The 129,097-nt window shown below is 47.4% G+C and overlaps 1 protein-coding gene across 1 annotated transcript; it reads left to right on the top strand.

Moving 5' to 3' along the window:
• Positions 1-6,441: 6,441 nt before the first annotated feature.
• On the top strand, positions 6,442-121,158 carry TRPC7 (transient receptor potential cation channel subfamily C member 7). The gene is made up of 11 exons (XM_054567857.1): positions 6,442-7,248; positions 36,250-36,432; positions 66,413-66,577; positions 74,883-75,099; positions 87,160-87,393; positions 90,925-91,189; positions 105,880-106,075; positions 111,136-111,357; positions 111,986-112,066; positions 118,947-119,022; positions 120,989-121,158. The coding sequence occupies exons 1-11, from the start codon at positions 6,442-6,444 to the stop codon at positions 121,156-121,158; spliced, it is 2,616 nt and encodes an 871-aa protein (XP_054423832.1).
• Positions 121,159-129,097: the final 7,939 nt, after the last annotated feature.

The following is a 129,097-nucleotide window of genomic DNA, read 5'->3' on the forward strand; positions in this document are numbered from 1 at the left end:
CATAACTATTAGAACTTATTTCACCTCTATCTGAAACTACACACAATGAGATATAAACATCCAGTTTCAGTTTCCCAGTTCCAAATAGACCTATAAGGATTAACAAAGAAAGAAGAACTAAAAGAAGCACATGCAATACACTAGTTATACTTGGATGGCTAACACATAAGGTAGTTTGAAAATACTGAGAATAACCTCTTCTGTAAATATTTAGAGAAATTATAATTTAGTGAAAAATAAATTGTGGATAAAATCACTTACATTCCCAAACACTAAATAATATTTTCAATCCAAGATGCAATGGAAAAAAATTCCAAATTAGCAGAATTGTTTGGAAAGTATATCTCAATATAATGCATTGTAATGAGAAGCAGAAGGACACTCTGCTTGTTGCCTGTAGGGGCTGACTGGTAAGGTATATGAACTTCTGTATATTCACTGTGTAAATAGGTGGATGTCTTTTTTCTATTCAAAATACATATGTGTACAAGAAAATTATTGTCTCTAGCTTAGATGGCAACTTGAATGCCTTAGATCTACAACTGTTATAATAGTAGTAAACTAATATACTTAATATTATCCAATGTCACTAGGACACTTACTGTGTCCTGTGACTTATATGCATTATCTTACCTCAACTTCAAAAGAGTAAGAAAGATGATGCTTAGAAATAAGTTGGATGCCTCTGGAAATACATAAAAAAAAATTCAAGAGTATTATCAGAAGTGGGAATGACTCAGTTTTCTGCCCCAGTCACCCAAGGGATTTAATATACCCTCTGACATTAGGTGTCTCATCCAGCAACTTATGGGCCGTTATTTATAGTGGAGCTAACTGGAAACTAATTTTGCAATGAAACAGTTATAAATAGGGAATAGCAATTACAAGATTACATCGCTCCTGTATTTGCAAGAAGGAAGCCACTTGTAAACATAAACACCTCTGTTTTACTGGTCTTCTCTAATGACCAACCCAAATACAAGTATTTAAGAATTTATTAAGTTATCTGACCATGCACCACAGACCAGGCATCAGGGGTACTAGATACCAAGTACAGATACCATATCAAGCAAGTTGTATTCCCCTGCCCTTGAGGATCCTGCACTCTAATGGAAAATTTTACAACCTAAAGGAACACAAAAAATGCAGGAGGAAGATGGATGGCAGCAGTAACCAGCCATAAGCACAGGATTTGAAATCAGAGAGATGTGATTCCTAATAGTGCATCTACCAACTCACAAGTTGTGTAGCCTTGGTAAAATGGTTAATTTATCTGATCCTCGTATTTCATTCTTTATTAAATAAGAATAAAATAGCACCTATATGTCATGCAATTTATGAGAATTTAAAATGATAATGCATGTAAAGTACTAGGCATGGTACCTGCAATGTGGTTCAGTGTGTCATAAATGCTAATTGTTATGATTGGTCAGTGAGGAAAACAGCTAAGCTCTTCACATGATTTGTATGAATTTAAAATTATAATTCATATAATACATTTAGCACAGTGTCTGGCAAAGGTCAAATGCATAATATATGTTGACTATCACTATTATATAGTCCTTTAGAAAAATAGCCTGAAAAGTATCAGTGTAGAGTATAGCCAAGTTATAATCATTTACCTAAGTGTATTGGTATATAAGGTTTTGATCATTATTATCATGGATATTTGTATAAAGCTTTCTAGTACTCAGGGTATCTGATATACATTACTTCATCCTTACTCTGGTCCTGAAGCACATGTTACATAGATTTTGTGATTCTCTTTCCACTGGTAAGAGAGTTGCATTTCGGAGAAGATTCCAAATCACCGGACTAAAATTCAGTATGTACACTTGCATAGACCAGGGCTGGGTCACCCTGGGTGACTGACCTGACTCTTGAATTTTGTTTGCTTCTATATTCAGTTGGGGAATGTTACAGACTGAATTGGTTTCAGACTTGAAGAATTTCCAGAGACCTATGGCACATGTACGAGTTCTTTAAAAAAAAAAAAAAAAAGACAACAAATATCTCTAAAAGGGCATTTTGATGAAGTGACCTTTTCTTCATCAGTAATTAACAACAACCTCTGTCTCTAAAAGGCTTTATGGTCATGCTCATTTGCAGCTGGACTTAATGTGCAGAATTCATACTTTTCATGGATCACTGACATCTGGCTTCCTTCAGACTGACTGATGCATCTGTAAGAGCATCTTGGTAAAAATAGCAACCAAGGGATTAGGAGGAAGTTTAATAATCAGTCCTCCTCTCCAATATGGTTTTGTTTCCACTGAAATATTTCTTCTCAATGACATCAAATGTCAGTGTATGCATTTACAGAAAATAAAAAACACTACCTTAATTGAGGTGTTTGATGAGTTTGATCACTCATTCTCTCAATAACATATGCAAATAAAGAGACACTTAGGTTCAAAGTTCATTTTTTAAGAAAAATATTAAAGTATGGGCAATCAAATGCAAATTACACTTTAGGAAGAATCATTTTGCTCCTTACTGGCCCGAAAACTGTGATGAAATCCCCAGAGTCTAGCAGAGAAACACACCGGATTCATTGATGTGAGCTTTGGCCACCAGCTATTGTGGACAAAATGACTTCCTCTTTCTGCCATATTTTTTGTGGATTCTTTCCAACCCATGTGGAACATATGACTGAAGTCTGACTAAAGTCAAGATTAAATGGCAAGGATGTGGAGGCCTAATATAGTCATAGGTATAGAAATGTTTAAATGGGTAAAAGAGGGAGAGATTGGTAAAAGGGTGTAAACTTTCAACTATAAGATGAATAAAGTCTGAAGATCTAATATAAAACTTGGCGACTATGGTTGATAACACTGATTTATAATTAAAATTTGCTAAGGGGGTAAAACTTCAATGTTTCTCTCTCTCTCTCTCTATATATATACACACACACACATACATATGTACATACATGGTGATGAATGTATTAATTAACTAAATGATGGGATTCCGTTCATGATGTATACATATATTAAGTCACCACAATGCATACTTTAAATATTTTACTGTTGTATTTTATTTGTCAGTTATAACTTAATAAAGCTAAAATATGTTCAAAAAACATCATTAGAGGGATATCAGGGTAAGGGCCTCCATCAATATCTGGATCAATTCACGTGGCTCCAGGGTCTGCTGTGAAACCCTTTACGCTGGCAGCAATCTCCCTGAGTAGTATATCCCATTGCATGCTTGCATGCATACACAACTTAAAGGCCCACAAGGGTTCCTCAGTACCAAATTCTGCTGGGAAAGGAGCAGAACTGACAGTTCTATGAACGTCCAAATGGATGTCAAAGCTGAGGTTTTAAAGGTTGGGAAAAAGAGGGTTATTTATTTACTATACCTGGGTGTCTGCTTTCAAGGTCATTTGAAAAAAACACATGCCAACTGGTGAGGACATTTTAACTTCTCACAAATACTAGCCATTCATATATTTTTTTCTTAGGTAAGACATAATTATTATAGAAACATCAAGATATATGCGATGCTCTATTCTTGTGCAGAAATTATTTGCCCTAAGATTTCATCTTTTCACATTTCCTACCTCAGAGTTTCTACCTAAAAAATGAGAATGCCAATACCTTGCTTTTTATGTTTGTTCATTTGTTTAATCAAAGAAATTAACAAATAATGCTTTCAGATCCTTTAAATTTGTAAGCTGTAGTACCTATGATATTCATGTGGACTCTGAATTTAGATTGGGTAATTATGTGTTCCTTGTGAAACATTTCTCTACTCTGACTTGGTTCAGTAGTTATTATATTTCCTTTGAATTAATCTTTCCATGGCTTGTTACTGAGTAATAGTTGTTTACCCTTGACCTTGGAGTCTGACCTATTCTCCCTCTTGAGCAGACCTCTGAAGGAAAAGTAATGTGGAATCAAGCTCAAGCTCCTCCCAGGACAGCTGCCATTCCGTCTCTGCCACACTGCTCAGATGCTCTTGAGTGGAAATTGTCTTTTCTTGAGTAGAGCTGTTATGTCTAGGTCCAGAAAGGTGCTCCTGCACATGGTATGAGCTTCATCATAGGATAGTCTGAGTAATACTACGGGAAGGATTATTAGTCTTTCATGGGCTCAATTCCCACCTGAGTCTGTGTATCCAGCCAACAGACCTTACAACCAAATTCATAACATCCTTTGAAACAAGGTGCCTTGGGAATGAAAATGAGGTGAATGCTTAACTTTCAATTCAGTCACCCCCTCTCCTTTTGAAAAACCCATAACTAACGCCTGTACCCTGTTTGTGAGGCCCTCTTCTGTTGGACTCTCAGTCCATGGTCTACTTTGGCCTCCCTCTCTGGAATAATGAAATTGTTGAGAGTAATGGGCTTAGAAGGAGCACATGAACTTGAATCCTAAGAATCTTTTCCCCAGCAATCTTCAACCCAAGTGCACTTTAGGAAAGTGGAAGGCAGTTCAGATGCTCTTCCTGAAGGAGTACAGAGCTCTCTACTAGGATTTATCACCCACAGTTGCCTTTTCATGGAGTTGCCCATAATTATTCCTTTTATTTTTCCAGCTAAAGAAGCTGCTCCACTGAATAGTTTAGCAGTTTCTCCCAAGAAGTGTGACTCAGGCCCAGGCAGAATGAGAGCGCAAACTCTGACCTCCAAGCCTTTGTTTCATACCAGACAGGGCCCCCTAAGGGAGCTAAAACAAAAGGGTCTGAGCAGAACAAATGCTAAGTTGAGCAGAAAAATATAAAGCCCCAAATTTAAAAAATTCTGAAGACTGGGTAACACTACTACTTTTTTTTTTAATCTCAAAACACTATGTTTAATTTAAAAGCCTTCTTCTGTGATTACCTTATTTTTTACAAATAGGCTTAAGTGAAATACGGAGAATCCTTAATGCAGAGAGACATAATCAATAACAGACAGACAGGAACATGGAAAACAGTTCAAAAAACAATCCCCAAGTACTTACTCTTTAGGACAGATACGCTGTTATTGAAACATATGCCATTCTAGAATTACTTGAGTAATATGAGTAGGGGTAGACTAGAAAGGGAGAATAGAAAATATGGGTAGGGCCGATTGGAAAACTAGAAAAGTTTGAAATGTTCAAGTTCACAGAAAGTTAGGAAACCTCTGGTCCAGGCTTTCTATTTAATGGTGAAAGCATTTTGAGCTAGGGACCCGCTCAAGATCTGAAGACTAGTTGGAGATGAAGTATCTAGTTCAAGCTCAAAGTATACTGTAACTGTTATTCTCTCCAGTCTGCCACTTTAAAACCATGGCAAATTAAATATTAGGTAACTTGTCCAAAGTCACAAGGCTGGAAAAGGTGGAGCCAGGATTCTGATTCCAGACCTTCTGACTTCCAAGCCTGTCTCCCAGCCCCACCTGTCTAAGAATCTTCATCTGAGATAAAGAAAATAATACTATATACCCATAGGGTTGACACAAGAATTATACAAGCAATACATGTGAAGTATATTAACATCTTAATATAGCTCCTGGCACATAATAGGTGATTAATAGCTGTTAACTACTATTACTAACAGTATTAGTATTAACCTCTACACTATGCTACAATGGGAAAGAACACATTAAAATGAACCCAGCATATAACTTGACCTGACCTCCACCCACGTAAAAACCCAGGTTTGCTCCTAAGAGGTCGCGGCTAAGGTTTTCCAGGAGGGCTGCTGTGAGGCCATGAGTAAATGGAATAATTCTCCCCGCTACTACCCGCCCTCCTGCCCTTCAGTGCACGCTCAGGCTTACAGGGGCCAGAAAGCAAGCACAGCCCTCACACAGGACAGCGCTGAACGCGGAAGCAGTGGTGTGCAGCTGGCTCACATGTTGCTACGGTTCTGTTGCTGGGAACAACATAACTGAACCGAGGGCAGCAGTGTCCGTGGTGGCCATGTCCACGGCACAGCCCTTGGAGAACTGGGCTTACTAACAGGCAGGAGGGGACAGAACAAGCCGGCATTGATTGAATACTTTCCACATGCATGTTACCTCATTTAATCCCCCTGTGGATCCCATGGCACACAAAATATTAATCACATTGTACAGGTAAAAGTGCAGAGAAGTGGTGTACTAAAAGCTCTGAGAAGTTAAGTGACATGCTCAACTTCGCACAAATGGAAATGAAACGGACAGCCCTTGGCCTGTCAACCACATCAGTACCCCACACCCACCGCCTCCACCTCCCATGACACTCCACCTAAACCCCCATTCCAGCTTGGCTACCACTCCTCTCCCTGAGTAGTGTAGATGCTGGCTAACTAATACTTCCACTTGAATAAGAATAGCTCAGGTTATCCAATCCGTCTTAACCTCAGTAATCAATGATTTCTAATAAGGTTTCATAATTTCTCCTAAGATTCCAATCATAACATTCTTTTGGATCTCAACAATGTTTGCTCGCTGTGCCCCAGGAAAACCTGCAGGCCTGTGGGAGAGTAATGAGCATCTTTGTCTTGTTGCCCCACAGGCTGGGGAGCAGCACCTTCAAAAACATGCAGCGCCGGCACACGACACTGAGGGAGAAGGGCCGCCGCCAGGCCATCCGGGGTCCTGCCTACATGTTCAATGAGAAGGGCACCAGCCTGACACCCGAGGAGGAGCGCTTCCTGGACTCGGCTGAGTATGGCAACATCCCGGTGGTCAGGAAAATGCTGGAGGAGTCCAAGACCCTCAACTTCAACTGTGTGGACTACATGGGGCAGAACGCACTGCAGCTGGCCGTGGGCAACGAGCACTTGGAGGTCACAGAGCTGCTGCTCAAGAAGGAGAACCTGGCCCGGGTGGGGGACGCGCTGCTGCTGGCCATCAGCAAGGGCTACGTGCGCATCGTGGAGGCCATCCTCAACCACCCGGCCTTCGCACAAGGCCAGCGCCTGACGCTCAGCCCGCTGGAGCAGGAGCTCCGCGATGACGACTTCTACGCCTACGATGAGGATGGCACGCGCTTCTCCCATGACATCACGCCCATCATCCTGGCTGCACACTGCCAGGAGTATGAGATCGTGCACATCCTCCTGCTGAAGGGCGCCCGCATTGAGCGGCCCCATGACTACTTCTGCAAGTGCAACGAGTGCACCGAGAAGCAGCGGAAGGACTCCTTCAGCCACTCGCGCTCCCGCATGAATGCCTACAAGGGACTGGCGAGTGCCGCCTACTTGTCCTTGTCCAGCGAAGACCCTGTCCTCACCGCACTGGAGCTAAGCAATGAGTTAGCCAGACTAGCCAACATTGAGACTGAATTCAAGGTAATTCACCACTCACCACCCTGCAGGCAGCTTGCGCAGTGGGCACTTCCAGGTGTGTCTAGTAGCCAAACAGGTTGTCTTCCGGTGTAACACAGGGTGACGGTCTCGGGATCTTGTCTTTTGGGCTCACAGAGAGGAAGGGCATCTTCAACCTGTGTCAGGTGTAGGCCTGAAAAAGAAAAGCCACACATCAGGTGGAATATTTGAAAACACATGAATGTGGTGAAGAGATGGCTCCCACAAATCCATGCAGTAAAAGGCCAGCTGCATGCAGGCAGGCTCACCCTGTGGTTCTGGTGTGAGCGCCTCAGCCCTACACCCAGGGAGCTCAGGGGTATCTAGAAATCCTGCAGTGGTCTCCTAGTGCAGCTCTTGGTCTTACCGTCTCACCTGCATGGCTTTGATTTGTCTGCTTCACATCTCCATCCCATCCTGGACTGTGCTGATCCTAGATTCAGTCTCCTATCTAATGCTAAAAAGTCTTGGCTGAAGCCTCTCTCAATTCAGCAAGCAATCGCTGCTGTCCTGTCAAATGGGCTAAGGAGAAGGTACATGAAAATAAAACTGTCGATTTTGGCTTGTCACCCCAGTACCTGGGCAAAGCCCTGTAATTCAACCGCCCTGATAACACCTGGACCTACCAGGCTAGCCCAGGGGATGGAAACCCATCTCCCAAGTCCTTTATCCAAATAGTGGGCCTGTGATTTTCCTGTTAACTGACATTCACTCTGAAAGAGAACACTGGGACCTAATTCTTTTTGACAGTGTTCAATAATATTTAAAAAAACATTCAGCGAGTACTCACTGTGTGCCAAAGACTACCTACCTTAATATGATGTTGTTTAATCTCAACAACCATTGATAAGGATACCGTTATTACCCTCATTTTATATGAGGGCACAGAGGTGGAGAGATACCATACAGCCAGTAGTAGCAAAGCCATCATCCTAATCTAGGCACTAGGACATCAGAACCAGCTCTTAGCCATTATGGGAAATTGCAGGTCACAGGCCCTTTTCATGCACTGGGCTTCTCAGAGTCTCATCTGTCTTTATCTGAATGGTAAGTGAATTCTCCACTGTAGAAGGTGTGGCTGGAAGAGCAGAATCTACAACTGGGCTCATAATTTCTCCTCCTGCCTTTCAACTGGAGACTATGATGCTATGGAGCATATTAAAAAGGGGTCACAGGCAGGGCTGACATGGACCTGGGAAGAGATGTCACCTGCAGGAGAAAAGTTCATTGCCCAAACAAGAGGCCAGTGCAAGAGCTGCCCCGACATGGGGCACAATTAGATGGCTAAAGATGGGTACCAACCCATAGCAAGGGACCTCATCACTCAGGGAGATCTCAAAGAAGGAAAGAGAACTAGGCTGGTGTGGCTGAGCAGGAGGAACTGCATCAGTGGGAAGAAAGGTGGGCATTCGGAGGAGGCAGGTGAGGGCGAGGGTAAGGTCTCGTATGGCCCCCAGCAGGCAGGGGGCTGCTGAGAAGCTCCGTGTGACTAGACTTCCTGCACAGGTGCACCGGAGAAACACTGAGGAGACGTGCTGGAGGCAGACATCAGAGGGCCCTGTGTCAGGCTGGGCACCTGGGATGTTATCTTGTAGGAAATGGAGAGCCACACACAGTTTGTGATTAGGAGACTAAAAGGATGGAAGCTGGAGTTTGGGAAATTTACTTGACTGGGTAGGCAAGATGAGTTCAAGGATTTAGCAGGGGTGTCCAACCCACGGCCCACAGGCCACGTACAGCCCAGGATGGCTATGAACATAGCCCAACACAAAATCATAAATTTACTTAAAACATTACATAGTTTTATTGCTAAGTTTTATTACTTAAATATGTACATTTTCTATATTGGCGATCACAAAGTTGGGACCTGCTGGATGATTTTAAAAGATTATTGAGAGGGCCACTGCATAATTAGGATTATTATGTGAGAACTTTTTTGCTTATCTGTGGTGGTGGATACCATGAAAATTACACACAGACTTTTTTTGCTCATCAGTTTTCGTTTGTGTGACCCAAGACAAGTCTTCTTCCTCCAGTGTGGCCCAGAGACGCCAAAGGGTTGGCCACCTCTGATGTAGAGTGTGAGGCACTACAACAAAAGAGGGGGACAATAGCCGTGCTTGCATGCAACCACGGAAGCTTCTCTGTAGGGATGGGATCACCCCACAGCCAGGGACAGAAAAGTCAGGCCATAGGGCACCGAAAACTGTGAAGAGATAAAGAACACTAGTAACTAATTTTAATCCATCTGTGCCCATCTACTGAATTGGAGACACTTGCCTAAATCCTGCCTTGTTCATAGCTTCATCTAGCAAAACCGGTAGAAGCAAATGTAGAGATTACTGGAAGAAGCTCACAAGAAACGTAGCTGTTGTCTCTAGTTTCTTTGTTTATATCCAGTAAACGCCACCTACCAGCACTAAGGCTGATGATGTCCCAAGGAAACTTGGTGGAATTTTGCTGTAGCCTGGGCTTCAGACTGAATCTGCATATAAGTTATGGGAAAAAAAATACTGGCTAAGCCAATTAATTTAGATATTTCTGGCCAAGAAAAACACAATTCGAGGGAAAAAAATGTTTTTCTGAATCAGGTTATCTGGATAATGGCACAATTCTCTATTTATTTGAAATCTGGGAGCATGCCAGCCTTACTAAATAAAATGAAGCTAGACTTACATTTGGAATTACATCTAGGCCATGTGTTTCCTTTTACTAAAACCCAAAGTCTGGAGTATTTTAGTATATATGACACCTAAAATTGGAAATCTGCTAAAAGCATTTACTATGATATTTTGATTTAAAAAGTAAATTATGAAAATTATTGACAATTAAGAATACTACTAACATGATGACAAATCCTTTTTAGTGATTCAGGCAGATAGAAGTTCACATAAATACACATTCATTGGCCATTAACATCCCCCTAGTTACCTTTGTTTGAAATAATGTCTTTCAGATTGTCAAGAAAGGGTGCATTATAAATTAACATAAGCGCTCCTTTAAAACTTTATTACTTATTCAACTATACTTGCATGTGCATTCCTGACATTATAAATCTTCTCAGAGAATAGAGCAGCTAGCAAGAAGGGAGTCAAATTGTAACAAAAGAACAAGGAGTAAAATGCACATGTTCTGAAATGCACTCTTTAGGAGTCTGTTCTTCTTTAAAAGAACAACATACTACTGATTGTAGCCATGGATTATAGAGATGACTCAGTGCCATCAACTGAATAAAAAAACTATCAGGTTCTCCATGCAGATGTCCCATGTCATCCTCCAGATCCTCTAAGACATTCATTCTGGGAGTGACTCTTCCTGATGGACATTAGCATAAAAACCTGGATTCAGTCACCAAGGCTACTGTGTTTAGAGTCGGTTTAAATTACCAGCAGAATAGAGTCTAGTCATTAGCAAGAAGTGCAGCTAATTTCATGGTCTGCAGTAAATTGTGGCAGGAGTTAGGTGCCTGCTGGAAAACCATTACCTGTAGTATGGAAATTTTATAGTTCTGTTCAAGGATTTTCTAATCTTCCTGCGTTTAGAAAAATGTTAAAGCTCAACGTGGCCACTGAGGACTTCCTAGTATCTTGAATGGTGCCCAGAAATCTATTCAGCATTCCATAAATACTTAATAAAGGAAATGAAGAAAATCCTAAAAGGATTATCATTTCAACAAATGAAGCAAGTGATTACTTTTATTTATGGGTTAAACTCGTCCTGCATGTATGGATTTAATAGCAATATCTGATGGACATGGTAAAATGGGGACGCCCTCAAGGTTACAAGGTGGTTGAAGGGATAGAACAGCCCACATTAAACAGCTAAGGACCTACCACTGGCTGCACTGTACAGTGCCAGTGACCACTCAACTCCTGAGTGCCGAGTGTGTCTTCTTGGTCCTGCCCACGGTGCCTACCAGGTGGGGTCTGGGAGCACTGCCCACAGATGACATTTTGGCTGACTGCCCTCTCTCCGCAGTGGGAGGCAGAGAAGGGGACGGACTGTCCCAGGCACTTCACTGAGGGAGAGGCCTCTCTCTGGGTAGTGGCGCCTGGAGTAGCATGCTTAAGGGGTTTGTCTATCTCGTCTGAGTTACGGCTTCTGCCACCAAGAACATAATAAGGTCTGTACATTTCTCTTGAAAGTCTGCTTAGTTTTTTTTACTGGTCATCTTTCTGATAAAATCGCTCAGGGTCCCCTTCATTTTGCCGATGTCTTCCCAGTCAGATTCCAGGCATTCTGCCTGTGTGTGTTGCTTAGCCATGTAGCTGTTGTTTCAAAGGATCATAGGTATTATAGCTTCTTCCAATTTAGAGTTATGCCAACAGCCATGCCTAGCAGGAGGCTTTTTTGGGGGGGGCGGTGGCAGTGGGAAAGGAAAGGACAAGAGAATACTGTAGCGTGAGGTTTGGGGCTTTGAAAGGAAGGACAAAGCAGGATGGAGACTGCAGGTATCCCTTTTGCTCTTATTGAAAAGTACCATGTTCCCAAGTCAGAGAATTGTGGAAGCCCACACACTTTACCTTAGTTAAGATGTGGTCATTTTGAATAAGAACAAAGCTGCAACTGAGAAAGCATTTCCCATTGACAAGATAGCAGCAGGCAGGCTGCTGCAGTTTGTTCGCATGGCGCACAGAGGGGAAGGGGAGGAGCAAGGGCGCTAGAGCTGCACCTTCATCTTGCTGAAAGTGTTGACGGATTCATCAATGAGTTGCTAACCACATGTATTATGAAAAGTAGATAATGAATTATGTATTGATGTTTGTGTTGCCATTTTAACACCCATAAAAAAAACTCTGTGGGCCTAAAATAGCACAAATTAAAAATGCAAATAATCATAAATCAGAACAATTTGCCACCTGCTATGATCTCTAGTGAGATGTCACTGTGGAAGGTAAAGATGTTGAGATGACAGTTTGTAATCTGCTTGCAAACTTATCAAAATGGGAAAGGGAAGAGGAGGGGAGGCTGAGGAGGAGGAACTCTGCACTGTGGCAGGGAGCTCGGAGCATGCGTGAACTCCAGCCTGCTGGGGACAGGCCCACCCTGTGCCGGAGGCACTGCCAAAGGCTGAGTAAGTCCATTGCCTCCAGTGGAATCTATGTTTGCACCTGTTCCTTGCATGCTTTGAATATCTTTAGGATTTTTAAACTGCATAGCCCAACAACCTGGGAAAAGATATTTCTTTGAAGTGTGTAAGCTTGGCTGCTAGTATAAACAAATGCCTGCTTAACATGAACGAGATGACTTGAAAATTGTTTTCGTTTCCATCGGGAAAAAAATTTTGAGCTGTAAAGGCTGCAGGTCCTAAAAGCAAGCTGTTTTTTAAAGAGACTGTGGCAGAAAACTCCTCAAAGCACTCACTTGTATATCCTCCCCAGTGCATTCAGGGCTCTAGAGACTGGGCCACGCACGCCCTCTGCGGGACTGCCTGGCGATGCAGGCCAGGAGCAGAAAAGAGAAAACTCCCAGAGGTCAGGGGGTGAGCTTTGGTCGGGCAGCCCCCACTAAGCACGCACAGGTAAGGGGCTGTCGGAGCACGCAGGACAGTCAGCAGGTCCACACTGGGGCCAGGGCCACCAGCTTTCATATCTGAGAGTAAGACTAGGGACTGGTTTATCTCAGGAGAAGGAACAGAGGTGACCTCCGCCCATGTTAGCTTTGTCTTTTTGTAGTTTTCTACCTAAGTGTCTGAAGGACATTCATTAATGAATCATAAGAGGGAAAAACTAATTAACGTGTCCTTTAATGACAAGTTGTCATTGGGTCACAACTAGTCCCTAAAATTCAATGATTTTCCTTTTCTGGGGTTTATGCCAAGAGTATCAGCCTCTAAAACACAGGGAAACAGTGTACACTGGGTGACAGGTATTTAGTTGGCATAAAGGAGGCCACTTTGCTCGCAGAGGACAAGGGCAGTGGACAGGCTCTGGTGAGCACCCAGGGCAGCCATGCTTCACTTCCTCAAGGCTTTGGAGCAGAAAGCAGAAATCCTGGCTCTGGAATCAGACTGACCTGGGTTCCAGTCCCAGAGCCGTCTCCCAGCAACCAAATCTTGGGCACCTAGTGGAAGTTAGTTTCCTTATCTGAAAAAGGGGGAAGAGGGAAGATATTAAGAATTGTGAGATGTCCAAAACAGAATGCTTGTTTTCCCCACCCAAACTCCTGCCCTTGTCCGCATCTCTACAAATGACATCACGATTCACGCAGTTGTCAAGAGCTTTCTATGTCTCATCCCATTTGACCTCAAGAAAGTCCTGGCACATAGGTACTCAGTACCTAATATTAGCTCCATAAATAAGCTAGTTGGTGAGCGAATTAATGAGTAATAACCTCCCAGGGTGATGAGGAGGATAAAATGAGATGAGGAATATAAAACTCTATGCAGAGAATCTGACCCTCCCCCCAAAGAGCTCAGTGGGGATACCTTTTTGTTCCCCCAAATCCACTGGATTTTCAGTGCCACAACTCTTCTTCCCAATAAGCACAAATTCAGTTTCAGAATTTCCTCCATTTAAAAGGTCTTCCTGATTTTGCTAAGCTTCCCTCCCTCCCTACCAAGAGATCTTTCTAGAACAGGAGACAGTAGGGGCTGTGCACATGAGCTCCATGGTTAAAAACAGGCAAAGGAATATTTTGCAATTGGAAAAATGCAGACCATGGGCACTGAGGGAGCCTGGGGCGCTGCTGAACCACCACCGTGAAAGGAAGCAGCACAGGCAGGGAAGACGGGGGAGCAATAAGGGCAGGAGGAGAGAGGCAGGCACAGCTCCTGCAATGTACAGACAGGGGTTACTTCTTAAAAATATCTCCATGGAAAAGATTCATCACTATGCACACAAAAAAATGAGGAAAAAAATGTCCTATACAAGTGCAACTATCAGGCTGAAATATCAGAGACACACAGAAAATGCAGACAGTTCTTAGAGAATATTAGTCAATAAGAGGTAGCACAAATTAAATGGAAATTATGAAAATGCAGAATTTTTCACTGAAAAAAGTTACAATACTATACAAATGACTCTTAACAGGGTGACATTAATCAAGGATGCTGCACACACCAAGAACATGGAAGCATGTGTTTTACTAGCAAAATCACATGCAGGTTAATTGTGGAAAACATATCAGGAGGGTGGAATGGGAGTGTGGGGTCTGTAGACTCGCAGAACACCAGAACTGGATGCACCCTTGTTCCTGGTAATTCATCACTTGGCATTATGAAGCTACTAGTATGAGCCAGGCTCCGGGTTGGGTACCGGGATGAAGTGATGAACAAAATCAGGTTCCTGCCCTGTGGACCTTCTAGACTAGTGGAAAAGATAGGCATTCTTCATAGAATCACACAAATAAATATAGCTTTACAAATCATGCTAAGCAGTAAAAGGGCAATTTTGAAAGAGCTAACTTAGTGGGACAGCTGATTGTATGTGGGTACACACACGTGCGAGCACATACACACACGTGTTTAAGGATGTCTCAGAAGAAACAGTGCTTAAAGAAAACCTGAGAGTATGGGAAAGAGAAACAAACAGCATGGAATGGGAAAGATGGTTCTAAGCATAGAAGCGACACATGAAATAGCCCAGTGCAGAACAGCAAAGAGAGGCCTGTTAGAGAATCCTGAGCAGCTCCTTATGGCAGGGAGTAAAAGGGAGAGGTGGCAGGTGACAGAACACCCCAGCCATGACTTTACCATTGGCAGCTCTGGTAACAAGCTAGAGTTCATTTGGGGGTGAATGGAAGCCACTGGAAGGTTTCAGCAGGTGAAGGAGTGACAACTCCACAGTTTGGAAAAATCCACTCTACCTACTATAGAAAATGCAGTGAGGGGTGGACTGAAAGGAGCTGGACAAGTAGCAGGAAGAGGAGGTCCACCCAGGAGTGGCACGTGGGTGCAGAAGGACGAGCACATCTCAGCCAGCGGGTGATTCCTCACCACCACAGGGACAGCAGTCAGAAAGGTCCCTTGGAGGAAGATAAACTCCCTCCCTAGGTCCGGGCAAACGGTTCATTGCAAAGCTCTGCTGGCACAGAGGGACTGGGAGGGGGTTCACAAGTGATAACTCAGAATAAAAAGGGTTCCATTGGATTCTGACCTTTCTACTACATTTTCCAGATCCTGAGGACATCTTTCCCCCTCCGTTGGCTGCATGAATCAAGTTAAATTTTTCATTAAAGTAGAGGAAAATTGCTGAACTAAGTTTTACTCACCTGGAGCTGATTTTAGCATAAATAAGGGCATGAAGGGCTCTCCTTCTTCTGCCTCCAGAGCTTTGGAATAGAAACTTATTCTCTCACTGTCCTGGAGGCCAGAGGTCCAAAATCAAGGCATCACCAGGGCCACACTCTCTCCGAAAGCTCGAGGGAAGGATCCTTCCTTGCCTCTTCTGGCTGCTGTGGTGACCCCTGACTATAGACACATCACTCCATCTCTGCCTCTGCTGTCACACAGTGATCTCCCTGTGTGTTTCTGTGTCTCTTATTCTCTTCTTCTAAGGACATTGTTATAAAGACCACTTTGGGTTAAGGGCCCACTGTACTCCAGTAGGACTTTGTCTTAACTAATTATACTTGCAACACACTATTTCCAAATAAGATACCATACTGAAGTCCAAGGAGGGAGGTGAATTTTGAGGAGACACTATTCAACCCAATATAATGGGATAGCACCAAGCTGAGATGAACTGGGGAGAGAGGAGACCAGGAATCCAGGCCAACCTCCCAGCAGGGCAGGATAGAAGGCCAAAAGTCCGTTATTCTGGGAAGCCACAGACAGTCCTGAAACCAGGAGTCAGTCTGAAGAAAATGCTGATGGTTTCTACTGACCAAAGCATGAGTGGAGACAGAGACGCCGGAGCCGTGGATAAGCATGTGCGTGTGGTGGCTGGGAGGGCAGGGAGGGCAAGAGGTGGGAGGTGGCTGACCGAAGGAATGGGGGAAACGTGGTATTGGGGGACTGCCCTCCCACACATGAGGAAAACATTTTCAAGTGCTGGGTTTGGGGATACTGAAAAAAAACCACACTGATTGTAGAATCTTTAGAAAATATAGAAAAGCAGAGGGGACAGAAAGCTCAGCATTAATCCCACCTTATAAGAACAATGCAAATGCTTACTTTCCTCCTAGTGCTCCCCCTGCCCCCAGGGGCAAAATTTGGCATTAATTCTATAACTCAGCTGATGGAACATGATCGTATCTTTATCCCTTGGTACTTTATCCTCATTCTCCCTCCCTCCAAGATACACACACGTGTATAATGTGTGTACATAGGCCTACATGTATTTATTCAAGAAATATGTCTTTTGCACGTGCTATGTGAAAAGCTCCGGAGGTTGGGAACACTTAGGGACCATCAAAACCCTGTCATTTCTGCCTCATTGAGCTTATATGCTAACAGAGACTATGGAAAACTACATTGTTGATTTGTGTGTTTACAAATTACATAAAAAAGATCATACCATAAAATCATTACCTTTCCTACTCTTTCACTCACCGAGTTTGCTACAGTCTCCCATACTGCTGTCCGTAAACCTGGCCCGCCGCTCCTGCTGGCTGTCTGGTGTTCCCTCATCTGTCCCAGCAGCCTTTCACTTTGGCATTCCTGTAGTGACAGACACCTAAACTGCCTCTCGTTTCTTGTCACCACACTCAATGCTGCAAAGAACATCCTGTACCTGCTTACTACCCTCGTTTAGCATCTTTGTGTGACAGACCCAGTGAGGTCTGCCCACACTCGCGTCCTGACTGCTCCCCAGAAGGACCGCCCTTGAGGCTGTGGTTTGCCGTGTGCTGCCAGCTCTGGGTATTATCCTGCTTTCTAACGCCTGCCAGAATGAGGGATGTGAGAGCGGTTTAATTTGCATTGCTTTAGTTGCTAATGAAGCTGAGTGCTTCATATATTGTTCAGCCACATGGGTTTCTCTTTCGTGCGCCTTGCCTCTTTCTATCATTCCTTTATCCACTTTTTAACAGGCTTTCTGATTGGGGGTATTTTTACATTTTTGTTCAGGAGTTCCTCTTATATTCTAAATACTAGTTCCTGTCTACTTCAGGTATTGCAAATACCTTCTCCCAGTTATCACTTCTCTGTGAAATTTGTCTGTGACACAGTTTATTGGACAAAAACCCTTATTTTTTTTTTAAAGATTTGTGCGTTCAGTCTTATTAAGAAATCCCCCCACTCAAGGTCACAAAGATATTCTCCTACATTAGACCTATTTTTTTCTTCCATTGCCTTCAGAGGTCTACCATTTACTTTTTTTTATTTTATTCAATTTATTGGGGTGACACTAATTAATAAGATTATCTAAGTTTCCAGTGTACAATTCTATGATACATCATCTATAGACTCTACTGTGTGCTCTCTAACCTAGGTCAAGTCTCCTGTCCCCGTATAAGTGACACCCTCTCCCTCTTCAACCTCACCTCACCACACTCCCCCGCCCCCGTTGTCTATTACATGAGTTTTTTTGTTTGCTGCTCTCAGTTTTGTATCCCATCATGAGTGAAATCATATGGTTCTTGTCCTTCTCAGTCTTTTTAACCCCACTGGAGCGTCGTTCTGTATGCAGGGTGAGTCTGTGTCAGACTCTGCTTTTCTCCAGGAGTTAGTTTCCCAGCACTGTTATCAGATAATCCAACTTTCCCCCACTAATCTGTGATGCTGTCTCTATCACACACCAATTCCAAATACATGCTTCTGCTTCTGGACTTTTATTCCATCCTGGTGCCCTTTATAGGGCTAGTCTTCTACCCATTCCCCCACAGTTGTACTCCTAAGACTTTGTTTTATGACCTATTACCAAGTACAGGGGTGCACTTTTTTTTTCTGTGCACAGATTTGTTTGTTCTGTGTGATGGTGACAGCATTGTATAAACAATTTGGAATCCTGGTTTTCTCATTAAATATTGTAACTCTGGCATTTCCCCCATGTGATGTCAACACTTTATACGTAACAGTGCCTGGAAATTTTCAGTGCTGTGTGTTTGGAGGAAAACTGTTCCTCTACCACCTTAGGATGCAGTGGCTGGTTGCAGGGTGGTGATTAACCAGAGACAGAGAAAAGACAGTTTATTCCTATGCATAGAGAAGTACCTCAGAGAGGTGGCTACCTGAACAGTAAAGACAGGGGCTTATGCACCACGGGAGGGAAGGAAAGGGTTTCTAAGGAAAAAGAGGACTTTGAGGAGACACACAGACTTCTAGGGAAACAAGGGAAGGCAGGAGCATTTGTGGTGTTTGTCTCATCTGGGGGTGGGCAGTCAGTCTCCTGGCTAAATAGAACACCCGCCCACGCCCCAGCACATTTATGGTGGCTGTATTTTTAAGAGGCTCTGCTATAAAATTTTTAAAAAAGTAAAAGAAGTTTAGCTGCTGTTTCTTCATATGTTTCTGGCTTAAAATAATCTTTATGCCATTCTGACAAGTCAAGAGTCCCTACACATATAAATAAATCAATAAAACTAAATATCTGACAATTCACTGAGTCCCATACAACCCTTGTGGCCCAGTATAGAGGGAGGGTCATCCCCAGGGACTAAGAAAGGGCCACATGAAAAAGGGTGCCTGAGCCCTTAGCCAGGAAAATACGGACAGGTCCGTGTGGGGAGGGTAAAATGATTTTCCCTCCACCCGTCTGAGTTCATAGCTTCGGATTATTTTAGTGTTTGGTTTTTAGGCTGCATAATGGTAAAAAGTCATGGTTCTCCCCGCCCCCCCCCCCATTAGGCTGTAAGGGAGGAAAAAAATTTCCCTCTATCCTCCTAGGTTCCCAGACTATTGCCCTATAAACTAGATAGGCAAAAGAGAGAGTAACAAAAAAAAAAAAGAGGAAAAAAACAATAGAAGTTTATTAGTATGTGCACAGCACAACAGATGGGAGAACTCAGAAATGAATAACTCAAGGGGTGGTGAGGACTTGGGCTCATATAGCATCTTAAAAAGACAATAAAGTTTTAGAGAAGCAACAAGACAAAGTAAATGGACTTCGAGCTTCTGAAGACATCAAAATGTGGGACAGTAAATACCTGGAGGAACTAGTGGTAGATGAGAGCTAGTTTTAGCCAGGCGTGTCATGCAAGCTCCTCTAGTGTTGTCTCTGGGCTGATAAGCGTCTAGAGTTGTCTCTGGTGATTAACTTCTGTCACTGGTTGCAAGGGAAGGAGGGGGGACATCCTTGCAAATTTATGTCCTGCTTTTAGCCAAATAAGGGGAGGGCAGAGAGCTTTGCTTGTACCTACTTCTTCTTAATTGCCTTCATGTCAAAATGATCCTTACACCAAAGTGGCACATTTGGAGGTGGCATATTCTGCTACCTTTCAAGCCCATGAATTACAGGAAGCCAGCAAATGCCACTGCAGCTTCTGGATCCAAGGCAGACTTCCAATCAACTCTACCAATTGATTTAGCACCAATCAAGAAAACTGAGAGAACTACACTTGAATGCCAAGTGAAAAAAAAAACACAAAACTCCATCATTCAGAATTCTCACTTGTTATGGTTGAGGTGTCTCTCTCTTTCTTTTCCATTTCTAAAATATGTAATCAGTACCTACACTCAAACACAGCATAGGGATAAGAAACTGCAATAAACACTCTGAATATCCTGGCACGTGTACTACCTGAACATGTGCCACCTGAACAACAGGAGACCATGAACTTATCCATCAACAACTCAATAAAATAGATCAGGTGGTATAGTACAATCCGCACTCTTCTGTCGACCCCAGGAAGTCTGCAGGAGTTGGGGAGTGTAGTCTCCGGTCACAGTAGGGGCAGTATGATGTAAGACCCAGGAAAAGTAAAAGAACTGAAGTTGTATACTTAGCCCTAAAATTACAGAGACATAAGGGTGATCGGGGCTAACACTTTCTAAATACTATCATGTCCCCAACAGAAAAGGGCTTTCCAAATACTTGGAAACATGATTATCTTTCATATTATTATGATCTCTCTGCCTCTCATACCTACAGTGTGAAATTAATAATAATGACTTGTTATTCTGGGCTGCAGAGCAGGCTTGCTAATTACTGATGGTTGTTAAATGCTTTGAAAATTACGAAGGGCCACACTGAAATGCTAAGGACCTCTTCTCTCTCGCTCTCTCTCTCTCACACACAAACATCCTAGAAATACAACACACTTCACATTTACTAACAATACAGTTGCTTCAATCTGGGGGTAGAAGTGAGGGGTGGGCATAGCTCATGTCTTTTCATTCTTGGGAATACAGCCTGCAGTCACTGACCTACTGGGTGATGAAGACCAGGGTGTTGTCTGTTTAGGTAATAGTTCTCTCCAGTGTTTCCTACATATTCTTTGAAAACAGTGGCCCAAGAATCTTTCTGGTGGCAATCCTCTGATTATTAGTTTTGCTTAAGGTTTGTACTCCAAAAATTCACCCAATACCTTCCCACAGTACATCAGAAGCTTGATGTTTTATGTGCTTTAAACTGATATTGTAGCATAAACATGGACATGAGCTCCAGGGAATGTGCAGGAAGAGGAAAAAATGTTTTAATTCAGCTGAAAAAATTAGGAGAAAGAGGGTTTTTTTTGTTTTGTTAGTTTGTTTGTTTTTTGCCTAAATGTTATCTCTTCTCAAATTACAAATTCAGACACCAGACTTTAAAGAGATTGGGATCTTTTCTTCACCTATTTGATGAGTGCTCTCATGATAATCAGATTTTAGAGATTACTTGAGGAAACCAAATAGCTTGGAGCCTTATGGTCACACTCTCCACAGGGCATGGCCTATGTCACAGGTGACATGGCTTCATAAAGGGACTTCCAGGCAATGCTAGGATAGGGCCTTAACAGGTGAGGCTCCCACTGCTGAAGGGAGGGCCACGGGTGAGCAGACTCGAGGCCTCCCACAAACTGCCACGTAACCCTGGCAGTTCTGCAGCGCTTCCTTATTCACAAAGCCAGGCATCTGGACCAGTAACCTCTTACTGAGTCCCTACTTCTCCAGCCCTTTCTGCCTCTCATTTCTATTAAGCATTTTGATAAACATTTAACATCTAAGCTGAGGTTTACAAAATGATTACCGTTCCCATTTTACAGATGAGCAAACAGACTGAGAGTGGTAAATGACCTATCAACAAAAGGTGATCTTCCTTCCGTGTATGAGACTTAAGTCGTGTAGACGACCACTTGGCAGTGGAATTTTTGAGCCAGTCCCTTAGGATACAGATTGGGGTTGGAGGTTAAAAGCTGGGAATAACTGGCAGATAGACAATAGCGGAGGCTGTGGAGATAAACGAAATCATGTCAAAGCCTCAGTCTTCTTTTCTCCTATTTACAAAATAGGTATAAGTCCTTAAGTCCTACTTCTAAGTGATACTCAGTCAGGCACTGGATAAATCAGCCTAAGGCAAAAAACAAAACAAAACAAAAAACCTGGAATCTGATTTTCCTGATTAAACTTATTTAAATGCAATCACTTACTCATCTTTTACTCATGTCTTCTGGGACTTTTAAAAAGTTACCGCAGTTGTCTGTGCACAACATAATGAGCCTCTAACCGTCAGCATTAGCTCCGAGACAGGCATCTCTTAGAGCCAAGTATATATACTCCGTGCTGTTCCTAACTCAATTCCCTGGTAGCCACATGCCAGCACTTACTTGCTCCTCACCTTCCTACAAATAAAATTCTTAGATCAGAGTATATGTATGCAAATTTATTAAGTCCTGTTCTGTGGCATGTCCATGGCTGGAATATACAAATGGATGAAGGTGATTAGTTAAGCATGAAAATGTCAAAAATACAGAGAGCATTTTGATAGGGCTATTGGCCCTTAAGAATAAGATGCCATGGGGGTGCAGAGTCTGAAACAGTGATTTCCCCAGGGATATAAGGAAAGTCCTCCTGGAGTTACCTTCAAGCTGACCTGGAGGAGCGGTGGGGCTTCTTGGAGGAAGCAGAGCATGAGTCCAGGCACCGAACACATGCACCGGGCACCAAAATGAAAAGGGGGCCTGCTCCTTCAATCTAAGAAATCACTACAGTAGCCCCCGCTTACGTGCAGGCTCTCATTCTGCAGTTACCCACAGCCAACCGTGGCCCAAAAACATTAAATGGAAAATCCCAGAAATAATGCATAAATTTTAAATCGAGCACTGTTCTGAGTAGCAGGATGAAATCCCACACTTCTCTCTGTCCTCCCCGGGGTGCGGATCACCCCTTCGCCCAGCGTACCCACACCGTATACACTACCAGCCCACCGGTCAATCGGTAGCCGCCTCGGTCATCAGATCAGCTGTTGCAGTGTCACAGCGCTTGTGCTCATTTAACCCTTGTTTCACTTAATAATGGCCCCAAAGCACAGCACTAGTGATGCCGGCCTTCCGCTTTGCCAAAGAGAAGCTGTAAAGTTCCTCCTTTAAAGTGAAAAGGTGAGTACAAGATATTTTGAGAGAGAGAAAAAAACCACCACATTTAAGTAACTTTTATTATACTATATTGTTATAGTTGTTCTACTTAATTATTAGTTATTTTCATTAACCTTTTACTGTGTTTAATTTACAAATTAAACTTTATCATAGGTACGTATATATAGGAAAAAGAGTACATACAGGGTTCAGTACTATCTGGGGCTTCAGGCATCCCCTGGGGTCTTGGAAATTATCTCCCACGTAAAGGGGAACTACTGTACTGATTTGTAACTTTGGTTTTTGTTTTATAATTAGCAGGGCTCTACATTTTTCTAATTGCTACTCTGCCATCTAGTTATAAGTCTCTCTTTATCATTAGCATTTTCAGCAATCACAAGCAAAATTTTAAAAATTACTTCTATACATATGTTGCACTATAATTATTCTTCAAAATGAGTCTCACGAACATTTACTACTTTGAATCCAAAATGAGGTGAACCATGACATAATCCTCTGGAAGAGTATGTTATCTGGTGAGGCCAATTCTAAATTAGTGTTTCTCTGAAATGTTTTCACAATATACAGTTAATGCAAATAAGATGCATAGGTCACATTTGCTCTGAACCCTTCTAAACCTTCTTTTAATTTGATATTTTAAAAAAACATGCCCTGGCTACTGTGGCTCAGTGGATTGAGTGTGAGCCTACAAAGCAAAGAGTCGCTGGTTCGATCCCCAGTCGAACACGTGCCTGGGTTGCTGGCCAGGTCCCCAGTAGGGGTGTGCAAGAGACAACCACACACTGATGTTTCTCTCCCTCTCTTTCTCCCTCCCTCCCCCATCTCTAAAAATAAATTAAAAAAATATTTTTTAAAAAACAACAAAGTTATCAGATATCAAGCAGAGAAGACTGTAGGCCTGGCCACAGCAGCACAAGGGGTGGACACCCCTCTCCAACACTCAGATTTAAGAGTTCCACAAACTTGGTCCAAAGGAAGACAGGCAGGTTTAAACATCATGGCACACTCAAATTGTTTTGTGATTACACTGATAATGTCAAAAAAGAATTTACGTATAAGAAAAATTATCTGTAACCCATCAGATGTTAACATGTAGGAAATTTCCTCCCAGTGTTTAATGTCCCAAGCATGCCACATATTGAGCTCTAGATGTCTCTCTGTCCCTTCCTTCCTGCTGGTGTTAAAAATTAATGTTTCCCCAATCCATTTCCATCCCTGCATCCTTAGCACCACTGCACCTGGTCAGATGATGACAACAGCCCACACTCTGCTCCTGCACCCAGGCCATAACATTCTTCTGCCCACCACAATGCAAATCGGACAGTGCCATTCTCCCCCTGTAAAAAGCCTCGTAGCTCCCTCATCCACTAGCTTCAACTCCCTATCCAAAATCACATCCTCAGGAAGTTCCTCCCTAACCACCTATGTATATAAAACAATCTGCAGTCCCCACACCCTCAGCAAAATATAAGCTCCTCAAAGGCAAGGACTCTGTTTTGCTTCGGCTATACTGCAGATTCAGAACAGTGCCTGGCACAGTGGGCGCTCAATGACTATTTGCTGAATGAATGACAAGCACTGCCACATACTATTCACACAACTGGGTTATGTGTTGTCCCCACCATGGGTGGGCAGGGACCACATCTCACTCCTCCTTGCATCTCCAGGGCTGGGCACAGCTTCCAGAACACAGAAGAAGGTTCAATCCGCTCATGTGGAACTGAGTGGAACATCTATATAAGGATGAACTACTGGAAAGCACTCAAGCTTTTAAGCTAATAGGCTCATACCAACTGGGTTTATTTGAAAGAAAATGTTTTCCCAGGAATTACTATGAGATTGGATGGAAAGAAACTCAGGTCTAATTTGCACAAAAAGGTCTTCATCACGCCTTGCCTAGGACCTTCGCTGTCTCCCATTCCCACTGGTCTGTCAGCTCCAGGAGAGCAGCAACCACGCCTGCCTTGCTCTTCATTGTTTTTCCAGGGCCCAAGCACAGTGCTCAGCACATGGCAGATCTGTTTTTGTTGATTAATGAATGGTCTGAGGCGATATCTCATTGTGGTTTTAATTTGCCATCTTTCTGATGACTAGTGACGTTGAGCATCTTTTCATATGTCTATAGGTCATCTGTATGTCCTCCTTGGAGAAGTGTCTATTCAGGTCTTTTGCCCATTTTTAATTGAATTGTGTATTTTCCTGGTGTTGAATTGGGTAAGTTCTTTGTATATTTTGGAAATCAAACCCTTGCCCAATACATCATTGGCAAACATGTTCTCCCATACAGTTGGTTCCCTTTTCACTTTGATGATGGTTTCTTTACCTGTCCAGAAGCTTTTTAATTTGATGTAGTCCCATGTATTTATTTTTCCTTTATTTCCCTTGCCCTATAAGATATATCAGCAAAAATATTCCTATGTAGAATATCTGAAATTTTACTGCCTATGTTCTCCTCTAAGACTTTTATGGTGTCATGGCTTATATTTAAGTCTTCTATCCATTTTGAGTTTACTCTGGTGTATGGTTTAAGTTTCATTTTTTTTGCATGTACCAGTCCAGTTTTCCCAATACCATTTATTGAAGAGGCTATTTTTACTCGAGTGTGTATGCTCATGCCCCTCTTGTCAAATATTAATTGACCACAGAGACATGGGTTTATTTCTGGGCTCTCTATTCTGTTCCACTGATCTATGTGTCTGCTCTTATGCCAATACCAAACTGTTTGGATTACTGTGACCTTATAGTATAGTTTGATATCAGGTATTGTGATCCCTCCTGCTTTGTTTCTCTTTCTCAAGATCACTGAGGCTATTTGGGGTCCTTTTAGGTTACATATAATTTTTTGAAATATTTGTTCAAGATTTGCAAAACATGCCATTGGTATTTTAATAGAGATTACACTGAATCTATAGATTGCTTTGGTTAGTATGGACATTTTAATGATATTAATTCTTCCAATCCATGAACATGGTATACGCTTCCATTTATTTGTATTTCCTTAATTTCTTTTTTCAGTTTTCTATAGTTTTTCCAAGTACAGGTTGTCTCCCTTTCTGATGGGTACAGAAATCAACCAACCATGCTTAGGTTAACCCCATGTGGGGACAGAGCAGGAAGGAAAGGGAAGGTGGGCCTGCTTCCATGTAAGTGAACCATGAGGTTTCCTCACACAGCCTGACAGATTGCAAGAGTCAGAGCCTGAAGCACGCACCCCACCGTGGGGCTGTGGGACCTTCGCCATCTACCTTTCCCTCTGGTCTCAGCCCCAGGAGGGCAGCGTTATGCCCGCCTTGTTCTTCACTGACTGTCACTGACCTGAGGCTGATAGAGTGATGTATGTGAGAGAGAGGGAGGAGAGAGAGAGGCAGAGGCAGAGACAGATAAAGGGGACGGGGCTCGGGGGGAGCTGGGACAGCACAAGAACAGAGAGCTGTTAGGGAGAGAGGAGAGAGCCCTGAAGCCTCCCGGGGATGGGGCAAGGCTCAGACAGGCAGACCAGCCTTCCAGTCTTGGCTCCCTGTGGTTCCAGCAGAAAAAGCAAAAAGCTGAGGAGAGGTTCTTCCGGGAGCTCAGCAAGAGGAAATAAAGCAGCATCTTTAATCTGGAAAAGGATGTGCAGAGAGTGTACACAAATTCCTCTCTGGATACAGGAAAACATTCATGTTTTCTTAATAGTGAGGAATTATGGAAAACACTGGAGAGCATACACAACCTATGCACATAAGCATGCTGTTATAAAGGTAGTCAGTAACCATACTGGTCCACACATCAGTGACTGTCCCCTCCCCACTGGGCTTCTGCACTTGCCAGTGCCTCCTCCTGGAATGTCCATCCCCCGTGACCTCTCCTCCCCATGGTGGCCTCGTCCCTGCTAGCTTTATTCATCCTCAGGTCTCAATTTATACTCTGCCTCCTCTTGAAAGTCCCCCATAGCCGTAGCAGCATGGCATGTTCCAAGGCAGTATGTCACCTTATTGGCCTTAGCTAGTTACTTGTCATTCTGCCTGGAAAGACTTTGAGTTCTTCAAGGACAAAGACTATGTTTTATTTAGATCTGTATCCCCACGCAGGGCCTGTAAACCTGGCACATAGTGGGTGCACAAATACACTTGCTGAGCTTAGCAAATAAAACACATGAGTTGCTCTTCTGTTTCTTTGAAAGACAGCCTCTATCCTCCTTAGGCAAGCCTCCAAATCCATCAGAGAGGGCTTGTTACAAAATCAACAAGCAGAGCAATCCATTACTTCTGGACTTCACGGTGTCATGGGGACGGAATAAGGGGCCCGTTACAATGTTAGTGGCTGCCAATGAGATAAACCAAAACGCACAGTAAAAACCAAAGTATCAACAGAACACCGTTGACACCGCCTGGCCCAGAAAAGGCACTGCACCCATCTGCAGGCACAGGCGCGGCTCCCAGAGGCCTGCACCTGCACTGGGAATGAGTGAGGCCTTTGCTCTGGCTTCCGCCCTGCTGCGCTGCCTGCACCTTTGAGGACCGATGCAGGGTGAAGCTGTGGAACTGAATCCAAAGAGCGCTGAGTCAGCTTTGTTAGAACAGACACTCGAAGACCCACACCCCAAGTGAAAGAAAGTTGCCCTGTTTATGCCCTCTGCTAATCTCTAAACCACAGGTATCATAACATTGGCTAATACTTGTCACATTGTGTCAAGTGACTGAAGTGGGTTTACTCGTTTAGTTTACTCCTTGCAACAATCCTATAAAGTAGCATTATCATTCCCATTATACAGACGAGAACACAGAGATTAAGTTATGCACTCAAAATCACACAGCCAGTATGACACAGGGCTGCAATTTGAACCCAGACACTCTGCTTCTAGAGCCCAAGCACTAAGAACCCAGCCATCCTTCTCTTGTAAAGGCTGATCAGGCCTGCGCTGAAAAGGTCTAAGATCACTGAGGCTCACACACAATCATTGTTCCCAAACCATGAAACACTTGGACAGAGACCCCACTGGGAACTGCAGGAAGTTTGGGAAGAGTAAAGATAGGCCTCCTGCAGGAAGCAAATAACAAACTCAGTGAGGCAGGGAGTGACCAGTGGCAGAGTTAAAGAGGTGGGCCTTTGAGAGCTCAGCAGAACGGGGAGCCAGCCCTCCCCAACCCCACCTTTGGGGCAGAACCCTAGATTCTCAAGAGCAAGGGGCTGTCTAACTGCCCCTGGGAAAGCCGAGGTAAGAAATGCTGGCTATCTTACTCATGTCCTGAACTTGACTCCCCTTCCTTGGGCCTGCATTCCTAAGTGGAGATTAGATGCTGAGAGATATTAAAAGCCTTTTATGATACTTCAGGGTATGAGCTTACTGATATGGAGAAGGTTAATGAAACAATCAAATGTAGGCATGAAAGCTGAAACATGGATTGAAGCTTTTCAATTTTCATCTGCAATAATGAACACCAGGCTCAGGTTCCTACCCAGCAGCTGACACCCACTAATTATTTTGGTGATTCCAGTTATAATTAATAAGGACTCAGCCATGTGTGTGAAATTTTATCATTCTGTTTCGTCATCCATCAACAGTGGGGGATATGCAGAAGGGAGTGCTGGAAGGCAGGGTGTGGCTTTAAATTCCGTTCTTACCTAAAAGGTGCTGAGCATTACCTATATGCTCGACACTGTGCTAAGCCTGCTTTGCCTCCCTGACTCCTCGCCAGGGAGTGTAAAACACTTACAGTTTAAGTGTTTTAATCCCTCTTTACGTCCTCGCCATCTGTCTCCCAAGGCGCCCCTCAGGACCTACAACTGATTCTCCGCGGGACTCCGCATAGCCCTGCTCCGCCCTCATGCCTCCCTCCTTCACCTCCAGAGACCTGCCACTCCCCCACTTCTCTGCCTCAGTCGTACTTTCTCCTCAGTAAAACCCCGTGGCCGCCCCTCCTCTTAGAGGTGCATCACTGTCTCGCTCTTTGCAAAGGCTTTCTCCCCAAGGACACCCTTCCCCAGCAGCCCTCGCAAGGGGGGCTAGTTTTGCTCCCAGAGCCCTCACATAACTGGTCCTGGGAGGGGGAGGAGCATCTCTCTGTCCAGTCTTTACCTTCTCTCTCAGCCCTTCCTCTTCCTCACCTCCTCAAGAGTGCTCAGCTTTGACTCCCATTTCATCAGGTTACGTTACCCGTTAACCCTCAGCAGCGCAGTCCTCCCTGACGGGCCACTCTGTCAATTCTCCCTGGGTTCAGTCCCTGCTGCATAAATCCCTGGCACTCAAACACATACACAGATCATCCTTTTAACACCTTGGCTCCATTTTAATGACCTCATCTCTAGTGTCTTACTTTGGTCACCTCAAGCCGACTTGACCCTACAGCTGTCATGCTCAATAAATGCAAACTCTCCACAATCTCATAGCTCATACTGCTACCTGACTACTTGCTCAAACTTTCCACCTCCTTCTAATAACCTAACTCTCAATCTTTTGCCCCCTCCCATGGCCTAACCTCCAAGTCACTGATCTAACCACCTTTTTTTTATAATAAACTTTATTCGTAGAGCAGTTTTAGGTTCACACCAATATTGAGCAGAAGGTACAGAGTTACCCTATACCCCCTACCCACACATGCACAGCCTCCCACATAACCAGCTGCCACCCCCCAAGAGTGGCACATTGGTTACAGCTGATGAACCTCCACTGACACACCATTATCACACAAAGTCCCTAACTTATATCAGGGGTCACTCTTGGGTGTGTACCTGGGTTTGGACAAAAGTATAATGACACGTCTCTACCATTACGGTATCATACAGAGCAGTTCCACTGCCCTCAAGACCCTCTGTGCTCCACCTGTTCGTTCCTCCCTCCCCACTTAACCCCTGGCTACCTCTGGTCTCTCTACTGTGTCCACACAGTCTGTCTTCTCAGGAATGTCATATATTTAGAATCATACAGCGTGAAGCCTTTCTGGTTGGCTTCTTTCACTTAACAACATGCATTTAAGTTTCCCCCATGTCTTCTCGTGGCTTGATGGCTCATTTCTTTTTGGCACTGAACAATACTCCACTGTCTGGATGGACCACAGCTTATTTATCCATTCATCTACGAAAGGGCATGTTGCTTGCTTCCAAGCTCTGGCTGCTATAAACATCCATGTGCACATTTTTGTGTGGACATAGTATTTTACTCCTTTGGGTTAATACCAAGGATTATGATTGCTGGATTATGTGGTAAGAGTATGTTTAGTTTTGGAAGAAATTACCAACTTTTTGCTTAAAGTGGGTTTCTTGTAGACAACAGGTAGTTGGGTCTTGTGTTTCTAACCATCTTTCTACTTCCTGCTCTCCAGGAAGTCCTGTCTCCCTCCATACCAGCCTCAATTCCATGGACTAGCATTAAAATCTCTGTCAGATACATCTCAGTTCCTCTGCCCCCTCTTGATTTGTTGTATTCTTTGGCAAAAATATAATCCTGGTAAAATCTTATTCTCTACCTCCTCCATGCCAGCACCCAGGAAGGTGAATGTGGTTAGAAAACGCCAACCGTATCACCTAGCCTCATTTTAAGTTTCTGATTATGAACCTCAAATGGGCTCTTACTGTTCTCCACCAATCATATCCTATCTTCCCAATCCATTCACTCTTAAAATTCTCTTAAGGATGGTTTCAGACTTCCTCTCCTGAAACTTCTATCGACTATTCCCCAATTCTGACTCTCAGCTGATAATTTTTCTCCCTATTTCACTGAAAAACAATTGGAACAATAGAAAGAAAATGTCTGTAGAGTCCTACCACCAAGGCTAGCATCCTCGGCCACACAGATGACCTTCCTCCTACTATAGATAAACCGTATGTTATTCTATCTAAATTCATTCCTCTATATATAAACTAATCCAATCATCTGTCACATGCTATTGAACTACTGAATTAATATAATAATCTACTGACATTATATACAAGGATCAGCATAACTACTGAAAAAACCCCACGAACATACAAAAGATGTTGATTTCTCCCATCAGGAGAAAGAAGGGAGGGAGGGAGGGAAGGAAAGAGGATAAGAGGGGAAAATTGAAAGGTTTTCCTGATCCTACTTCTTCTACAATCAGCTACTTATCCATTTCTCTGCCCTCCTTTGCCAAAAAAACTCCTCAAAAGACCTATCTGTATAACTGGCTCCAATTCTCTCTCTTCTCATTCTCTAATCCTCACCAGCCCTGCCTCCCGCTCTCCAAAATGTGCTCCCATCAAGGTGACCGATGGCCTCCAAGTTGCTAAGTCCAATGGTCAATTCTCAGTCCTGCTATTATTTAGGAATAACAACACTATGAGCTTTATAGGGTAATTGTCACCATTTAATGAAATACTAAAATTCTTATAACATTTTTATTGTAAATTGTTACTGTAATAATTTCTTAAACTCAAGCCTAAATAGCAAATGCAGTGAACCTCCCAGGTTTACAGCATTCACACTTATGGTAATTTATCTCCATCTGTACTTCAGTTGGAGCTTTTCAACAATACTCCTTCTCCATAACTGGGTCTCTGAAGGGAGGTGAGGGGGTTGGATCCAAGGCCCACACTCTTTTTGAATCTAATGTCTAAGGTCTCTAATGAGGAATGAGTGTTAATTATCCTGTATTGTGTGGGTGTCTCCATAGCATCAATCTGAGAAATTAACTAAACTTTTGACCAATGGGAGTAATAAGCTTCTTTCTCTTTTCTAATTTAAGTTTGAGAGTAGCTTTGGAAATGTTTGAGAGTTGGGGTTTTCAACCAAAGTCAAGCAAACTAATCATTTCCTGAAACTGGTATTATCAAAAAAATAGCTTCATCACCAAAAATTCAGAAGTATCAACATATCATGCTAAATGGCTTTGGTTTATCCTCTGCTGAAGCCAGAGATTCATCTCAATAATAAATGAGTTTGTGAAATTTATGGACCAAAAGCAAAGGGAAGAAATTCTGGACCAGCTGTTAATATGTGTGTTGAGCAAAACACAAGAAATAAATGGTAGAATATCAAAAACTGCCCAATACATTCAAAGTGACATTTGAGCAAAGACTTGGAAGGAGCTGTGAGAGTTATTCACGCAGATACCGGGACAAGAGCATTCCAAGCATAGAGAATAACTAGTACCAAGACATGGTTCACACCAAGTACGTCCGAAGAATAGGAGGGGGTCAGAGTGGCTGGGGTAGACTGAGCGAGGAAGAGAACGACTGGCAATAAAATCAGAGCGAGAGTGGAGAGGCTAGATGATATATGTCCCTAGGGGCCAGTATGACTCTCTTTTCACTTTGAGTGGATGCGGAGCCACTGGAGTACTTAGGCAGAGCAGTGCTATAATCGAACTACTTTTTAAAGGATCTCTAACTGATGTATGGAGAATACACTATTGGGGGCCCAGAGAGAATCAGGAAAACCAGCCAGGATTCTCCTGGATTAGTCCAAATAAGAAATGACAATGGTTTGGACCAAGGTAAAAAGAGTAGAATTGGTGAATGAATGAATAAATATATAAACTATTACAACCTGACAATGCAGGAGAGAAAAAAGAAGATTGCTAAAGCCACATCCTTGAGTAGGCACAGTGATATCTAGCACAGGAGTGGGGGAGCTGCCCCTAGACAGAAGCAGGGGCAGTTCATCCACAGTGAGAAAGGGGAACAGAGCCCATGGATACAGATGCATGAGGGCAGGATATGTGATGGTGTGAGCTTGTGGTACTTCTCTTTTGATGACTTCTGTTTTCTAAGGAAAACAGGAAACAAGGTCCTTATCTGAGAGTTAGGAGAGGGACGAGGGGTCAGAAGACTGAGGAGAGGGAAAGGTATGAAGGGTTTGTTTAGGAGAAAGGGAGTAAATCGCTCAGGAGCAATAAACGCACCTGAGGCTGCAGCCAGTGAGCGGGCCTCACGCCTGAGGCGCGCAGCTCTGGGCTCTCCTGCCTCGGTCACTGCACAGAGGCAGCAGCAGAGCAGTGGAGACGCAGGCTCAACCGACGTCAGGCTTTTGTCCAGGGCAAGGGGTAAAATCAGAGGAGGGTAAGAGAGTCATAATATGTGCAGCAATGAGCACAACGATTTCCCATAAAATATTAGCTCTGCAAGGCGGGAAACAGGGGCCTAAGAAATGAAAACCCGTGGAAAGGTGGCATGGTCGATGGCTTGCAAGTCTGGTGGAACCAAAGGGTTGCTCAAGTTGGGGCCTCAGAGAGCGTGAGCTGGACATACAGGAGGTGGTGACCAGAGAGGAAGACCTGAAGTTGGGATCGTGGTATATCAGAAATAACTAAGAGAATGAGTGGTACAGTTACAGTTGAGGATGGGTCATTAGAAAAGATTTTATCAAGGAAAGGAGAAAGCAGGGCAATGGGGGGGGGTCACCATCCTAGATATTGAAAGCACCTAAATAACCACCGCAGTAATTCTGGGAGAGCGACAGTGAGACGGGAGCTAAACGCTCCAGGGAAGGTGAGAGGGCAACCCAGAGATAACTGAGGGGCTGATGTAGTAGTGCCCTCTGATCTGCGATTTCGGTTTCCATGGTTTCAGTTACCTGCCATTAACCATGGTTCAAAAATACTAAAGGAAAACTCCAGAAATAAACCATAACTTTTAAATTGCATGCTATTCTGAGGAGCATGGTGGAACCTCACACCGTGCCACGCTGCCCCATCTGGGGCGTGAATCATCCCTTCGCCCTGCGCATCCGCACTGTGTGCGCTGCCCGCCCATCAGCCGCTCAGCAGTCGTCTCAGTTATCAGGCTGACTATCCTAGTATCCTAAAGCTTGTGTTCACGTCGCCCTTATTGTTGTTAATAATGCCACATTTACATAGCATTTATTACAATATACTGTAGTTGTTCTATTTTATTATTCGTTATTGTTAATCTCTCACTGTGCTTAACTTATAAACTAACCTTTATCATAGGCATGTATAGACAGGAAAAAACATAGTATATATAGGATTTGGTAAGATCCACAGTTTCAGGCATCCACTGGTCATCTTGGAACATTCCCCCATCAATAAGGGGGGACAACTGCATAAGGAAAACTGGATTTGGCCTATTTGTTTGTGAGTCTCGCTGTCCTCCTTTGTGAGCTGGAAATGCTGCCAGTTCATCCAATGTGAGGTTCACACAAGCATTGGGTGTGGTGATGCAGGCAGAACATCTGTCACCCATTGGGAGTGACAAAGGTCAGATTGCAGAAATATTATATTTTTAAAAGGACACCTGTGACATCCTGGGTGTATCTCACCTGAGGTTGAAGAGTGTAGCTTGGAAAGCTCACTGAGCTCAGGTATAACCCAGGAAGTCACAACCATCATAATTCCCCAGGATGTTTCGATAAGCCTGCGCCGGACAAACATCCACATCCACGGCATCCCTGTCTCCCAGGCAGACACAGGTTCTCTCTGTCAATTCCAGCCATTGGCAGACCCCGGGCTTGGCACCTTCCAGCCCTAGTGTCTAATGCACAAGGCAAAATCATAACTGCTTACTCCGGCGCACCTCCCCGTACTCGGGCCAGGCTAGATGGAAGAACCCAGGGGCCTGAGAGTCTCTGAGGAAGTGGAGCCCTGGATTCTGAACTGCGCTGAACCCAGAAGTGAGCCAAGGCCCCAGGGCAGTCAGCCTGACTTGCTCCGAGCACAGGGAGCTTGGGCCAAGGCCTGGGTCAAGCCCTTTCTGCTTCTTTTCTGGATCCATACATGAATTCAGCCCTAGGCAGAAGTTTCCACCAAGAGATGAGGTCTTGTCTAGAGAATAGGGAAGTTTGTGTTTTACCAGAAACAGGCAATAAATTCAGAGACAATAAAGTTGATGGAGTAGGAGCTGTAGATTCAGGGAAACTGGGTGGCACCAGCAGGGCTGCTAGAATGGAATGGGTCCATGTGATAAGTTGGCCCTTCTTGTCCATTTCCTGAGCTCCCCGCCTCTGGCTCACTGGCACACTCACATTATCTTAGCTGGGCCGAGCAATGAGCAAGCTTTGCTTAGCACTACTCAGCGCAATCCTGAGAATGCCTCCCTAGCCGCCTCTACCCCTACGCTACCCAGTGACCACATCGGCCTTGTTCGTTGCCAATTTTCCATGGAATGAAGGGAGGGAGGGAGGGAGGGAGGTCAGAAATGAAGGAGCACAGAACACAGCTCCTCCTGTCACCAGCCAGTGCTCTAGACTACGCGCCAAAACCTAGAACACTCCAAGTATCTTCCCTGAATTCTTCTCCGAAACAATCTGCCTGAGCTTAGCAGTCATGTTTCTATCCAGCATTCCCCTTCTCCCTTTAGCATGTATTTATATTTACGTTTACATATATATGTGTGTATATATATGGAAGGAGAGCACCACTCTTGTCTGAAAACATTTTCTTGATCCTTTCCCTTCCCCTAGCTAATAAACACTTACCTGCTCTAATGCAAAGTGGTGCTTTGATGCACCACTGCTAGAAAGAGACGAGAATCATTCCCTCAGAAAAATGGCTGAGCTTCCGCTGTTTGCCCGGCTCCCTCCTATTTGCCGAGGAATCCAAGTTCTGCAAAGTAAAACTGCACTCCTGTTTATCAACGGTCATTTACCAGTCCAGGACTGCTGACACTGATTAGCACTGAAAGTGACTTTTGTCTCTTGAGTCCTTTCTGAATAGATTCTAAATAGACTCGTTACAACTTAAGAAACCAACAAGGAGGCTTCTAGGGAAAATATCCAGGGAGGAATAGTGGTATGACTGTGACATGAAACATTCTTTTGTCCAACGTATTGCGGATAATTATCTGGAATTGAAGCAGTCTATCTGGGGAGAGATAAGTTGGCATGTGACTAGGAAAGGAAGCCAGCCTCTCAAAAGGTATGTCTAGGGAAGAGAAGAGAGGACTCTAGAGGAAACATTAAAAAAGAAAAACAAAAAAAGGTCAAGGTCTAAAAATGTTTACCCAACAGACAAGTAATTAAGGAACAATGACTTGCCCTACAAAAGGATTTGTGGTAAGAAAGAACTCTGATAGATTTAAATTACATTTGGTTTTTAAATCTATAATTTTCAAGCAGCTTTTCCAGCATATAAAAAGAAAGCACACCTGTGTACTTCCAATTTAGCAAATCAGCCATATCATTCCAGTAAACCTCCTGTGAACAGTAGCTGCTGATGGAGACCAGTGGTAGATGAGTGAAGGGTTAGTTCCACTGGCCTTAGAAGTTCTTTCCCTTATTACTCCTCTCTGAGTTGGGCACTGATGCTTTGAAGGAGCCCAGGATGGGCCTTGGCAGGCATCAAAATCACTTATAGAACAAGGTTAAAAGACAGATCCCTAGGCCTCATCTCCAGGAATTCTGGCTTGATAAGTCTGCGACAGGGCCAGTGGCTATGGTTTTGGCAGGCACCCAGGGTGACTCTGATGCCACTGGCCCAATGGAGCACATCTTGACAAATCCTGGCCTAGACATGATGCCCCCTAGGCTGCTGTGTCAAGAGAAACTGCCCTGCCTTCTGGATGCAGCACATCCCCTGGTTCTAATGCTCCCCATAAGCCCGCACGTGGTGGACAGCTGCTGATGGACACTGCTGTGCTGGGCAAGCCCATCTGTGGGGCTCGGTGTGACACACCCCTGATTTCTCTTTATTCTGTTAGAACGATTACAGGAAGTTATCTATGCAATGCAAGGATTTTGTGGTGGGCGTGCTGGATCTATGCCGAGACACAGAAGAGGTGGAAGCGATTTTAAATGGTGATGTGAACTTCCAAGTCTGGTCCGACCACCACCGTCCAAGTCTGAGCCGGATCAAACTCGCCATTAAATACGAAGTCAAGAAGGTAAGCTTCCTGCCCTCTCCTGGGCTTCTCACCTCACAGGGCTGCTGGCCTAGTTTTTTGCTCATGCGTATTTTGTGTTCCCCCAAGGTAATAGTGACAACACCACCTCCCCAACTTCAAACTGTTTAGAGCCTCTCTCACTAACCAACCCCCTTGCCTGTACCCCACCCCCCAGCCAACCAGGAGAGAGATATCATGACAGTCCTTACATGAACAGGCTTTGAGCCTCGGGAACAAAAGAGGGGATTTCAGCCTCCAAACCACTGATAGGGCCAACGTCACAGATAGCATTCCCATCGTGAGTAAGTCAGTTCACAAGTTTGCATGAGAAACACATTACTCAGGATTTTCAATAGCATGTATTGCACTTTCTCCATGCGACTGGGGATGAACTGTGCAGAAAATGTTTCAGTGTAGAGGCACTGTGGACTGGCTCTGCGAGGCCGGAGAATTTCACTCCCCAGGCTTATGAAAGTCCATAGGAGAAAGCTCCCGTCAACCTTCACAAGAGCAAGCTCAGCCCACTGCCTTAATCAACCTCAAGAGGTTTTAACAGCCACTGGTACCCAGTAGCCCTCAGACCCACAGTGGCTAGTCAGGCTGAGGTCCTAAGAAGCAAAACTCAGTTATGGTTCCAATTCAGATGTACTCTGGATTCTTTAGAATCTGCTTTGAGGTTAGATGATATCATTGATCCTGATGAAAACTGCAGAGCTCCAAAGATCGAAGATCCACAGATGTGTTTAAATATCAATGTGCTTTCCACATAAGCAAGACGGCTGGTCAGTCATTCAGCGGCTTTCCCCCTTAGCTATTCACAGGGCCAGTACTGGGGATAGTTTCAATGTCCCCAAACAATCTCTAGGCATTTCTCCTTTTGTCCAACTGTCTTAATTTGTGTGGAGTGAACCATCCTTCAACAAACCACATATATCTGTAGAATTCATCTAGAGACAGCTTCTAAGTTTGATATAATCTTCCTACCCTTTTACTTTTAATAATAATCAAAAAGTGTAAGAAAAAGAGCTTTTTTAAAATACTCTTAAGTCCAAAATATAAAATTGGTAAAATATGGAAAAGGTGGCCTGAGATATTCAGAAGTACAGAGTGACGGGAGAGGAAGAGTCAGGCTAACATCTGAAGTGCAGTACTACTTTCTTAGCTCAGGGAAACTCATTTTTAGCCTATCCCAAGAGCTCACTGAGGCTTCTCATCAAAGCACTGCAATCCCTTCCTGAGGCTGCTGACATCTTCATGACCCTGAAGTTGAAACAAACCCTGTGATGATGACTAGCAATGATACAGGTGAGCTTGAGCTTCCAGAACTACAAGCATTCCCTCCCTTCACCAAGCCAGAGGATGCACGGGGTGAAAGGTGAAATGTCTCTGAAGGCCCAAAGAACAGGAGATGCTTAGCATATGCAGATTCAAATTCACAGTTTTAGCTATTCAGGAGCAATTCCCAACAGCCCCTGAAATGCAAGCATTCACCGCTTGTCTGAAAACATGAATCCAAATCTCTTAGCAAAACTGTCCCTGAAGGCAGATCAGTCAGCTAGTTCAGATGTCTGGCCACCACCTCATAGCTGCATGCTCCCTCTCTCTGTCAACTACCAACTACCAAGTACAAATGGCCACGGTGATGAACAAGAAGAGAAAGTGAAGCACTCCATGAGCATGATGGTCCCAGTCAGAATCAAAAGGTTTTACAAGGGAACTCATTTACTCCAGTGGAATTTGCCAGTTAGGGGAGTCATAGAGGTCTCAGGAAATATCCATCACAAATGTCAAGTGCCTGCTGCAATCCGTAAGTAGGATGATAATAAACGACCTGCACAAAATGTCAGCCTTGCTCACTCAAAGGCCGCCCGTGGGTAAATTCTCCCAAGCCATGTGTGTCATCAGGTGACAGGAGAAAGACTCATAGTTTTCCTGGACATTTACTCTATTATGATTTACAAGTGAAAATACCTAATATTAAAAAAGACATTAATATTATAATGAGATTTCAGTTTTAATTTATGAACTTGAGCATGCTCACCTGGACACCATCTAATCCTAGGTCTCGTGCGCTATGAAATGACTAGAACCAAGGCCTATTTACAAACACGCTGCCTTTTACACCTGCTATATGAATCTTCAGGCTCAAATATAAAACCACAAAAAAATTCCTAACGCTCTGCCCACATGGTATCAAAGTAAACCATTAATTCAGTGATTAAAGCAAACTTGTTGTTTTCGGCAGTTTCATGGGCTCCTAATAATTGTAACATTAAGAAAAGGTTTTGTGTTCAAATAAATCAAATACATCTCTTTGCTTAAAGACATTATAGAGCCTACTATGCTTTCCAACTCTAAAAGAAGGAGACAATATGTCTTACTTAACCACAGAACTCTATTTCTCATGAAGCATCTGGTGAAGCTAGTTGTCCATGTTAACAGTCTGGAAAACACTAACGTGGAATCAGCCTAAATATCTGTGAAGTACATCACTCTGAATGAAGCGGGCGCTGTCCTGGGGCTGGCACTGCACCCTGCATCCTGTCTCTCACTCGCATGTCTGTCTGTCTTCAGGCGCCACCCTCATGTCTGGTCCCCTGGCTGGCTGGGTCACAACGTCAGCCTCCGTTGGGTAAAAAAACAGCCATTCCACCATGGCACAAGGACTACCAGGGAAAGAGGAAGGCATCATGAAGGGGCTGTCAGGAGACTTCTGAACATGGCTTCAGGCATGATTCTGAAACTTACCAGCCAGGGGTCTTGGGCAGCTCTTTGAAGCTCTCTGGGCCTCACTCCCCATCTGCAGAGTGAGCATACAAGTTTTTGCCTCAGAGTTTTCGGTGAACGCTCAAATTAATTGATATGAAAAGGAGGGCTCTACAAACTGTCAAGTTCTGTGCAGCTCCACAGAGAAGCATTATGGCTGTCACTCAGTGGTGACCCCCTTCCTTGGGACCACAGGGGTCCTTGTACCCCAGAGACATCCCCTAGCTTGGCCTTCGATATCTCCCTAGGGAATGCTAGAAATGTCCCCCTGTGTAAGGACATCATCCTTATAGCTTAAAATTCCTTCTGAAAAGGCCAAAGGCCTTAACAGTGGTGGTTGTCCATGACTTCTATTTTAAGAGGGTAACTCAGCCTCCCCAGTAACCCAGGTGGACGCGCCATCTGTGTTTGGAGAAGTGGCTAAGAGGGTATTCTTGAGATTGCTACTTGTTAATAGGGTCATTTGAGGAAGTCATTAGCTTTTCCTCATCTATAAAGTTTGGTTAATAATGGTTACTTCATAGGATTTTAAGAATCGAATGGGATAAAGTATGTGTGCCTCAAACAGGGGCAGGCCTCAGCAGCCTGCGGGTATAGATGAGAGATGTTCATACACACACTGCACTGGCTTAGAGTGAAGGCCCACATTATTCAAGGCGTTTCTGTTGCTCATCTCAGTCCATCCCAGCCTTTAAAGCAGAGTCCCTTCAGAACCCTAACTTGCTTCATGAAGAAGCGAGGATGCTTCTCTCCCTGTGCTGAGTCAAATGTAGGCTCAGAAGCAACACCACTTATGTGTCACGGGTAAAGGAAACAATTCCTCCAGCTTTGGCCTGCAGCCTACACACGCGCGTGTGTGCGCGCGCACACACACACACACACACATCCACACACCTCAGTCTTCTCCAGGGCCAATGTGAGTAACAGACTTCTTGCTGTCTCCTCCATTTCTGTCTGTCCTCAGAGAACCATGCCCACATACCCTTCTTAAAGGTCCTCATCTCACCCCCATATCGACTCTGAGCAAGTGCTGAAGGGACTTCCAGCCCCACCAACGGGGAAGACCCAAGAGTCTCTGAATCTGTTTAGGTTCAGCTGGACCCAGGCTCCAGCCTTGGTACTCTCCTCAACTGAGGACACACATCTGGCCCTTCACTTTCATCCCTCGCTCTCTATCCTCTGTGTTGCTCTCCATCTCTAGGCTCACAGCATTCTCTCCCCTGCATCATTTCTTCCTTCTTCCTGACTCCAAGTCTGTCTTAATGAGGATCAGGGGAACTTCCTGTTCACCAAAATAACTCTGAGGGCATGGGTCCTCCAGGCTCAACTGCCAAAGGAGAGTGGGGCAATGAGACCCAGAAGGTCCTATTTTGCACTAGAGGCCTTAACTCCACCTTTAAAGGAGATGCAAGGCCCTTTGGACATAACTAAGCAAAGATCTGATACAGAAACAGCAGGAAAACAAATACCTTGTCCAAAATTACACTACTCCCCCGCAAAAGGCACGCCTCTCATCAGGCAGTAATACCACCAGGACGGGTGGTTAGGTCCACCTGGCAAGGCCCCGCAGCCACCCTCTTCTGAGCTCTACAGACACTGGTCAGCCTGCCGGGATCCTGGGCAGAGTGAGACACAGCCTTGCCCTCAAAGAGCCATCAGTGTAGGGGGGTGAAGACAGGAATGCTGTGACGGTAGCTACAGTTGCCTCTGCACTTCACTAACCAGGCACAGTGAAGTTCACAGCAGTTAGCCTTGTCAGGCTCCCAGGCAGCCCCCAGTTCCAGCATCTGGGCATGTGGCTTTATTTGGGGGATCTCATCATGGCGCCAGCCGCCTTTCCCTCCAACTGATGAGACTCCCCACTTCCCTCAAGAAGCAGCTCCACTTTGCCGAGTCTTACGGGCTCTAGGATTTCAGAGGTGTCCTTTCCCAGCTCTGCCCAGTTCCTGGCGATTCCTGGCTCAGCAAGCTTGTCTCACATGAAATAAAAGACCTGGAGACCTGGGACAGGACCATGGGAGGGGAGAGGGCGGAAGGGAGAAGCCCTCACCAGCCCTACTCAGTAACACAGTTCCCTTTCTTCACGCTGTTGAACTGAGGAAATAACATCCTTTGTGAGTTTCACTCATTTACTCACTCCTCATTTAACAAACCTTCTCTACGTCTAGTATACCACCAGCTCTGTGCTGTGCCCTGGGGGTGCTGAGTAGACCAAGACCAGGCCTTGCCCTTGAGGGGTGCACATAGCAACGGAGAGGGATGTTTGAACAAAGGGCTGAGTCCTACCGGAGCAAGGCAAACAGGTATGGAGAGGGGGCAGCACGGAGGCCAGAGGAAGCACTGACCAGCTCAGTCTGGACTCAGGAATTGTTTCCCAGAAGGGGACGTCCTTGAGGTGGGGCTTAAAGGATGTGAGGTGCTGGGTGGGCTGGCAATTCAGGCACAGAGAGGTGATAGAGGACAACTTAGGTAGAGAGGTGAAAGCTGAAAAGTCGCAGAGCCCTGAGGAGGAGTGGCAAGCGTGGGGAACGCGTTTAGAGGAGGATGCTTGCCCGCAGCCGCATCACTGCGGGAAATGAACAGGCTGGAAAGCCTGACAGACCAGGCCCTTGGGGCCGTTGCAGGCTACACAGAGACATTGGACTTCACCCTGACAGCCGGACCCCACTGACTTTTCGGTTATGATGGAAATCTTCTATTTTCTACTTTGTAATATGGCATCCACTAACCCCATGTAGCTAAATAGCACTTGAGTTAGGCCAGTGTAATTATGGAACTGAATTCTTAGTATTTTTAAGTTAATTTCCATTTTAATAGCCACATGTGGCCAGTGGTTACCAAAGTGTACAGCATCGCTGTATATCCTCACTCCTGGATTCAGCAGCTTTCACTGAGTGACTACAAAGTATGCTGTGCTAATCACTGAGGGAGGTGGTGGTGAACAAAAATGACAAGATGTCAGCCATAATAGTAATCAATACATCACACCAATAAATTATGACAGTGCAATTGAAGTAAGCATTATAAAAGGAAAAAACATGATATAACTTCTAAAGGCAGATGCGACCTAAGCAGAGAGGTCAATGATGGTGTCTCGGAGGAGCTCATGCTTGCTCTAAGGAAAATCAACCAGAGGGAGGAGGACGTTTCTGGCAGGAAAGAAACATGTTCAAAGCAGGTTCAGAGGCCCTGCGGTGAGAGGAAACACAACACGAAGGAGGAAGTGAGGGGTTAATGTGGCTGAATTAGAAGACATGAGGACGAGTCGGGTGTGGGACAAGTCTAAAGAGGCAGGCAAGGGCCAGGCCCTGCAGAGGCTTGTAGACCGAAATGAAGGATTTTGTTTTTGTTTCTTCTTCTAAAATTGGGAAGCCACCGGAGGACTTTAATCAGAAATAGTTGTAAAGGTTAGGACAGATGGTGAGATAGCTTTTCCTCTGATAACGGCTGGCAGGCAAAAGGGGTGGAGATGGATGCAGCATATCTGCTGGGCAAAGGGACAGGATATTAATCAAGTTATGTTGTGTTGACAACCAAAACCAAAGCTGTAGTGGCTTTTAACAAAAGGAGGTTTATTTATTGTTCATCCTGCTTCCATCTAGGAACAGGATTCACTGAGGAACCCAAGCTGATAGACTAGCCACCCTGCCAAAGGGAAGTCCAGTTCTGGACTCACACCAGAGATTCAATGCTGTCACCTGGAAGTGACACACATTGTTTCTGCTTACAACTCATTGTCAACAATTAGTCATATCATTCACCCCACCATAAGAAGGACCAGGAAGTATAACCCTGCCACAAGTTTGTACGGAAAGAAAAATTGAGCTATTTGGCAAAAAGCACTGATGACTATCAAAAGGAGAAAAGTTGAGGGAATTCATATTAATAGCCTTAACTTCTCTGCAAATACAAACCAGAATCACCCTCTGAGGGAGACAGCAGGACTGAAATGTTCAAGAAATATTTTGTGGGAGATGAAAGACGAGAGAGCTATACAGATCCAATAGCCCAGCCAAGATGAGATTGTAAATTCTTTGGCAATAGCCTGTGTTCTTAATAAAAGTGGAAAATCTCTACCCAAAAAAATAGTTAACACACCAAGTTAATGTCCTCCATGAACCTCAAATCTCAGCTGTCAATGCCATTTCAAGATTCTCCTATAGACGTGAGACCCAGAAGTGCACAAAACGTGCCCACAGGGCACAACACCTAAAAGGCTACCCTCAGAGAAGAAAGCCAGGGAGGAAGGGGCCAGCGTAGAGGGCGGGTTCCAAGGCCACTCACACCACCACTCTGTCTAAAGCTGGGCCAGGACCTCTAACCCCAGCCTGATATTCTTTTTGCTTCTTTCTTCCAAATATCACCATCCTGAGCACATTTTATATTCTGTAAATGGGTCCATTTTTCTAACTAGAAAACCTCTCAGGAGAAGATGTTGGATAGCAATGCAGGGTCATGCCCAGGAGCCTGCCATACTAAATTCATGGCTTCAGATTAAGCTATTTAATCTGCTGGCATGCAAGGGCCTCCCAGATAAGGCGGACACTGCTCCACCCCCAAAACACCTCCTGGCCTAAGTCAGAGACAATGAGGCCCAGCAGCAGATGCACAACTGCTGACACCCCTCACCCCGGTGCAGAGACACTGGAGACAGCAGATGACATCTACTGGGATCTCTCTCATTTCCTCCATCTGCACCAGGCCAGTGAGCAAGGGGAACTGGGGACATCAGGGTTTTCTGGAGGACGTCTGAGAGGTCGGTAAGATACTCGCACACCCTGAGCAGACATTCTCCCGCTGTGTTTTCCCGCTGAGGCATCGTTATAACAGATGCTCAGAGTGAGGAAGTTCGGAGCTGTCAGAATCACAGCCTGGCAGGTCAGTCGCTACCCCAAACTGTGCTGCAGGGTGCCTGCTAGCTGCCAAATGCTGTTGGAACCCGTGGGTGTCGAAAACATCCATCAGCCTCCTCTTTGGGATTCCTCTCAGCAATTCTGTGACCCTAGCCTGGCCACATGACACAAAAATGACCAAAGTCCATTAATCTCCAGGCTCAGAGGGCCTATTTTTTGCATAGAAAAAGGAGTTTTGCTTTTTCAAGCAATAAACCTTCAGAAGGACTAATCCAAGTATGCATGTATCCCTTTTCTGCCTGGAAAACTATCAGAAGAACAATAGAGCCTGTTGGGCAATAGCATAATGTTGTAGCTGGAAGCCTGACTGCACATGTTTAAATCCCAAGTCCTTCATTTGCTCTACTACATACATGGCTATAGACAAGTTATTTCCCTCTGAGCCTCAGTTTTCTTATTTGTCTAATGACAATAATAGTGTCTAATAAATAATAATGTTCGTTAACACATACAATGTAGCTGGAACATGGATAAAGGCACAATAAATGTTACCTAATGGAAGCCGTTGCCATGTTGGCTTTATAAGCAGAACTACCCTTAAGACAACACCAGAGTTTCTCAACCTTAGCATGAGTGACATTTGGGACCAGCTGGTTTTTTGCTGTGGGCATTGTCCTGTGCAGTACAGGATGTTTAGCAACAGCCCTGGCCTCTACCCACGACATGTCAATAGCACTCTCCCCCACATGTGTGTCAACCAAAAATGTCTCCAGATGCCATCTCTAATGTCCTTGAGAAGGACAGTATTATCCCTGTTGGGAATCTCTAGGATAGTTCTCAGGATCTGGGCCATAACCCCCTAAACTGTATGTAAACCCCTGAGAAGAGAGACTATAGTTTTCCAAGGATGCTCTGCATCTCTCTAGGCCAAATGAAAGGTGAGATCAAACACAAACTCATTTTTATCTCTTGTAGAGCAAACTAAATTCTCAAACTTGGCTACACAACGGAACTACCTGGGAACTTTGTAAAAGTCACCTATCTCAGTGCCCCCCCACAGACCTTCTAATCCAATTCTTCTGGATGGGAGGCTGCGGCTGTGGTTTTTTAAAGGTTCTCTGATGAATCTAACTCTTGTGAAGACTGAGCTCCTAGAACGTGGGACCTCGCCTCATTCATCCTCGTCTTTGAAGACAAAGCAGACTAGATGGTGGGTAAATGAATAGATGGGAGTGAAGTGTGAAGCCATAGACTTTAATGCTTCTCCAAACATCTGTTAATTCCCCTGTGATTAAAAATCCATGTAAGAGAATTCAGATGATGTCCCAGGCTGGTTTCAGAGCATGGGCTAGCATCTCCATTCCCTACATTGCTGACCTCTCTCCCTTCTGGGTTTGTAACTCTGAAAAAAGAACTCTTACTAGATCCAGAGAAGCACTCACCCTGGTTCTGACCCAGCAGTCTTAGGGATGGCGCAGAGGTGGGTGGCTCCCAGGGTGGCCCTGCACTACCAGAGCGCAGCTGTGGGGCCTTGGTCCTCCAGCGGGCAGCTCAGACCCGAGTGCTCCACAGTGGGTCTCAGGAGTCTCCTGAGCTGCTGGTCCACCCCCGCACCCTGCCTGGCTCGGCTTTAAGAGAAAAAAGCAGAGCAAAGCGCCTGATGCCTCCTCTCTGCCTCTCCCCTCTCCTCAGGCCTGCTGTGAGTCATCTGACACAACTTCCTGCACATGTGCAAAAAATATTTCACATCCTCGATGAATGGGCTATCACAACAGGGCAGAAAACTATTGCTTTTTTGGTTTATTGTGCTGCCTTTGTTCAACTCTTTCAATAGATAAATATTTGCATGAGTGGATAATCCTTTAAAATATTTTTCTCCTTATTGGGTATCATGTTCCCTAAGCTCCATCGCCTTAGCTTGTGTAACTATCATTATATTCATCATGTGCTGCATTTGTTAAAATAGCCAGAGCCAGATTATTACATCCTGATTTGAGAGTTAACGAGAAGAGAGGAATTTGAAGAGCATTCGAGGAACATAAATCTCCAATGCCCCCAAGAAATAGGTACAAATCAGATGTATTTAATAACCCAAAGTGGAAAGAAGAAGAGCCATTTTTTAATTGTCCATTCCATCCCAGAGTCAAACAGATCTTAGAAATTACAGCTCCCCAACCCAAAGGACCTGTGACTAACTCCGGTAATTAAGCTAATGACCAACTACACTTTTCTGTCTCATTATTTCTGTACTGAATGCTCTTATATGGGTTGAGTCTTAATGAGCATTTGCTCTTTTATATAGTCTTTCTATTATATACATAATGCATCATTCTTTTATCAACATCCATCTGCCTAAGGTCACTTGCTGTTTTTTTGATGGCAGGGGAGTTTTGTAAGTAATATTGTGATAAAAAAAAATCTTTGCCTGACAGAGATGCTTTCATTTAATAACCCAGCCACAGTCACATCTTGCCTGGATGACTGCAACAGCCTCTGGGTGGTCCGCCTAGCTCTGCCCTCTCCCTCCCCTCCTCTGCCCCACTGCCCAGTCCCCCCACACAACTCACACAACACAAGCAACAGTCAGAGAAATTTTTCAACAATCGAATCGTGTGATGTCCCTGCTTAAATCTTTCATCTAAAAATGAACAAGACAGGCACAGTCCCTGCCCTCAGGGAGCTCACCATCTGATAAAGTTCACTGCTAGAGGCAGAGCCGGAAACAAGGGTCCTTGTGCAAGTGAGTGATCTCGGGAGAAACCTGCCATGAAGGCGCAGAAGCAGGATGGGGCAGGAGAAGCAGCTAAGCTAGGATGTGGTTTCAGGGAAGCCCAACTCCAATCTGATCTTGTGGGGGATCTCGGGGGCGTAAAGCCAGGGTACTGGCCTTTTGTCACCTGTACAACTTAGTCAGTAGCTGTAGACTGTCCCAAAGGGAAGGGCAAATAGCTCATGTCTGAGGGGGCCTTCTGGATAACAGTATATCTGTGAGCCAGCCTCTCTGTCCCTGACACACTCAGCGCCAGTCGCCATCCCAGAGAAGCTGCTGCTCCCTCTCCCTCAGCTCTCTGCTGGCCGGGCCCTTCTCATCATTCACAGCTCGGACCCACTGTCTCCGCAGAGACCCCCTGCCCCCCTTATCTGAGCATGGCCACCGTGTCGCTCCCCGCCTCATCAGCCACTCTCTACCTAGTGTCCTCTTTTGTAGTAAATATAGTTTCATTTGTCTACTTACGCATTATCTATTTCCCCCAACACAGAAAACTGAGCGGCAGCAGTTCAGCACTGTATCCCTGGCCTAGAGCAGGCCCAGGCAAGTAGAAGATTCTTAAAAATATTTATTGAATTTGATAATTGAATAAATGAATGCACCATACAGTTATTTTTCTGAAATAAACAAAATCCCATATTCAAGGTGAGATACATTCCTAAATGCTGCTGAGAAAACTCAAAGTTCTCTTGAGAATCAAAATGAGCTACACAGGACAACAGCCCATGATGAGCTACCAGACAGTAGGTACTATCTGTCTCATTCCTGAACTCCCACAACTACTGGCATCAAGTCCCTGGAAACTCAGTAATGATTGATGGCCTTATTTCATTTGAAAGGAAGAAAGAAAGGAAGTGAGGGAGAAAGGAAAAGTGATTTAAGTACAAAGTACCACTGTTTGATTAATAAAATTCATAACAATTTGGTTATAAACTGCATCCTGAAGAAACTACAAATCAAGTAATTTGCATATTAATTATTCTATAATAAACTATCTGATATGTCATCATCTGACTGCTTTGCTTCCTCCCGTTCTGACAGGTGTTAGCCTTACTGAACAGGCAGACTTGCAGGCTTAAAGGAGGAAATACTCTTGTGAGACCTATTAGCAGCTAAATCTGTGGACATTAAAAAGATAAATGGGATACAGCCCTTGTGATCAGGAGCTTACATCCCAAGCACTGCACAGGCTGAATCCAGCCTTTTATCCAACAGGGGAAGGATGGAGACATTCAGGCAGAAATGATGTGGGAAACCTTCAAGGACGAAGAGAAGGTAGCTTCTGAGTAGTCTAAAGGTGGGTCAGAGCTCAGCGGAAAAAGGGACTCTAGGCTTTCCAGATGGAAAAAAACAGTGAGGAGAGCACAAAGGTGTGGTAATGTTTAGAGAATTACAAGTGGTGGGGTGAGCATACTCAGGAAGGAAGAGGCTGAGGAGAAGCCAACGAGGTGCGGACCAGGAGCCTGCTGGGGAAGGGGGGCTGGGCAGGGCTGGGCGGGGCTGCGGAGGGCTGTGCTGACGTGCTGAAGCCAGGGCCTTCATTCCTTAAGTTCCCTAAGAGAGGGAGAGCCTTCGAGGTGGTCTTTATATTGGCCCTTATAAACTTACTTGCTGTATTTATTGCACAAACAGCATTATAATAAGAAAAATATTTAAAAGGCAAAGAATCATCTACAATCATATGCCCATGTGTCAGTTTTCATTTGTTTACATTCTGCCACGTCTTACCCATATGCAGACATGTAATTACATACTTAGAGCTATAGATTAAATAATTTTGTGATCTGATTCACCTAGCATCAGAGAGTAAACATTTTTCTATTTTTTTCTATACTTATTATTTTTCTGCCAGCATAAGGTTGATGTACCATTGTTTATATATCTTCTCTACTGGTGAACATTCACTTTTTATATATATATATTTATATTTTACTATTATCACCGCACAGCACTTTCTTTCCTTTTCTGTTTGCTAACACGGGATTTCTGAGAGTGAGGCCACTAGGTTGAAGAACACAAATATTTGTGAAACACACTGCTAAATTATTTCCTCAAATGGCTCCACTATATTTCAATATCAATAGTATTATATAACTGAGCTGGTTTCATCAGTACTTTGCAAGCATTAGGTATTAGGATTTTTTCCTCTAGTTCAGTAGATGTAAAATACAATGTTATGCATATTTCTAAATGCATTCCTCTGATCACGAGGCAGAAGAGCACTTCCTCTGTGAATTCAGCCTGCCCACAGCCACTCACCACACCACCCCCGCAACGTCCTTCAGCGTTTCTGAATTGGAGCCTCAGTCTCTTCCACTGATTTGGGCAGCACATGTGCAATAGAGAACTCTGTACCCACTGGTGCCCGCCAGTGGTCTGTCGTAGCTGCAGGCAGCCTTGCTTCCACAAGACAGTTCTAGCAGCAAGATTTGATGCTGTTTGTAAGAACAGAGACTAGCTAAGGCGCTGTTTGGAAAAGTCCAGTGGGAGGTGATGAGGGCCTACAGTGAGGGGTGGTTGTGCTCTTATAAGGAAGGAATTTCTGTAATGGTCATTTTGGAGGTGAAAATGACCGAGACTTTGCAATATAAAGCAACAGTTCAACCTAAAAAAAAAAGTTCAACCTAGAAGCTCCTGTGAGAGTCTGGCCTACCAAACACAGGATAACTGGCTTACTCATATTCCTAAGTTGTCCACACAGAGATTTCATTTAGGTGAGGAAGGGAACTGCAGTCCACTTAGGAGCCTGGAGGGTTTTGTGGAAGAATGGGGCAATGCAGAGCCTTGGGCCACATGGATAAAGAGAGGGGCTGGGGGCACAGGGAGAGAGGAGTCAGGATTTGCACGATGCTCAGAAAGGTGTGCAGAGCAGCCCTCCCTCACTGAGTGCCAGCCCGTCCACACTCTTCTCGTGCACGCCACACCCTCATAGCAGCCTCAGGCACATCTTCCCCATTTCACCAAAGACAGAGGGAGAGCAAATCATAGAGTTAAGCAGCTGGTGAAAAGCAAGTCAGAGAATCCAACTTAAACCCTTCATCCCAAAGCCTCTATTCTTCACCACTGTACTGTGCTGGGACCAGAGGGCCAAGGCCAGCTCTCCCTGCCTAGCAGGCTGCAAAGGTCTTCCCAACAGCGGGCGGGGGCAGGCAGAGGGCAGGGGAACCCACAGAGCAGGGTGCTCATGCTCAAGCCCACAGGTCCTGTGCATGAAGGAAGAGCAGTGCCAGAAATTTGGGGGTAGGAGCCCTGTACTAACTAACGCAGCCCAGATTCTCAGAGATACCAAACATCTCACCAGATCCTCAACTACCGGCTCATATCCAGTTTCCCCAGATTATTTTTAGTGGCTGCAAAATAATACTTGATTTTCTAATGAGGACCCTTGCTCAACGGGCAAAAAGGAGATGTTAAAATGTTCATTAATTTCAAAGTGCTTTAAAGTAACCATTAGGCTGAAATTTAATGAAATTAAGACCCATTAGGGAGGACTTATAAAGACAAATTTCCAGCAACCAAACCCCCTAGTACCAGTTACAGATCCTTTGCTGATCGCAGACCACTTCCCAGAGAAAAATGACAGTGTTATTATGAGGGCGGGGGACATGGAGATGTATATAATGTTCTTTTATAATTGTAATTGGTTATTATACTTACAAACAGGGCACACAGGTCCTGAAGGTTCTCCACATGGTTTTTAAAGACTTCTTCCTGAAATAACTGACTCCCTTCCAGATAATCAAACGATGCATGTTTCTGATGAAATACAGACCTTTCAACACATGGAAAAAAGCCCCTTGTGGCGGGGCGGTTACAATCAGGGGCTCTGGAGTGACACAGCCCGGAGTCGCCTTAGGCAAACCACTTAACCTCGCTTTTCTTTCATCTCTGAAGTGGGGGCAATGCTACTTGGCTTATATAGCTCTGGTACATAGTAAGTGCAGGGTGAGTGCAGGGTACTGGCAAATTACAAATGGTATCCCTCAGTAACTATCCTGGTCCACAGCAGGTACTAGTTAGGGCACTGGCTACATTCTACCTACATTACAGGAAAGACAGAGACCACCCCAAGTGGTTATACTCTGTTTCTAGGGAAAAAATTCTCTATTTCTCAGCTTAATCTTCCTGTTGGAATTATTCTATATTAAATTTTCTTTAAAAAAATTACAATTATATATGTATATTAAATATATAACTAGTGAAAAAACAGGTATAACCAGTACGACTTTGCTTCATGGCCCCAGAGGTAAGAAACCTTGCATCCTAACTGCTTCCTGGTACGGACAAAATCTGTAGTAAAAGTGCCTGCAGGTCACAGCCTGACTGTGTGACCTTACACAAGGCACTCAGCCTCTCTGGGTGTCACTTTCCTCATTTGTTTAAAAATTAAAAAAGCTAATAGTTGTGTCTATGTCATATTGTGAGGATTAAATTAATACACCAAAATCACTCAGAACAATGGAATGTCTGGTGAGGGACCATGATAAATGCTCCATAACAGTTGGCTCTTACCATTTTTTTTATTTTTCTAAATCATGTGAAGACTGGCCCAGTTTTTCCAGGAAAGTCTGTCTCAGTCGCTCTGGAGCATCCTCCTCCATGCCACACCGAGTCCTGATGACTCACCTGTGCACCCAAAGAAGGGCTTGAGGCCTGTGCCCTCTCCCTGTGAGCACATGATGCCCTAACGTGCTCTGACCAGCACCATCTGTCCCAAGTTATGGCTCCATCTTATTCAGTCAACAGTTTGGTCTTATTTTGAGCACCACTATGACCCAGATACTATGGTAGGTGCTGAGACTAGAATTGATAAAAACAAAACAAACAAGAATCCTTCCCTCATGGAGCTTCCAATGAAGCAAGTCTGGGCTGAACTGGTGCCGGGACCCTCCCCTTCCACAAAGCAGCACATGGCATGAGTCAGTCCCCCCAGCACTCTGGAATGACCCCATTTGGGGGTGCTTGTACCTCCTAGGCAGAGAGTTTAAGTAGAATCTGATGTCTACACTCCACTGGGGAACTCCCAAAGCCCACACCCCTCTTCCAGTCTCAGAAAGTGTCTCTCCAACACCAGGACCCCTCCTCCAGCCCCTCCCCTTCACTGGGCCTTGCTCCCCAAAGAAGGCCACCATGCGCTCTTCAGAAGCATCCCTAAAACACCAGAAACTGTGGACTTCCTCCTGAGCCAGGGCCGCCTGGCTCACAGAGCACTCCGCCTGGCATCTTCTCAGGAGGTGGAAGGCAAAACACTGCTCATTCTCCCATGATGAGACTTCAGCCAAGAAAACAAGACAGACTCATCTCCCCAGCAGATTATTCCGACGCCCAGCAATGCACAGGGGCCCAGGAAGGAGGCATTTATGGCTCAGCAGGCAGCAGGTGGCATCTGGGCTATGGAGCCCTCACTGGGAAGACCCAGAGTGAGTCGTGGGTCTGACAACCAGGGGAAACTGACACAGCTGCAAGAGTGACTGCAGCAGAGTCCAAGAGCCCGATTTCAGATGGTCCAAAGGCCACAGGGAAGAGCAAGAACACAGGAGCGCGCCAGCTGTGCTCAGGTGGCATGCTTCTTCCCCTGGGGAGGAGAGGAGCAGAGGTGAGGACTGTGGAAGTAGCTCCTGTCCAGTAGCCCCATGGAGGGAAAACAAGATGGAGTGCTAGGGACTGGAAACTGAAGAGAGATGTTCAACTTACCTTTTAGTGCATAAAACTTAGAGGCTTTAAAAAAACAATCATTTTACTTGGTTACAATTCTTTGGGACAAGGAAATCAGGCAGGGCTTGAGTGGAAAGTTCTTACGCACTACATTGTCTGGAGCCATTAGCTCAGCTGGTGGTTCATTCGGTGGTTGGACTGGAATGGAACATGCCAGAAGGCTTCACTTGCATGTCTAGCACCTCAATGTTCCTTCATATGGTCTCTCTTTCTCCCCCCGCCCCCCTGCCACTTGGCTATGCTGGGCTTCCTGACAGCACAGTGGTCTCGGGGAGCTGCTCTCATATACAGCAGTTGTCTTCCAACAGGGCAGCTTTCTCAGGAGTGAAGGTAGACACTAATTATCTTTAAGGCCCAGACTTGAAAAGTCTTCCAGCATCGCCTCTGCCACATTCTATCAATTAAAACAGCTCACTGGGAGCCAGCCCAGCTTCGAAGGCAGCAGGAATGGATCCCACCTCTGGATGGGAAAGAGCCACGGTCACACTGCAAAACAAAGCATGTGAAATGAGAGATACTGTTGCCGCCATCTACCCAGGAAGAAAGAAGGGCTAGAGCTCCCATCTATGTGGGGGCACTGTAGAGTTAAGAAGATGAGCTGCAAGATTCATTCACTCAGCATATATTTATTGAGAGTCTACTATGGGCACTGTCCTGGATACTGTGCAATAAAAATAGTCCTCATTCTCAGGGAGCTTACATTCTAGTAGAGTGACAGACAATAAATGCCTAACACAAAGCCTGGTGGTTGCTAAGTGATACAAGGATACGTAATGCAGGGAGACTTCCACTTTGGTCAGGTGGCCAAGGAAGTCCTTGGTGTGTTTCAGGAACAGTGAGGAGGTCAGGGGGCTGACTCATAGTCAGCAGGGAGGAAAGGAGAAGGCTGTGAAGCAGACAAGAACCAGATTACCAAAAGTCTTACAGACACAGGAAGAAATGTGATTTTTTTTCTAAGCAGAGTGGGCAGCCATTGGTCTGGCCTCTTGTCCAGCTGAAGCCGAGGCCTAGTTTTTCGCAGAAGCCTATCCTCACTAGCCAGACAGCGTCCTCTCTCTGCTCTGGGGAGAGGAGGGAGGGGCGATCACAGAACCCACCGTCATCCTTGAGCCCTCAGGCTTCTGCTCTGGATTCTAAGAGCTTGAGGGCAGTATCTTCGCTGTATGTTTGACATTATAGTGACTAGAGCTATCCAAATTTGGTCTGGGGAAAAAAATGTAAAAAGAATTCTGCAAAGCTCCAGATGGCTTTGTAAATTTGATTAAACTGACAACTGGCCCAGGAACTTTCCCCATCATAATTACACTATTGATCATTAGCATTTAAAAAGACTGCAAACAGAATCCTGGGCATTGCAATAAATTATCATTGTCTACTGGGCAGGTTCCATGAATCAGGTGCCCGTGGAGCCTTCTGAGATGGCCTGATGCTGCTGTTTAAATAATGCTGTTCTGCTCTTTAGTAAATGGGAGAACACTGAGGGCAGAAGTGGGGGCAAGTGTGGTGCACATACAGTCTACCCTACGGCCCGTATACGTCACAAGGAAAGTCTGTTACAACTGCCCCCGAGCTCCCTCAGCACCCTGCCTTTCAAAGTCACGTTCAGTCCCCATCTCAGTGTGAGGCAAGGCCGCTGAGGGGCTCCCCTCTCCATCACTCCCCAACAGGCCATCCACCCTGAGCCACCTGCACCTCTCCCGACACACCAGGAACTCAGGCATCGATACTAACAATTTATAAAGCTCTTAACCGATGTGCCCTTCGCCGTGCCAAGTTCTCTGAACGCACCATCATTCAGTGCGCCCTCAGCACTGTCACCCCCACTCTACGGAGGAAATCGGTCCAGCTCAGAGGCGGAGTCGGGATTTAAATCCAGATCTAGCTCATTCTCCAGCCCAAACTTTTTGCAGGTCCTTCTCCCCAGCATGCCCTTCCTGACTGTCTCGGTGGCCCAACTACAGCCTTTATAACTCGACTCAAGAATCCATTCTCTAATAAGCCTTTCACCCCGACCCTCCACATCCCCTCCTGGGCTGGATGCTATTTCATGGCATTCGGAGCTAAACTCTGTTATGGCACTGACTGAGTGTCACTGAACTTGCCTGTTTACCTGTCTCCCTGACAAGATTTTGAGGACCACAAGAGCCAGGACATTATTTTCAATCTTTGTGTTCCTGGTGTTTGGCTCAGTAGGTATTTTCTGGATGGATGGATATAAATTTATGAATACAGAAATGTAAACCCAATATATCACAATAACATATGGGACTCCGTTTCTATTTCTAATGAACAATGTTCATGCTGAGAGAAAGAAAGATTTTATTTGCCAGAGGTGGGTAAAAACCAGCACTCAAATTATGAGCAAAATTAACTCAATCCATTAAGAAATCTTCTATTAAAAAAGAGATATGTTCTATATATATCACAGCTTGGAGTTTCACCCTGAATAACAAAGAAGACTACTGCCTCTTGCCTTGGTCACTGAATAGTCACTCTCATTTGACATCTCAGAACAGGGAGCCAGCAGTCAGCTGCATGACCACAATGTGCCTTCACCAGAAATAAACGTGGCCTGTTTCTCAGTGTTCGGGGTGTGAATTTCCTTGTTTCCCAGAGAAGTGAAAGGAGCAATTGAGGGTTAGAAGCCAATCCGGGCTAGAAGCCACGGCTAACAGAGCAGGCACAGACACCACCAGGAGAAAAGAAGCCAAGGGATGCTAAGTATCTGGCGAAGGTATGCGGCAAGTTCTCTAAGTAACAATCTCCCTGAAAGTCTCAGAGGGTGGAAATGGGCAGTTCTCTGTGTGCTCTGGAAGTGAAGAATGACGGTGGTTGTTGGGGAGGGGGCTGTTCACCTTAGACACTCCTTATTGTGTGCACAGGGTAGAGACCACATGAAGAGGTACCTGAACACTGTCTACACTGTTTAACTTTGTTGGTCAGGTTGGTGCTGGCAAGTGGAAGAACAAGAAATAAGGTTAATTTTTATTTTGCAATGTCAGAGAGAAAAATTCCCAAAAGCGAGGAGAAGTCTGGCCAAGCCCTCAATGTACAGGGTGTGCAAGGATCCTGAGCTCAGTGTAAGCTGGTCCTCGACCCTCCCCCAAGCCAAGATGAGCTGTATGTGAGAAGCTAAGAGTGCTGGCTCAGGATTTAACACCTCTCTCCATCTAGCTTTTGGGGAAGCTAGCTCATGTAGTCAAATGGAGGTAAAACAAGTAATCCTCCACTTGGCATCATCAAACGCAAAGCCATGCAGGCCTGAACCCTAGGCAGGAGAAACTGCGAAACAATGACAGGTATACTTCACCCTGGGCATCATTTCCAGAGACCCTGTTGGGATACTGCACTTAGAAAAGACGGATATGTGAAGGCACAGGCGTGGCTGGGGTAAACAGATGGAGATCTGGAGACAGGCACAATGGAGAGCCGGTGGGTGTCTCCGAGACAGCAGATGCCCCCCACGCCAATGAGGCATTCAAGGCCCTGAGCAACTCGGTACCCACTACCACGCGGGAGTCCACCAGCCAAGCAGCAGAACTGCAGAACAGCCCCTGAGGGCAGAGAAGAGAGCGGGGGACGAGACACCCTCCACCGAAACTCAGAGAAGCCCAGGAAGCTCCATGCAAGTAGGCAGCAGGTCAGATTCGGCGGTGGGCAGCCAGCGCAGGGCCACAGAGATGCAAGAGCAGCTGTGCTTGTACAGCGGGTCTGGGAAAGCTGAGAACACGCACTGACAGGTAGGGTGAATTACAAAGGGTATCTGAATCAAGTAGAAATACAAAAGCCATAAAAAAAAAAAAAAAATCCCTGTCATCCAGCCTGAACTGCCTCCGAACCATCAAGAGGTGGGAATTAACAAGATTCCCAAAAGCAGAGGCCTTGACCATCTTGCTCACTGCTGTGTCCTGCATGCATGAAGGCGCTTCAGTGCACTGAATCCATCCGCATCTACTTTCTGTCTGGTGGAGAGATGGATGTATGTCAACCAATGGGGTTAGGTTTGTACTCACCAGCTACCAAGATGCGGAGCATTTCTATGACATACATGCTATTTCTAATCCTTAAACCAATGGCTATGCCATTACTTCAACATTTATGTCTCATATTATCAAAATATTGGTAATTGTAACATTTTATAAGTGTTGAGAATTCAAAATTTTTAATTTAAAAAAGTAACTCTAAATCTTGAGTATGCTTTAAATACAAAATTGTATATGCAAATAAAACCATCAAATAAAAATAGAATATGTTACATATATAATAAAGTTATATAATATAAATTTGTAGGAGAGAAAATTAATTTTAAAATTATTTTAAAATTACATAAAAGTAAAATGTAAAGCATGATTTCAAAAGTAAAGTATATCAAATACTGTTGAGCTATATGCACATTTTTCTCCACAGGAAAACTTGGAGAACTTGGAATCATAAAGAGAATGTTATAAATAAACTCCAAATGTTTTCTGATTCCTTCACCTGCCACTAACCTAATATTTTAGTCAATAATGTGAGAAATCTTTTTGGAAAATATATGGCCACCCCACCCTATCACTTACTACCAGCTCCATCAACCTAGGACTACAGTGTTGCACTGGTTGGAAGCTGTGTTTCTAGTCTCTCTTTGTCTTTTTTTGTTTAACTAAATGTAGATGCGGACTTCCTCTGTCAAAATCAATACCTCTGGATCCACATTCTCCCAGATGATGAAGTTTTTGAACTAGAGTAAAAGCTGGTTTTGCAAGAAAAACTTTGCTTTTATTGATAAATTTATTTCTCTAACAACCATGAAAAAATATAGATGACTACTCTGCAAGCATACCTTGATTGATTAAAAATTTTAACACATAATATAACTCTTTGGACAGGGCTTAAGATATAAGTGACTTATAGGTCTAAATTTTATTACAGAAATAGTATATCAAAAACCAAAAAAAAATAGTATTTTGGCACTTAAAAATGGAACCATAAACCAAAAACTGGACTGCATTTTCTGAACACTTGGAAACCCTTTGAATCAGTCATGATTATGGTCAATTTATACCTAGAGAAACTGAGGCCTGATAAGCTACACTACCCTGCCCCTCACTAATCAAGGGGCAGAGCCAAGGCTGGCACCCAGGCAGGCTGACCCCGGGCCCGGTGCATACCCTGCAACCCCATGAATTTTCTCACCCAGAGGACAGCACAACCACGTGGGAGAGTCTGCAGAGTTATGGATCCAACTTGGGAACATTACCTAATCGGACCTCGTGCTCAGAGGATTACCTGAAACTACAGCTCTCCCAAGTACGATGTCAGTGCCAGGAGGAATTTGGCAAGAGGCCTGGGATCCTAACAGGTCCTCCAGTAAAGCGTTCTTTTGGCTGGAGTCTGTACTTTCTGAAGCCGTAAACCTGGGCATCATCGGCCTCCACATTAACCTGATTCCTGGCAAAGTGGTGACCAGGCAGTAGAGCCATTGCTGAGTCAGCTGCTGCTATTCTCGTCTTTACACAAGAGGGAGCGCCCAGCTTTCACCTTTAGAGTGATGACTCACTCCTTTTAGGAAGATGAGGTTGTCGAGGAAACTGGCTTTGAGCCCTTTCCCTTGAGTATTCCTGATTTCATCCCCACTGGGACCTGGCTGGCCCCCCGGAAGACACAAAGAGAAACGAGAGTTCTAACAGCATTTTAGAATGTGAGGCCTCCTGGCCTCTGCGGGCTTGGAGAAGCCACTGGGGTCCCTTGTCCTTTGGCACGTCTGCCTGATTTTTAAATCTGCCTTGTGGAAATACAGGATAATAGTTCAAAACATTGTTCTCAAAGTCAGACAGGCCTGGATTCAAGTTCAGACCCTGTCATAATCACCTCTGTAATTGTAGGCAAGTTACTTAATTTCTCTCTCATGCTTCCATATTTAAAATAGGGATGTAACAATACCCATCTCAATAAACTGATGTGAGGGTTATACAACGCAGTGACTATCGGGCATGGAGCCTGGCACAGAAAAGATATCCAATAAACATTAGCTATTCATTGTAATGATGATATTATCACGATACAAATATTTTCTGGAATTAGTTTGCAGTGGTAATCATATACATAGATATTAAACAATCTTCATCCAATCCAAAAGATAATCCTTAAGCCCTATTGTATAACCTCACATTTCAATCTTCTCCTACACAAGAAGACAAGAGCCTGGTTTAGTCTCATCACTTCTCCCTGTCTGCCCTCTAATAAAGATATGAATACCCTAGGTAATAGTGCATTTGCTTTATTTAGAAGTTATTCTGGGGTAATGAGCCACAGAGAAAATCATGAAGCAAATCTTACTGGCTTTAGAAGAACATGCAATTTATCACTCAACAGGTGTTTTCTGAGCACCTATTATGTGTAAAATACAAGGCTGCAGACTCTTGAGGATGCAAAGACAGTTGAAACTTAAAGATAGCAAATGGTATCAGATGTAAACACAACGGTTCAGCAATTTACAACTTGACCATAGGCCATGACTGCCAAGTAGGCAGGCCACAGAATAGGACCCAAAGGAGCCCAAGGCCTCTCAGGGAGCCAAAGGACTCAGTAGGACTTCATAGTAGAAAGAAAGTTAAGTCTCAAAGGCTGGTTAAGATCAAGCCAGAGAGAAGCAGGATGGGTCGTCCTTGAAAACAGGTGAGGCTACATAGGCTCTGTTTGGGAACAGCATGTGGAGCAGTTTGGCTGGAGGGAAAGACTCAGAAATGTGAGTGGTTGAAGATAATCCAAGAAGGTCTGCTAGAAGCTGCTTCTACTTCCCCTTTGGTTTCAGGCAAGGGCAGAGCCCCACATGGGGCACAGAGTCCCTGCCCAGGAGCAGGAGCAGAGGCAGCATCTGGACCCAGCTAGCAGCTCGCTCTGAGCCCACAGTGGGACTGCAGTCACACCAACATAGCCAGACTGGAAAATGAGTCGCCTGGTCGGCACCGCCGGGCTCGGTGTGCTATGGCAGGGCTCCTGGTGGGCGCTGGAAAACCCCACACTAAGCACTGGCCTCCAGGAGGGCCAGCCAAGGTCCCTGCCATTCCACCTGCCCTCCGTAAATGGCTCACCCACAGCTCTAGAAGCGCTGCGCCATTTGTTTGGATGCCTGCACCCTAAAGACTGAAGCACATGCCGGGTCACGAAATGTCTTCATCATAAAATCATTCTTCCTCTGGCCAGAGAGAAGCTGCAGAGTCCTCAAAGCAACTTACCAATAGGAGGCTTGCTTAATTTGAGATGGCAGAGAGTTTTTCATGTCCTGCTGTCCCCAAGAAACAGGAACAGAGTTGCCTTTGAGAATGGAGCAAGCTATTCGACTGAATACATGCCGTCAAATCTCCACAGGAGTGAAGAACCTTCGGAAGGGCCCACTTCCTTTGCTGCCCAGTAGATGTCTAGAATGGCTCAGTGAGCAGCTGCCTGGCAGGACCTCCAGCTGTGGCAATAACTAAGAAGCACGCCAGGGTTGGTTGGCTTTGTGGGTGCACAAAGGGAAGAGGAGGTAGGGAAGGCTGGAATCGAGTGAGAAACATCTGTACAGGCATCCAAATGGAATCTCCTAGCAAGGAAAGGAGTGTCTGAAGGACCACATTCTGACCACATTCAGAAAATTGAGAACTTTGAAGGTGGGGCTGCAAATAGGTGAGGAGAGGGAGGCAGTGCGCATAAAACAAAGAACCCAAAATCCCCTCAAGCTGAGGTCCAATCCCTGTCCCCTGCCTTGGCCCAGTTTTTGAGTAACACCTTCAGTTAATGGTGTGACTTCTTTCCTGATAAGATCCTTCAACTCTTAGATCAACTGCCTTTGGGAATGAAGTTGTTATTGTTTTCCAATCTAGCACTTCTGTAGTAAAAATAAATTCAGTGTAGACATGAGTTTAATCATTTACATGTTCATCATGTCTCCAAGAAAGCAAGCAACTTTCAGCCTCTTGTACCTATGTGCCTTTTCCAGACGCGGTGACACATCTGGATGTCAGATGTGCTGCCACACCATGGGACAGTGAGTAAGGAGCCACTCTGGCCCTACAGGGGGCACCAGGTTTGCAGTCTGAACACAGAGCACTTCTAGCTGGGCCAGTTACTCATTCAGACAGTACTGCCTCAGAACCCAGACACCGAGCACCATGCTAGGCCTATGGGAGCCCTCCAAAAGTATTCTCTCTGGTAGAGGATTATACAGGCATATAACTTTGATAAAAGGGAGACACTAAAACTGCATGAGAGGAGAGGAGGTAGGATAAGCTTTCATGGAAGAGATAGTTAAGAGATAGTTGAGCTGGACAAAACATGGATATATGAATAAGAAAGAAAGCATTACAGGGAACAAGAGATACTTTGAGCAGAGGCTCAGAGATGGTCAAGCTCAGGGCAGGCTCTGAGAACAGCTTCACTAGAGTTTGGCCAGAGACTAAAGATGGGAAGGAAAAGAACAGGAGTCACACTGGAGCAGCAGCTAGAAGTCAGGTTTGAAACTCCATCGCTTTTGCTCTGTTCTCTTCCTCTTAATTTTCCTTCATTCCCTTTCACACTTGCTTCCTTTCTCCCCAACTGAAATCCGCTCCTATCTGTGCCTCATCCTTCCATCCACCCCAAACAGTGCGAAGGGAGCGGACATGGGAGTAGCACAGAACGGGTACTGCCGCGGAGAAGGAAGGCAGAGATCAACTGTCCTCCCCAACAGGATGCTGCCCACCCCCACGGCAAGAAAGGAGACGCCCAGAACCCTGGCTGGGAAACCGTACGAGCATCTCTGTGGCACAGCTGAAAACTGTAGGCTCAAAGAGATGCCCTCCTGCTTGGCAAAGAGAAGGAGGCAGCAATGACCTGGAAAAGATGCAGGGAACTTCAGCTGGGAGAGGCAATTTGAGGAAGTGGCAAAAATGTCCACTGTGGGGACAGACCTGAACGGTCACAGTACCCCTGTTTCGTAACAGATATAATCATTCCCATTTTATTGTGTAATGAGGATTAAATGAGAAATAATGTGCTCAGCACAGGGCTTTATCCATATGAGTGCTCGATAAATGTTTGGTTTTTACTGTTTGATTTATGACAAAGAACTAAGACCAGGAAGGGCTAAAGTCCAAGCCAATGAAATCAAGAGAATTCCAGAGGGAGCTCACTGGAATGGAAAGCACCACTGAACCCAATCTTATGAGATGCTCCAAACAGGAAATTCACACTGACTATCCACACTAAGTAAAGCCACTTGATGACTGGCACAAGGCCTGACTCTCTCAAAAAAAAAAAAAAAAAAAGAGAGTGTATTTCTTTAAGCAAATGCTGGTGATGAGCTAAGTGGACAATCTTAACCACAATCACATCAGAGATCAGGCCTCTGATGGTTTATCTGTAAAAAAGAAAGCCATTTACTCTATAAGCACTGGATGTCATAAATTTTTCCAGCTAAGTTATTCTTCAACTTATCAAATCATGCACTGCCACATGTTATTTCGTAAATGAGGCCTAGAGTGTCAGAAAGAAAAATCTGTGCTTAAGGGCTACGGAAATCATACAGCCTCAAAACCTCTGAGCTCAAATGTAGCCCTGCCCCTTCTGCCCCTGCCAAAGGTCAACATGGAGAGGGAAGGGGCACTGAGGAGTGGGGAGAAGTGCCCTCGGCAGGTTCAGCACCCTGTGCTGGCCCTCACTGATGGAGGGTTCCATAACCAAGGGTAGCCAACGGACTTCGCACAGCCAGCAGGCCCCTACCAGACACCAGCCCACTTCGAGCTAACTGCCTGGGAAAATCAAGCTGTACCTTCAGGGGAAGATAAAGGAGGAGCTATTGGATAGAGTGGCCTAACCCGCCCACCCAGCTAGGCTACACAGACCCTTCCAAAAGCACTAACAACCCTGTGCCAAAACCACATGGAGGCCAGAACAAAGAGTACAGCTGTAGGGAGTGAAAAGGAGAAAAAGGAGGAAGAGAGAGAGAAAAAAATGGAAAAGGAAAGTCAGGGGCTCATTTTTATTCATCAAATACTGATACAGTGCTTTCTGTTTGCCAGGTTCTGTTCTAAGCACTTTATAAATACTCAGTTAATCCTCACTATCAGCCTCATTTGACAGAAGAGGGAAGCTAAGCACAGATGAGTCCATGTCCTAAGAGAACATGGCCAGCACGTGGCAGGGCCAGGATCTGAACCCAGGCAGCCTTGCACCAGTCCCTGCACTTAACCAACCCCCAACAGGAAAGCCTTAGACCCTGTTGTAATGTGAGTATCTGGCCCAAGGGTGTTAACTTCCCATCAAAGGGCCTCATGGAATGTTTATAGCTCAACAACTACCTATTCTTAAAATATCAGATATGTTTTTGTGAATAAACATAGAGCAGAGAAAGATTGAAGGAAGTGGTTTTCCTTTGGCCCATCAATAAATTAAAAGCAAAGTAACAGCCAGTATTTGGCCAGTAAGCCCAGGAGTGCCCATAGGCCAGCATTAGAGTCTTCACTATTGCACCAAGGGTTGTCAGGAACAAGAAATTTAGGTGAGATAATTATAAAAAAACTAGCTTTGGGAAGGAATGTTGTTATAGTAACTATGAAAGCTGGTCAAACACTCCACCAGGATAACTGGCTTGGAGTGAATTCAGGAACTAGCAGCCACATAAATTCTGGCCCCTCTGACTCTCAGGACATGTTGCCCAGTCTGGCTCACCCCACCAGTCTCCTTTTCCATTATAGGGCCTTCTGCCTCGGAGCTCCCTCTTGTCTCTCTTTGCAATTTAACTTCTCTTAGCTCTGCCCTGCCCCTTGCCCAGTTCTCTGGACAATCCATCCCGATGGTGGATGTGGTTTGATTGCTGTTCCCTTCAGAGGCTGCCCAGCTCCACGTAAGCTGCCCACCTTACCAGGCTCTCAGCTCCAGTCCATCACACATGCCCTGCTGTGAAAAACATGAATCATGGCATTGAGAAAACTGAGGTGGTTGCATCAGTTCTTCCCGAGAACGGCTTGCATAAAAGTGCGCCATTACCTCAGTCCAGATGTTTTAGGGGCAAGAATGGCCTGGGCAAAGCTCTCAGTGTCACCCAGCCTTTCATCATTCTATCCTTTTGTGAGCTGGCCGGCCCAAGACAATAACGACTTTCTGAGTTCCCATTTTATTCTAGTTGTGTGCTTTTCTTCCATCAGTGCCTCTCTGACCCTGCTTTTGAAGATCCCGCTGCAGCCCCCGCCCCCAGGAGTTCTTCCTGCCTTTGTTCCCTGGCCGTGTGCTGTTTGGTTAGGGTGTTCTTTGTGTCCTGATGATATGCCTCATGTTGCTCTCATCTTCCTTGGTTCAGGGACGATATCTCTCTGTGCTTCAGAAGCACAGGAGAAAAAAAATTCTTTGATACACAATGAACTATATGACACGAAGGTGTCTTCGAAGGCCTCCCACAAATACAGAAAAGTACCCATATAAAAATAGACAATAAATGGGCTTCAGCTATCGGCTGCTGTGAGCTTTCTGGGAGCATTACAGTATAAAGTCTGGCCACAAATAAATAGCGTACTTGGGGCTAGGTTGTTTTATCATGGAGGGAAAAAATGCAGCTGTGGAAATTAACCAAGATCAGAGGAGGACAGGATCCTTAGAGAGCCCCATGTGTTAGTGGGGACCGCTGTCTTCCTCCAAGTCAGGCAGGGGTGAGTGGGAATGGTTCCCACGTGTTTGCTCAGAACTTCCTCCCCTCCAGCTCCGCTGCCCAGTCAGTTGTGCTGACTTGTCTGCAGGAGGCAGCGGAGGGAGCAGAAGCAGCAAGGATGGACTCTCCCAGATACAAAGAGGCCAACGGAGGGAATTAGGGCTAGGGTTCTGCCAGGGCAGTTACAGCACAGGGAGCCCCAGGGTAAGCCAAGTGGTCAGCCACATGGCCTTCTGCCATTACATGGGCATATGTCCCACCTTCTAGTCCGGCTGTGATTCTCCACAGCAAGGCCACTGCAGAACCCAGCAAAGGCTGACTGTTGAAACACAAAACTGACTGCCCCCCACACCCACCTGCCATCCGTCTGTGGGACCTGTACTGGGACCAGGCTCTCAGAATTACTGAAACAACCACATGATTGCCTGGCTTGCTCTTCCTTGCTGTGAGCCAGAAAGGATACAGGAAACAGGAAAGCATATCACCTGCTGGTCTGGGGTCCCTACCTGGGCCAAGGAGAATATGTTGCTCTTGTTCTTAGAGACTACTATGAATGATGCTACCCAAAAAGCCTTATTTGCAGCTGATGTTTGAATCACAGAATTATCAGGCACTACTGCAGGGCCAAATAAACCTTTGACCGTGACCTTAAAGGTCACTGGGCTGCTGCCTGAGTTCCCAGAAACTGGAAACAAGAACGTGTTGCCACCTGCACTGAGAATTTTTTTGTATAGCTTCATTTAAACTGTTCTTATAATGAAAAGGGAATGTTTCACATGCCCCCTTAAAATCCAATGATGCAAATGAGATGAAAATTGGCAATGTTATGCTCCAAAGTGATCAGATGGAAAGTCAGTCCCTTTAAAGAATGCCAGTCTATCTGCTCTCGTCCACAGGTCCCAGATCCTATGGCACCTGGCTATCCTGAGTAGGGCCAAAGAGCAGGGCTACCAAAGCAAATAATGCCTTTCTCCTGTCATAGGAGGGAAATAAGCAAACCAGTGTGATTTTGTCAAATGTAAACTATATTCCCATACATATACTTAAATATTTGCCTATTACCGGTTTCTACTGGCCAGGACTCAGAATCGACTGACAATTGGTCAAGGAGCACCACACATTTGCAGAAAAAAAAAGAATGTGTGTTTGCAACTCAAGTCACTTTGATGGGTCCAGAAGAAAAAGATGAATCCAGGGGTGCCTCGTGGACCATGTGTGCAGAGTGGGGACGGGCTCCGGAGAGGGTCAGACACACTCTGAGCCATTTTCTACACAACTGCATCCTTCCTTTTCTCTTTTTAACTGGCATGTTTTGCTACTTAGTCCACACAGTGGAAGATGTCTGCCCAGATCTCCCAAGGCTACATGTTAACACCTCGGAGAGAAAACCCGACAGGCCAGCGTAGGTTAGGACTCCGCCCCTAGTCCCATAAGCTCTATCCAGAGGGCTGAGGTTGACAATACAGTGACCACAGGAGGTCCAGCATGTGACCTGGGCATTAAGGCAGGGCAGTTCTAAGTGAGGAGGTGGTGGTGAGAAGCTACTGACACACTGTGTCAGTGCTCCAGCATGCCACAGGGAGCTCCGTGGACCCAAGGCCACCACCACTGAAATCCAGTGGGGAAATTCTGAGCAGTTTTAACGTGTCCTCTGAAAACACTGCAAGCACTTTTTCTTAAACTACATAGGGAGAGAGAGGGGATGCTTTCTACAATATCTCATTTACTCCTATACGACAATATGACAGACTGTTCTGCAGATGACGACACTGAGGCTCAGAGGTTAAGTAGCTGGCCCAAGGTCACATGGCTCATAAATAGTAAAACAAAATTCAAACCTATGTGGCATCCAAAGCCCCATTCATGCTCCGTCCAGTCTTCTACTGTGACTTCCAGATGAACCCTGCGCAGAGATAAGTCTCCCTCACTGGAGACAAACATTCACCTAGAAGCTGCCTGTCATTCTCTGTGCCTGAGACTTCTCTGGGCTCTCAGTTTGCCAAGCACTGATGTAGCCAGTCCCGTGAGGACTCAGGCCACTGCAAGACCCCTGGCATCCCCAAGTCGGAGGGATCTAGCAGGCATCTGACCCAGATGCTCCTGCTCTAACAAACAGGCCACCCCTCCGGTGGAACATTTCAGCCCCGAGCTCCTCATAAAGCTGTAAACTGTTCAAGTGCTACTGATACCATTTCCTGTTTGCATTTTGTGTTTTGTTTTTGTTTTGTTTTGCAGTTCGTTGCTCATCCTAACTGTCAGCAGCAATTGCTTACCATGTGGTATGAAAACCTCTCAGGCTTACGTCAACAGTCTATGGCTGTGAAATTCCTCGCTGTCTTTGGAGTCTCCCTAGGCCTCCCTTTTCTCGCCATAGCCTATTGGATTGCTCCGTGCAGCAAGGTACAGACTGCTTAAGGTGCATGTCTTTGCGGTTCTTTTCTCTCTACTTTGCGTGATCAAAGTTCATTTTGTTCAAATAAGCAGTAATCATTGTCCACATTTAAAGAAAATGGCTCTGAGATACATAGCAAAAGTAGAAACCCCCATTAGAGAGAAAAATGTCAAAATCTGCTTTTCTTTTAAACAGCATTTTTTAAAAAGGGAAAGAGGAATGATAAAATGGGTAATTTTAAACATGTGAGACAATGATCAATAACAGATCAGAGGGAATAAAGGTACTTTTCCTCTTCTAATTATGCAATATTCTACACATGTCCTCCAGACCCACAGTAATAGTAATGACAATATAGCAAGAGGAATACCCAACACTTATTGAGTACTTTCCTTTTGCTAAGTGCTTTTCATGAAAAATACATACCTCATTTCACTTTCTCAATTGCTTTATGATGCATACATTTAATTGAGGTAGGTTCAGAAAAGAGAGAAAACTAGTAGATTGAGAGTCAAACGCAGCTCATATGGGGGCACAGCAGACACAAGTCAACATCTTCCCAGTTTCCTTGGCTTTCTTAATTGGGTTCTGACCCAGACAGACAGCTAATCAGGTCACAAAGAGGAAAAAAACAAAGAGAAGAACTTAAAAGGCACAAAGCTGGGTTCTTTTCTCACGAGGAAGGGAAAGTGGCTGACGTCCACTGGTAACAAAGGGTCCTGTTCTGCCACACACCCAAGCTGCCATCCCTGCAGCCCAGCTACCTGCTCTAAGGCCACCAAAAGCACCAGCAGTCACTCCAGCTGCAGGCAAGAGTTCGTGCCTCTAAGACCAAACCATGCAAAAATTTTGAAATATGTTTCATGAGTTAAGATGGTCATTAAAGGTTCCAAAGCTGCATTTACCTGGTGATATATTTAAGAAGGAATTTAGCTTAAGTAATCAACATTCAGTAGAGGAAATATGACTACAGGGAGATTAGTTCCACAAAAATATGATCAGCTATTGCAGCAAATGAAAGCTTCCTCAGTGAATGGACCCTCTTGTCAACTCCGCCAAGAGAGAACTTGTGCCAGGACGCTGGGCCAGAGACTTCAGGGCTGCCGCCACCGCCGCCTAGCCAGGCAGGCGAAGAACTGGACGCCTTGGAGTAGGAGGGTGTCAGAGAAAAAGGTCAGGACTCAAACCCCTCCTTCCGTAGAACGGTATTGAAAATACAAGTCCTCACACTGAATGTCTTTGGGGCTTAACCTTATCACCATTGAGGATTTTGTTTCTATTTCAGTCTACCATGACATAGATTCCTAAGTCACAATTTCCCCAATGATACATATGTAGGCAAAGGCAATTTTTCCTGTCCTTCATTATAAACTGAAAAAAGTACAGGGAGTGGAAAGGAAACTAACAAGATTTACAGCTGGATTAGAGCTGGTCCTTGGCTTTAGGCACAGGATGTCATACTGAAATTACCTAGCCTGTACTGCAAATTAGGTCACTGCCTTCGCCCAGAGCTGACACGGATGGGGCGCCTGCCTCCACACTCTCTGAGCCCCAAACTAACCCTACATTCAGTCATTAAAATAACCACCGCTTGGTGGAGTATACACTACCAGTCCTCACTTTTGCTGTGAAACTGAATGTGACAGCTTCCAGGAAACAGGGACTAGCCAATACCAGCAAACTGGTTTGCCTCTGCCTGCCTGAGGAAATATTCACAAAGAAATGATATTCCAGGGCCAACTTTTTTGTTGGTCTGAGAAAAAGAATCTTAACCAAAATCATGCAGGTGTGATGGGGGGAAAGTATGTGTGTGAAGGGGAGAGAATTTTGGACTTTCTTGGGGCAAAGTAAATCCGGGAGACTGATACCACATAGAAATAGGGGTCAGAGGTATAGCAGTCTTCTGGAACATTCTAGAAGAAATGACTGCAGGAAAGTTTGGCCCCCTGGTTGGGATTTCCTCTCCTTTGTTCAGATACATGTCTTACGGACATTTGGTGCTCCTGAAACTTCCAGTAAGACTAAGAAACAGAGCACCCAAGATAAACCTCCTGGTCATTAAGCCATTTGTGGTTTCTGTGCACTTTCTGGGCTCCAGGTCAGAGCTCAGTGCAGTGGAGGCTGTGTCTAGAGCTGAGTGACAGGTCTTAGTCTATGGCATGAGATAATTTTTGGTTGGCAACTCATTCTGAGGAAAGATTCTCTCATTAAAATGTTTGTCGAGCCCTGGCCAGCTTGCAAACCTAAAGGTCACTTGTTCAATTCCAGGTCAGAGCACATGCCTGGGTTGCAGGCCAGGTCCCCTAGTTGGGGGCATGCAAGACGCAACTGATGGATGTTTCTCTCCCTCTCTCCCTCCCTTCCCCCTCTCTAAGAAAAAGAAATAAAATTTTAAAAAGTTTGTCAAACTTGCTCTGGGGCTGCCAAAGGGCAAGTAAAATAGTCGAGATATGTTTAGTCTTGCCCTTCACCGTTTAGAAAGAAATCTTTTCAAGTTTGGCAGAGATTACATTACCAGGGATTTCAAAGGGGTCACACCTTCCCGTGAGGAAACCAGCTCCCTCTAAAGGCTCCTGGTGCTTGGATACAATGCCCTCCCAAGAGGACTAGCACCATGGAGAACTCTGTTAAAATGCCAGCATCCCTCCTCCCAGGGAGTCAGTGCCTTTCCATGTGTCTAGTAATTCTATGAAAAGGCCAATGTCATTCCAGCAAGTCCATGTTCTAATGACCTTATCACACCTTCCTCACAGAAATTAGGCCCTGACATTCTATGATAAATGTATTCATAAAATTTCACTGCTAAACCTCATCAACCAGCTACTGTCTATCAATGTCTAACAAATGTTGAGATTTCTGCTTCCAACCTAATGGTGCATTTACTTTCTAATAGTTGCTGTCATTACCTAGGGACACCAAAAGAACTTGATTAGCCTTCCAAAATCACCTCATTTATTTCCTATTGAGTATCCAAGGCTGTCACTTCTACTTTTATAAAAGTTTCTGAGGGTCTCTAAGAAAAATGATTAAGTAAGATTATAAGGTTGAGGGTGTCAACAGAAGTTCACCTTACTACTATGGTGGTTGAAAGGATAACCAAGTCACAGATGTGTAGACGTGGTGATACCTGCAGGTCTGGAGCATAGGATAGGTTTGTCAGTGTCAGTAAATAGAGCAGTGAATTTTTTAAATCATGTCAGATTGTAAACACCAACAGGAGTGGGGTCAGGCAGCCCCTGAGAGGCCAGTGGGCTCTTAATCACATGGATGTTCTCAGGTAGATATTTTCCTAGACAGCTCTCAACAAGGGCCCCAATGCCAAAGGGCCTTTATGATTGATTAGGCTGCTTTCCAGCCTTTACTGTTCCACTCTTATTCATAATTTAGGTTGTTTGCCTGTTTAAATCTAACAGCTGAAAGAATAATGGTCATCTTCAAGGGCTCAGTGTCTCCACAGCAGGTAGACTGGGACAGACGTCAGCATCATGAGCATGTTGAGGAACCACCCAAGTCCTAATTATAAAGGTACAAGAGGAGAAGCCGACTTCCTTTGTTACCTGTTAACCTTCACTGTTCCCTTTATCCTTATGAATTAATCCCAGGGCTCAGGCAGGGAGAACTGTAAACAATTTGAGACTCCTACTGATGTCCTTGTAATGTGAAATCTATCAGTACTTACTGCCACGTAACTCTTGCTTGCAGAAATATCAGTATTAGTCCCTGACCCCAACCCTCAGCCTCATCCCAAAGAGAAACATCTAGTCAGGAAGGCAAGGGTGATTCTACAGCTTTTGAAGATCCCTGCTTTGCCTTTCCAAAGCTAAAACAGTTTCAAGCATGTGGCCCAGGGCCAGCCAGGAGAGGAAAGGGCCTCCAAAAGCCTTGTGTCCCCCTCATTTGTCTCTACCAGAGAGCTACACTGGATTAAAGAAAATCATGATGCAATTTTTGAAGCATTGCCGTAGACGGGAAATTTGTGCCAGGAAATAAGGACATTTTTTGCTCTTTTGTTGCAAAAGCTTCTGCCCTCAAATCCAAAAGGAGAGCCCATCCCATTACCCTGCTGGGATAGGATTTAAGAGTGCCAGAAGGCTGATCACTTTCATCCCTAGCCCAGCCTGAGACCTGCACCACTCTCTCACATTTATTCCCTACCACGGGGTTCGGCCTGCCCCCTCCCCACTAGAAAACCAACAACTGTGAAGGGAAGGACCAGCTCGTACAGCCTGTTTCCCCTCCATCCCCTCCAGTGCCCAGAACCACGCTGCATAGAGACAGTGCCCTAAAAGGGCTTGTGGCATAAATACTAAGGACCCTGGGGAGGCCTCCCTTTGTGAACCCTTGAGTATAAGCTTTTCAAGGGTCCGTCAAGCTTCTTTTAAGTTTCCCCTTAGGGGAACTGCCTGAGGCCTCCAGTGCCACGTACTGAGTGCTTCCTCTGTGCCAGGCGCTGTTCTGCCTCACACGCCTTAAATGAGGCATTCCATATGTCAACCCTATGCTATAAGTGCTCTTTTAGCCCCATTTTTTTACTGGTAAAGAAACTGAGGGATACAAAGGGATTAGGTAACCTGCCAAAAACTATGACACTGAGAGTCTAGGTTTACTAGACTCTCTGACTTCAGGGACCTGACCATAACCCCTTCACACATGTATGCACACACGCATGCAACACGCACAGACACACGCGCACACACCCATACCAGCCTCCCCACCCAGTTACATCAGCAGCATCACAACCTGAATGTAAACACCTTAGCTGCTAACTGACCTTCAAATGGACTTCATTAAAATCTTCAGAGTCAGTGAGACTTTTTAGAGGAGTAAAACCACCATATGACAAATACCACTCCTTCCTCTTCTTTCCCTCAAAGCCCTCCCTTTGAAATCCCACTATTTCTCAGCACCTCTGCAGCCCCTAGGCTGACAGGTAGATTCACAAGGTAACATAAGAAGACCCTGATTATAAACTCCTAGGAACATTCCCCACCTCCAGAGAAAGGGAGATTCCTAAGCCCTAAGTTAGAAATTTCGTACAACATTTTTGGGGAGCGTTCTGAGGAAACTGCCACTAATTTAACCAGATCTCTCTAAAACGTAAGAACCACTCCAGCCTCGAAGACGTTCCTTTTTGGAATACTTGATCCAAAGTCTGTCCCCGTTCAGCTTTCCACCTTGCACACTGAGCCCCTGCCTGAGGCCGCTGGCACCTGGCAACAGTGAGAGCGGCGTTTGGAGAGGGCGACTCTGACGGCACAGGCTGGGGAAGGGTGCGGGGGACACTGCCTGTGGCTTTACTGCAGTCCTGGCCTATTTTGTGGGCACGTGGCCACAGGCTCCAGTTAGGTGCTTACACTTGAGGTGAGGGCGAAGAGCTCCGTGCCATGAGACACGGAGGTGTGCCAACCAGTAAAAGCAGGTGCCCCGCCCTGAGGGTTCTGAAATGCAGTTCATTTGGAGCTAATTCAGGAGCGCTACTCAGTTATTCTGACACTCATATATTGCCCAAAGTAAAAGAATAATGCCTAGGAAAGTTTGGGGTGAGCCAGGCCTAGCTGTTTCAAGCTTGGATTTCCTCACAGGTTCCTAGCTCGATAGTCCAAGTCAAGACAGAGCTGCTGACCAATGGTCTGCACTGCGGGCAGAGCGGGCCAAGGCCTCCACCCGCCGAAGCTCTGCCATCTCTTTTTACACGTATGTTGCTACCTGACCCAACTTTAATGAGATCCCAGCTCAGAGCTGCTGACAAATATTGGATGACTTTTCTCCTTTCTTTTGGCTCACCTGGTGGCCTTGTGAAAGGTGGTTTTCCCAAGAGGAATTTGCTCCAAAAATTATCTTTGTGAGACAAATAGGGAATGTCACAAAAAAGGAAAAAGAAAGAAACCATTGAAATAACTTGATCTCACCTGACCTTGGTCATAGTTTTTCCAGTTAAAAAGATGCATTCGAGCCCAAAAGAAAAGTAGGAAAGAGCATCAATTCCTAACTTCACTTTCCCCCCCTACAGCCTAGATCAGGCAGGAGCTGAGCCCAAGATAACCTTCCAAATCATAACAGAGCCTTATCCGGGTTTTTTTCTTATGGTTTGCTGTAGATAGAGTAATTTTTACAGGTGCCTCTTCTGCCAGAAAACAACTTGAAGGAATGAACAAAGAGAACATTAAATTCCTCAAACTAGCTTTTCCAGGGAATCCCAAGGCAAGCTTGGGTACAGGTGCATGCAGGTTCTTACCATCAGCGGCCACACCCAGGTGAGAAGATGCAGAGAAATCCCCACATCCTCATCCAGGTAGTTACTGGAAGATGCAATGCTATGATGCTACGTAGAAACCCCTAATAAAGGATGAGGGAACCTTAGCCATCAATCCCCTAAGAGCTGTGTCTATCTCTGTGCTCCCTATCTTTGCTGTGACATTTCTGGGAACCCACTGGGACATACCAGAGCTGGTGCCCCTCCCCTCCCCGCGTGACCCTCTCCCCCCTCTGCAGTCATTCTCCCTCTTCCCTCCCCGCACCACTGCCCCAGCAAGGAGACGGTGATAAGGAACAGTGGTGAGACATCCAGAACCATTTAAGGATGTCTCCTGGATACACCAAAGGGTCCCAGAGTCCTGGGTGGGAAACAGGGCTCCAAGATGCCAACACAAAATATTGAAAAATTCAAGCTTACTACTTGAAAGCATATAAATCAAAATGAGACATAACTTAATTTCATTTCTGCTGAATTTATGTGAAATATTTTATGTGCCCTTATATTAATCTCTGCGTTTTGAATTTAGCAAATCTATTTATGGCCAAAAATAATCTAACATCCCTATTTTGTAAATAATAAAGTTAAATGCTACCAAAGGAAAGCCATATCTAAACTGTTCGTGGGCCCCACAGCTTTCCAGTAAACATCTTCTTCCACTTCTGAAGTTATTCTGGTGCCACATGACAATCTGATAATGCAAAAGAATCCAAACAAGTGTCTTCCAGCACAAGCAGGGGTTCCCAACATCTGGACTCAAAATGCAGTTTTTCAAAAAAAATAAAAACTATCTTTCTAAAAATTTCAATAGGTGGGTTCTATGGCATGAGACTCATAATAAATCATGTTACACTAATAGCCAGCATAATTAATGTAGATGATTACCACGCAGAGCATATTATCAAACCATCTGATTTATAAGTATTATGAGGAAAATTTTACCTGGAGAAGCCCTGCAGTAGCAAAGCTCTACTTCCCAGGTGACATTTCACTCCAGGACTCCTGAAAGAGGCCGGATATGGGCAGCAATTAACCAGGAACGGGCTGTGAGTGAACATCAGCCCTGGGGAAGCAAGTGAGCTTCAGATAAGGCTTCCTTCTTTGCCCTTGTCTTCTCAGTAAGCCTGGGGGAGGGGTGAGACTTGGTGCTTGGATGAGGGTGACAGCAGCGACCTGAAAGAGAGTTGAGTGAGTTCATTAGCAGGGGGTCGGCAAAGACTGTGCAGCCCCCCATTTAGTCCTCAAAGGTCTAAGTGGCCTTAGGATGGCATGCCAGGGATAGAGAAGGTGTGACCCGACGTGCTCCCTAACAGGGCATCTTCTGGGTCATTTCTGACTCACTTGAACAACTGCACAAGGAAAATCTGAGTATGTTTCAGCATATTATCACAGTGGCTACAATCTGTGCATGTGCTGGAATAAAATTCGAATTTTTTAAAGAAGAAAAAAGTCCTATATGTCTGGCAACTAAATAACCTCAGAATTAAAAATGAAATAAAAAGGGAAATTATAAAATATTTAATAACTGAGTATCAATGAAAAGCCTACATGTCAAAATTTATGGGAACACAGGTAAGAAACATACAGCCTTAAATAAATTTACCAGATATAAGGAACCCTGAAAACAAATCTAAGCATAAAGCTCAAGAAAATGAACAAAAGAGCAACAGAGCATTTATCTAAAGCGGGTTTTTTTTCCCCTAAATCCTGAGCACTATTGAGACATTACTTTGTCCCCATATCTGAAGGGCATAAAATTCACATCCATCTGGTTGGGGGAAACTGTGCCATGAAAGTGTAAAATGATGATACATCAGCGTGTCCTACTGCTTTCTCCTTTCACACTAAATCCTCTAACTAGGAAAAAGTGAATCGGCAGGAAATAGGTTTGGTCAAGCAGAATCTCACATAAAAATGCAAGAGAAAATGTTACCTGGGTTCAGTCAGCAGTTTCTGTCCAAGACCTGACCCAACTTCTGGCAAAAGCAATGTTTAGAGAGAGAGATGTGCACCCACCTAAGTATCCAGTTTGACATGTCCTGTACATATTTTGTCTCCAGCTAGGACGAACCCTGAGGAGCCCATTCATGAAATTTGTAGCCCATGCAGTTTCTTTTACAATCTTCTTGGGATTATTGGTTGTGAATGCATCAGACCGCTTCGAAGGTGTCAAAACCCTGCCCAACGAAACCTTCACAGACTACCCAAAGCAGATCTTCAGAGTGAAAACCACGCAATTCTCCTGGACAGAAATGCTCATCATGAAGTGGGTGTTAGGTAAGCGAGTCCCTCTATTTTTTATTCTCTCCTCCCTTAATTACAATGGGACATTGTTAAATTCTGACCTCTGAACCCCTCCCTCTCCTCTCAAGTGCACTCTTCGCTTGCAAAATGGTGAGTGGATGACCCACAGGGAAGCCACAGTCAAGTTCTGCACAGGCTGGTGTACAGGATGCAGACCTGTAGTAGAAATCCCAATTTTGAAAGGAGAGGTCGGGAGGAATTCACTACATACTGTTCATCACATGTGCATTCAAAGTGATTGTAAAGTGGCTTTGCATGGGAAAACATACTCTCTTGCTCATTTAAATATAGTCTCCTGGAAGCTCAAGAAACCAAGCTGTGCATCTCAGAGTAAAAAATTGCACAGCTAAAAGATATTACCATTGAATACTGATATGTAGTAGAATCTTGATAATTAATATGACTCTGAAGTCAGGAGAAGGACATTTTTTCACTGTGTAACGAATGTAATGAAGCTGTGGGATTCGTCTTCGTGGTGATGTTCGGCTGCCCAGGCCAGCCACTGGCACTGCCAAGGAATCCGTTCCCATCCCCCGCTGACTAGCTCAGAAAAGCACCCCACTTTTGCCCATCTCATAACAACTATTACTAGTAGAATATAAGCAAGACGAAATGTAACTGTCAATGGCTAAAACTGTACATGACAAAGTGTGTTCTAGATTTTTTCTAACATGGGAAACTTCAAAATTGGTTTAAAAAATCAGACCAGATAGGAGAAAAATGAAAAAATTGCAAAAGCTATTATCAGTGACACTGTATATAATCAAAACCTGATCAATAAATTATAAAACTTAGCTATTATCAAAAAGACAACAGAAAACAAGTGTTGGTGAGGATGTGGAGAAAAATGAACCCTTATACACTCACTGTTGGCAAGAATGTAAATTCATGTAGCCACCATGGGAAACAGTATGGAGGTCCCTCAAAAAAAAAAATTAAAAAGAGAACTACATATGAATCAGCAAGTCCACTTCTGGCTATTCATCTGAAGACTTCCGAAACACTAATTCAGAAAGATATATGCATCTCTATATTCGTCGCAGCATTTTTAAAAATAACAAAGATATGGAAACTCTCTAGGTTTTCCTCAAAAAATAAATGGATAAAGAAGGTATGATGTGTTTACGTGTGCACAATGTTACTCAGCCATAAAAAATAAAAAAGAATGAAATCTTGCAATTTGTGACAACATGGATAGGCCTAAAGGGTATTATACTCAGTGAAATAAGACAGACAGAGAAAGACAAATACCACATGATTTCACTTAAATGTCCAATCTAAAAAACAAAACAAACAAAGCTACACAGAATCGGACTCATAGATACAGAGAACAAACTGATGGTTGCCAGATGGGAGGGTAGAAGAACGGACAATAAGGGTGAAGGGCCTAAGAAGTACAAACTGCCAGGTGTAAAAGTCATGGGGACGTCATGTACAGCATAGAGAATATAATCAATAATATCGTAATAACTATGTATGGAGGCAGATGGTTATTAGAATTAATCATGGTGATCATTTCACAAGGTATATAAATACCTAAACACTGTGTTGTACACCTGAAACCAAAACAATATTGTACGTTAACTATAATTAAAAATAAATTGTAAGGTTTAGATCAAAAAGATCTGAATTTTATGAGAATGTTTTGAGTAAAATAAAACTGAATATAGAAAAGACTAGAAAAATTTATGCAGTATCAAAATTTGATCAATTAAGTTGCACTCCTGAAATCTACCCCAGCCCACATTTGCTTTTGTGACAAAATTTCAATATTGTTATAATTTTCATTACATTTATATTCACAAATGAGTCAAAATGTATTCAGGGTCAGTGTGCCATAAAGTAACAAAATCACAAAAGAACAGGCCAACACACGACCTGGACTAATTAAATGACATAGCCTAAGAGAGCCACAGAGCTGAACCGCTGGAGTGTCTTATAGAACAAGGGTCCTCAATCCACGCCCCCACCAGGCGGAGGACGGGTACTAGTCCGCCCAAGGCCTGTTACCAACCACCCTCCGGTCTCCCAGCAGGCGACTGAGTGAAGCCCACCTGAGCTCCGCCCCACAGCTTCCAAAGTACACCCTGCTTCGGGCCCTCACTGTCCCACTTCAGCCTACCCCACTGCTCACTCGGCACTGTGCATGGACTGAATATTTATGTCCCTAGAAATTCATGTTAAAATTCTAATCCCAATGTGACGGTATTAGGAGGGCAGGCCTTGGGTCATGGGAGTGGAGCCCTCGTGAATAAGATCAGCACCCTTACACAAGGGACCCCAGAGAGCTCTCACCCTCTCTCTGCCATGTGACAGTACGACCAGCAGTAGGCCCCTTGGCCGAGGGGCCTCACCAGAGCCCAAAGACGATGGCAGCTTCCAAAACTGTGAGAAATAAACTCTGGTTCATAAGCCACTCAGTCTGGGGTACTCTGTTGCAGCAACCAAAACTGACTAAGACACAGTCTAAATAAAAAACAGTAACTCACATGTTGCATTTATGGATAAAACTGAAAGTATTTACGGCACCCATCACTTGGCCACCCATTTCCCAATTCGGACCCACCGGGGGAAGACTCTGGTGCAACCATACTTCCCCTTAAGCAGGAACGCTACCAGACCAGAGGTCAGTGGCTCCTACTCATCTAGGACACGCTCCCCACCCACATGGTTCTCTTTCTGTGCGTCAGAGCATTATCCCAAAGGGGCGCATCTCCAGCGACAGGGGTTCGCACTTCTATAGCCTGGTCCCAGCTGCTTCCCAGCAAAGCAGAGCTGAGTTTTTAGGACGATTACATAAGTAGTACTGTAGAGGGGAGGACTTACTTCTCATTACTTATTTCCTATTAATTTCTTTTTCAGATAGAAGAGTCTAACTCTTTTTTCTTACATAGGTAATTTTTTCAAACTTTTAATTATAAATAATTTAAGAATATCAAGAGAAGAGTATAATGAGCCCCATGGACTATCTCTCATCTTCAACAGTTAGCAAGCCCTGGCCAATCTTTGTTTCATTGAAACCTGCCCTACTCCCTTCTCCCAACCCTGTAGTTTTTGCAGCAAATCCCAAGTATCATAAAATTTTACTTATAAATATTTCTGTGTATATCACTAAAAGAAAAATTCTTTTTCTTTTTTTCAATTTTTCTATGTTTCCAGTTCACCGATATTTTTTCTGCATTATCTGTAATTTTAATCTTCAATCAGTGAATTTTTCTTTTCAAATATATTTTTCAATCCTGTAATTCCATCTGGTTCTCTTTTATACCTTTCATACCCTTCCTCGTGATGTCTGTATTTTCCTTCAAATCCTTGAAAATATACACTTACAGTAAATACCTGACTCCTAATTCCATCACCTCTGTTATTTCTGAGTTTATTTCTACTAATCTTTCTCCTGATAAGGATCACATTGTCCTCTGTCAGCAATTTTTGACTGAATGGTGGGCACTTTACATGTTATGTTATTGAGCATCCAGATTTTGTCATCCAAAGAGTTTCTGGCTTTACTCTGACAAGTTACTTTGCAGATGAGTTTGGTCTTTTTCAAGCTTTCTCAGAGCGGATCTGGAGAAGCTCTGCCGTAATTACCTATCCTTACACCAGAGACACACACATCTGGGGTGGTCAGAGCTCAAACATCTCTCCACTCTGGGTGAGCTCCACAAACTATTCAGCTCTCAGCTCTCTCTCGCTGTTGTTAGATTTTACTCTGTGCATTCATGACTTAGTCTTCAAGAAACATTCAAAAGGACACTACGTAAATTTTTAGACTTTCTTCGTGTTTGTTTTTGGTTCTGGGTTTTGTTATTTGCACAACAGCCTCCTCTCTGGAACTCTGCCATGAAACATCACATTACCCTCCTGAACTCTAACCTCTGTCTCTTCAACTAACTGGCACTCCTTCTGTGCTTCTGGGATCCCTCTGCCTGTGCTGCAGACTAGCATGTGCCTCCAAAGAGGAGAAAAGGGGTGATCATGTGGCTTACCTTGTTTAGACGTTTCCCTCTACTTAAGGATCACAGTGTTGTGGTGTTTCCAATGTCTGAAAACAGTTTCTTCTTTCTTTTTCCAGTTTGTGACTCCATGGTGTCTGGTAATAGAAATCAGGACTTTTTCTAAAACAAAACCACAAACATAAGAGAAAATTATTAAGAATTTCTGTATATCTTCAAATACCCATCAAGTCAGGATTCAAGTTTCTTTGATTGAAGAGACAAGTTGAATAAGTATCTGCACAGCTTGCTTTCTCTCTTCCTTCAGAGCAGTTGGACAGATATGAGCATGCCCCATCTCCCTATTCTGCAGGGTGAAATTTAAACAGAGACCTGAAGGAAGAGAGGAGGTAAACTTTGTAGACCCCTGGGTGAAAAGCACTCCAGGGTCAGTATGTGTCAAAGGCTGGATTCAGGAGCAAGCTGCGCATGTTTGGGAACAGAAAAAAACTAGCGTGGGAGGAGCACAGTGAATTAAGGGGTAGAGAGCACAGATGAGGTCAAGAGACAGGCCGGGTCAGATCGAGCAGGCATTGCAGGCCATAGCATGGCGTTTAGTTTCATTCTGAGCCACTGACAAGTTCTGAGCACAGAAGTGACATCATCTGACTTAAGTTTCCCATGGATCCCTGGCTCCGTGTAAAGCAAAGATAATTCTGGGACAAGAGCAGAAGCAGGGAGACAGGTACGAGGCCTCTGCATTAATTACGACAAGAAATGGTCCATTTAGGAGGTGGAAGACAATTATATTTTTGAAGCTAAAATCAATAGTTTTTACTATTGGATTGTCTGTAAGGTGTAAGAGAGGGAAAAAAGCAGTGAAGGGAAATTCCAAGTGTTTTAGCTCAAATAATGGTATAATAGAGAGCCATTTACTAAGACAGAAAAAAAAACAGGGAAAGAGCAGTTTGGAGAGGGAGGTGGAAATCACCAGACATATCTATTACACCAGATATGCACAGAGTAAAATTCTAACAACAGCCAGAGAGAGCTGAGAGCTGAATAGTTTGTGGAGCTCACCCAGAGTGGAGAGATGTTTGAGCTCTGACCACCCCAGATGTGTGTCTCTGCTGTAAGGATAGGTCTGACATATCTATTGGACATCCAAGTACAAATGTCAATTAGCAACTGAATTTATATGTCTGCAGTTCAGAGGAGAGGCTGGGGCTGGAGACATAAATTTGGGGATGTCAGTGCACTGGAAATTATATGCAATTGTCTCAACTGTGAACGTGGGCAGATGAACTGAGGACCAGGCCCTAGGGCACAACAATATTTCAAGGGCAGGAAGATGAGGAGTATCCAGGAAGAGAGACTGAGCCAAGAGAGTAGTGTCCCAGAAGCCAATCAAAGTAGCTGTGCAGGGAACCAGGGAGTGATCACTTATGGCCAGTGATGCTGACAGGTCAAGTTACATCAGGCCTGAGACCTGACCACTGGCTTTGGAAGCAAAGTTCCTGAGCAGCAGGAGGGGATGGGATCCTGCATGCACCTGGAGGGCATGGCCTCACAGGACCACAGACTCCTTGCCCACCAGACCAAGAGGGAAGGCGGAGGCATGGGCAGGTGGCTCTGTAAATACAGTGGTGGGAGCAATGCGGAAGTTTGTTGATATTGTTTCTATTTTCTCAATAAATATTCTCTAGTTATTAACCATTATATTATATATTGGGCACTGTGCCAGATATTGGAGAAGCAGCTATAAAATAAGACTAACATTACTAACATTATTTTATCCCTAAGTACATCCTGGAGTATTTTAATTGTTGCCAAAAATATATCATAATAACCTTCGAGAGCAAGATGCTGAGCACTGTGTGCACTGTGTTCTTCACGCCGGCACACCCTAAGGTCCACAGGCTGATCCTCCCTCTGCTCAGACACAGACAGACGTGAAAAGCCTCAGGCCCCTGCTGACTGAACCTTGCATTCTACCCAGTCACTGCCAGGACACCTTGGGCCAGCTAGGAACGCAGCAGCAGCAGTTTTTCTCTCCCGTGATGGATCCCACTCATAGATACAGTATTTTGGAGAGACTGCTTATAAAAATGTCCAAACCATTACTCCCTCTCTCCCAGAGGCAGCCTGAGAGCTAAAGAGAACCTTAGGACCCTAACAAGTCCAACCTGCTCCTTTAAGGGATGGCAAGGGTGACCACGAAGAGGCGAATGGTCTTGTCCAGGTGTCCCTGCTTCTGCCCTTCCTGGCCCCATGCCTCATGAGATTCTCAGCACAGCAGCTGGAGTGATCCATTTTAAATGCAATCACATTTATCACTTTTTGCCTCAAAACTCTTCAGTGGCGTCTTCTCTTCCTAAGAGCAACGAAGTCATTACAGCGGCCTACCGAGCCCTCCACCTCTCCGCCCCGCCGCTGTGATCCCATCTCCCGCCCCTCTCCACTGCACTCACTGTTTCTTTCTGTCCCAGGACCTCTGCTTGGGCAGTCCCTCTGCCTCAGAGTCCCTCTGGCAGGCAGCGGCCTGGCTCACTCCCTCACCTCTGCAAGTCTTAGCTCAAAAATCTCCTTCTCAAAGTGAGGCCTTTGAAAACCAAGCTGTTTAAAACAGGAAGTCCTCTACCCCTACTGTCCTCCTAGTCGCCCTTCTTTTTGTCTTCCTAGCAGTTCACACCTCTGACAATACTACATGCTTTCCTTCGGTTCTTACCTGTCTCAAATTAGTTTCTATAATCATGCAAATTTGTAGCGGACTCTTTTCATCTTCTGCCAGTCCTCTCTGCACACAGCCATGAGGTTTCCCAGTAACCTCTTTCAATGGCCACACACTGTGAAGGCCTCTTACTTCCCCAAGCCCTTCGCCCAATGGGCACGTGGGTTGTTCCTCTTCTGCCACATAGCTCTATGGAAGGAGCAAACCCAATTAGAAATATATCCTTCCTTCACTCTGGATGCTGTACTTGATTACCAGCAGAATTTTGATAAAATTCTAGATTGTCGGCCCAGAATATTCAAGGTGCAGAGGAGGTGGAGACCACAGGGAGACTACGATGACATATGCAGAGCTAGAAGAAAACCCAGAACACAGTGCCAAGGGAGCCAAGAGTGCAGTATGACTGAGGAGAGAGGGATGGATTTGCTGGTAGGCATTTGTTCTGGGGAGCTGTCAGGTGAGCTGCTTCGGGGAGGACTAAATGAACCTTCAGCCTGCAGGATCTCCAGCATCAGTTCACACCACAGGAACCCATCTTTCTTGCCTGTATCATAAGCAGCCATGCTGGGGTAGTTGAAAGAGCTTATAATAAAGCTTTTCAACTGGAGATTGTGGTTCTAGTGACATTCATCCGAGAACTGTATGACAACATTAGAAGTTCCTAGAAAGACATCAGGCTTGAAAGACCGGAAGGCTCTCCAAAATGCATGTGTTTTCCCCACCTAGGAAGCGATTCATTTCATGAAGACTCTTTCTACACCCCTCTGGTTTAAAGAGAACCTGGCAGTGTTTTCTTAAACAGAAGCTTCAGTACGAAAGCTCAATTGATGGAATGAGATGGACATGCTGGCATAGAGGGGGAAATATCCTTAGAGGCCTGGGGAAGAGGAAAAAACTTGGGACTGAGTGCGAGGAAACCCCGACCGACTGTGTCCCTTCCTCCTTGGTGGCTCTGCCTCCCTAGATGTGTTCATACATGTACAACGTAAGGATGGAGCTGCTCCCTCATGCACCCACCCAGGATTAGCAACACTGTGAGAGCAAGTGCTAAGACTCATCTCCAGAATCACACACCTAGGTTGGCCCAAGAGTAAAACTGTAAAACCATATGGGCTGGATTCCTCACCTCATTCTTCTGAGGGTTTCACTTATTTCTGTAAGATTTCCAAGCAGACTACTCCTCCCAATTTGCCAAATTTTCTCCCAGCAAGTCAAACCATGTTTCTGCCCTGCTTATCACCTCCAGGGGCTATCTAGCTGCCCAAGGTGAAAACCAGTCTCCTCCTCAGGGCACTAGGGAGGGGCTTCATGCTCTAATGGGCCTCTGCTAATCTTTCCAATCTCAAGTCCCATGCCCTGACACTTGAGCAACACTGAGCCTCTTGCAGGTCCCTCGCTTCCACTGCCATGACCAGGAACACCTTGCCAGCCCCCTCCTCCTTCACCTAGCTAATGCTAGTTCCTCATACCAAGTGTCACCTCCTCCATGAATTCATGCCTTCATTCAATCAACAGAAACATACTGTACCACTTTGCTAAGTCAAATCATTACAATGCAGATGGCTCTCATCCCTGTGTCTCCAAAAAAGTCCCCTGGACACTTCTCCTTACCTTCTCTGTCACCTGTAGCACTAGTGTTTCTAGAAACATCTGTCTCCAGCACTGACCTTGCTAAGGAAGGGATAGCATCTTCTTGGTGGTTGTATCCCCAGAATGGTGTCTGGCGCAGAGGCGGTGCTCGGCAACGTCTGGTAAGTGGGTGAACCAGTTCCTGACCACAGTCAAGGGCATGGCAGGTGACAGCACAGTGGACAACAAGGGTCTTGGACCATCTGTGTGACTTCGGATGACACACTTACCATCTCTGTACATAAGTTCTTTCATCTGTAAATTGGAAATAATTACAGTAGCTACCTGTCAGGCTATTAGGGAGATTTGGTATTGGAAAGGTACTTGGCACAGGGCCTGGCATCTAATTGTTAACTACTAAAACTGGAGACGGATGAGGAGCTTTGTTAAGAAATTTTTGAATCTATTAAAACCATCTCCCTGCCAGGAAAACAAACAAATCCTGAGTGTGTGTGAGGCTGAGATCTATTACGAAGGACCTGCCACTGAGGCGGTGTTTGGCTATCAGAGCTGAGGGCTGGAAGCTTGCAGGCACGTTCTCCCTCCTGAGTTCACAGAGCACCCACGCCCTGGCCCAGCGACGAGAAGCTGGCCTGACAGAACAGACAGGCCCTCCCCTCCCCAAGGCGGCAGGCAGGGAAGGTGCGTGCTCTCCTCAGGCCCTGGGACAGTGCAGAGGAAGTACTGGACCACGCCACTCAAGGAACAGGCATGCTTCAGTCTCACCCATCCAGAATTTTGAAGGGGGATTCCTTCAGGAACAGCATCAGAGGCGGGGATGGGAGTGAACCACCTTTGGAGCTGTGAAGCTCCATCTCATCAGCCTGCAGGCCACTGCTCCAGCCACTCATCGCCCCCAAGGCTTCCCAGCATTTCCCAGCCTGTTCCCCTGCCGGGCACCCTCATCAGTTATCAGGGACTTTGTTCTCTGGGCTCCAGGCTTCCCAAATTTTGAAAGGGTAAACTCTGAAGGGAATTTTGCCTGAAGGAGGCTCCAGTAACCAGCAAGCATCCTTACCCCCAGAGCCCCCTGGGCTCTAAACACTCCTCTCATTGACATGCCAGAGGCAAGAGACCATAAGTCTCAGCTCGGATATAAATGCTGAACTAGCCTCAGCACCTTGGAAGCAGAGGGCCTAATTTCACTCACTGAAGTACTTAATTTCACACATTTCTTTTTTCATTAAGCATTTCTGCCACTCAAGCCCTTGGGTCTATGCTGCTTTTACTCATGGCCTTGGAATAATTTAAATTAGTCTGGGTGAATTAATATGCAAATCTACGAAGACTGATGTGGGCATCTGAGCATGGAGGAAGTGATTTGCAATGCCCAATGAGGAGCTCCATATTGGCCAAAGTGAGTTTTCTGCAAATAATTTGCATTTCTGATTCATAGAGCTTTTAACATTTTAAATAACTGCAAAACTCCAAGAGAATCAGGGACTTATACAAGGTCACACACCCAGTATGTGCCCAAGATAGACCTTGAACCCAGAGCTTCCTGAATTAAAGCCGTGACAGCCTTAAGTGATAGCTTGTGCCCAGCTAAAATAGTTCCACTAAGACATTAGAAATTTTAATTTGGGGGTAGAGGAAAGTAACAAACATTTTTTTTCCAGCCTGATATGGTTTTTCTAATATTTTAAAAATATTTATTTAGACAGGCACAGATGAAAGCAAATCTCAGTATTAAGGAAGGTATTACTTCACTGAATTACCACAAAAATTTTGAAAGGGTAAACTTGAGAAGTGTGACTTAGTTTGGGGGTGGGAGGTAATTAGTTTGGGGGCAATGACAGGAGGGGGTATCTTGTAAACAGCTTTGCAATGTTTGAGGACATTTCCTGTTGTGGGAATTCCAATTTCATACAGACACACAGACCTTAGAACCTATTTCATCAAACAAAGCCACAATTTCTCTAAACAGCTGCTCTTAAATTACTTGCCTCCTCAAAAAAAAAAAAATTATTTTCAAATCCTTGTATTTGATGGACTGTTTTCATCAGAAAACGAAAAATTCTGATTAAAAAAGTCCCTGGACAGAGTCCCGGAGGGGTGGAGATGATCAGCTCCTCACTCAAATTCGACCAGACATGGGCCTGTGACCAAGCCGGGCGGTCTCGGCTCCCCGGACCACATGTCCGCTCCCAGCGGCATCCTTAACTCCGAGCTCTGCAGGCAGCTGGGGCCTCAAAGGCCACACTGAACTATAAGATGCTCATCTGCCGGTGTGCGTGGGTTTGAGACCCGGAGGAACACATTCGCCTGTGGCCATTCGCAAGGAAATGAAGGACAAAGCTGCAGTGGCAGATGAACTTACACAAGGACAGAGGGAAGAATGAAAATGGCAGAAACTTTGGAAAGCAGCAGCCCTTAAGGGATGGGAGGAGAGTGAGGAACAGCAGAGGATGCTGAGGAGGAGCAGAGGGAGAGACAGGGGGCACCTGTCTCGTGCCCGGTGCACAGGACCAAGGGCAGTGCCAAGAGAGGCTGGCAGTGCCGACGTTCTGGGAATGTGCGGTCAGGGAGCTGCAGCTGTTCCACGAACCAACCCGTCAGTAATTCTTTTACCGCATTAACCTCCTGTTGGATAAACCACAGGGCTCCTGTGACCTTGCTGCGCGTGCTAGAACTGTCTCTGCCTAATGAAACGTTAGCTGTAAAACAGGTAACAGAAGGTACTTCTTAAGACTATGATAAAGATTGAAGACAGCTAATATACACACATATATCAAACAGTGCCCCGCACATACCGAGTGCTCAAAATGTTATGTAATAGTCAACTTTTATAACCTGAACCAGTTTTGTCCCAATAACCAGTGAAGATAAAAGTAAAATGGCACTATTCAATAAAAATACAATGCAAGGCACATCATACGCCACATACTTCATTTTGAATTCTCTAGTAGCCACCTTATAAAAACCTATGGGTAAAACTAACAAATAACATTTTATTTAATTCAGTATTTCCAAATTATTAGTATTACATGGGATTGGTTTGAAAAAACGTTCAGATATTTTACATTTTTTGGTACCAAGTCTTTGAAATCTGGTGTGTATTCTACACTTCCGCGGCACCTCTCCATTCAACAGGCCCCATCTGCAGTGCGCAGAAGCTGCATGTGGTTAGTGGGCACTGTAGTGGACAGTGCAGGCAGGGAAGGACACACACCAAATGGTCAGTCTGGGCCACCTCACAAGGCTGTCTCAGAAGTGGGGTGGGGAGACCAGTACCATTTTGTTTACATGCCTCTACATAGTTTAATACGTAACAACAAGAACATGTTTTTTAAATCCAATAAATTAGAAAAAGATTTTTTAAAGTTATAAAAGAGAAACAAAAAAACCCCTAGTAACTCAAAATTAACGCTCCACGAAAACAGGCATAGAAATAGAGGAAGGAGTGGCTTCTAGGTCACATGGAGGACCTTCGGAAAGCCCACCTGTGCCTCAGTGCCCTTACATTTGCTTCAGAAATGGATGTTTCTTGAAGCCTCCCATTCTTAAAATGTATAAAAGTTGGCCACTATCTCTCTCTTACTGCCTCCAAGAAACTACCAGTGGAGGAGACTGCTTCTCCGCTTTTCAAGACACGTTTCCATTTGCTAGGAGCTATCAACCTTCTCAGCTACAGAGTTTTTATTTACATTTGCACCCCGGTCCCCACCCCGCCCACCCCGTAGTCCCAATTGCCAAGGAACCTGAAAACACGAGCCTGACTTTCTCATGCGCCCGCAGGGATGATTTGGTCCGAATGCAAGGAAATCTGGGAGGAGGGGCCGCGAGAGTACATGCTGCACCTGTGGAACCTTCTGGACTTCGGGATGCTGTCCATCTTCGTGGCCTCCTTCACCGCGAGGTTCATGGCCTTCCTCAAGGCCAGCGAAGCGCAACTGTACGTGGACCTCCACGTGCCAGACGACACGCTTCACAACGTCTCTCTGCCGCCGGAAGTGGCATATTTCACCTACGGTGAGTCGAAGTACTCCTCCGCCCTACGCACACTTCCGGGGCGTGGCCATGAGCTCTCTGTCGCTAACGCAGGAATAACCCTCCGCCCCACAAAAAAGTCCTAGTCACTGCAATACGACAAGCTGAATTAGTGACGATCAGAAACGAATCATTTTGTGTTGAAAAAAATAGATTTGTTTCGGAAAGTCTCCTGGAGCGTTTCTTTCTGTACGAAAAGAGAAAGAGGAGTAGGAGAAGTAGATGTTTGGTTGTTACCAGTAAATGAGCTGGACATGTAATAGGTACTCACTAATGGGAGCTGCTACACACGAAGGGTTTGAACGTCAGATGTCCCTGTTAGATAAAGCCACCGGGCTCCTGTGACCTCAGACTCTCCATGAGCAGGTTCGGCAATGATCTGCAGAGAGCTCGTCACTTAGAGGTAAAGTTGATTTGCTGCCCATATTCAGTGTAGATTGTTTTATGCACATTATGTGACCTTTAAATGTAGTAGGGAAATACTCATTGAGAAATGGAGAGTGTTGTAATATTACCAATCCACTCTTCATTTATCGGTTTGCAAATTCAGACGTCAAAAAAAGAAAAGGTATATTTTCCCCCCTGTGCTACTCAGGGTTCATCAAGGATGGTAAGAAAATCTTGATACTGTATTGGAACTCTCTTAACGACATGATCCAGGCTTCAGTATTGTCCACTTCTCAGTTCTATTCCTTTTATGGATCATATTAAGGTCTCAACCAGCCCAGAGCATTGCACATTATTGCCCTTGCTTTCACAGTTTACTCTGTGCCCTTGGAAATCTTTTGGATCTCTCAGTGGTCACTTTGCTCCAGCTGTGGAGGAAGCGCTCCCTCTTGTGGCCAGCCAGGCAGTGGTCAACTTCAACCTCTACAGCACCAAGCAGGCAGATATTTTTCAGATCATGAGGACACATTTTCTCATGGAAAGAGCTCCAAAAAGAAAATCCTTTCGTCTGAATTATCACAGTGCTGTTTGCTTTTACACCCATCACAACTCTTACAAGCCAGTCCAAGGAGAATATTTTTCACTAAAAAGTCCTGACCTGGTCACCGGGGTCCAATGACAGCTAAATCTATCTTAATATTGGGTTGGCCAAGAAGTCCGTTTAGTTTTTTCCATAAAAGACACATTTTTCATTTCACCAATAACTCTACTGATTTGGATAATTTGCGTATGTCGGCTATTTCCCACTATTGGCTTCTGGTGGGTGGAGGCCAGGGGTGCTGCAAAACATCTTCCCATGCATCAGACAGCCCCACAGCAAAGAGTTATTTGGCCACAATGTCATTAGTACCAAGAAACTTCACAAACCACCTTTGACACATTCGATCAATCACAGCACCTTCTCCATACACTGCACAAATCTTTCTTTGTGTTTCAGTTGCATTTTGACCTTTATTGAAATAATAAAGCATAATGAGCCAAAAAATGTGTATTTTCTTCCATCTTCCTTATTAAAATGTCCACACAAAAATTAACCAATTTTGTTAAGTTTTTTTAAATGCACACTGATATGACATCTGTCACAATACAATCTGACAAAATTGTTTCGGATGAAGTTAAAAACAGCTAAGCACTAGTAGAACCACCGTATGGAAAAAGCTAAATGAACTTTTTGGCCAACCCAATAGATTATAGGAGTGCCTTTTATTATTTCAGCTGATGTTTAAGATGGTAAATTATAGGGGGCAGGAAAAAGACTTCCTTTTGCTGTCTGAAGAAGCTAAGTCCTATTTCATGTTATCCAAATGTTATTTATCCATAGAGGGTGACAGATATATTGGAAAAACATAATTTAGTCTCCTTCCTTGTCTTTTGTAGACTTCTGAGTTATGACCTTGATGAGAACATAGAGTCTATAATTTTATTACATTTCCAAATGTAATTTAGAATGCACTACATGAAACTTTGTGGCAAATGAAGGCCTGGCTTCCCTTGCTAAAGATTGCTTACTGCCCTTTATTATTATAATTGTTTAATAGAGTCTAGCTTTGAAAATAAAGAACAAAATTCTTCCTCTTCCATCTTCCCTGGGGCACCAACAATTGCGATGTAATATCCTTGCCCTCTCCATTTCTTGGCTCTAGAAAGGACCCCATACCCCAAATCCAATCTATAAAATGACAATAATAATATCTACTCTGCAGGGTTGTTGTGAAAATTACAGCTAATGTAAGTGTAAAGGTTAAGTGAGGTTTCTCAGTGTTTCTCAATGTAAGTGAAATGTAAGTTTCACTTAGCATTTCTCAACAAGGACACTACTGGCTTTTTCAGCAGGGCAGTTCTCACAGCGCGGGTCTATCTGGAGTGCTGCAAGATATTAGCATCGAGATAATGCTCCTACCCAGTCATCAGGACAACCACAGACACCCCACACTCACGCGCGTCCCCAGGAGGAACGTCTGCCCACATTAGAGCAGCACTGTACATCTTCACACATAGTTGGCAGCTCATTAGAGGGAGGTGCTGCTCCTTGCACGGTTGTAACTGCCACAGGAACTCTGTGCAGGTTTGCTCGGCTGCAGGAATACACCGGGGCAGCTCAGCCCCTCCCCAGCAATCATAAGCAGCCTCTCCCCAGCCAGGACAGGCCCCAGGACTCTTCCTGCCTACAACAGAGCTGTCGTAGCAAACTTGGATGACTGGTCCTCACTCTGGCGGCCTTAATTCAATCAAGGAGCAACTCTCCCAGACACACACTGAGGAGCAAAACCCAGGAAGTTTCCTCAGGCCAGATCCTTCAGATTCCTGGACCCTGCGTGAGCTCACCTGCCCTGATTTGGAGCTAGTCTGAATTGTGGTTAGGATTTAATTCAGCCACTTAACAAACATCTATCAGCACCTGCTGTATGCTAGACCCTTGTCGCCAGGGCCCCCTGAGTGGCCTGGAATTTGTTTTCCAGCTAAGCACTTTACATATATGATTTCATTTCATCCTCACCACAGCTCTGCCTGGTTGGTATTTCTCAATTTACAAGCAGGGAAAAATGAGGCTCAGAAAGTTGACTTGCTCAGAATCATCCAGCCAGTATATCAAAAGGCCTCTCTCAACCTCAGGTCTATCTGACTCCAAGCCCAGGCTCCTCCCCTCCACCAGCTCGGACATGGACCAGCCCCTGCTGGTGGAGCTCACACCCAATAGCAGGCAGCTCAGTTAGCGTACAACAGAGGGTATACACAAGACAGTGGGAGCACAGAGAGGGTTAGGGAGGCTGCTTCTGCCCACAGTGGGTCATAGGAGGCTCCTGAAATTGATGGCGGCTGAGCAGAGTCTTGAAGAATGATCTGGAATGAAGTGGAATTTGGAGTGAGGGAAGGATGCTCCAGGCAGATGGTCCAGCACATACCAAGAGGGATGGTGGCACTTTCGGCATGTTGGGATTAATTTAAAGACAAGAGCAGGAATGGCGTGTGATGAGGTCAGTGACCTCCAAGGATGACTTAACTGGTTTCTCCTCTGAAGCATACATATCCTGTCTCCAGTGAGTAACCCAGATTGTTTTCTTTTAGCCAGGGACAAGTGGTGGCCTTCAGACCCTCAGATCATATCAGAAGGGCTGTATGCAATAGCTGTTGTGCTGAGCTTCTCCCGAATTGCATACATCCTGCCAGCCAACGAGAGTTTTGGGCCCTTGCAGATCTCCCTGGGGAGAACCGTGAAAGATATCTTCAAGTTCATGGTCATCTTCATCATGGTATTTGTGGCCTTCATGATTGGGATGTTCAATCTGTACTCCTACTACCGAGGTGCAAAGTACAACCCAGCGTTTACAACGTGAGTATCCCAGGGCTCCCCGGGGGTCACCACGGGCTTCCCATGAGTCTCTGAGAGTCTCTTACAGGTAGCTCTTTGCAGAGACTCAGGTTTTGTTGGTATTTCTAACAGTGAAAGGTGACTTTATTCAAGGGTAGTTTACAGAGTTTGGGTTGTGGAGTTGGAAGAACAGAAGAGCTGGGTTCCGTCGTCACTGCCACTTGCGCACTGTGCGGCCACTAGCCTGTATGTTCCTTAACTTCTCTGATCCTTCGTTTCCTCATCTTTAAAATAAGGATACTAAAGATAATAATAGCACACTACCTGCTTAATAGGGATAGTGTAAAGATTCAATGAGCTGATGCAGCTGCCAGACCCTAAACTCTCGCTAAATGAAGGAACTATTAGCACTACTGTTATTTATTGTTGGCTTAACCTGTACTACCTAGAGCACAAAGCTCTGGGCACATCCTGCATCCCAACAGTCGTCGAGCCAGGCAGTTTCAGTCCAAATGATGTAAGACTACAGAAAAACGGAGCATGCGTGGCGGGATGAGGGAAAACACATGCAGGTTGCTGACCTGGCCACCATCTTCCAGAACATAACCTGGGCCATGACAGACTTCTCTGGGAAGACTGATGGAAATACCACACCTCAGAATAGCCCACCAGGTGAGAAATCAAGAATTCATCAGCCAGATCTTTCCCATCTGCTCTCTTTCATGAGTCAAGTTCACTCCCTGGGGCTCTAGCTCGCCTGCACTTCTAGGGCAGCCCCTGGGGAGGCCGTACCCACACAGCACGGGCGGCAGGTCCACTAGCGGGCACAGGTCTGCAGCTCTCCGTGCCTGACGGGGCAAGCAGCACCTGTGCCCAGGCACTGGGCCAGTCCTGCAGCATCACATGCCTCAGCCGCGGAAGGGAGGCCCAGATAAGGGAGGCCAGAGACAGGCGGTACAAGCATGAGGCTAGGTAAGCACTGTCAAGCCAACTGACACCCGGGTCCCGAAGTAGTTGCTGCGGACAGATCAAGACAGTGGCGCAGCCTCCCCCACAGAGCAGGTGCCAGGTCTCACTGAGTCTGTGTCCCTGGACACCCCGGGCTCCTCCCCTGCCTGGGGGATGCCAGGTGGTCTCCTAGAGGGCCATTAGCAGCTGTGAGCAGTGGTCTAGCAAAAGAATCTGACAGACCTGAGTTCATTCCGGTAAAGGATGGCCCTACTAATGACCAAGTCACTGGGTCTATCCAGCCTCTGTGTCCCTGCAGACAAAACATAGATAAGGCTTCCCCCCTTGCTCATGAACGCCTGCTCAACAATGACGCCGTTATGTAACGGGACTAGAGCACAGGCTGTCCCCACTCAGGTCCCACCCCAGGCCACTGGCTCCAGAACTTGCCCCGCCTTCATCCAGCTCCTGCCCAGAATCTCAAGGGAAGGACAGTGAGGTCTCCAGCCACAGGCACGCAGCTGGGTGAAGCACTTCCTGACACTTGTCCCCAGGAACCCCTGGGCGGCCTGGACTTTGTTTTCCAGCCAGTAAATAGGACCAAGCCTCGGCCATGCCAGCTCCCCGAGCAGTTCCCACCATGCAGTGGGGCCTCACTTGCCCCTTCTTCTGGAGGAACCACCCAGCAAGGGAAGGACCCAGACCAAGTGCAGCGAACCCTGTGTCCCACCCAAGAGGAACAACCTGCGAGGGCAGGGCCCAGGTGCTGCTGAGCCGCAGAAGTCGTCCCAGTGCATGTTCTCAAAGAGCAGGGGCCGGCCCACGGAGAAACGCGCCCGAAGGCGTCCGGCTCCGCCCCCCAGGCCGCGCGCCCCATGGCGCAGGCGCACTCAGTTTCAGTCCGCGCTCTCCTCTGGCTGGCTGTGAGGCCCAGGGCCTCCGTCTCCCCAGCTCTGAGATGAGAATACTAAAACGGTCAGCGTCACAGGATTGTTGTAAGGATCCAGTAAGAGGAAACAGGACTGTATCAGTGCCTGGCACATACTGAGCCTTCAGTAAATGGGGGTGCTCATCATGGAGATGGAGAGCGAGGGAGAGGGGAGGGCGCGCTGCAAGAATCGATGCCCCTGGGCTGAGCCGGCTCCACAGAACCCTTTCTCGACAGGGGCCCGGCTTACAAACTGTCCACCAGGTCGGGCCAGTACATGCGTGAATCACCTGGACTCCAAAACCCACTGACTGTTGAAGGAATGAAATCACCCAAAAGCACATTTGCTCTAGACCAGCTAGAGGCAAAGGTAAATGTATCCACTAAGGACGGGATGCACTGTTGTTGAACAGCAGTCAAGATGGCGGTCAGGAAACACAGGCTCTTACCCTCGGTGGTCAGGCCCTGATGTCCCCGCTGTGTTCCCCAGTCCAGCACGGTGCTTGCACGCAGTATTAGTCACAAAATGTTTCATAAACAAGAACGAGGGAATGAACAAGAGAAACAAAGCCAGTGTCATTGCAGTAGGTAAGCAATCGATGGGGAATCTGACCATGTGGACTTCTGTCCCATTTCCACTGCCCTGGGTGTCCTGTGCAGCTCCCGGGCTGCCTGCCCACGGAGCCTCAAGAGGTCAGAGCCATGACACAGAGGAAAATGGAGGAGGTCATGGCTTCCGAGCAGGGCCGACCTGGCCACCGTTCCCAGCTGGTTCTCACAGCTCTCACAGTTCTCTTAGCAGCACAGCTAATCTGGAGGGGAAACTGAGAGAAGGACAAGGGGAAAAAGCAATTGGCTTGTCCCATGTGCTGGGAACCAAATGGAGACTCCGAGACAGGAGGGACCCAGCCAGAGAGGCCCCCGGCCCTCCAGGATCGAGAAGGGAAGGCGGCGGCAGCAAGCGCAGCGAAGAACAGACAGGATGTTTATCGCCATGACAGCTCCTAAAATGGGATGTACAGCTGTAAATAGGGTTTGACTGAACAAGAAAACAGTCAATAGAGCAGTGGAGCGCAGAGGAAAGAATGGGTTTTTGTAAATGTCATCTCTTACCTTTTGACTGCTCTCTAGAGCATGTCAGCCCCAAGAGACCTGTTTTGACAAACAAGGGCCACGTTGGGATAAACGAGCCTCGTACTTTAGGGGACTCAGAGCTATTCTGAGTGCCAGCTGTGCTGGGGATAAAGGCCAACGATGCCTGCAGGTGAACGCTGCCTCACAGCGGCCATGCCCAGGCTGCCCCACCCAGCTCGGGATCTTCCCTTCGGCCCCCCCACGGGGGTCTGTTCGAGCTCCTACGGAAAGATAGTCCTGCACAGTCTGAAGACTGAGTGCTGCAGAAAGGAAATTTGGCCTGGAGCACAGGGCAGGAATCCTTGCCCTGTCATTGACCAGCCTCTCCCAACCTCACCCCTGCCATGTTCAAGGACAGCCCAGGTTCCTAAAGACTGTTCAGGAGTCCACCTTGAAATTCACCTGTTAGGAACTAACAGAGAGCTGTCCCTAGGAGCCCTGTTCACCCCAGGGGTACAGTGCCGGGGCAGCTCACAAAAGCCAGTCCCACCTACGGCCCTCCCGGGACAGTGCTATCCCGGATGGGAGAGGCAGGGCCATCCTGGGACCAAAGGAAAGGTTCATCTACCAACTGCACACCCCCGTCCCTCAGCCAAGCCCTGCCCCACCACCACTGAGGTTCCAGCTCTGGAATTGCATGCCCCAAATTCCCATCCCCTGTTCCGGCAGACCTCAGTGAGGGAGTTAGGAAAAACAGGCGATTGGACTAAATCTGCCCAAGGTATGAATAAACACACAGAATGAACAGTCTGACCTGAGACCGGTGGTCCTCACGCCACACCGGAATCATCTGGGGAGGCGGCCAAACTTGGGACTTCCCCGGCTCCACCCTTTTGAGAGTCTAATTACTGAAGTTCCACCTGTGGCCTAGAAGTCCGCAGTCACAAGCCACTGGGGGATTCTGATTCAGGGGGTCTTAGGACCACACAGTGAGAAATGCTGATCTGATCCAACCTCATCATCGCTCAGATGAGGAGCTGGAGACTCGTCTGGGCTCTGAGTGCTAAACAGTGAATGCCTCACTGGCGGAATTCTAGGCCCGGTGCCATCCGACCAGGCAGCCAGACCCAGTGGGGTGCGAGCTCTGGAGGCAGATCCTCAGAGCAGTTCCCAACTTTTCAGCCTCCTGCCGCTTCAGAGCCGAGGGTTCTCTCCCAGGTCTGGGTCAGTTTTCGCAGAGGAGGCTGACCTGAAGGGAGCAGCAGGGACTGTGTGCACGGGTCGCCGGGGGCTGAGCGGGCTGCCTGCGCAGGACAGGCAGTGCCCCTGCTGGCAGCTCATTATCTCCAAGCCACTTCTCTCAGGAACTGCAAAGGACCAGCAGGAAGGAAGAGATGGAGTTCAGGCGCGTTTTATGCTCTCAGAGAACAAAACCAAGGTATTCTAAGGCCAAGGGTGAGGAAATGGAGAGAAAATGGCCTGAGAATCCCTTCTTTCCGAGAGTCTTTCAGAAAAGCTCGCAAATCTGTTTTCTCAATGGGACCACGTCTGATTTTATCGTGGAAATCCGCAAATAGGATTTGCTTTTTGGAGGTCTGCTTTGTAGTCAACTTTGCTGAAATGCACATGTTCCATAAAGCAAAGGTTTTTCTTCTGCTTGGAGGGTGTACAGAAATCTTAGGGTCCCCGCACTCTGTCACAGTGTGAGACACAACAGCTCCTTGACTCACTGATGAACACAGCTGGGTGGGGGTGCACAGGAAGAGGCGGCCTTCCCCGCCTCCATCCAGTGGTGACCGCTGCAGAACAGGTGCGCAGGGGTGACCAAGAATGTGGGCACGGCAGGGGGTGGGGCGGCAGACCCAGGATGGGCTCCTGCTCTTCCCGTTGGGTGATCCTGGCCTCCCCTACTTAACACCTACCGGAGATTACATGGGGGCTCTGACCCTCCAAAACGACCGCGGCCCCCTTCTCTGCAGGCTCTTGCGGAGGCAGCGTCCCAGCACAGCCGGCTTAAGACTTTCCTAATCAAAAATAATACCTCTCCTAAGGTTATTCTGTCTCCCCAGGAACCATTTTAATGGCAGGAGCTTCAGCAGAGATAGGCAAAATTAGAAGCTTCTGTTTTCCATGACAATTATGGGAAATTTCCACCCTCTGTAGACAGATTCATATGCCCCCCCAAGAGCGGAAGGCACCCACTCGTCTCCCAGGGCTCAGAGGCCAGCTCCAGTGACCCCGAGGAGCTGAGGGGACTCGGCCATGCCTGCCCAGGACCACTGCAGCGTCTTGTTGTTGAACAGCGTGTGACAAACACATAACCTGCTGTCTTGCTTGATCCGCCCAACAGTGGAATGACACAGATATTAATACTAGGAAACAGAGGCTGAGGGAGATGCTGGACTTTCTGTGATCCCAGAACCAGGAAGGTTTGAACCCAGATCTGCAAGAGTCCAAGATCTGCATCCTCCACCCTTTCGACCTGAAATCCCCCAGGGGGACCCCCAACTTCCCACACCAGATGGGCACAGGGCCCATGCTCTGAGGTGGACGCTGAGTGTCTTTACCCATCGGGCCACTTTCCTGTGGCTGTTCTAAAAGAAAGCACACTAAATTCAGATTTTGATGATCGCTGACAGCCTGACAATTCGACACACCTCCGCTCTGCCAATGCAGCCACTGCCTGCCCCCTGGGTAAAGGAGCTTTCTCTTCCAAAGGGTGTCCCTTCATTCAACATGGAGGAGCTACCCCATGCCAAGTTCTGTATGGGACTCAGCGGTCATAGAGGTTGATAAAACAACCTTCCTATCCCTGAGAAACGCCTCAACAAGTAGGAGAATCAGAACAGTAGCACAGCGAGCATCAGCTCTGACACCACGTGATCATTGTCAAAGGGCAGCACAGGAGGAAGGAGCCCTGAAGCCTGTCTGGCAGGGTCAGGAAGGGGGTGACACTAAACAGGTCCCCAAGGGTAAGCAGGAGGGCACTCCAGCCTGTGCAAGGTGCAAAAGAGGAGGGCATTTTTTTTTAAGTGAAGGAGAAAGCAGCTGCCTTACACCCAGATATTGACATGTTCACATGTTTCAGTGCTTCCTAATACAATAAAACCATGAAAACTTTTATTAAAAAAAAGAAGAAGAAGAAGAAAAGCTGCTTCCCGTGGCAGGGTTTGTGGAAAAGAGAGCAAGAACCATGTGTGGCCACAACGGTGACAAGAAGCCCCAGCAGCAGCCCGAGAAGCAGGCCCAGGAGGCTGATGAGCTAAGGCACTGGAAGCAGAAACAAAAAGAGGAGAAATTTGAGGAGCTGCTCCTTGTGCCTGAGGCAATAGGGACCCTTAATTTCATTCCCGTCTGGATTCCCTGCCATAGCGTCTGTTGCTGCCTATAGCTAGAATGAAGTGTTATTTCGGAGCTTGTTTACACTTAAGAATTAACTTGTAAAAAGTGAAGAGGGGTAGAAGTAGGCAAACAGGCTAGAGTATGGGGACATGGCAGGTCAGATCAGCAGGAGCCAGGCTGTGACGTTCTCTGTAAGCCCTGGTAGGGTGCTAGCATCTCCCCTAAGGCTTTTTGAAAAGGAGGAAGTGTGGTCAGATCTGCCTTCAGAGACGGGACTGTGGCAACTGGGCTGGAGGACGGGGAAGGGGAAGCCCTGGCTTGGTGGCAGCGTGGTGCTGGCGATTTTATGGCGAGGAAGAACAGTCCCGGCTCCTCCCCTCATGGAACTTCGCAGACTGTCTGGGAAGACAGAGGTTAAATAATCGCAGGAGTGAGGGCATGTTACCAAGTGAGAAAGTGTTCTAAAAGAGAGGAACCCAAAAGGAAGGCAGCGCCAAAGGATGCTGAGCAAGATCATCAAGAGGCTGCGGCCGGAGGCCGGGTGAGAGAGGATGCAGCCTGGGGGAGCGCCGCGAAGACGGAGAGGAGGAGATGCAGAAGGGGCGCTGGCGGGGTTGGAGTGGCTAAGATGTGGCCTGAATGTGGGGGGATGAGCAGGAGAATGTTCTCAGGGCTTTGACATCCAGAAGGCCCTAGAAGGGTCTGGGGAGCTGAGGATGGTATGATGGGGAGAGGGCACGGTGCCCTGTGATTCAGGAAAGGACAGGGGCTTTGGCCTTCTCCGGGCCCCAGGCCCAGCGGAGCTGAAGGCAAACACTGCTCCCCCCTTCCCAGAAGCTTGGGTGGAGCCCGTGTGAAGGGGCTGGAGGAACAGCCCAGCCTGGAGAAGGAGGCCCCATGCTCAGCACCAAGGGCCCAGCAGAGCCTGGCTGAAGGGGCAAAATGGGCTTTTTAACTATAAGTGACGTATTGTGCTTCATAAACAGAAAACAAGAGCCTGAGACAGCCCTGGCCCAAGGAAGGGAAAGGGGGAGACAGGCGGGTGAGCCAGAGAGACGCAGAGACATCCAGGAGGAAGCAGCGAGTCAGAGGGGCCTCCTGACAGCAAGGAGCCCTACCCTCGAGAAGGATCTGTCCGGGGGGGAGGGGGGGGGTCCTGCTCAGGCAGCAAGGCTAAATTACATTGCCTGCCCTCGTAAGACTCACCATAACCAATGGCCAATTAAGAGAAACCAGGGAGCGGTCACTGTGTGGCATTGTGGGCCGTGGCCTCCTGCACGTTCTTTGTGTGGAGCATGCTGCCCGTGCCTGTGGCGGGAGCATGGACTGGCGTCAGCCTCCTGGGCTTTACAGAGGACACGCTTTCCCAGGACCCTGGGTCAGTGCTGAAGTATGGGCCCCTCTGATACAGAAGTGTTGTCACGCTGTTACTAGATTTGGAAAGTTATAACCTCGCCTTTTATCTCATAAATCCAAGTAAGGCATAAGCATTTGGGGGAAATGAGAGTTTGTTACGCCCACTGTCATGTGGAGAAAGCAGCACAGGGCGGTCTAAGACTTAGCAGAGGAGAGAGCAGTGGGCAGGGAGGGAGCCCAGGTCAGGCTCAGGGAGGCTGAGCAGCTGGAAATGGCCTGATGTAAGTTCTCGCCTTCGAGTAGCTCTCCACCAAGTGATCAAAACATCGACCTTTTTCTGAGCTGCTTTAGAAGAGCGACTGTGCCTGGCACGGCAGGCATTCTATGGTCCTACAATGTTCGTTCATGACACGAATTTTACAAGCCCTGTCCCCTTGAGCCTCTGGAGCAGGCTGAGGGCCCGCCAAGCTCTGCGGAGAGGGACATGCCGACACGCGGAAAATGCGCCCCCCCCAGGTGCCGCCCTCACAACGCGTTTTCAGGCCTCCCCACGTCCCCTTCCGCCTTGAACCCTGGCCGACCGGAGCCATCCTAAAGGGAAGAAGTCCCCACCTTTGTATTCACTCAAATTCCACTTTGGATGAAAATGAACTTTAAACTGTCATTCCACAAAGGGACAGAGTGGCGAGAAACTGGATTGTCCGGGGTTCGCTCTGAAGATCTGTCAAAGGGGACAGTTCTCAGGAGGCAGGTCTGAAGCAAGCTGGCTATGACCACATCCCACGTGCCTTGGTTTCCCAGAACTCAGTCATTCATCGACAAAAAAGAAAAAAGAAAAAACTGCCCTGAGTCCCTCCTCTGAGCTGGGCGCTGCTCTGGGTGCTGACGGCAGAGCAGTGTGCAAGTCGGCAGGGCCTACCCTCGGGGAGGTCACATTCCTCTGTGAATGTGATGAGGGAAAAGAGACCAAAAAAAATGTTTTTAATAAGCAAATAAACAAATAAGATCATTATAGATTAAGCACTGAAAGCTAGGAAAGAAAAAAAGAACTCTACAAAAGAATAATTAGGAGAGGGCCTCCTTCAGAAAGGGCAGCCAGAGCCGCCCCGCTGAGCACTGGCAGTTAATGCAAGCCCGTAGGATGAGGAGAATGGGGCGCCGCCCTGTGGAGAGAAAGGGGACAGGCACCCTGGGGGCAGGGGCCCAGGGCGTGGAGGCCTGGGCTTGGGGGCCGGATTCAGCTGTTCGCCTGTGGAAGCCCCTAGAGGTGAGGGGCGCCTGACCCTCGTTTCTAAAGGGTTGCTCTGAGAATTGGGTGTAGGGTAGAAAAGTCTTTTGCCCTGAGACGGAAGCCAACTGCAGTTAAGAAAGAAAAAAAAAAAGACTACTAGTCATAAAAGTAGTAACATTTACCACCTATGTGTTATGTGCCGGGGAGTATTTCATGCCCTTCACAAGCATTCTAGTAACTCACTTAATCCTCATGGCAAACCTGCAAAGTAGACATTGCTGCTTTCCCATTTTACAGCTAGAAAAAAAGAGGCACAGAGATGCCAAGTTATTTGGCTGAACGCTCAAGTCAAACAAACCCAGGTTTGCCTGACTTCAGAGCCTGCACGCTGTCTGCCCCCCAGAGCCCCGCCTGGGCCAGGAACCAGGAATCAGGAACCAGGAGGCCAAAATGCGCGGCCAGGATTCCTTCGTCATTCAACGGACATTGAACTTACCCAGCCCCTCGGGGAGCCCGATTCTGTACCAGGTTTGGGGTCTCAGGGGGAAGAAAGCCCAGCTCTGCCCTCGAGGAGCAGCCAGGCTGCCGGAGAAGAGCCTGGACCTCCGTGTGAATAGATCTGGGCTGTGTGGGCTTTGTGCATCTGGTTGCTAGGCACTGAGTCTGGGGCCGGACTCCTCTGCTTCCGGACTGTCTATTGGGGTGTCTGACCTGCAGCCCACAGGCCGCATGCAGCACAGGATGGCTATGAATGCAGCCCCAACACAAAACCATAAATTTACTAAAACAGTATGAGATTTTTTTGTGATTACATCTCACAATGTGTTTAATGTGTGGCCCAAGACAACTCTTCTTCTTCCAGTGTAGCCCAGAGACGCCCAAAAGGTTGGACACCCCTGGCTAAATCAAACTCTTCATTTAGGACCCTAGATAAACCAAGAAGTGACTTGGGGGACACAAGCCTGCAGGACACAGCAGGGTGAGGTTCGGCATTTCTCAGGTGTCTGACCCCTTCCCCGACCTTCCTCCAGCCCGGTCCTGCTGCTCTTGGCTGCCCACTCTGGGCCTTAGGGAGCATGGCGCTCCCGGAGGGCCCCCCTGCACCCCACCCCCCGGCTCAGTGGCAGGTGCGCGTTGCTCCTGCTTCAGCAGAACTCTAACGCAGCGCCCGCTGCTGTCTCCTGAACTTGACACAGGCATTTAGCAGCAGATCCTCCTGCTCCATTTTGCTCCGCTCTGTGCACGCTGGGGTGGGGAACTGAACTTCACTGTTTGGGCGGGCGGGGTGCCGTGGCACAGAGGGAAGGGCGTCATGGCATTCTGAAGAAGCAGCAATTTTCCTAACAGCCACCCCAAACCCTCACCTTGTTGATCAGTTTGCTCTCTGAGCCCCATACGCAACTGCCTCTTCAAGCAACCTGCAATTAAAGCCCCATTATGCAGGCGCGACAGACCTGGGAGAGAACTGATTACCAAGGCCCTGCCTTCTGCTTGACAACTCAGCCCGACCTTCCCCTGGCACACGCCCCGCCCAGTAAGAGGCGGGTGAATCACGGCCTATTCAACGTCACTCACAGACACTTCTCCCCTGTTACTCATTAGGTGTGCTTCTCAGGCTAGGGCGGCCTATTGACTACATGTTGAATATTGAAAGACAGCAGAAAGAGGATTTGCATGAAATCAAGGGTTGGTGATGATCTTTGCAGATAGGAAGGAAGATGGGGCTTGTTCAGAAAGGTCAACAGACAGCTGAGTTATTAAGTCCACGCAACCCTGTAAGGCAAGGCAAATGGAGCGCCCCGCCTTGTCCTTACAGCATTCACTCACCCTCTTGGGCTTGCTTTAGATGGGGACCCCTAGAAGGACAGAGTATCCTCGTCACCTGGACAGTGCCTAGCACATGAGGCAGGTCAGTGACTATCTGGCAAATAAACAAATGAATAAAAATAATAGCTACCATTTACTGGGCTCTTACTGTATACTTTAAATGGGTTGCTCATTTAACCTTCACAGCAACTTAACAATGACACATTATCCTGTTTCATAGATGAGTAAACTGAGACTCAAACAGGTTTTGTATCATGCCCAGGCTCACAGATCCAACTCATGTCGGAGCTGAGATTTGAACCCAGGCATGCACCCTGGCTGTTCTTACTCCTCCCCCTAGCTCTGTGAAGCTTCCGGTGATTGGCACAAGGGAAGGGATATGGCAGACTTTGTGGATAGCCAGAGTGATGCAAAGACCATGTGGAACCAGTGGCTGCCTTCCCTATCAGGAAAGAACCTCAGACTTAGCCTTGAGACCAGCTAGTTGATGGTGGGCACCTTTTGTGAGACAAGTGGCTTCCGGTAAATATCAAGGAAGCCAAGTGTAAGACAGTTTCTTCTCGAAAGGCAGCCCCAGACCTCCACCGTGACTGGTCTCTGAGTCCCATAGCTCCTGGAACTGTGGGCGATGATTAGTATGTGACCCAGAGAGGACCGTAACCTCATGAGACGTGGGGGTTAGCTCCAGGGCCCAAGCCCTTGAGACTGTAATACACTATTGCCTTCTGTTCAAGACCAGAACTTCTCTCTGAGAATATGGTATGATAGGTTCCCAAGGTCAAGGTAACACAAGTCTCTTCCCTCTCAGGGCAGTGAGGAGAAGTTTTCATTGTTTCCTGTTCCATATTAAGCCAGAAGGTGCCATGAACCTGGCATATCAAGCTAATGATTGGAGCTCCTGTCACCATGAGAAACATCAAGTTTCTGTGGATTTTTCCTTTTCTTTCTACTAGAATGGCTGTCATTGTCATATTGATTTATAGTAACTCTTTAGATAAAAAAAGGCATGATCCATTGTCATATGCATTGCAAGTACAAATTCTTTCCTCCCTTTATCTTTTTGCCTTATATTTTTACTTATGTCTTTGATGTACATAGTTTTGACATGGGCAACTCTTTCCCTTTGTAGTTTCTGGAACATTTCCCAGGCAAAGACTATATAAGTACCAATGTTTTTATTTTGTTCATGTCATTTTTAAACACTGATTTCTTCAATTCTGTTCAGAATTTATTCAGTTATATGGTTTGAGCTACGGATAAAATATTTAATTGCTCACCATTTAAGCCAGCTAATTGGGTATAACTCAGCCAGTAAGGTCCCCTCTGAGAAACGACGACGACAAAATTAGTTATCCTGTTACTCCACTGAATGTTCGTGTGAGGAGGTGCGGGCACAAGTGAGAGACCTGAGAGACCGTAAAGGGGAATCTAGCCCTATCGGATGATTCAAACCAACAGACTCGGCCTTTTTTAAACATCCTTCTTCCTGCAATTCATTTTGCCCCATAATGAAAGGACGCAAGGGATGTAGATAACCTCTAATGATTAAAAGAGATTGTTAAAAACACATCTGACCTGCCCAGTCAAATGCCAAGGGCTGTTGCTCTGGAGGGAGCCCCGCTCTCTCGCTGGCCATCCCAGGGATCCTGGGCCTCTCGTAATGAGATCCTCCTGGAGGTCATGGCCAAATTCAAGCCCAGAGGCACGCTTAAACTAGAGACTAGAAATTAAACAAGCGTGAAGACTAACTGGAAGCCAGATGATGAAGTGAAGAGCTCATCCTTCCAAGCCTCGGGAGGGCAGGGGTGCAGGCGTGGGCGAGGAGGGGCGCAGGCCCAGGTTTAGGGACCTGTAAGTGTCCTTTTACTGGAACCCATGCTGCCAAGGGGCCGGCTCTGCCCCCCTCCGGTTATTGATGTAGAATGCCTAGTGGAGGCACCAAGGAGAAATCAGGGCGTAGCAGCAAAAATCAGAGCTAGAAGCAAATGAGAAAAAAAACACATGTGCAATCTAGGCCATTTCCCTCATCAAATGCAGGCAGTTGTCCCTGGATGTGCTCTATAACTGCGTGCTTCACTGTGTCAGCCAAAGGTCTGTGGGGTATTCAAGGTAGGAAAGGGAAGATGGATTTCTGTAAAATGTCTCTTGGTCGCACATATTATCCAATTCTTAGGCCAATCGTGCTGAGTGTGTAGTACCTGTTCGCCCGGCCCCTCCTTTGGGCCGAGTGTCCTCCAGCTTCCACCGGATCCCACTAGGAAGGGACAGCTGTCAGAGAGAGCACGTCCTGCTGTTTGGGACCTGGTTTGGGATTCTCCCTGCCACTGCGCCTTTCTGCCAGGGCGATAACCGAAAGTTTGCTTCTTGGTGGGGACCACACCTGCAGTGAACCAGGTGCCCCCATAGAGTGGCATCTTTCTCACACACATGGAAGCTGCCTCTCGCACGAGGAAACAGTTTTCTCTCCTTCTCGAAGCAGCACCAGGAGCTGGAGCTCCAAGTTTAATGGCTCGTTACCCAGGGGTTACTTCCAACCCCTCCCCCCACCATGACATTCGTTCTTGAGAAAATTTAAAATGAATTAGATATTCCAAACTCATAGTTTTAAAGGAAATCAAAAATAAATAATGACCACAAAAACCCACTCCAATTTTTAGTTTTCAGACACTGGGCTGTATGGAGCCAAACAGCTGGCTGGACACACACACATACACACACACCCACCCTCCCTCACATGCCCGAGAACTGAAAAGTCATGCAACTCCCAGGGAAATTTTTAGCCAACGTGACAAGTGCTAGTGTTTTTGTACATCTTGTCAAATAAATACCAAACCTTAAGAAAAGCTGATTTAAAAAAAAAAATCTAGTTAATCTTGGACATTGTGGGTGAGTGTTGAAAATCTGAAATGTTAAAGAATAAAAAAGAAAATGCTTTCTCATAAATGGAACCAGAAATCCGGATGCAAACTAAAAGGACTGCTTATCCACTCCGATGCGATCAGATACACATGCACGGTCTAAACCGCCCCACCCACATTCAGCTTTCTGATTAGATTCTGTCTCATAAACCCGACACAGGGTCAGAGCCACAAAGTACGTAGTGTGAAATGTGCTTGGATCAGTCTCTTAAAACCAGTGTATTCTGGTACCTCCGAAGTCTGGCAAGCATCAAAGAAGAGCATCCTCAAAGCCAGGGCTTCGTGAGCTTCCCTGAAAGCACACGCAGCGTCTACCCGAGTGAACTGTGGGTGAGGCTGGGGCAGTGGCCTCGTGAACTGGACAAGTATGGACACACTGACCTCCCCACTCTCGTTCCGGACCACTCCCCCTGCCCAGTTTAGAGGACTTGAGGTAGGTGGCTGGCCTCACTCCCTCGGGTGGGAGAGGGGAGTGGTTATAAGTACACACCCCTCGGATGTGCCTGGATATGCACCCACTTTCCAGCCGAGTGCTCCCGGGAAAGGCACGCGACGCTCTGAGAGTCAGTGGCTCCACCTGCAAAATGGAGCTAATAAGCAAGCCCACCCCAGAGGTGGTCATAAGGCTTCAGTGAGCTGGTCTGTGTCACATGCCCAGCCAGTCCCCATCGCCAGTGCTGCCAGCTCCACAATGGGCACCCTGCTTGCCCCTTTTGCGTGGGACTGGGCAGTCTGAGAGGGGACTCAGACTCCTGAAGGAACAGTGTGCTTCTGAGAAGCCCAATAATGTGTAAGAACACACACCTGTCCTGGTGTTTAATTTTAAGTGTTTAATTAATTACAAGATGAAAACGATACCTCAGCCTGTAGTCCCAATACATGGACTGAATGGATAAGAAAGAGCCTGCCCTTTACAATACTCTTTCAAAGTCTTCCTAGCAGTCGGATGTCTTGTTTTTTCAGGACACAAGCACCGCCCACCAGCCCCGGCCCGCTGGGGTACCCACCGAGGTTTGGGAAATGGCAACTCCCGTGTGAAAGTGTTAGGCGATGGAAGCTGCCCGAAATGACTGCTGTTTCCTTGCAGGGTTGAAGAAAGTTTTAAAACCTTATTCTGGTCCATCTTTGGCTTGTCTGAAGTGATATCGGTGGTGCTGAAGTACGACCACAAGTTCATCGAGAACATCGGCTACGTTCTCTACGGCGTCTACAACGTCACCATGGTGGTAGTGCTGCTCAACATGCTAATAGCCATGATCAACAACTCGTATCAGGAAATTGAGGTAAGGCCAGTGAACAGAAAATCCCCTCTCCCTTGTGGTAATTTTCATTGCTGTTTCAGCAAGGAAGGTAGTGACTTTAGAAGCCCTGGGTTATTAAATGTGAGGCCGCATGGCCAACAACAGGCTTTCCTCCTGCATTCCATGGCCGACAAGGGCACAAAGACTCTGGTCACGACTCTTTCCTCTTTGACATGTGTCTCCTCAGGATCCATGCAAATCGAAATGATTGTATCTTCCAGCCCCCATTCCTTTCTGCCTCTCTCATGTACTTACTAAGTACCTACTGTGTGCCAAGCCTGTGGTAGGCGTGACAAGACTGGAATGACTAAGATACAGTCCCTGCCCTCAAAGAACTCAGTCCAGTGAGAAAAACAGACATGTCAATCAACAACTGCAGTGCCCGGGGGCCACATATGCCCAGAAGTCCTACCAGGTGCAGAAAGTGCAAAGCAGGGGCTGAATGGCGGGGGGTGGGGGGAGGGAGGGGGCGAGAGGAAACCTGCAGAGCTGGCGCCTGAAGGCCATTCAAAGGCTCACACAATTCTGCCAAACAGACAAGGGAGTGGAGAGGGTGGACCAGGAGGCATTTGTCACAGTCTACAAAGCACAAAACACAAGCCATTGATTGAAGCCTTGTTTGGAACAGCAAAAAATTAAAAATAAGCCAAATGAGCATTAATAGGAACCTAGTTATATAGATTATGATGCACCGAACAGTGGGATACTGTGTGGCTTTAAAACAGGGTGAAGATGTTCTCTATACACTGATTTGGAGAAACCTTCAAGTTAGAGTGTTAGGTGAAAAACAATCAGGTTGAAGAACAGTGTACACATATAGTATATCTGTCTTGTATAAGAAAGGGAGAAAAGGGAATATTTATTCATTTTTGACTGAATAAGCATTTGAAGAAGGAAAAAAACTCTGGAAGGGTCACGGCAAATTCACGGCAGGGGGCCTGCTGCGAGGTGGGCTTGGGGGAAATGGTGGTAGGAACACTTTTCCATTTATACCTTCTTATGTTTCAGAAATCATGTTATTGTTTTACTTATGAAGTTAAATAAACAAACTAAAAATTAAAGCAAAATAAAATGTACTAACCCTTTCACGCAACAATTCCAATTCTAGGAATAGATCCATGCAGAAATATGATTTTACACAGTTATTCATTAAAGGAAAAACATGGAAATAGCTCATCAATATTAGAATCTTGAAATAAACCGTGATATAGACTTTAGAATTCTGAGTACATAAGACTGTATGTACAATGAGGAAAAGTTTTTTGTGCTGACATAGCAAAAGCCCTATGATAATATTAAGTGAAAAAAAATGCAAGTTGTAGGAAAATATAAGCCAATCTTATTTACATAATGTAAATGTAGCAAAATTCCTATGATAATGTTGAGTGAAAAAAATGTAAGTTGCAGAAGAATTAGCAAATCTTGTTTACATGCTAATGTGAATATACAGAAAGAAAAAGGAGAGAAAGATAGAGAAAAGGTACCACACCCTTGACCTGGGGTATCTTCTGGGGAAGAGCATAAGAGAGAGATTGAAAGGGGACATTCACATGTGCTTGGTATACCTCTGTACTTAAATCTTTTAAAAGAAACAATTATTTGTGTATTTCTCACCTAGGAAAAAAGAAAGACCTCATGCATTAGTTAGCTAGGTCTTCCAAACAAAATACCACAGACTGGGTGGCTTGAACAGGAAGCCACTCACAGTTCTGGAGGGCTTTCTCCTGCGGCCTCTCTCCCTGGCTCGCAGCTGGCTGTCTCCCCACGTGTCCTCTCGTGGCCTTGCTCCTGGGTGCATGCAGCCCTGGTGTATCCCCTGTCCTGACGGGGAGACCAGTCATATTGGATTAGGGCCTCATTCTTGTAACTTCATTTAACCTGAATTACCTTTCTGAGGGCCCTACTTCCAAGCACAGTCACATTCTAAGGTACTGAGGGTTAGAGCTTCAACATACAAATTTCAGGAGGACACATTTGGTCCGTAATACGCTCCAAAAATGAAAGTATGCTAAACAGTAGGAACAGCACATGCCAAGGCAGAGGGGGTGAAACAATGTGTTTACTCAGCAAGGCAAGAGTGTAGTTTGTGAAAGGAAGAGGCAAGAGGTCAGAGGCAGAGGCGGGCTGGGCCACGACGTCCTCATTCTCTTACCCCTGCCCTTGCAAAAATGCAGTGTCTGTTGATAAACATGTATTTTTTAAGCGGTCTACCTATGTGGTCACCTATGTGGATGAACTCTTGCTTACTGGCCCTCCCTGCCCTTCTGGGCCTCAGTTTCCCCAGGTGTAACAGAAGCCAGATGGTGCCTAGATAATCTGTGTCACCACTCACCTGGGATGGTCTGCCCCATCCTAACAGGCATGTCATGCTTTGCTCCAATTGAATGTGAAAGGTAAAGCCGCATTGTTGATGCCCACTAGCCTGGGGCAAGTCCATGGCCTGCGATGTCAAGTCACCCCAACAGTGTGGCGACACAAGATGGACCGACCTCCCTGCAGCTCACTGCTCCCTGCCGGGCTCTGTGCCTCTCCACTTCAGGTGGGGGCACCGCGGCCCCTGGCCTGCTCACAGGTGGGCGTGTGCAGGACCACGAGAAGTGGAAAGTGCCCGCTATTCACAGACACACGGAACTGTGATCAAGGGCATACTTATAAAGCCTTCCGTGAGAATACTTCTATTCCGTCAGTAGATCCTGAGCTCCCACTGCCCACATCCACGGACCCGCCGGCCTCTGAGCCTGCCACACCCCCCCGCCTCTTTCTCCATCCCAGTAGCCTGCCCGCGCACCCTGGCGCCCTGCCCTCTTGCCTCCTCGGGAGCCGCCCTTATCCCGACTCCACCTGCGTTGTCACCCTCTCCTTTTCTGCCTAGTCCTTCCTGTCAGCATTTAAATAAGTCTCTGGATCTTAAAAAGTAACTACAAAAAATCCTCCCTCAATCTCCCTTTCCAGCTCTCAACCTTTCCCTCCCGCTCTTTACTGCTGTCTTGCTCAAAAGAGTTATTCACATTTCTCGCCTTCTCTTCCACTAATTAACTCCCACCCTCCACCTGCCAGCCCACCCACACCTGACCTGGTTGGGAGCCTGGATCTCAGCTCCGACACCAGCCGCCAGGGCGGCCTTCCCTGGTGCCCAGGGCCGGGCCGCCAGCCTGGACACGCAGAGCCCCCACGGCTCTTAGCACAGCCCAGGGTAAAAGGCTAGCTGGTGCGTTAACGCGCTCGTGTTGTGTGTTCCGCAAGGGCACGGACTGTCATCCCCAGGGACTCCCTAGCACATGCCAGGCACATAGCAGGTGCTCCATAAATGTTTGCTGAATGACTAAAGGTTGAACACTAGGCACTGTGTTAAGCTGTGGACGTGAAAATGATATTTACTGAGGGTTTACCACGTGTCTGACACTCGGTGTATTTCCAGGCACTAACTCCTTTATCCTCACAAGAGCCTATGAGATAGGTACTTTTATCCACACTTTACAGATGAGGAATTGAGGCCTCAAGCAGCTAAGTCGCCTGCCGTGGTTACACAGTTAGTAAGGATCAGAGCCAGGCAGGCCCCAGGGCCACTGTATCACCACACCTCTCAGGTCGGTGTCCCTATCACACAGCTGTTGTACAAGGAGTGATCCCTACCCTCACAAAGTTTCCAGTCTGAAAGACCCATATAGAATGTCCCGTAGACCAGGCCGGGTGCGGATGGGGTCTCAGGAAAAGGAGGCAGAATGGCCAAGCCTGCTGGTGAGACCTTGCAGCTCATGGCACATCCCTGCAGCCTCACTCGGTTCATAGCCCCTTGCATGTTACCAATGCCGGGGGCCAGGGGGGCGACCACTCACGGAGCACAGACTCGATGCCGATCGCAGGCCACGTGAGGGTCAGCATCATCACCATGCCCAGAGGAGCGCCGCCTGCGGTCACACGGCTAGTAAGGGGTGTGACCCAGTTCCATCAGAGCCCAAGTCCCAGGCCTCTGTCCTGGCCTCAAATTGCCCTCCCAGGACAGAGGCCTGAGGAGCCTGCCTGCAGCAGGAGGCCCGCTCAGCGTTCTGACACCGACACCAAGTCAAAAGTAACAGATCTAGGGCTTCACTCAACCACTACCACCAGGGACGAGAGTAGCTACAATTACTATAGCAACTTTGTCTTGGTAATAATCACTATAGTCATAGTTAACAATGGCCAGACTCACTGTAGTCTGGTTTGTCCCCCTTGAATTACACATGCAGAACCTCTCGGTGTCTTCCTGGCAGCACCCCAGCCAACAGGAAATACACTTTCTAATAAGAAATACACTGTGGTGTCCAACATGGTAGCCACTTACCACAGTACCTACTGAGTACCTGAAACGTGGCTAGTCCTAACTGAGACGTGCCCCAGGTATAAACTACATACTGATTTCTGAAAATCGGTATTTAAAAAATGTGAGCTATCTCATCCATAATTTTAATGGTTGTTTATAAAGGTTACATGTTGAAATAACATTTTAGGTCGACTGGAGTAAATAAAACACAACACTGAAATTAATTTCCCCTGTTCCATTTTACTTTCTATATTGTGGCTACTAGAAAATTTACACATTTAGGTTTACCTGTGTGGCCCACCTTTGTGGCTCACCTTGTATTTCCGTGGGGCAGTGAGGCTCTAAAAGATTCACACGCTGCTGCTGCTGTGGCTGCTGAGTGAGCAGAGTGCACGTGTTAATGGATAACAAGATAAAGTGACAATGCGAGGGCCCTTTGGTCAGGGGCAAGTGGAGAACGTTGGTAAGAGTACCCAGTGGAGAACGAGAGAGGATGAGCTGCCTGAGGTTTCTGGTGATGGAGCCAAGACACCAAGTGGAGATCCTTAGGAATGACTAATTGCATAGGGTTTTAGTGAGAGCAAGCTCCCCAGTGTGCCTCTGCAGGGAAGGTCCACAAACGGGAAGAGTCCCGTTTAGAAATCTGCTTTCAGAATCTGGAGTAGCAGACCCACACCTGAGACTGAGCTCGGGTGTTGAACGGTGGCCTTTGATGCTGTCATGTTGTTTCCCTTGTCCACAGGAGGATGCAGACGTGGAGTGGAAATTTGCCCGAGCAAAGCTCTGGCTGTCTTATTTTGATGAAGGAAGAACTCTACCTGCTCCTTTTAACCTAGTGCCAAGTCCTAAATCATTTTATTATCTCATAATGAGAATCAAGATGTGCCTCATCAAACTCTGCAAATCTAAGGCCAAAAGCTGTGAAAATGACCTTGAAATGGGCATGCTAAATTCCAAATTCAGGGTAGGTACCACCGAGTTTATGGGGTTAAGACAGCAGGACGGGGAGGAGAGAGTTAAATGTTTCATTCAGACAGGGGGTCCCAATACAAGGGAAGTCAGGCACGAGAGGGGCCGATGTTTTTCAAAGTCCCAGGCACCTCAGCAGAGCTGCAGCACCAGCGGCGGGGGTGGCAGCCACCCCGCTCCCTGCAGCACCCTGGGCAGGTGCCTTCCTGGGGGCTCAGCCCGGCCCCAGTTCGGGGAAGCTCCTTAGTGGACTCCGCACTGGAACAGCTCTTCCCAGGGTGTAACTGGAGAGTGATCTCTGGGAGAAAGGTTCCCTGCCCGTTATCTCCTCCTCCTGGAGATGCTTGCAATCCTTGCGGGCTAGTTAAGGCCTCTGAGGTGTCCGGGAGGATGGATACCCATGTAACTTGAACTCGATGCTCCCCAGAGATGACCAAACAATATTCTGTAACCTGTTGACACCCTACACACCTAAAGTCCCAGGAACAGTGTCCTAGTAAGCCAAGCAGCGTGGGTGCATCGACCTCCCAAGGGTCCTCATTCTAAGGGCCACCCCATCTGTGGGTATTATTTGAGTCCTTTCAGGTATGTATATATTATGCATGTATTTTTTTTCCCCCCAGAAGACTCGCTACCAGGCTGGCATGAGGAACTCTGAAAACCTGACAGCAAATAACACTTTCGGCAAACCCACCAGATACCAGGTAACCACCTCCTTCTCAGGTGTGGGCAGAAGTGGGCTCCATCAGACACGATGCAGCCACACGGCTGTGCCATCGCCTCAGAGCACAGCTTCACTCCTTCCTTCGCTCAACGAATAGTTTTTAAAAATCCTCACATGAGGATATGTTTATTGATTCAAGAGAGAGAGGAAGAGAGACAGAGGAAGGAAGGGAAGGAGAAACAGCAACTGATTTCCTCCGGCACGTGCCCCTACCAAGGATCAAATCCGCAGCCCATTGGTGTGTGGAACGACACTCCAACCGACCGAGCCACCAGGCCAAGACCTTTCAGCGCGTACTTATTGGGTGCCTCCTATCTGCCAGGTGCTGTGCTAGTTAAAGGGGATAAAGACATGGTTCCTACCTTAGTGCCCTTCAGTCCAGTGAGGGAGACCATGAATGAGTAAACACAAATAAATAAACACATTCAAATTGATCAAAAGTGCCAGGAAGAAAACAACAGGGTGCAAAAATGGAGAGAAACAGGGAGTCCCTGCTTAGATATGGTTATCAGAGGGGGCCCCTTCAAGGACAGGACAGTTAGCGACGGTCTCAAGGAGGAGAGGAGGCAGCAGGTGGGCGTCCCACACAGAGCAAAAGCATCAGGGAGAGCTGGGGGGAGAAACTGGGCAGGTCCCAAGCCGCGGAGCCTGGCCCACAGGGGACACGGGAGGGCGATGAAGTCAGCAGGGGCGTCAGGGGCTGGCCAGACCAAGGTCAGGATGTGCACCTTACTGTGCGCGACCCAGCAGGGCAGTCGGAGGAGTTTAACTTTGGGGAGGGAGAAGATCAAATTCTTCTTAGGCTCGACGAAGGCTCCCTCGCTGCTACAATGAGAGGAGATTGATGGGGATCCGAGTGGAAGCAGGGAGACCAGAGAGGAGCACGTGACAGTCGCGCAGGTGCCGAGGACGGTGGCTTGGACGGGCCATGAGTCGAGGGAGGAAGCCAAGCGGGCCGATTCTGGACGCAGAGCCGGTGGGGCCTGAGGCAGGCGGCGGCCCCGGTAGGGAGAGGGGCCTGGCCCCCAGGCATCTGTCTTAAGTGTCCGGGCGGCTAGTGCTGTCTTCAGTGAGCACTTGGCCTTAGCTGCCAGCCTGCAAAGTCTGTCCCAAAAACCAGACGACGACCTTTTCTGCTTGCAGTCCTCACGTTGCTTTTGGGAATTAATGTCAAATCTCTGTGTCAGTATGAATAGCCCATGAGCCAGTGATAAATGGTAGCTCCAGGTTATTGATTACAAAAGTGTAGGCCATTCTTTTCCTGACTCTTTCTTCCCAGTGATCAGCAGTTTGATCCGTGCTGATTATTTCTTATCAGATGTAAATCTGAAGCTGCTCAGAGCGGTCCTCCAGGCCAAGGGGATGTGTCCCTAGTGCCACCGTCCCAGAGGGAGCAATAGCAGACGCAGCATCTTCCAGACACGGGCCTCTAATTGAATCTCCGTCTGTATGTCAGAAGCCAGCTGTGCAGTCAGAAGGATTTAAGTGTCCAATTAAGAAACGGCTCATCCCTCAAAATCCCTCTAGGATTATCAGATGATGCAGGCTGAACACTGGCAATGGGCAGATCTTGTAATTAATCACGCACAAAATTGGGCTTGACCCGTCTGATCTGCTTTGAGTTATTTTATAGGACAAATCCTTTGGTCAGTGGGAGGATTCTTCTTTCTCAGCTTCTCAGGGAGAAGTTGTGATTATCTGTGGTACCGAGAAGATAGATGACGCTATTGGGTTTGGGTAAATCTGTCCTGGGTTTTGAGCTGCTGAGATAAAGGCTCGTTAGGTGGTGAATGTCCTGCACTCAGAATGAATCCTTTACAAGCGAGGCCGGTTCAGAGACAGTATCGGCCATTCCTGTCTGTCCTCCATCACCAGAGCCAGCTGAGTCCTGGCCGCGGTCCACCTCCTGGATCGCTTCCTGCTGTGATTACAGCAACTGGCTGGCTTGCAGCTTCAGGCCACTGATAACCTTGGAAAGCTTGCTCCCCCTATATCCTGTGACTCCACTGTGGAAAGCCTGCAGCTACTGATTCAAACAGCTGTCACAGAGAAGAAGAAAGGAAAACTGGGCCACAGGCGTCAGAGGACGGCAAGCAGAAGCAGAGAACACCGGGCCTTTTGCACATGTGCACTTGGCTCAGCCCTGCTCAGGGAGGTCTGGGTGTCTCCCTGGGACATCGTCCACTGAGACAGGAGTGAACCTTGAGAAGACGGGAGAGACTAGCTGGCAGCCGACCGGACCCTAGCACTCGAGTGATCTCGCCACATTCCTGTGAGAGAGGCAGTACCCTTAACCCCATTTAACAGAGGAGAGGACTGACACTCAGGGGCGAAGTCACACAGCGGCCTGTCTGACTCCAAAGGGCACTGCCTTCCACCTCCGTTCACCTCCATAGTGTCGCACCAGGGCCCCCTCAGAAGCAGCCCTGCCTGTGCTTGACAGTCCCGGGGGGAGATCTAGTGGAGCCTCTGCAGCCTGGTTCGGGGGGGGGGGGGGCACGGTAGGAGCAAGAGGAGGCACTGGGCTGACCCGGGAGCAGCAGTAGCCAGGAAGGGGAGAGCAGGCTTCAGGCGGCGTCTGCAGCGGCACATCTCTCCTGGGCAACACTGGTAGCTTCCCAGCTGCGTGGCTTCCTTCCCAACGCAACTTCCACGTGTGCAGAGACGAGGAGGAGCCCGCCTGCCCCCTCTCCTCCATCGTCCAGGCTGCACCCAGAGATGCGCGCCCCACCCCGAGCACGGTCAGCCCCTGTAACACTCCCAACAAGACAGGGGCCCAGTCACTCACGCATGTGGTTTTTAAGCTTTTTCCTTTGTGTCCCTTCAGTGGGTTCCCTTGATTGTTCAACCCCGTTGCTTTGGGGGGGTTTTATACACTTGTTGGTGCTTCCTTTTGGGATGCTTGCCCTTGGGAGGGAAGGCATTTCCTTGGACTTCTATGCTTTGCTTTCTTAGGCCTCCAGGGACCTGATCTGCTATTTTTCACGAAAGCAGTTCCTTGCTTTTGTAATGCTTTTTCTAATCTGGGCTCTGCTGGACATGAGACAAAACAACGGAACAAAACCATGATGTCAGCGAGGTGGCCATCATGTGCCTACCAAAGCCACCTTGTGACCTGTTCCCAGAGCCGGCGTTTCGGTTTCTTGGGGTGTGTACTTGACCCTGTGCGTGTGCCCTCCGAGAGGTACATTTCCTTCCGGGGCACAGCAAAGCAGGCACATCCCAAAGGCACCCCAGAGTCCGGGCACGGTCTATCATCAAATTAGCCCCTTCCCCACAACCAAGGGGGCTGTCCATGTGTCACCTTCCTGATGGCCTTTTCTGTAGAGATCAAAGCAAACAGAGTAGACAGCTTGCCAGAGCTGATCTCTTCTCTCCCAGGGCCTGATAACCCCCATGTAACCGGTGACTTGTCCCAGGGTCCGGGACCCTTTCAGTCTGCTCTTCCCCAAATGGTCCTCAGCTTCTGTTTGCCCAAATGGAACGCTGCTCCCTTCTGGATTCCACTCCTTCTGCCATCTCCGACATACCCTGTGTTCACCTGTTCCCCTGCGTCCTTGGCTGCCTGGGCTGCTCAGAGGGCTGTCTCTTCCACAGACAGACCTTCTATTTTCCCTTCAGCAGCCGGAGGCGGTCAGCCCCTTCGTACCTGGGCAAGGGGCCTGCATGCCTTCCTCCCTGGACTCAGGTCTTGGGGCCACAACCATCCTTTCCCGTGGTGCATCTCAGTGTTAGTTCTTCTGCCTGAGTCACATCACTAAATGGGCTTGCCTCCCACGCTTGCTAAATGCATGGGGGCGGGTGGGCCGAGCTGCCACCGATGGAGACATGTAAACTTGGGGAATGTTCATCGTCTCCTTGAGGTGAAAGACCTCTGTGGAAGCTGGCAAGGAGGTATCGCAAACTTGTCACGTTCTCCCCCCATGTAGTGAGAGGGGAAGCTTCTGATATCCATCTTTTCCAGAAGCAGAGAGCCTATGTGTAGCATCCATTTTAATAGAGCTTTGGGGCATTTCTAACTATTTCCGACTTCCTGGGGACAAGACTGACATCTTGCTCCTGCAGATCCCGCTTAACATGCACATGCCAGAGGGGAAGCTAGGTCCCCATCAGGACACGGAGTTTCTCAGCAGCTGACAGGCAGTCACACTCTTCTCCCTTACGGTATCTGTCCACCCCCCAGGTTCCTGTCGCTTCTGGGAGGGGCCGGGGGTGCGGAGGAAGGGTAGGGGGTCCCTGCACGTCTGCGGGGCTCCTGAGATTCTGCTTCCACATCAAGGCTCTATAACCCCCATGTGTGTGGAGAGACTGACAAGCAAACCCTCACTTCTCTGCACGCTGAGCCGGGGTCTGCAGAAACCCCAGCTCGGGTCAAATGTGCCCATTTGCAACAGCGGCCACGAGCACAACCGTGACATACCAGTGACCCTCTTCTCCAAGGGGTATCCACTGGACAAAGCCACCCACTCTCTCAAATTGAGCTGAGGCGTCCTCCGGCATAAAAGACTGTATGTTTTAAAGGACAAATTGGTCCCCAGAAATGGCCCAAGCCCCCTTTGACAAATAGGAGCCAGTTTCCTGCCTCTCATCCCCTTAACCGCCTTGCACTCAACTTTCTTCTGGGGCTTGGATGAAGCCCCAGCTTTGGTTGATCTTTCAGTTAATCCCAGACCTGCTCCCTCCCCACTGTGTGATCTTGGAGAAGTCACCTCGCCCTCTGAGCCTCGGTGCCCTCACCTGTACGTGGAGACAACTGCCTCCCTCTCACAGAGCTCCTGGGAGGGTTCAATGAGGTCCCTTGGTCGAGGAGTTAACACAACTCCCAGGCTGTAGGGAGGATTCAGTGCACTTGCTTCTTCTTCACCTACTCCCTTCCTGCCCGGGAGCTGCCCCGCACTGAAGGAGGTGGGTGAGCAGGGTCTCACCTAAAGCAAATGGAGCTTGAGGGGCACCTTTTGCATTAACAGTAAAACACTGCGGGCTCTCTTAAAACAACCAGGTTAGTTACATTGCCCTGGAGCCCAGCGTGCACACAGAGCCAGAGGACGCAGGCTGCTGCCGCCCTTCGGAAGGACGCCACTCAGCACCGCTCAGAAAAGGAAACGCCTCACCTCCGACCTTTGGCTTACAATTTTACCTCATTGATATAAACTCCTTAATCAACAGATCCAGACCTGAACAACCCTTAATTCCTGTCATTTTTCTTGAAAAGACAACAAACTAGATAGATCTCCTTAAGTTGCATCCGCCTACAAGTTGGTGGTGGAAGAAAACTTCTGAATTCCTTACTCAGTGAGAATATCAGATACACGGGTATCGGGTTGTTTGTTGTTTGTTTTCCCCATGAGGCTGGTTTTGGACAAAGTTTTGTTTAGTTTTGTTTTGATTCTTCAACTGAAAGTGAAAAGACCATAATGAGCCCCGTGGAAAGGCCTATTGTGTTCCTGTAACTCAGGGAAGCTGCCTTAATGGCCAGAGGAACACCCATGAGAAATTAGCCCTGAGCACTAACAGGACCAGACCCAGGCCTTTCTGGGAAGGGGCAGCAGGGAGGGAACTTGAGAATTGACTGTTCGGCCTGAAACAGGACCACAGGTCAAACCACAGAGCCAAGTGGGGCCCCAGCCCACGGGGGCCCCGGCGGGGCAGCTCTGGCTGAACGGGCTGACTTGGAGCTCACCAGAGCGAGCCTTCGCCAGGCGCAGTCAGAGCCGTGGAACACAGGCCTGGGAGGCCCCTCCTCAGCAAGGCCTTCACCATTACAGGTGCCCAGGACCACCGTTCGCTGATCACGATGAGTTAAATCCTCCACCTCTTTGCATCATGGCAGTTCACGTCTTTTACTTGCCGGAAGCTTGTCCTGAGTCTGTCTAGCCAGGGAGAAAATAGCCTGCCTGGCAGCCCACAGCCAGGCTAGGGACAGAGCTCGGGCCCCGCCATCCCTCCTCGGCCCTCAGGCGTGAGCAGGTCACAGGAAGGGACGGCCACGGAGCAGGCAGTCCCTCCCTCTCGGCCTGGCTGCCTGTCTCTTACAAGATTCAAAGTCTCAGCTACCAGAATATTTTTAAATCCTGTGATTTCTCAGGAACCCTGAACAACTAGCTGGCAAAACCCAAAGTTCACCCCCTGAAGTCTTTTTTACGCTTGGCTCTATTCTTGGTGTCTCCTGTCTGTTCATGCCTCATTTGCTTAAAGAATCCAGTGTCTGCATATTAAATGAGTCTGCAGGCCACGCCCTTCTCCTCCGGCACGACCAGGGATGAGAGCTGGGCACGGGGGTTTTAGGGGCGCGCTATCTTGGCAAAGCTTCCCCAGGCCCGGCGGTATCTGCTCCCGCCTCTGGCAGGAACTTCCCCAGGGACAGCGGGCTTGTCCTCCAAACCCGGTCCTGACGCTGCGCCACGTGCCCCTGCGCCCATGCACACACCTCAGTGGGACGCAGCTCCACCGGGCTGGCCGGCCGAGACTTCGGTGCCTCCTCCTGATCGCATTCATTGTCGAACTAGGAGAAAGTGTTTCGGAGCTGAAGCTTGAGAAGAGGATGTGACAGGCTGAAGTCACAAAGAAGGGCAGGGCTGGGTCAGGCCCGGACTCTAGAGCAGCATCCCTGCATCTTAGATGCCTCTCCCTCTCTCTCTGCGGCTCACCCTCCTGCTTATGTCCCAGGGTCAGGTGGTACTGAATCCTTGGGGCACAGGTTAAACAGAGGGACTGGCCCAGGCTCCCTCACAAGGCAGGGCACCAGGCGTGGGGGGACGCGGCTGACCGGGCTCTGCAGGATGGGGAGCCGAGCATACACCGTGCAGGCTGCCTGTGCTCAGCCAGGCTTGTCTGATGCCTTCCTTGTCTTCACATTTCAGAAAATCATGAAACGGCTCATTAAAAGATACGTCCTGAAGGCCCAGGTGGACAGAGAAAATGATGAAGTCAATGAAGGTAAGAGATTGGGGCGGTTTCCCATAGGTCGGTGGGAGGCGGGCATGGTCTCACCGGGCTGCAGCCAAGGTGTGGTCAGCAGGGCTGGGCTCCTGTCCAGAGGTCTGGGTGGCTCGTCTCCACGCTCACTGGGTGTTGGCAGGATGTGGTCCCATGCGGCTGCAAAACTGGGATCTCTGGTCCCTGGCTGGCTGTCAGCTGGGGCAGCCCTTGGCTCCAGGCTGGAGGCCACCCTCCGGTCCGCCTGCAGCGTGGAGCTACTTCATCTCAGCAGCAGCACCAGGGTGCCCGCCCCCCCCATCACGCTGTCACCTCTCATGCCTCCTCTGTCATCACATGTCTCTGACACACTCCTCTGCCTTCCTCTTCCACTTTGAAAGACTCACGATTCGATTGGATAAACCAAAACTGTCTCCCTATTTAAGGTCAGTTAATTAGCCACCTGAATACCATTTGCAAGTGTGGTTTCCCTTTGCCACATAACCTAACATGTCCATAGGTGGAACAACGGGGATTAGGACCTAGGTGGGTGTCTTGGGGGTAATTAATTATTCTGCCTACCACAGTGGTGGCTGTCCTGAGTTGCCCATTCATGGCCGTCGAGTTCAGGATGGCCCATAATTCTTCGCTCCGCACACACGCATGGAGTGGCAGACTACGTACCTCTTTCGGATTTTGCCACAGTCCCGGGGCCTGCTGGCTCCGTCCTGTCTCACTCCTGGGTTCTCAGAATCAGACGAGCCCAGTGCTTCCCGATCCTGCTGCAGGATCACTCGCTAAAAATGCACATCCAGACCTGAAGAACCAGCCTCCTCCAAGAATAAAGGCACGAAGTCTCCCCTCGCTTGAGCCACAGGGGCAGCGGGAAGAGCCTGGCCACTATTAGTGGCCTTCTGCTTCCTCCTGGGGCATCCCCCACCAGGCCACCGCTGTCTAGGGACAGAGCAGCAGCCCTCTGACCTACCCCTACTTCTGGGTCTCCAAGGGGAAACTGCCACATGTCGGGCCACCTGGCCTTGAGTGGCAGGAAGGTCCCTGACTCCAGTAGATGGGGCTGCCCGGGTCTCGTGCCGCCAGAATGACCCACGGAAGTGGGGCTCAGCGACACACCCAGCGAGTTTTGAGGGACGTCGAAACTGACCAGGCTGTACCTTTAAAATCTCTACTGTGTGTGTGTGTGTGTGTGTGTGTGTGTGTAAGTCACACCTAGAAAACAGACATGCGTAATGTGTCCCAGGAGGTGGACTCGCACTTGAGTCAGGTCCTACTGACTCAGCATCCATAACGTCAGGAAAGAACCTTTTAACTCCCCTTTGTGGTTAATAAAAAGGTTCCCACAGCCCAGGCCCACATGGATTTCTAACCACGTGGGTCACTGTGGAAAGAAGCGGAAGTGCCCACCTGGTGGTCCCCTGCTTCGGGAGGAGGCGGAGGCAGGCCTGCTGCAGGGCTTCTGTGACGCGGCGCCACTTGCCTGGTCTGGACGGACCCTGCTCCTGTGAGGCTGCCCGTTTCCACGGCCAAGCCGTCCGTGCCGCACTGCTGCTCCCTGCACACGTAGGGGTTTCTCCCCTCTGCAGATAATGACAGAACAGTGCAGGGAGCATCATGAAAACAAGGGTGTTACCCAGAGTATTAGCTCTAAGACCAATATTCTACAACCATGATATGAATTAGGTGCTAGCAATTCACGGCCCTGGTCTCGACTCCGCCAACTACCTCAAACCCTTACCGCAGAGCTGGACCAGGACTGGGAGGAGAAGGGCCTCACAGGGATGGACATGTCCTTCAGTGGCAGCAGCGGGGTGGTACTCAGGGCAAAACGAAGCTCCCGTCCCCTCACCTCCACCCCTGGTGGGCCAGGCTAGCAGCCCAGCGCGCTGCTGGAAAGGCGCACCCCCACATGCCCATGGCATGAGCCCCTCCCGGCTGCTCACACTCACCAAAATCTCACCTGTCCTTGCAGGCGAACTGAAGGAAATCAAGCAAGACATCTCCAGCCTGCGCTATGAGCTCCTTGAGGAGAAATCTCAAGCGACCGGCGAGCTGGCCGACCTGATCCAGCAGCTCAGCGAGAAATTTGGGAAGAACTTAAACAAAGACCACCTGAGGGTGAACAAGGGTAAAGACATTTAGCAGCCCACATGGCACCTGTGACTTCTACCAGCATTCCAAGGCCAGGGTGAATGTCCTGGCCACCAGCCCTGGAGGGGAGGGGTCCCGGGCCCACTCCTCTAGGACCCTAAGGGGACCCAGGGGCTCTGTCCTGAGCAGTCTGGCTGGTACCTGCAGCCCAGCGGCCTGCCTGGATCCAGAACTGTTGTGAACCTAGGCTGATGGGTGAGAAATGCGACCACAGGAGGGGAGGAAGTGCCCCCGACCATGCGCGCGCGCACACGTGCGAGACCTTCAGTCCAGCCGCAGAGACTCACGCCCAGCGGCCAGTGCGGGATAGGCCTTCTGGGATGCACATGCGCCCTACCCCTGCGCACGGAACGCAGCCCCGTCTGTGTCCCGGGAAGACAAACCACCTCATCCCATGCACCCCTCCTCACCCTCCCTGCCCCCACACACATCCAAACAGAACCGGGAGGTGACCTGTGACCTATTCTTAAGTGCCAGATGAGAACACAGCCTAATAGCAAAATAGTTTTATTTGTTTATAAAAGAAAAAAGTTTAAAAATCCTAAATCAGAAATTGTACTGTAGGTAGCACTGTTCAAAATCCAAATGATGTATTTTTACCTTTATTAAGATTATCTTGTATTTACTATTTTTACCTAAAAGGAAAAGAAATAAAATTACCTCATGAGAGCCTGGGGGGCCTCTGCGCGTGCTGCCCTCCTGTGCCCTGTCCCAAGGGGGATCTGGGGCCCGCACACCGGCGATTCTCTGGGAAGAAAATGGGGCAAGTGTGAGGACAGAAGACACCAACCTCCCCCCGCCCCCCGCCAAGAATGATGCACCCAGGACCCCCACCTCCAAGTCCCTCCTCCTATTCCCAGACCTAATCACCCCAACCTCACCAACGTCAGGAAAGGGGAAAGGAAATGGCGCAGGTAGCAGAGCATTGTCCCCTCTCCGTCTCCCCCTCTGTGTGGACAGGCGGGGTGCCCTGTAAAGGGAGCCAAAAATCGTCCAAAAGGACCCTAGGTGTGTGTGGGGAGAGTGGCCACGAGAGGGCGCCCCAGTCCCAAACAACACCCATCTGAGCAGGTTGGTGACAGCACTGGATTTCAGGAGAGCTCGCTGGTCCCAAGGAAACACCTAGTAACGTTGGCTGGAAGTACGGAGAGAGCAGTGCCAAGAGCATGGCTGAGGGCTCTGCGTGCATCAGTCCACTGACCCCTCACAGCAACCCTGATCAGGGCCACAAGTCCAGATGACGGTGGACACCCTGGGAGGGCACACTGTGTGTTTAATGTATGCATACGTAGGGTGGGCTTTGTCTTTTGTGACATGCAGTATATCTTCAGAGATGAAAGCTTTTTACCTAACTCTGATCTAAGAACAGATGAAATGGGGAGATGAACAGAACTGCAGGTGGTCCCCGCATTCGGGGCGGGCAGAGCCACGAAGTAGCTGGCGGGGCCCTGCCCAAAGGGGGCCAAAGGCACTCAGCCCAGCCAATCGCTGCCATGAGGAACACAGGCTCAGCTTTGCCAAATTTTCCCAATTTCTGGTGGGGGCGGGGTGCCCTTGTGGGGTCCCTGGTGACTGGAGATGACCCCCTGAAACGTGGCACCGCTGCTCCAAGCTCAAATAAGAAACAAAGAGAGGCATCTGAAGGGCCCCGGGGCACAATGTGTGTTCGGGGAGCTTCACAGGCGTAACTTCCGCTTCCAGGGTCCCTGTGAGCGTCCATGGATAGATTTCAACAGACTTGCGAATCCGGAAGTGCTCATCAGATGGGGCTTTTGTCTCTGGTGGTGCACTGTTCTAGAGAGGATACCTGTGGCTTTGTGCAGATACCACACCGTGGCCCCTCAGAGCCTGCCGGGGAGGGCTGGATGCATTCAGAGAGCCCCTCGCCAAGTCCTAGGGATGAGACACATGCTCCCGGCGGGGTTCCCTTTGAAGCCTGGACTTGGAATAGAGAGGCTGACATGCTCTGTAGGAAGAGAAATTGATGTATCCAGGGGACAAATTACCAACGCTTCTGGAAGATTTCCTTCCCAGTCCCTCACTCGTCTCTGTCAGAAGGCTAATAAACACTTCTGAGACACATTATTCAATTTCCCTATCTGCCTTCAACCAGAGGCAGCTGGCAACCCCATTTTTAAATCCCGGGGCGCCCTTTCCCTATCACACCCAAGTCTCAAATCCACCCTGTAAGGAGATAAAGGAAAACAAGTCCCACGAAGTAATTAAAACCTGGAAAGGAAAACTAGCACTACCCATTAGATGTGGATGGCATGTCTGGGGGGCGCAGGGAGTCCAGGGATGGATTCGCGGCTGCCGGAAGGATGTGGAGGAGGAGAGGAACCTCTCTTTTGTCAAAAGCTGTTGGAGAGGCCTTGGAACCGAGGGAGGGCGGGCAGAGCGATCAGCCTGGAGCGGGGCAGGAGCTTGGTGCTTCTCCAGGCACCACGGCCTCCCACACGCCCCCCCCCCCCATCTCCTTGGCCCCATTGAGCAAACCGGTCTTGGAGACAACGAGGACAGCGAGGACTGCAGTCTGGGAGGGGCTCAAGGGCAGAGGACAGGAAGAGGGAGGCCCAAGCTCTCCCTGAAAAGTCCGCAGACACCCCCAAAGCTTGCACCCTCGCCAAAGCCCGGATCCGTTCCCTCCCAGCACTCTGCATGCTGTCCTCATTCGGTCTGTAACTGAAGGACACGTGTCACGCCTGTCTCCTCGGCCCAGGGGAGGCTCCGAGCAGGGCCAGGTCAGTTCAATCCCCACTGCGTGCTGGCCCAGAGCCGAGGAGTGGCCACTCCGTGAATCACTGCTGGACCCCAATTTTCTAAATTTTCTTCAGATGGCACCATCAGGCTCTGAAACGTTGGCGACTGTGCAGGAAACAGAAGCCATCCCCTGCTGCAGCTCAGTGCCCAGGCGGCGTCACAGAGCTGCCGGAGGCCCTGCTCCGGCGCCCTCTGCTGTTACCGAGCTCCTTTGGATGCTGCCCCCCCTCCGCCCCTCCCCAGGCCAGACACCCCCAGGGCGGGCCTGCGGGGTGGGGGCGGGGTGTTGCGGGAGCACTGAGGGGCTTGGGAGTGGCAGCTGCATAGCTCTGTCCAGGTTGCCAGGTAACAGTGGCTCAGCAGCAAGTTCCCCAGCAACTTGTCACCTTCTGATGGCTCATAATAGGGCTCCACAAACCCTAGTGTCACTTCCTGGGCAAAGCCCCAATTAGTCCCCAGAGCTGAGCCACCCACACACTGGAGAAAGCACAGCGGCTCCACTGCCCGCTGTCACAGGTGACCTCCCCCCGACCCCCGTCCGCTCCCCAGTAAGGCCCAGAAGACCTAAAAAAACCCAAATGGCCAGCACAGCCTGAGATGTGTTCTCTAATGTAGGTCAATGGCATGGCAGCCCTTCCAAGCGGCCACAGGCCTGGGGAGGCCCCCGGAAGACACCTTCATGTCTGCAGCCGCCCCCGACCCAGGGGTCGTGGGGGTGGGGGAGGCGCCCTGCCCAGCTCAGCAGCGCAGAGCCTGGTTAAAAATAAGAGGCCTCCCCACCTGTCACCCCTCCAAGTAAAGCGGGAGTCGAGGCTCCCGGAGGCGGACAGGAATTAGGAGTTCTGAGCCCCAAGGCAGCCGTGCTATTTGTTCCCCAGCTCTTCCCCTCCTGCCTGGAGGGGGCGGTGCCAAAGGGCAGGGACTCCGGGAGGGACGCGGGCGTCTGCCCCTCAGCCTTGATCAGCAGGCAGCCGCGAGCTCCGGGCCTGGGCCCACTCTGCCCAGGGCTTCTCCCTTCGCTTCACCCCGGTCGAGCAGCAAGGATGTCCTGTGCCCTTCGTCTCAGGGAAGGAATGTCACAAACAGGGGAAAAATAAAGGTGACGGGGGCTTGGGTTCCCAAAGGCCTGAGTCTTTGAAGGGAGAGGGTTGAGGGAAGAATCCAAAAGTTCCCAAGAAAACGTGTTTGAGGAGCCTGGGGCTCTCCCTACCCGGAAACGCCGCCCTCAGGCTGAGCAGGAGGGGGACGGGGGGACAGGAGGGCAGCCCGGCTCTGCCAGCGCGCAAAGTGGGGCCACAGCGGGCAGGCCGCCCCCTCGCGAGCCAAGCTCCCACTGGCACCCGGGAGGCGCGGGGGGGCGCCCCCAGCCCAGGCCGGGACCAAATGCCCTCTCATTACAGGACGTTTGAAAAGTGCAGATTCCATCTCCTCAGAGTGTCTGAGATTGAAATAACTGGGCCAAACAGAGCCCGCCGTGTGTTGACAAGGACGCAGCATCGGCTGTGCCACCTGACAAAGAGGGGGGCCTCCCAGTCCAGTGGCACTGACCCCATTCACACCCAGGCTAACAACCTCCCTGCCCAGCTATCTGCTGGGAAACAGAAGGCAAAAGAAGACAATTTACATCCAAATACAAGCTCCTCAGGACACTGGCAGGTGTCTCAGTGCAGACACTCCCAGGGGGGACGACAGTTGAAGCTGCCACTTCCCACCCACCTCAGACGGGAAGGCAGCGGGAAGGTGAGCAGAGGGGGAGGGAAGGGGGGACTGGCTGGTCCTGGCTGTGACCCCCTCCTTGGCTGAAAACTGGTCTCACCCCACCCCTGAGCACAGGCTGTCACCTGACCCAAACCCAACCGCCCAGAATGCCCAGCGCCCCTGAAACCAGCATGACCCCCAGCAGAGCAATCATCTCCCTGCCTTGAGATTTAAATATATTATGAGGACCCTGGGAAAGCGATGTCCTTTTTCCAGTAGGGTCACTAAACTGGAGAACGTGACTCTGGGACATGGATAGATCCCTCCCTGCTGCACAGACAGGGACTGTCTGCCAATAAAGTCGCAGCTGAGAAACAGACGAGGGGGGGAGGGGAGAGGGGAGGGGAGAAAAGAGAGGGAAGAGTAAAGAGGGGGAAGGTGGGGGAGGGGACACGCGCGTCCCTGACGCCCTTCATTCTGCGGCTCCCCTTACGTCTGGAGACCTAGTCCAGAAGCATTCTCAGCCTGGCCACCACGTAAATCCCACTCTGGTTGAGGCGATGTTTGCACTAGGTTTCTGAGTCACATTTCCATCACCAGGGCACCGAGAAACAGGGAAAGGATGCGGGACTTCTCCGCCCCACCCTCCCCCTGGGGCCGACTGCGGTGTTTCTGTGGTTGGAGGCACGAGGGCCAGAAACCGTCCCCACTGTTCTTCCTGACACTCAGGGAGGCTCTGGATAATGGGTGCGGGCCTGGAGCTGGTGCAGCTGTTCGAGAGGCAGCCTAGCTGTGCAGCAGCCGGACGCAGGCTGCCCCGGGCCCAGGTGAGGTGTGCCCAGCGGGCCTGGTGGGAGAACCCTCTCACGGCTCTGCCCAGGCTCCAGCCCCAGAAGCACCCAGAGCGGGCACCCAGGGCACCTGTGGGGCCCCAGTGAGGCACCTCTTCACAGCTGTGCCTGCAGCAAGCCACAGGGTGGCCACAGGGGGCAACGCAGAGAAAGGGACAAGCAGCTGGCATGGTGACCCTTGTTTGAGGGGTCACCACTCAGAGACTCCAGAAATAACCAGTAGACCCTTTGAGGACAACCAATTCTGGCAGTTGAGGTTCCTGCTATAAACAGGAAATATGTAGCCTTATTTTGTAGGTACAAGGTGGTGGACTGTTTGAGTTACATAAAGACAACCCAACATGGATTAAGGAGACTTCTGCTGCTTTCCATGAACACAGTTCACTGCCGTCACAGGAAGAGCAGCATCTGTACCACTGACCCCCACAGGTTCCAGACTAGGGGTGCCAGCGAGAGTGCTGACCGCCTCCAGCCTGAGCTGGGTCCGTCTCCCAGCGGGAGGAAGCAACTCTTGGATCATGTCAACGACAGAGCAGAGGAGAGCCCGGGGTTTCATGCTCAGCTCAATCCATTACAGGAGAGACACTCCATCAAGAGAGCCGCCGGTGCCTCCCGATCTGTGGAGCTGAATTAGAAGCCCCCAAAGCCTGTTGGGCCCGGCTGAAGGCGACCGTTCTGAGTGCCAATCTGTTTTGTTTTTTTTTTAGACACATCCTCACCCAAAGACGCTCACAGCTTCATCACTGTCTGTCACCAACAGCAGAACAGAGTGTGTCTTCTGCATTTCAGCAAAGGCCACAGGGCGGGGTGAGGGGCCCTTCCCCCTCCAAAGATGCACAGACATGTTTGCTTTGTCCTCGAACGTCTACGCCTAAATGTCCTCAAGTGCCAGCTCAAAGGCAAATGATTTCCATCGTGCTGAGGTGGCAGGGGAGGGTAGCACAGACAGATCAGTATCCAGTCACTCTGGACAGATTTTCCCTTTTTCTCCCAACAGGCAGAAATATCATTTTCCTGATTCCTAAAGCCTTTCCAGCCTCTCCTCCTACTGCTAAGTGTGACATGAGAGATGCCGCCGGAGGTGAAACAAAAGGGACCTCTTCTGGAGAACGGGGCTGGCAGGTTGAGACTAGGGACAGTTGTGTGAGGAAACCAAGAGGACCATTGCGCCCCACAGGACCTAGGTGTTCATCTGCCCACGGCGGCCACAGGCTGGCGCCCAGGTAACTGTGAAGAGAGCCCCGGTGCCCACCACATGGTCAGAGAGGACAAGGAGGATGCAGGGGTGAGCATGGGATCTGGGCCCAAGTCCCCAGCACTCCAGAAAAGGGAAGAGAAGGCACAGCTCCATAAACGCACTCATCTGGGCCCACCTGGCAGCAGAGACCTGGAGGCGACCCCACAGTTGTAGAGGGTAACGGGCCTGGTGGTCCATCTCCAGGGCGCCTGGGAGCCACATGCCAGAACCAACGCATAACAGGCGGCCGCGGTGGGAAGCCACAGTTCCCAGGATTAAAATAAGCGACCAAATGCTTACCTGCCAAGCCTCTCAGTCTCCTCCGCACGGGCCATGGGTGCCGGGGCACGCAGAGCACAGGAGCCTGGCTCTGCACCACCTCCCCTAGTCACACCGCCAGCGCCCAAGGCCAAGTGATGGCAGAGCCTCAGCCCCGGTGCCTGAGGACAGAGTGCAAGGCACACCAGCGCCGGGTGCGTCCTGTTGTTCTATGAAGCGTTTGAGCGCCCTCTCAGGACAGGGAAACGAGGTGACTTACAGCCTCAGAAGCCCAACAAGACGCGCTTCCAGGCTCACCTGCTCTCACATTTTCCCCAGGACCCCGCCCACATGGACACCAGGCGTGGCCACGTGACTTCCGTGAACCAATGGTGTGTCAGCAAGCAGAGCCCAGGCAAAGGCCTGATAAGCACGTGCCCGCCGGGGCCCGCGGCCCTGGACGCCGCGGCCGCACTGCAGAGGAGCTGGGGTGCTGGCTGGGGAGAGGCCGCTGGGGCCGGGGAGGCCTCTCGTCCTTTCCGTCCAGCCCAGCTCCTACCTGAGCCCGGCCACAGGCGTGAGTCTGCACCACGGAACAGAAAAGCTATCGACCACAGAATGGAAGGAAATAATGAAGTGCTTTAAGCCACTCAGTTTTGAAGCACTATGTTACCCATGCAAAAGGAAATTCAAACAAAGGGACTGAACGATGGTTTGGGAACTTTTCACACCATACTCAGACTAACCAGAGAAAGGTGTCTCACCCACTCACCCCAAGAGAACGACTTACTCTGAGTGCCTCAATCAACAGAGGGCCCTAGGCTCGCAAGCCTGCTCGTGTTAGGGGTCCCAAATGCCCAGGTCAGCTTTGCTCCACCTAGAAAGAAACCCTGTTTCTTTCCACCAGTAGCTCCCCCGAGAAAAGCTCTGGCCATCTTGCAGAAGGATGCACAAGCTGAATGCAGCCAGTCAACGCAGCCATCGCTCTGCTCATGCACTGCCCTGCGCGAAAGGTGAAGATGCTGAGGACTCCCAGTGTCGAGGAGCCTGCAGGCTCCCTGGAGAGAGGGGAGGCGAGCCTGGGAGCAGTGAAGCAGGCGGTGCGCCATTTTTAACAAGTGGTAGA

The sequence above is a fragment of the Pteronotus mesoamericanus genome, unplaced genomic scaffold (genome assembly GCF_021234165.1).
Source record: "Pteronotus mesoamericanus isolate MK-2021 breed Mesoamerican mustached bat unplaced genomic scaffold, CSHL_Meso_final contig_2, whole genome shotgun sequence".
Lineage (NCBI taxonomy): Eukaryota > Metazoa > Chordata > Mammalia > Chiroptera > Mormoopidae > Pteronotus > Pteronotus mesoamericanus.

What these genes read in the sequence shown, in the direction of transcription:
- TRPC7 (XM_054567857.1), top strand. Translation starts at nt 6,442, where the DNA reads ATGAGCATCTTTGTCTTGTTGCCCCACAGGCTGGGGAGCAGCACCTTC. An exon ending in TTAAATACGAAGTCAAGAAG is followed by an intron (nt 36,433 to 66,412) that starts GTAAGCTTCCTG and finishes TTTGTTTTGCAG; the next exon opens with TTCGTTGCTCATCCTAACTG. An exon ending in AAATGATGAAGTCAATGAAG is followed by an intron (nt 119,023 to 120,988) that starts GTAAGAGATTGG and finishes CTGTCCTTGCAG; the next exon opens with GCGAACTGAAGGAAATCAAG.